The sequence below is a fragment of the Mustela putorius genome, unplaced genomic scaffold (genome assembly GCF_011764305.1).
Source record: "Mustela putorius furo isolate JIRA1106 unplaced genomic scaffold, ASM1176430v1.1 tig00003923_pilon_pilon_pilon, whole genome shotgun sequence".
In the NCBI taxonomy this organism is placed as follows: domain Eukaryota; kingdom Metazoa; phylum Chordata; class Mammalia; order Carnivora; family Mustelidae; genus Mustela; species Mustela putorius.
The window spans coordinates 13,515,977-13,660,155 of record NW_025422068.1 but is presented as its reverse complement, the minus strand read 5'-3'; the positions used below and the strand labels follow the sequence as shown (position 1 = coordinate 13,660,155).

The window sequence follows — 144,179 nt, the reverse complement described above, 5'->3', positions numbered from 1 at the left end:
CTCTGCCTTCGGCCCAGGTCATGATCCCAGGGTCCTGGCATCGAGCCCCACATCTGGCTCTCTGATCAGCGGGGAGTCTGCTTCCCTTCCTCTCTCTCTGCCTGCCTCTCTGCCTACTTGTGACCTCTGTCTGTCAAATAAATAAAGAAAATCTTTAAATGGTGAATGTTTTATGGCTTCTTGTCAAATTGGAGTTTCTTCCTTCTTTTCTTCTTTGATTGCTGATGCTAACACTTCCAGTAGTATGCCAAACAACTTGTTCCTGATATTATGGGAAAGGATCATAGTGTTTCCTCATTGAGGATGATATTACCTGTGAGTTATTTATATATATAGCCTTTATGATGTTGAGGTATGGTCTATCTATCCCTGCATGGTTGAAGGTTTTTATTAAGAAAGGATTCTCTAGGGGCGCCTGTGTGGCTCAGTGGGTTAAAGCCTCTGCCTTCGGCTCAGGTCAGAATCCCAGTGTCCTGGGATCGAGCCCCACATCGGGCTGTCTGCTCCGCAGAAAGCCTGCTTCCTCCTCTCTCTCTGCCTGCCTCTCTACCTACTTGTGATCTCTGTCTGTCAAATAAATAAATAAAATCTTAAAAAAAAAAAGAAAAAGAAAGGATTCTTTAATCCGTCCAAAGCTTTGTGTGCCTCTTTTGACAGGATTATATGGTTTTTCTCCATTCTTGTCTTAATATGGTGTATGATGTTTATCCATTTGTGAATATTGAACTATCCCTGCATCTCAGGAATAAATCCCACTTCATCCTGGTGAATAATTCTTTTAATGTATTGTTGAATTTGATTTTCTAGTATTTTATTGAGAAGTTTTACAGTGATGATCATCAGTGATATTGACCTTTAGTACCGCTTTTTTACAGGATATCTCTCTGGTTCTGGAATCAAGGTAATTCTGGCTTAATAGAATGAGTTTGGAAGTTTTCTTTACATTTCTATCCCTTGGAGAAGTTGGAGAAGAAGATGTAACTCTTACTGAAGTGTCTGGCAGAATTCCCTTGGGAAGACATCCAGTCCTGGACTTTTGTTTATCGGGATATTTTTGATCACTGATTCAGTTCACTTGCTTGTTATAGGTCTGTTCCAATTTACTATTTCTTCTTGGTTCAATTTTTGTGGTTTGTAGGTTTCTAGGAATTTGTCTGTTTTTGTTTTCCTGGTTTTCCAGTTAGTTGACATAATTTTTCGTAGTATCCTCTTATGATTGTGTTTCTGTGGTGTTGATTGACATCTATCCTCTTTCATTAGTGATTTTATTTTTTTTCTGTTTTCTTTTTGATAAGTCTGACTGGGGGTTATAAATTTTATTAATTCTCCAAAAGAACTAATTCTTAGTTTTGTTAACCTATTCTATTTTTTGTTACTGTTTTGTTTGTTTACTTCTGTATCATTTATTTCTGTTCTGGATTTATTTTCCTTCTTCTGCTGGGTTTAGATTTTATTTGCCTTTCTTTTTCTTATTCCTTTAAGTATAAAGTAAGGCTGTGTATTTAAGACCTTTCTAAATTCTTGAGGTAGGCCTGTATTGCAATATACTTTCTTCTTGTAACTGCTGTGCTGCATCCTAAACCTTGGGACTTTGTGTTTTCATTTTCATTTGCTTCCATTTTTTTAATGTCTTCATTAATTTCCTGGTTAACTCATTCATTCCTTAGTAAGATGTTCTTTAACCTCCACGTATTTGGGATTTAGCAAGTTGTTTTTTCATGTGGTTGACTTAGGTTTCATAGAGTTGTGATCTGAAAAAAACTGCATGGCATAATCTCAGTCATTTTGTACATATTGAGGTGATTTTTGACCCAATCTGTGATCCATTCTAGAGGATGTTTCATAAGACCTTAAAAAGAATGTGTATTCTGCTGCTTTAGAATGAGATGTACAGCAATATATCTGTCATGTCCATCTTCTTCAGTGTGTTATTCAGAGCCATTGCTTTCTTGTTGATTTTCTGCTTAGATATCTGTTGTATCTGCTTAGATATCATTGTTGTAAGGGGGTCTTAACATACACTACTATTATTGTATTACTGTTAGTGAATTTGTTTTTGTTTACATTTAATTGATTTATATATTTGAGGGCATAAATATTTACAATTGTTAGATCTTCTCATTGGATAAAACTCTTAATTATGATATAACACCCTTCTTCATCTCTAGTTACAGTGTTTGGTTTGAAACTTATTTTGGCTGATGTAAGTATGATTACTCCAGATTTCTTTTGATGTCCATCATCATGTGTTCTCCATCCGCTTACTTTCAATCTGAAGTTGGTGTATGTATGTGTGTGTGTGTGTGTGTGTGTGTGTGTACAGATACTATGAACTATTACTCAGCCATCAAAATTGAAATCTTACCATTTGCAATGACAAAGATGTTATGCTAAGTGAAATAAGTCATTCAGATAAAGTGAATTATCCAATGATTTCATTTATATGTGGAAATTAAGAAACAAAATAATGGATCATAGAGGATGGGAAAGAAAAATAAAATAAGATGAAAACAATGATAGATACAAGCCATAAGAGATTCCTATCTATAGGAAACAAACTGAAGTATGAGGTAGAGGAGGTGGGTGGATGATGGGGTAACTGGTTAATAGGCATTAAGGAGGACATATGATGTAATAAGCACTGGGTGTTATATGTAACAGATGAATAACTGAACTCTACCTCTAAAACTAATGGTATGTTCATTAACTGAATTTAAATATAATAAAAATAAAATTAAAAGAATCTCTTGTAGGCAGTATATAGATGCACTATTTTTAATCCGTTCTGACATTCTGTCTTTTGATTGGATAATTTAGCCCACTTACATTCAAAATTATTATGGATAGGTATGAATTTAGTTTTATTATGCATTCTGTAGAGTTGGGGTTGCTGGTGATGTTCTTTAGTCCTTTCTCGTCTTCACTTTTGTTTTCTTTTCTTTTGTTTCTGCCACTCAACTCAAAATGTCACCCTTAATTTTTTTGCAGATGTAGTTTAGTGGTCATGAGCTCCTTTAGTATTTTTTTGGGAAACATTATATATCCTTCTATTATGAGTGACAGCCTTACTGGATAAATAATTATTAGCTGTATATTTTTCCCATTCAGCATATTGTATATTTCTTCCACTATTTTCAAGGCCTGCCATATTTCTGTGGACAGATGTGTTGCCAACCTGATCTGTTTTCCCTTGAAAGTTATTGACTTTTTCCTTTGCTGCTTTCAGCATTCTTTTCTTGTCTGTATATCTTGAGAATTTGTGAGGTGCCTTTTTGTTTATTTTCACTTTATTATTATTACATCATCATCATCATTATTATTTATGTCAGGATCTAGAGTTTTTTAACAAGCAGACCAAAACATACCAAGAATATAGACATTTTTTCCCTTTGTTTTTGTTGTTGTTTTGTTTAATTTAATGGGAGTTCTCAGATTTTGATATCTGTGTTTTGTCCATATTAGGGAAGTATCCAGCTATAATTTGTTTGAATAAATTTTCTGCCACTTTTTCTCTTTCTCCATCTTCTGGGACCCTAAGATATAAATATTATTACATTTTTAAAAAGTCACCAATTTCCCTAGATTTATTCTTGTGTTCCATGACTTTTGTTTCCCTCTTCTTTTAAGCATCATAATTTTCCATTATTTTCTCTTCTGGATTACTGTCACCTCTCTTTCATCCATCATCATTTTTATGGCCTCCACTTCAGATTGCATGTCAGTTACAGCATTTTTTATTTCAGCTTGAGTCGATTTTAGTTCTTTTATATTTTTAGTAAGAGATTTTCTGTGTTTTCTATGTTTTTCCCAAGCCCAACTAGTATACTTATAGTCATTATTTTACATTCCAGGTCAGACAACTTACTTATATTTGTATTGATTCAATCTGTGGCCATGGGTTCTGCTTCCTGTTCTTTCTTTTGGAATGAATTTCCCTCTCTCATCACTTGGTATGGAAAAGAAAGGAAGAAAGAAAGAAAACAAAATAAACAAAACAAAACAAAACAAAAACAAAGGGAAAAAATATATATCCTTGGTATGTTTTGGTCTGTTTGTTAAAAAACTCTAGATCCCGACATAAATAATAATGATGATGATGTAATAATAATAAAGTAAAAATAAACAAAAATTACATATATAAATATGAAGTGTGTATATATATAAATAAAAATAAAAAATAAAATAAATAAAATTTGAAAAAAAAGAAAATAGAAGAAAAATTATTAATAGCAAATAAAGAGTAAAAGTAAAATGGCACCTAGATACTATTTTACCCTAGAACTAAAGCTTTGTAGCACTTTATGATAAGTAAACTTCCTGTGAGCAAGTTATTCATTGTGGTCTTCAGAAGGAAAGGCCTGTTGTGCTGATTGTCAGTGGATTTGTCCTAGTGGAAATGCACCTCCAGGGCAGAGGTGGGCAGGCATTTGTGTAAGCAGCTCTGGTCTCCACTATGTGGTGCTTGGTTTTTTTGTTGTTGTTGTTGTTTTGTTTTTGTTTTCCCCCTGTTTAGCACTAATGGATGGGATGAATATTGTGGTTCCTTGCTCTCTAGCTTTGGAGATGAAAGTTTATGACCCCCTTCAGGGACCCCCACATAAGAACAATCAATCACTCCTATGTTCTCAGTTTCTATTAGAACCCTATGCTCACACTGCCTGTAACTGAGGTTTTTATCTCAGGCACGTGACTGACTTTCACATCTCCATATTTTAAGGAATGGCATCCCATGGGCCAGTGCTGTGGTTCAAGAGAGGGTCTCATCATGCTTTGGCTGTTTGTTGAGCTGTCTCAGGAAAAATGTTCCCACTATTGTTGTTTTGCCATTTATGTCAAAACAGAGCAGAAATCCAGTACCAACACTCACTACTCTCAGCTGGCTTCCATTCTCTTATCTCTGGGAACATTGCAGCATGTAGGAGCTGCTCATTCATGTAACCCAGGGGATCCTCAGACCATAGTGTTACACCTGTGAGTTCACATCACTTTGACACCTAAGCACCTTTAAGCAGGACACATACTTCACTGTAGTAACTTTCTAAAAGCTCATATTTTGTGCTCTACTGCTTATAATACTTTTCTGTAGACTCCATAAACAGGGTCCCTCCCCACTGCCTTATCCACAGCTATATCTCTTGTCATTTTTCTACTTGTATACTTGCAGTTTTTGTTCTTGCACATCTTCAATTGATTTGTTCAGTGTTCAGAATGATTTGACAACTATATAGCTGTGTTCAAGGGGTGAGATATGTTTAAGGTACCCTTAATTCTCCATCATGTTAAGTTCTCCGTCTACTTATTATTATGTTAACTGAATTTTATGACAGAGGGATAATTCACATATTTGGTGAACTCAAACTTATTTAGAATGAAAATAATTTTAAATACACAAAAAGAAACAAACAAAAATGAATAAGTAAAAGAGATGTGTAATAACACAGTGCATAATATCATGTAACTACTGGGAATCGGGTGAACAGAATGCACATCTTTTTTCAAAGCACTTGAACAGAGTCATGAAAGCTACAAGAAAAGTTAAAGAGTAAGTTCTCATGAAAAGGGTTTACTTAAACTAGTGTTTTTGGAAGTTGGGTGAGACGGATGAATAAAATTGTTTTGTGAAAACAGTATATGACAAAAAATTTCAAAGTAATTTGAAGTAATTTTCTGCCATTCTGCAGAAAAAAAAGAAGGAAAAATGATACATGCTAAAAATCTTGATTTGATAGGCTTTTTGACTAGAAATCAAAGGACATGAATATATATCTACAATATGAACTAATAGGCTATTATAATTCCAGAAATATTGGACTTAATGATTAAAAAAACATCTCCTAAGAGTCACAAAATTATATTCAAATGAGTCTGTAGTTTAATTCATTTATATTGATTTATAATGCCTACATATAAGATATAATTTCTGACTTTGTTAATAGTTATATTTATGTAGGAAAATACACATATATTAATAAAGTCATTACAAAAATACATAATTCTCAAAAATTGAGAAGATTTCTGTAAAATAGTTTTTACATATTTAGACATAGATGTTTGCCTCATAAAATTTTATCTATGAGGAAAAAATGTGAGTTTTTTGAGAGAGAGAGTGCAAGAGCAGAGGAAGGGTCAGCAAAAGAGGGAGAAGCAGGCTCCCCTTTGAGAAGGGAGCCCAGTGTGAAGCTTGATCCCAGGACCCTGGGATCAAGATTCTTGAGCCAAGTCAGCCTGTTAACAGATTGACCTACACAAGCACTCTGATTATTATTACTATTTTAAGTTGCAGTGTCTCCTTAATGAATCACAGATAATGAATTAATGAGAACTTGTTTTTTATACTTTATGTGTGTCTGTCTTTAAGAAAAACTAAATTAATGCCCTATGGAATATAATAACCAAACTTCTACAGATTTCTTCTTATTGGGGTTGTTTCCACCATCAAGAATTGGCTTGTTCTTCTTCATTCTCATTGTTCTCATTTTCCTAATGGCTCTTTTTGGCAACCTGTCCATGATCATCCTCATCCTTGTGGATACCATCTCCTCACACCAATGTATTATCTACTTAGCCAGCTCTCCCTCATGAACCTGAACTACATCTCCACTATTGTCCCCAAGATGGCTTTTGATTATCTCTTTGGGAACAAGACTATTTCTTTCATTGGGTGTGGGGTTCAGAGCTTCCTCTTCTTGACTTTAGCCAGTGGAGAGGGATTATTGTTGGCCTCAATGGCCTATGATCACTGTGTGGCTATTTGCTTTCCTCTCCACTATCCCATTCATATGAAGAAAATAATATGTGCTTTGATGATAATAGGATCTTGGATAATGGGCTCAATCAACTCCTGTGCCCACACTGTATATGCCCTCCATATACCTTACTGCTGATCCAGGACTATCAACCATATTTTCTGTGATGTCCCTTCCATGTTGACTCTGGCCTGCATGGACACCTGGGTCTATGAATACACAGTTTGTAAGCACCACACTCTTGATTGTGTTTCCTTTCTTTGGCATTGCATGTTCCTATGGCTGGGTTCTATTTGCCATCTGCCACAGGCAGTCAACAGAGGGGAGGAAGAAGGCTTATTTGACCTGCAGCACCCACCCAACTGGTGACTTTCTACTATGCACCCTTTGCTTACACTTACGCCCAAGATCCCTCTGATCTCCAACAGAGGACAAGGCCTTGGCTGTCTTTTACACCATCCTGACCCCAATGCTCAACCCCATTATTTACAGCCTGAGAAACAAGGAGGTTATAGGTACCTTGAGAAGTCTAATTCAGAGGATGTGCTCTATAAAAATGTAGAGTAAGTTCTCATTAGTCCTGTGGCCTCAGAAGTAGATTACTTGCACCTTGTATATTCTTTAGCAATATTATTCCAGGATAGAAGGCAGTAACTAAAATAATTTAGAAGATTAATGTAATTGAAATTTGATAACATGTATATGCTTCATCACTCTTTTTGTTTTCTTTGTGATAATTTTTCAACTAAGGAAAAGGTCATTATTTCTTCCTTTTGGGCAATAAGGATTTGCTAAGGGATGCCTGGGTGGCTCAGTTGCTTAAGCAGCTGCCTTCAGCTCAGGTCATGATCCCAGTATCCTGGGATCAAGTCCTCAAGTCCCACATCATGCTCCTTGCTCAGCAGAAGCCTACTTCTCCCTCTGCCTCTGCTGCCACTCTGCTAGCCTGTGCTCACTCTCTCTGACCAATAAATAAATAAATAAAATCTTTTAAAAAATAAGGTTTTGCTAATATGTAGAAGTGATAATGGAAGCAAACCAGCTTGATAGTATTATTCAGTGTATTACTTCTAATATGCTTAGTATGTATCCTCAAAATATTGAAAAGAGAAGAAAAGAATAATACATGTTATACCATTGCCAGATTTCTTTAAAATTTCTATAAAGAAAATTTCTATAATTTTCTATAAATATTTCTATAAAGAAAAATTTCTATAAAGATTTCTATAAAGAAATTTCTATAAAGAAAAATAATATATCTAGTATCTACTTATCAGTATTGATAGATGGTTATTTGTTTTATTTCTATTAAAGTTTACTCTTAAATAGTGGACACTGGCTCTCCTGATTGATATGATAGATAGAGAGATTAAGGATAAAATTCTTCATGAACTTAGAAGTCCTCCCACATTAGAAAGGAAATGAAATTTATATTTTTTTAATGAGAGGACCCCAGGGGAATCTAGATGAATCATAAGAAAACAGCTTATTTCAGGTATACCACAGTATAAATAATTATGATTGAGGAGAAGAAAAATGGATTATTAAATACTAAGAACTATTGTATGAAAAATTGATGGAGTTTACATACTATATACTTCTGAGAAATCAATCAGAGCCACTTCCAAAGCGTTCCCCTAAACACTCAACTTTTACTTCCCCCAAAGATATTGTTAACCTTTTATAAGATAATTTCTGTTATGAATATTTCATTATACATTTTGTATTCTCATAACTCTAGTCAACCAGAATTGGGGGGTTTGATTTGGGTGAGGTCTTCTGTTATAGATATAGATATAGATATAGATATAGATATAGATATATCAGTGATGGAGATATGTATATCTCCATCACTGTTTAAGGAATAATTCATGTATATGTATATCTCCATCACTGTTTAAGGAATAATTCTGTTATATTCTACATTTTCTGAGATAACATATAAATAAGAAATCTAGAATAAAATGTAAGAAGCCCTGTATTATCCCAAACATGACGGGGATTTATGACTGATGCATTCGAATTGGAAATAAGTATTTTTCTTTAAAAATAGAAGAACCACATTCTATGACATATATATATATATATATATATATATATATATATATATATATTTGTATATCTTTATACTAAAACTAAGTGAACCTTTAAAGATTTATAGACTATTAACTGATTATGAGCTTGATTTGGGAATGGCATAAGTATGAATTTTCCTAAAATATATAATGGGAAATATTCTCATCACAAGAAGCTATATGATAATATGGTAATATTTTCAAAAGTAAGCATTTGCTTAAGATGGAAGACTTAACTTCTTATCTCATAACATAATTTTAATTTCTGCAAAAAGAAGATATTCACTGCTTAAATTCAGGGACCAAATGCTCATTAAACATTTACCAGCAAGTTTTTATTATTAAATTAATTTGGGATTTGAAACATGATCAGGGACTGATCCCCAATGAGGGACTCGATCATCTAAATTTCTTAACTAAAGTCAATTTATTTTTTATCAAAAATAAATCCAGTCCAAATTAAGGATAAAATACTATATTAAAAGAATGAGGGGTGAGGAGCTAGGATGGCACTCCAAAGCCTGGAGCTAGGATGGCACTTAAGAGGACCTTAAGGTCATCTCATTCTTTGAACACAACTAGCTATCTGTCAAATCATTCTGAATACACTAGAAATTGACTTGAGGAATGACAGAACAAATTCCACAAATAGAAGTAGAGGCCACATTGAGTGGGGAGTGCAGTAGTTTTAGGGAGAAATGAATCATGAGTGCTATGCAAGGGAGGAAGCCCTGGTCAGAGAAAAAAGAGAGAAGAGGGAGTACACAGGGAAATATTCAAGGAGAAGAATTCCTCAAAACCATTGGCTGGGGAAAGGAGAGGAGCTGAGTTTTTGCAACCTGTTAGGATTTGAAGACTAGAGTTTAAAGGTCTGCAAACTTTGCTGAGATAGAGCCATGCAGGTACTACCCTATTCATGGAGAGAAGGCAGGCAAACAGCCAGAGGCAGAGAAAAAGATCTGAGGACCATCTAGGGCACATGGGGGAAGATTATTCATTCTTGGACCATGTTCATGGAAGGTAACTTTCATGGAGACACCACTCTGGGGACAAAGGAGCTAGTAGGCACCATTTTCCTTCCCTGACCCTCAGCACAAATTCATTCAGTCACCTGACCAGGGTAGCTCCACCCCAAAACTGGCTGCTAAGCCTGTTAGTTCCAAATATCATGTCCTGGCAGTCTGGCACAACTGAATTTCTAAGTCAAACCTGACTCAATCCCAACATAGGAGACCCTCTCCCAGAAAACCACTGCAGTTCTCTACTCACATTCTATTCCTAAAGCCTGGAGTTTTGTTTGTTGCTTGTCTGTTTTGTTTTTTTAATTTATTTTATTTAGAGAGGGAGAGAAAAAGAGAGAGAGATAATGCAAGGGGAGGGGCACAGGGAAAGGAAGAAGCATCTCCCCCCTGAGTAGAGGGCTCAATGCAGGGCCCAGTCTCAAGATCTGGAGATCATGACCATAGCCAAAATCAGGAGTCAGAGGATTAATTGTTTGAGTCACCCAGTTGCCCCCAAATACTCCATTTTTAAAAGTCAGCAAGCTTGGTGAATGGATAAAGAAGATGTGAATATATATATAATGGGATGCTACTCAGCCATCAAGAAATGAAATCTTTCCATTTACAATGCTGTTGATGGAACTAGAGGGTATTATGCTAAGAGAAAAAAGTCAATTAGGGAATGATAATTATATGATCTCACTGATATGTGGAATTTTTTAAAAAGATGTTTTATTTATTTATTTGACAGAGATCACAAGTAGAAAGGCAGAGAGAGAGAGAGAGGAGGAAGCAGGCTCCCTGATGAGCAGAGAGCCCAATGAGGGACTCGATCCCAGGACCCTGGGATCATGGCCTGAGCCAAAGGTAGAGGCTTTAACCCACTGAGCCACCGAGGCACCCCTGATATGTGAAATTTAAGAGAAAAAACAGAGGATCATGGGGAAGAGAGGAAAAATAAAGCAATATAAAATCAGAGAAAGAGATAAACTGTAAGAGAATCTTAAACATAGGAAACAAAATGAGGGTTGCTGGAGGGGAGGTGAGTGGAGGGATCGGGTGCCTGGGTGATGGACATTAAGAAGGCACATGATGTAATGAGTCCTGGGTATTATATAGGACTGATGAATCATTGACACCTACCTCTGAAACCAATAATAAATATATGTTAATTAATTGAATTTAAATTTAAAAATAAATCAGCAGGCTTGACTGAAATAGAGCCCTGAGAGCACTGTGCCAATCATGGAGAGAAGGAAGATAAATAACCCAGAGTCAAATAGGCTGAAAACAATGACTGCAAAAGTCCTGGGAAGATAAATAACCCAGAGTCAAATAGGATGAAAAAAGTGACTGAAAAAGTCCTAGGACACACAAGGGAGAGATTATTCACTCTTCTAAGAGTGCTTCCCTGAAAGCAACAAGCATGGAGACCCCTTTCCCAAGGAAAAGAAGATGGCTAGAAAAATTTCCTTCCCCCACTCCTGGGGTAGACTACCTGGGGTAAAAAGTACGAGGACTACACTGGCTAGCTAACCTGCTTACATAGAGTCCCACACCTCTGCATTCTGGTGATACACCCGTTCCTGGTCAAAATAGCCTTAGTCCCAGTGTGGTAAGCCTCTTATACACAAAACCAAAAGAAGAGCTTGTCCACAGCAAGTCTTCTGAACATAGAGCTCTCGTAGGCTTCAATTCTAATGGTAATAATACCAGGTCTTGTTTAGCAAGCAGACCTGATCACACCGAGTTAAATTCCAGCAACCTGACCAAGGACCAAACTGCCCACATCAGGCAAGGACAGCCTCTTCAGATGACTGGCCCAAAGTACACAGCAGCCAAAATGGAGTGTCTCCAATGGAGTGCATGAAGCATACACAGGATACACCCCCTGAAGCACCAGGCATGGATACTATAATTTCTTTATCATAAAGCCATTAACTTCAGGGGCCAGAATAAAACAGGATTTTATAACACAGAGATGAAGACAGAGACATTTACAAAATGCTAGCGGAATTCATCATAAATGAAATAACACAAGGTCACTGTGAGAAACCTGCGTGAAAATGATATAAATAATTGGCCTGATAAAGAATTTAAAGTAACAGCCATAGGGTACTCACTGGACTTGAGAAAAGAATGGAAGGGAGGTTCTTACTGCAGAGATAAATTCGTTAAAAAAAAAAAAAAGAAAGTAAGAAATGAAAGCTGGGGTCCCTGGGTGGATCCATTGGTTAAATGTCTAACTCTTGATTGGGTCACCATTTCAGGGTCCTGAGATCAAGTCTGTGAAGGTCTTCATAATCAGAGGGAAATTTTTTTCTCTCTCTTCCTCTTTCTCCCTCCTTGCACTCTTCCTCTCTAAAATAAATAATTATTTTAAAACAGAAAGAGATGAAAACTGTAATAATTGTTTCAAAACACAGTGAATGCAATGAACACAAGGATGGAAGAAGCAGAGGAATGAATAAGTGAAATAAAAAATAAAATACTATAAGTTAATGAAACTGAATAAAAGAAATAGAGAAGAATTATAGAACTTGAGTACAGTCTTAGGGAACTCAATGATTCCATCAAGCATAATAACATTCATAATATATAAGTCTCAGAGGAAAAGATGGAAAAGGGGGCAGATGTTTATTGAGGAAAGTATAACTGATAACTTCCCTAATTTGATGAAGGAAACAAACATCTAGATCCAGGATGCATAAAGAATCCCAACAAAAGCAAGAAAAGCAGACCAAATGAACACATGCTATAGTTAAATTTGTGAACTAAATAAAGAAAAATAATATAAAAAATAATAAAGAAAAAAGTGTTAAAAGAACAAAGAAAATAAGTGTTAATCTTACTAGGGAAGACACATCCAGCTAGCTCTGGATCTCTGAACAGAAACTTGGCAAGCCAGAAGGAAGTAACATGATATATTCATCCTGCTTAATGAGAAAAATCTGTAGACAAAAATACTCTATCCAGGAAGGCTGGATAAATAGAAGGAGTGATAAAGAGTTTCCCAGACACACAAAAACCAAAGGATATTGTAACCACTAAATCAGTCCTAAAAGAAATAATAGAGACCTCTGAGTGGAAAGGCAAGACCAAAAGTGATAAAGACTAGATGGAGAAAACTTGCAGAAAAAAAATGACAAAACAAGTAATAAAATGGCATTAAATACATATCTATCAATAACCACTCCAAATGTAAATGGATTAAGCACTCCAATGAGAAGACACTGTGTCTTTTCATAAAGTCCATAAAACAAACAAAACAAAACAAAACAAAAATATCAATCTATATGTTGCCTACAAAAGGCTCATTTTTAATCTAAAGACATCTGTAGATTGAATGTGAGTGGATGAAAAAATATTTATCATGTAACAGATATTTTAAAAAAGCCAGATTTGCAATACTTACATCAGACAAACTAGATTCTAAGCAAAAGATAATAACAGGAGATGAAGAAGGACACTCTATCATAATAAAAGTAACTATTCAAGAAGAAGATCTAATAACTGTACATGTTTATACTCCCAACATGGGAACACCCAAATATATAAAACATTAACAAACATAAAGGAACACATTGATAATAACAAAATAAGAGACATTCACACCCCGCTTATAGACAGATCAGCTAACCAGAAAATAAACAATGTAAAAATGGCTTTGAAACACATACAGGACCAGATAGACTTAACAGATGTTTGCAGAACATTAGATCCTCAAGCAGTGGAATACACATTCTTTTCAAATGCATGAGAAATTCTCCAGAAAAGAATACTAGATTATAAATCAGGCTATAAAAAGTTAAAAAAAAAGTTAGGGTCATACTATGCATATTTTCCAACCACAATGCAATAAAACGTGAAGACAACCCCACAAAATTTGGAAAGGTCATAAATACCTGGTGGATAAACAATATATTACTAAACAATGAATAGATCAACCAGGAATTCAAAGGATAAATTTAAAAAGTACATAGAAATACATGAAAATGAAAACAATAGTCCAAAAATTTGGGATGCAGTCAAAGTGGCCAGAAGAGGGAATTGTATAGCAATACAAGCTTACCTCAAAAAGCAACCATATCCTCAAATAAACAATATTTATTACATTTTAAGAAATTAAGGTAAGTACAATAAAGTCTAAATCTAGCAGAAGATGAGAAAGAATAAAAATTAGAATAGAAGCAAATGATTCAGAAACTTTAAAAATATAAAAATTCAATGAAACCAGGTTCTAGATCCCTGAAAAATTAATCAAATTGATAACTCCTTACCCAGATATATTAAAGAAAGAGAAAAAAGATCAAATAAATAAAGTCACAAATGAGACAGAAGAAATAGCAATCAGCACCACCAAAATACAAATGATTATAAAAGAATATTAGGAAAAATTTTACACCAAACAACTAGACAATCCAGAAGAAATGGATAAATTCCTACATATATATCAATTACCAAAACTGAAATAGAAAGAAATAGAAAATTTGAAAAGACAGAACCAGCAAAGAAAATGAAGTGGTAACCAAATTTCCCCAAAAGCAAAAATCTAGGATCAGCTGGCTTTACACAATTCTACTGAACATTTAAATAAAAGTTAATACCTATTCTCAAATAATTCCAAAAAGTCAAAATGGAAGGAAAACTTACAAATTAATTCTATGAGGTCAGCATTACCTCAGCATTACCCTGATAACAAAACCACATGAAGACTACTAACAAAGAGAATGATAGGCCAATATCTCTGATGAAAATGGATGCAAAAATTCTCAGTAAAATACTAGCAAATATAATCTAACAGTACATTAAATGAATCATTCAAGATGTTCAAGTCGGATTTATTCCTGGGTTTCAAGAGAGGTTAAATATTGACAAATATATAAACATATAATGCTCCACATTAATAAAAGAAAGTATAAGAAACATAAGATCCTTTCAATAAATGCAGAAAATGAATTTGACAAAGCACAACATCCATTACTGGTGGAAAAAATTGAATGGCCATGTGGAGAGGAATGAAACTGGGTCATTTTTGTACACCATACACAAAGATAACTGAAAATGGATGAAATACCTCAATTTGAGACAGGAATCCATCAAAATCTTAGAGAAGAAGAGAGACAACAACTCTCTTTGGTTTCAGCCACAGCAACTTCTTGCTAGACATATCTCCAAAGTCAAGGGAAACCAGGCAAAATTGAACTATGGGGACTTCATCAAGATATAAAGATTTTCACAGCAAAGAAAACAGTCAACAAAACTAAAAGGAAATCTACAGAATGGAAGAAGATATTTACAAGTGACATTATCAGTTAAAGGGCTAGTATCCAGAATTTATAAAGAACTTTTCAAATTCAACACCCCAAAACAAATAATCCAGTTAAGAAATGGAGAGAAAGCATGAACAGACATTTCTCAAAAGACATACAAATGTTCAACAGACATTTGGAAAAATGTTCCACATCACATAGGATCAGGGAAATGCAAATCAAAACCACAATGAGATACCACTTCAATCCAGCCAGAATGGCTAAAATGGACAACAAATGTTTGGAAAAATTCAGAGAAAGGAGAATGCTCTTACCCTGTTGGTAGGAATGTGACCTGGTGTAGCCGCTCTGGAAAACAGTACGGAGGCTTCTCAAAATTTAAAAAAAAAAATAGAACTAGTCAATTACTCAGCAATTGCACTAGTAAGCACTTATGCTGAGGATACAAAATTAGTGATCTGATAGGACACAAGCACCCCAATGCTTATGGAAGCACTGCCCACAACAGGAAAATTATGGAAAAAGTCCAGATGTCCACCAACAGATGAATGTATATATTTATACATATATATTTTATTAGAGATTTGCATAACAGTTAAGATGTATATTGTTTCAAAACAAGAATATTAAAATAGCATATACACATAAGAAAGTGTTTCACAATCAATTGACATTCATCAAAAAAATATATATTGCAATTTTTATGATGTCCTATCATTTGTTAATGTAATAAATAAAATAAAAAGCAAAAAAATCACATTTATATATTTATTTGCTATATTGTAAATGTACATGATTCATCAGCTTCATAAGAAAATAAATAAAATGAAAAATAATCATTTCCTTGGACCCATTATTTTTGTTCTGAAATCATATCAATAAAAACATTTCATAGAAATGGGGAATCCTGCACAGAAAAATATGTATATATGTATAAATATATATGTACAAATATATATATTTATAAATTATATATATAAATTATAAATATAAATTATAAATACATATATTATATGTATAAATATGTATATTTACACATATATATTTTATTAGAGATTTGCATAACAGTTAAGATGTATATTTTTTAACAGAACTAAAACTTAATATAGTTTTTATTTTTATACTCATATTCTGTACTCAAGTACAGAATTTGAACTTCAAATACATCTAAAAGGGTTATAATAAAAATAACAATAATTTTGCTCCAAACTATCCTCTCCCAGTCTTGCTGCACAAGTCCAATTACTTAAAATTATTTTAGATATTTAGTCTGTATTGATGACACATGTCTAAATTAATGCTAGTGCTGTTATTTCTTTTTTCCCAACTTTAGATATTATCAATTGAGATTATCAACAAGTCAGTCTTCTAAATGAGGCCACCACTCATAAAATATTAGTCTTCATCTCATATTGCTAAATCACTTCTTCAGGGAATTTCATAACGTATTGATGTTTTTGGTCCACATGTCTGTAAAATATTTTCACTTTATATTTGATTTCTAGTTTGGCTTGGAGGAGAATTCCAAGTTAATAACCAGTTTTCTTCTGATTTTGAAAAGCATTTCTTCTTTGATTTTTCACATTTACCGTGTTTTGAGACATCAGATGCCCTTTAGATAGTAGCTCTTCTTCTTTCCCTTTCTGAAAGATTCTATTATCATTATTAATTATTATTATTATTAATTATGGTAGTAAACCATACAGTGTATCATTAGTTTTTGATGTAGTGTTCCAAGATTTATTGTTTATGTATAATTAAATGGTAATTAAAAGTATTTTAATTGAGAACTACGTAATGGAGTATGTATGTATGTATAACATCCAGTGTATAGTTTTGTATTTATGTATAACATCCAGTGTGTATTTTTGAATATGTGTGATTCCATACATTAATATTATATTTCCTAAAACTTTTTCAATCAGAAGTATATATGTATCATTGTCATTTTGTACATTTATGTTGTGATTACATATATTTCATTAATGTTTCCCTGAAAATTCAATTCCAAAAAGACACATATTTTTTTCTGCATATGGAAAAAGAAGAATAGATATCTACTATTTTTAGAAGTTGAGCTTAATCTGGAATGATGCATTTGGGTAAGACTGGTTCCTGGGTGAAATAGGTCACATGATGAGGTTAGTTAGGATTAGGTCACAAGGTGAGATTAATTTGATTTAGTGTTGATTTTAGGATGAGACAAAAATTTTTCTAATGTGAACTTCTGTAAAATATCAAGCTAACGTTAGTATTTATTGGTCATTTTCTATGTGCCAGTCAGAGTTCTAGGTACTTTACTAATATATTAAATCCTATAATGTTCCTATAAGTAAGGCACTGTCCATAATACTGCATCAGTGTCTGTGCTCATACCAATGTTTTATAGCCATGTACATTTAATATTACTGAAGATTTAGCATTTTTATATCTAACTATAAAAACTTAATAAATTAGGAGAAGATGGCAGGGGAGTAGGAGGAGACGCCTTTTCAGCCGGTACCCCAAAGTGAGCTGATTACCTACCAAAGAAATCCATTCACCCATGAAATCTGTCTGAGATCAGAATTATACACGTCTGGATCTCTACAGGGGCAGAAGAAGCCAGTGGGCAGCTAAAGCGAGTGGGAATGATGACTGATACCGGAAGATAAACAAAAGGGGGAGGGAGCCACCAGAGGCAATCGGTTGGAAAGTAATACCCCAATACAAGCAACAGTGCCCTGCGTCTGGGGACCAGCATTAACTTGGAGACTGGTTGAAAGCACTCCTAAAGAGCAAAGGATCACGGGGGGAAATTGTGGGAATTGGGGCGGCTAGGGACAGGGGCTTAAGTCCACAGTCCCAGGACAGCCTCCCTGGTGCTGAGGCAGAGAGAGTGCGGCAGAGAAACCAGGTCTTGGTCCCTAAGCCGCCAGCACGCCTGAGAATGCGTGGGTTCTGGCTCCTGTGAGGGGATGGGAGCCACACCAGTGGGCATAATGTGCGAACCCTACTACAAAGCCTGAGATACGTGTGCATGTCCCTCATGCTCCACTGAGAGAGTTACAAAGGCCTGGCCGGCACTCTTTGACCCACGCCATTGTTTCCAAAGCCTAAGCCGCATGCCCCAAACTCTCCCCTGAGAGAGGTGTGCAAAAGCCCAGCCTGGTGCTCTCGGACCTGTGCCCAGTTCTCAGTGCCTGAGATGCGCACGGGACCCATAGCCACACCTGAAAGAGGTGCGCGCGACCTGGGCACTCTTAGACCCAGCAAGACCCAGCAAGACCAGGCACTTCCAGCCCGGGCCAGCAGGAAAATCTGTGTGGAATTTCTGCTTGGAACCTCTCTGGAGGTCTGGAGCTCCCAGACAGCCACCACTGCCTTGGCTTTGGGTACAAGCAAAAGATCTTGCATCACCAGGGTCTGCAACTTGGAACCTGCTCTGCCAGTGGCCAAGGGGGAACTTATTTAGGCTCTGCACCCAGACTGAGGCTTCTCTCTGAGAGGGAGATCAGGGTGCGGTTTGTTTTCCTCTAAAACTACAAAAACCATCAAAGGCGGTCAAGGTGAGAGAAAAAAAAAAAAGTGAACAAACATAAAAACTGCCAGAGAACGAAAGCCTGAAAAAAACCAGTTTCCTCAGAGCCCACCCCCTTGAGCGGAGTTGGAGGACTTATCTCAGGAAACTTCATTGACTGACAACCCACGTGGCAGGCCCCTCCCAGAGAAAACAAACCAAGAAAGAAAAAAAAAAAAAAGAGAGAGAGAGAGAAAATATAAAAAGAGTACAAGGAACAACCACTACTTCATAGAAAAACTTGTATTGTTCACTCGTTCTCACTATTCCGGTTCATTTTTTTTTTTTTTTTACACATAGGTAATTTTTTTAACCTATTTACCATCACAGCGAGCTGTACAGTACATCAAATTAAATAATACCCTTCTAACCTGAACTTTATGATACATAAACCTATGTTCTTCCTTTGCATTTTTATTTTTTGAATTCCTCTTTTTTTTAATTTTAGTTTAGTTTAGGCTAGTTTATTCCTTTTTATTTTTATCCTCTAATATACATATAGAGTTAAACTTCAAAGTAATGCCCTTTCCCCAATCAATACTACCCCTATAGGTAAACCAATTTTTAATCCCCTTTATTTTAGCAAAGTTGAGTCCTTTAACAAAGATATCAAGATACATCCAGGAAGATTCAAAACATCCTTCCTCACACCCACTGAGAATTTATAAGAACTCTCCCATCTCCTTCTTCCACCAGTGTTTCTGTGTTTTTGTGTTTGTCCTAATAGCATATAAATCTTACACTTGGGGTTCTTTTTGACGAGGTTCTCCCTTTATTTGCATATATATTTGTTTTTTCTCTTGTCATATATTTGTATCAGTCTTTTTGTCTCTATTTTTTTGTCTACTTCATAAATGTTACCTTGGGGCCCATCTGGGCTGAACCTCCTCTTTCATCTTCCCTTTCTTTCCTGTCTCTCTCTTTTATTTTTTTTCTTTTCTTTTCTTTTCTTTTTTTTAATTTTTCGTTTTGTTTTCTTTTGTCTCTCGTTTGGGTGGGGAATCCTGATTGCTCAGAAGTGTTCCAGGGTGCACCTTGACTGCACCACAGTTGATACATCCAGCTACATCTGTTCAGTCATCTGCCACCAAAATGACTAGGAGGAGGAATGCCCAACAGAAGAAAAATACAGATGATGGACCTTCTGCAACAGAGCCTACAGCTACCAACAGAGATAATATGTCGGAAATAGAATTCAGGCTAACAATTATCCAGGCAATAGCTAGGTTGAAGAAAGCTATGGATGACCAAACGGAATTGATTAGGGACAAACTGAAAGCGACCAGAAATTATGTTCACAATGTTAGGGCAGTGCTTAAAGCTACCAGGGAGGAGGTTCACAATGCTCTCAATGAGTTCCAAACTAATCTAAACTCTCTCAAAGCTAGGGTAACTGAGACAGAAGATAGAGTTAGTGATCTGGAGGACAAACAGATAGAGAGAAAGGATCAGGAGGAAGCCTGGAACAAACATCTTAGAAACTACCTTACACCAGTTAGAATGACCAAAATTAACAACGTGTTGGAGAGGATGTGGAGAAAAGGGAACCCTCTTACACTGTTGGTGGGAATGCAAGTTGGTGCAGCCTCTTTGGAGAACAGTGTGGAGATTCCTCAAGAAATTAAAAATAAAACTTCCCTATAACCCTGCAATTTCACTCCTGAGTATTTACCCCAAAGATACAGATGTAGTGAAAATAAGGGCCATCTGTACCCCAATGTTTATAGCATCAATGGCTACACTCGCCAAACTATGGAAAGAACCAAGATGTCCTTCAACGGACGAATGGATGAGGAAGATGTGGTCCATATACACTATGGAGTATTATGCCTCCATCAGAAAGGATGAATACCCAACTTTTGTAGCAACATGGACGGGACTGGAAGAGATGATGCTGAGTGAAATAAGTCAATCAGAGAGAGTCAACTATCATATGGTTTCACTTATTTGTGGAGCATAACAAATATCATGGGAGACAAGGGGTGTTAGAGAGGTGAAGGGAGTTGGGGTAAATTGGAAGGGGAGGTGAATCATGAGAGACTATGGACTCTTTAAAACAATCTGACGGGTTTGAAGTGGCGGGGGGGTGGGAGGTTGGTGTACCAGGTGGTGGGTATCATAGAGGGCATGGATTGCATGGAGCACTGGGTGTGGTGAAAAAATCATGAATACTGTTTTTCTGAAAATAAATAAATTAATTTAAAAAAACTTTATATATTGTTAAATTCTTAATGTATTAAGAATCAACATTTTAGAAGGATTTTAACACACTCTTAATTCATTACAATCATATAATTAAAAAGTAGCTGAAAATCAAAAACAGTCCATCTTCTTTTTACAACTGAGGTCATTTTATAAGAGCTACTGAATTAGGCAAGATGGCAGAGGAGTTGGGAACCCTATTTCAACTAGTTCCCTGAATTTATTTGGATATCTACCAACCATTCTAAACAGTAAAATCTGTGGAGGTCTTGAGGCATGAAGGGCATAGTCATGATTTTGTGGGCTTATACCAGAAGACAAACAGAAGATGGAAGGAATTGCTAAAAGCTGGCATTGGGAAAGTAATATTACACTGGAGTGCATAAACATCCACACTGGAGACTGGGGGACAAACTCATAGAGCAGTATTGGAAAGGATAAAGCTTTAGAGAAGCTCTCAGACAGGATCCAGGAACTTTGGTTGTGCCCATGTGAACACAGGGCAGCTTGCAGTTTAAGAAGGACAAAGGGCAGATCATGCCCCAGCCCTGGGATAGAAATATTGAAGAGTTGCTGTGGGCAAGTACCACAACAGAAATCTGCAGTTATTGGCAGTGCACACAAAAATGGAGACTGTGTGTCCTCGAAGTCTCAGTGAAGACAGACTACAATTTCTCTGTCCCAGGTCAGAGGTTTGTGTGTGGCCATTTTTGTTCTGACTTTTGGAAGAGACAAATAAAACTGCCAGAGAACAAAAGCTCAAGAAATGTGTTTCCACTGAGGCAACCCCACCACAGGGGATAGGGCAACTAAGCCTAAGAAAAGTTGCACAAATAAAGTGCAGAAGACACCTAACCCAGAAGACAGACAGAAAGAACAAGAGGAAAACAACCCTGAGGTCCCCATAAAATGGGTGCATCTTGCTTGTATAGTGGTTACTACTTTAGACTCTGTACATTCCTTCAACTAGCCCTCAACCAACGAACTAAGAGGAGGAATTCCCAACAAAGAAAATAACCAGGGAACTTCTGCCACTGACCTAAGAGATATGGATATAAGCAAGATGTCAGAGATAGAATTCAGAGTAGTCAATAGCTAGATTTGAGAAAAACATTATAATATAGATTCTCTAAGGACAGAAGTGATATCTAATCAGGCTGAAATTAAAATTTTGTGAATGAGATACATTCTAAACAGGATATCCTGAGAGCTAGGATAAATGAGACAGAATAATGAATTAGTGAGCTAGAAGATAAGATGAAAGAGAGGAGGAGTCAAGATGGTGAAGAAGTAGCAGGCTGAGGCTACATCAGGTAGCAGGAGATCAGCTAGATAGCTTATCTAAACATTGAAAAAACCTACAAATCCAATGGGAGATCAAAGAGAAGAACAGCAATTCTAGAAACAGAAAATCAAGCACTTTCTGAAAGGAAGGACTGGTGGAGAAGTGAGTCCAAAATGATTGGAAGATAGACCACGGGGGGAAGGGCCGGCTCCCAGCAAGTGGCAAAGCAACAGAGCACAAAATTTGGCCTTTTAAAAGTCTGTTCTGTTGAGAGACATCCCTCCAGAGGCTAAACCGGGGTGAAGCCCATGAGGGGTCAGCATGGCACCATGTCCCATAGGGTCAAAGAAGGATCGGAGGTGTCTGAATGTCACAGAGCTTTCAGGTATTAGAACAGGGAAGCCATCTACAGAGACAGAGCCAAGGACTGAGCTCTCCACTCGGGGTTACCTTGAACCAGTCACACCCTGGGTGAGCTCAGAGCGTGGCCAGAGGCCAGGGAGATGGGAGTTATTGGGTGCTGTTCTCTGAGGGTGCACTGAGGAGTGGGAACCTGAGCTCTCAGCTCCTCTGGGCCGGAGACTGTGAGACCGCCATTTTCATTCCTGTCCTCCAGAACTCTACGGAAAGCTTTCAGGAAACAAAAGCTCCTGAAAGCAAACCCGAGCAGATTACTCAGCCCGGCCCCTAGTAAGGGCAGTGCAATTCTGTCTGGGGAAATGACACTTGAAAATCACTACAACAGGCCCCTCCCCCAGAAGATCAACAAGAAATCCAGCCAGGACCAAGTTCACCTACCAAGGAGTACAGGTTCAATACCAAGGAGAGCAGCGGAATTCCAGAGGAGGAGAAAGCAAAGCACTGAACCCATTGCTTTCTCCCTATGATTCATTAGTCTTGCAGTTAATTTAATTTCATTTTGTTTTCAATTTTTTTTTCTTCTGCTGCTAAATCTTTTTTTTTTTTTTTTTTTTTTTTTTTTTTTTAAACAGTAGCTGTTTGTCCCTCTTTTGCTCAGGTTCTCTTTTCTCTGTCATTTAGTCTTCTCTATTGCTAATTCTTTCTTCTGCCTCATTTATCCTAGCAGTGAGAGCCTCCATTTTTTATTGCACCTCATTAATAACTTTTTTTTATTTCAACTTGGTTAGATTTTAGTTCTTTTATTTCTCCAGAAAGGGCTTTTATATCTCCCGAGAAGGTTTCTCTACTATCTTCCATGCCTTTTTTGAGCCCGGCTAGAACCTTGAGAATCGTCATTCTGAACCCTAGATCTTACATATTGCCAATGTCTGTGTTGATTGGGTCCCTAGCCTTCAGTACTGTTTCTTGTTCTCTTTTTTGTGGTGAATTTTTCCGCCTTGTCATTTTGTCCAGATAAGAGTATATGAAGGAGCAAGTAAAATATTAAAAGGGTGGCAACAACCTCAGGAAACTATGCTTTAACCAAATCAGAAGAGATCCCAAATAGTGAGGGGGATGAAAGTGGGTAAAAGGAGGTTCAGAAAGGAAAAAAAAAAAGAAAGAAAGAAAATAAACTATTAAAAAGAGAAAACGAATAAAGAAAAAATATAAAAAAGAATATATTAGATAAACTAGTTAAAAAAGTTAAAAAGGGTAAAAGTTACAAAAAATTAGCAGAAGAAGAGAAAAAGAAATTGAAAAAGAAGAAAAAATTAAATTAAATGCAACACTAAAGAATCGGGGGAGAAAGCCATGAATTCCGTGCTTTTCTTTCTCTTCCTCTGGAATTCTGCTGCTCTCCTTGGTATTGAAACTGCCCTCCTTGGTAGGTGAACTTGGTCCTGGCTGAATTTCTTGTTGATCTTCTGGGGGAGGGGCCTGTTGTAGTGATTCTCAAGTGTCTTTGCCCCAGGCGGAATTGCACCGCCCTTACCAGGGGCTGGGCTGAGTAATCTGCTCGGGTTTGCTTTCAGGATCTTTAGTCCCCTGAGTGCTTTCCATAGAGTTCTGGAGGATGGGAATGAAAATGATGGCCTCCCAGTCTCCGGTCCAGAGGAACCGAGAGCCCAGGGCCCCATTCCTCAGTGCGCCCTCAGAGAACAAAGCCCAATTTTTACTCCCGGCTTCCTGGCCTCTGGCTGCGCACTGACTCACTGAGACTGCAACAGGTTCAACATAACCCCGAGCTGAGAACTCACTCCTCAACTCTGTCTCTGTAGCCGGCTTCCCTGTTCTAATACCTGTAAGCTCTGCAACACTCAGACACCCCTGATCCTTTTGTGACCCTGCGGACTTGAGGCCATGCTGACCCTTGCGTGGGCTTCATCCTGGTTTAGCCTCTGGAGTGATGTTCCTCGGCAGAACAGAATTTTAAAAGTCCTGATCTTGTGCTTCATTGCTCTGCCACTTGCTGGGGGCCAGGCCCTCCCTCCACAGAGTATCTTCCCATCGCTTTGGATTCACTTCTCTGCCAATCCTACCTTTCAGAAAGTGGCTGATTTTCTGTTTCTAGAATTGCTGTTCTTCTTCTCTTCGATCTCCCGTTGGATTTGAAGGTGTTTACTGTTGGGTCAGTGGGCTCCGGGAGTGGAGGAGGAACAATAGAAATGATCGGAGGCTCCGGAGGCTCTGCGAATGCAGGAAGAGCAATGGAAATGACCGCGGCAGGGTCTTGCCACTGTGGAGTCTCCCCGTCTTCCCACCCCTGCCAAAAGGATGTATGCCCAAGTCACGTCTCCATACGTAACCCGATACCTATGCAGGAGACAGATAAAAGACCCCCCACCAACTCCCTCCCAGCACAACTTCCCCCACTCTGCTTTCCAGAGTCATGGAACCTCGCCTGAGGGTGCCCACCTCCTCACAGTGCAACTTTCTTGGCTCCCCTTCTCCTGAGTCCTGAAACTTCACTGGAGAGAGCCTTTAATAAACCTTGCCTTGCACCCACTTCACCTTACATTTGGTGCCGAAACCCAGGAGGAGATTGAACCTCCACCCCGGTGAGGAGGCTCTCTCCTCTCCCTAGCCGGACCTGCACCTGCCTTTCCCAATGCCACTTCTGAAGCCATGGTGAGTTTCCCCCGACTCTGCGCCTCCTTCTGGAAAGCACTGCCCTAATCGCAGCCACATCAGGGCGGACCCTGCCGGTCACTAGGTGACCTCCGTGACTCCAAGAGCCTGGGAGACGTCCTAACCTATAAGGCAGTCAACACAGTTTTTCTGCAACCCAGTGGTGGACGAAGGGACGACTTCCTCCAGTCCTCAGGTTGTCCAGCAACGAATCATGGGGACCTCCCAATCCAAATTCGGCCCTAAAACATCTCTGGGGTGTTTTAGGCCTGTTGGCCAATCTTAAATCAGTCCCAATGGCTTCCGGAAGGCACGTTTAATTATCAGATTTTCATGGACCTAAATAACCTCAGAAGACACCAAGCCAGATGGGCCAAGATCCCTGAAGTTCAGGATTTCTGAACCAGCGCCCTCGTCTCCCCTTCCTCTCCCCACTCCTATCAGAACTCCTGACAAAGTTATCCACAGTAACCGTGAAACTTCAATCAAAGTTTACTGAAGGTCAAATAATCTCTTGTTATTTGTTAAAATCTGTTAGCAAAAAAATGACTAAACTGATGGTTAATTGTCTGTCTCAAAGTTTTAATGAGTAATTGCTGAGATAGCTTTCAAAGTCTTTGGTAACCTGAAAGCTTAAAGTTTTGCTTGGATGACAAATGGAGTTAAATTTGTTGGACATTTAGTTCTTTTCCAAAGAGGATAAAATGCCCAGTCATTGATTACTGGACATAGCTTTGTGCTTTTGACTTCTTACAGCAAATAAAATAAGAATATTTAAATCTGTTAGTAAGCATGGTTTGTGCTTAACTGATTCCTAAATTGGCATCTAAAAAATTCTGTTATAACCATTCACAATTGTTTTATAACTGACTAGAGGTTAATAACTAAAGGTGTTTCTAAGAGTAAAAAATTCTGCTAACTGTAAGACTGATGGAAATAAAGGAAGCAACTTTGTATGAAGGAACGTAGAAGATATATAAGAAAGATTTAAGGAATGGGAGTATATTTTATTGAAAGTAAAAGGAAATATTTTTGTCTTAAATGAGATGGTTGTTTGGGACAAAACCTGAATGCAAAGGAAAGTTGTAGAAGGTTTGTGAAGGGAAATCCTTCAGGAACCCAATGAAAACCCGGCCACGTTTCTTAACTGACTTACTGAGGCACTGACTCAATACACTCGCCTAGACCTGGCCTCTCTGGCAGGGGCGACTGTTTTAGCTACTCACTTTATTTATCAGTCAGCCACCGACATTTGGAAAAAAAGAAAAAGAAAATGGAGGAGGGCCCTCAAACTCCCATTTCTGATCTGGTGAAAATGGCATTTAAAGTCTTTTACTCCTGAGAGGAGGCAGCAGAACTTAAGCGCCAAGCCAAACTCCAACAGAAGGTCCAACTGCAGATCACAGCCCTGGTAGTAGCCCTGAGGCTGTCAGGTTCTGGGGTCAACAGAAGGGAGCACCTGACTGCGTCCCTACCGGGGCCTGTTTCAAGTGCAGAGTCGAGGGACACTGAGCCCATCAATGCCCCAATCCAAAAGCGCCTACTAAGCCTTGCCCTCAATGCCGCATGATGGGCCACTGGAAATCGGACTGCCCCAGCCTTGGGGTACTCCCGGTGCCTCCACGTTGGGGAGACCCTGAGATGGTAAGTCCTGCCTTCCAACTTCTCGGATTGGAGGATGACTGATGGAGCCCAGACTCAGTCGCCCCTCTCACCCATGCTGAGCCCAGGGTCACGTTCCAGGTAGTGGGTAAGTCCATTTCCTTTCTGTCGGACACGGGACATTCTGTCCTGCCTTCCTACTCGGGTTCTACTTGTCCCTCACCAGTTGTAGTTATGGGAATTGACGGTACTTCCTCCACTCCAAAGGCCACCCCACCCCTTACGTGCAGCCTGGATGGGTTCCCCTTCTCACACCCCTTTCTCATTATCCCTTCCTGCCCCATTCCCCTACTAGGGAGGGACATCCTCCACAATGGAGGAGAGGCCACCATTCATCTCTCTCCCTCCCCCTCGACTTAGGCTCACCTCATCTTCCCTCTGCCCCTGTCTGATTTGTCTCCTATCCTGGACTGTCTCCCCTCTGTAGACCAGCACGTATGGGATATTTCCAGACCTATAGTAGCAACCCACCAGAGGACTTAAGCCCATCATCGACTGCCTCCCCCAGTAGGGTCTCCTTATCCCCATTAACTCTCCAGGCAACTAGATGTCATCGCCCAGGGATGGCAGCCCTGCCTCAGGGGCCTAGTGGCATCCACTTCTCTGACAAGGAGGCCCTCAAACTTACCTTAGGACAGACTGTCTTCTCCCCCCATTGACTAATAGACTTAGTTAGCCACAAATCCTTGGCATAACTCACTCCTTCCCGTCTCCAACTCTACCACCTGCTGTTCATAGAAAACCCCCAGGTCACACTCTGTCTCCCCTCGCCTAAATCCTGCCACTCTCTTGCTGACACCTTCATCTACCACCATTCTTTCCCATTCTTGCTCTCAACTCCTAGAAGAACTCTCTCCCTCCCATCCAGGACTTTCAGACCAGCCGCTGCCTGACCCCAATCACACTCTGTTCACGGATGGGAGTTCCCTCATAGCTCCAGATGGATGGCAACATGCGGCCTATGCAGTGGTCACCCTGGACTCAGTCATAGAAGCAGCCCCCCCTTCCCATTGGGACTACTTCTCAAAAGGCAGAACTCATGTCTCTCACCAGGGCCCTCACTTATTTGAGGGATAATGGGCCACTATTTATACTGACTCCAAGTATGCTTTCCTTATTACTCATACTCTGTCCTCTGGTGAGAAACGGGATTTCTCATGACCAAGGAGACCCCAATAACTAATTCATCCTCCCCTACTCATGCTCCTCTGGGAGGTTTCTTTTGGTGCAATGGCACTCTGTCAAAAACCCCTAAGTTATCTGACACCCCCCCTATGCATCCCAACATCCCTGGTCCCCCAACTAACCATCTACACACAAGCTGAAGTGGATATCCTCACTGACCCCCTCCAGCGACAGAAAAGGGCTGTGTTTCTTCCCCTGGTTTTTGGGGCCTCCCTGGCATCTTCCCTAGTGGCCACCAGGCTGGGATCTGGGGCCCTAGCTCACTCCATAGATGCCACCAGAGATTTAGCCAAACAGCTCCTAACAGCTGTGGAGGCCTCAGCTGAGTCTTTGGCATCCCTACAATGGCAGATTACTTCAGTGGCCCAGGTAGCCCTACAGTACTGGAGAGCCCTGGACCTGCTCACCACAGACAAGGGAGGAACCTGTTTATTCCTCAATGAAAAATGCTGCTATTATATCAACGAATCTGGTATAGTTGAAACCAATGTTGGTGCCCTGGCAAAAATCCATGACTCCCTTGGTGGCCAGCATCGCCCTGGAATAAACCCCTCTCAATGGTGGCTCTCCCCCTTAACGACCTGGCTCCTTCCAATCCTTAGTCCCCTTATTCTCCTCTGCCTATTAGCACTAATCGCCCCCTGTGTTCTTCGCTTCATTCGGGAACGCAGCTGCATCCCTGAGGTTTCCAGGGTCACTGTCAACCAACTCCTCCTGCATCCCTATACCTGCCTACCCACATCTGAAGGACCCTATGACAATACCCCTTGGCTAGCAGGAAGTAGGCAGATCTGAGTCACCACCCCTATTACACCAAAAAGGTTGGAATGTTGGGTCGGTGGGCTCCGGGAGTGCAGGATGATCAATAGAAATGACAGGCAGCTCCAGAGGCTCTGGGAGTGCAGGAAGAGCAATGGAAGTGACCGCTGTAGGGTCTCACCACTGTGGGGTCTTGCTGTCTTCCAGCCTACCCCTACCCCTCCTAAGATAAAAGACCCCCGCCAACTCCCTCCCAGAGCGACTTCCCCCACTCTGCTTTCCAGAGTCATGGAACCTCGCCCAAGGGTGCCCACCTCCTCACAGTGCAACTTTCTTGGCTCCCCTTCTCCTGAGCCCTGAAACTTCACTGTGGAGAGAGCCTTTAATAAACCTTGCCTTGCACCCACTTCACCTGGTGTTGTGTTTATCTTGCCTATAAAACCTTACATTTACAATCTTTAGATAAGCTATCTAGCTGATCTCCTGCTAGCTGAAATAGTCTCAGCCTGCTACTTCTCTGCCATCTTGACTCCTCCCCCCTGTTGGGAGTTTTTTGATTACTGACTCAATCCCCTTGCTGTGAATCAGGACTAGAAGAATTTTACAGGCAGAATCTAAAGAAATGTGTTGATTGTCAAAATTCTTTAATTTTAAAACAGTAAAAGTGACAGATTAAAATCCATGTCTCATGTTACACCTATCTTGAATCACCATATTTAATAAGATAAAATGCATTGCATATGAGAGAAATGTGATCTACCAAAGAAATAATATCAAGATAATTGCTGTAATTATCAAAAACTTGTAAAGGGGAAATGTCCATCCTTTCACCCATTTATTTGGTCAGTAAAATTTTATTTTTATGCCTTAATGTGTGTGACACTGTTACAGTCATCATGATTTGAGAAAAAATAGAAATATCTTATTTTTTTGAAATTTACATTTCTGCATGTGAATACATTAAATAAATTTTTAAAAGCACACATTTTAGAATATTTGTTATAAAATAAATTAAGTAGAAAACTGTCATTGATAGAACCAAAGAGTCTGTATTTTTAAGTAAAATAGTCCACAATATGCCATTTCCCACCCTCACCCCTCAAAATAAACATAGAATCACCAGAGGGAAGCAACTCAGTGCTCACACTGCCTCCATAACTTGTCTACACCTAGGTCCACTCCCATGCACTCTGATAGCACTTCTCTTTTCAGTCAATCTTGCTTCAGTCTCAGCTTGGTGGGATGAAACCCCAGAAGATGAACACAGCCAAAGCCACATCAGGAACAGAGAGTTCTGCAGGGCCTTAGTTTTGGGTGAGATGGTGTCATGTCTGATTTTACAAACAAACCAGAGCACACCTAGTTAAACCTTGTCACATTCAGGCCAGGGACCAAACACTACCCACAACAGGTGAGGAGATAATCTGCAGATGACTGCTATGAAGGATAGAACAGCCAAACCACAACACCAGAGTGCATGCAGAACGCCCCAGAGACACTCCCTGTAGCCCCAGGTCCTGGGAAATGCATGTTCTCTTCTTCATTAGACAATTACATTAAGGAGAAGTGGAGATACTGGCTTTTCTAACACAGAAAAGAAAGCCAGAGACTTAGAAAAAAATGCCAAGATGGAAGAATTTACACCAAATGAAAGAACAAGTTAAGGGAATAGCCAGAGATCTAAGAGAAACAGATGTAAGTAACATTCCTGATGTGGAATTTAAAGTAACAATGATAAGACACTCACTGAGTTTGGGAAAAGCATAGAAGACATCCTTGAGGTCATTATGGCAGAGATAAAATTATTAAAATAGAAAACAGAAATCCATGTAAAAAAACTAGGTTACAAACAGGATTGATGCAATAAAAAGCAGACTGGAAGGATGAGAGGAGCAAATTAGTGACATAGAAGAAAAAATATTTTAAAATAATGAAGCTGAACAAAAGTGATAAAGAACATTTATAGAAAACAAAAATAGGGGGCGCCTGGGTGGCTCAGTCGTTGGGTGTCTGCCTTCGGCTCAGGTCATGATTCCAGGATCCTGGGATCAAGCCCCGCATCAGGCTCCCTGCTCAGCAGAGGGCCTGCTTCTCCCTCTGCCTGCTGCTCCCCCTACTTGTGTGTGTGCTCTCTCTCTCTCTTTCTCACTATCAAACAAATAAATAAAATATTTTAAAAAAAGAAGAAAACAAAAATAGATTTAGGAGACAGTGATTTCACCAAACCCATAACATTTGTATTATAGGAGTCCTAGAAGAAGAGAGAGAGAATGGAAGCAGAAAATTTAATTGAGGAATAATAGCTATAAAACTCAATAATCTGGGGGAAGGAAGCAGACATCCAGCTCCAGGAGGCACAGAGAACTCCCATCAAAATCAACAAAAGCTGCTAAACATTAATGCATATTTTAATTATATTTGAAAAATAAAATGATAAATAAGAAATAATAAACATAACAATATAATAATAAGAGTAATAGTAGGAAGGAGGAGGAGGATAAGGATGCTTTGTTCTTAAATCCCAAATATCTGGTCATGATTTGTACTCAGGCCACTGTGGATGAAGTGTCATTCTCTCCCTATATCAACATTTTCTCCTCCACTTTCTTTTCTGTCAACACAGTTACATCCCACACTATGTTTGAAGACATGCATTAATAGCTTTCTTCCATTTCCTAGAATTTATTGTTTGCATATAAAATATATAACCCTATTTTTAAATATTATGTTATTTTATATACATTACCACATACATTTATTCTCATATTACCATAATTTCCCTCAAGGAGAATTTAGGATATCTATCTAACTGATATTGGGAGTTATCAACACATTGTTTTCAAGACAATACTTGGTGTTTTTAAGAAAGCACCATTTTTTAAAAGGTTTTATTTATTTATTTGTCAAACAGAGATCAGAAGTAGGCAGAAAGGAAGGCAGAAAGAGATGGGGGGAAGTAGTCTTCCTGCTAAGCAGAGAGCCTGATGCGAGGTTAGGTCTCAGGACCCTGGGATCATGAACTGAGCCAAAGGCAGAGGCTTTAACCCACTGAGCAACACACGTGCCCCTAAGGAAGCACCATTTAGAAGATTATTTATGTTATTTCTCTGTGTTCTTTGCATAATATTTTAATATGTAGCTCATCAATAGTGGTCTGAAAGATGTTTTTTATAATATTTACTTAAAATAAATATTTTTTGACAATGGATCAATGTCATATATATTTTTAGAAATGCACATAATTATATATTGAGTCATTTTATACTATTCTTCTTATTCTTGTATGTGTTCTAAATCTCAAAGTTTGTGTTTCAGTGTTGTTTTCTGGTAGATTTTGATCAAATTATCTTTTGAGTTTTTCATTATATTTATTATATGAATTATTAGCATTTATTTTCAAGAAGCTTTTTATTGTTATTTAGCACTTCATTTTAAACAAGACATGACATTTATACTTCGGATTTAACAAGTTCTCATACTGCTCTGAAGACATCAGATTTTTTAAAGGGAGCCTTCATTTATGCCAATCATTTTTAACTCCTTTCGTGTGTGTGTCCATCTGTCTTTCTTTTTCTTCTATGTTCCTGTTGGTCTGTAGAAATGCAACTAATTTTTATGCAATGCTTTTATATCCTGACACTTTGCTGAATTTCTGTATGAGTCCTATCAGTTTTGGAGTGGAGTCTTTTGGGTTTTCACATAAAGAATCATATCATCTACGAAGAGTGACAGTTTGACTTCTCCTTAGTCAATTCAAATGCCTTTTATTTCTTTTTGTTTTCTGATTGCTGAAGCCAGAATTTTTAGTACTATGATAAATAGCATTGGTGATAGTGGACAGCCCTGCCATATTCCTGACCTTAGGGGAAAAGCTTTCAGTTTTTTCCCCATTGTGAATGATACTCATTGCGGGATTTTCATATGTAGCTTTTATGATATTGACGTTTATACCCTATATCCCTACACTGTGAAGATTTTTGATAGAGAAAGAATGTTGTACTTTGTCAAATGCTTTTTTCAGCATCTATTGAGAGGATCATATGGTTCTTGTTCTTTCTTTTATTAATGAATTGTATCACATTGATTTATTTGTGGATGTTGAACCAACCTTGTGGCCCAGGAATGAATCCCACTTGGTTGTGGTGAATAATCCTTTAATTGTACTGTTGTATTCTATTGGCTAGTATTCTGGTGAGAATTTTTGTGTCTGTTTTCATCAAGGATATTGGTCTGTAATTCTCTTTATTGATGGTGTCTTTGTCTGGGGTCTCTTTCTTGATGGGATTTCTGTCTTGATGGGTATCAATGTAATGCTGTCCTTATAAAATGAGTTTGGAAGTTTTTATTCCATTTCAATTTTTTGTAACAGTTTCAGGAGAATATGTATTAATTCTTCTTTAAGTTTTGGTAGAATTACCTTGGGAAACCATGTAGCCCTGGGCTCTTGTTTATTGGGAGATTTTTGATGACTGCTTCAATCTCCTTACTGGTTAAGGATCCGTCCAGGTATTCTATTTCTTCCTGGTTTCGTTTTGGTAGTTTATACATCTTTAGGTATGCATCTGTTTATTCCAGATTGTCATACTTGTTGGTGTAGAGTTGCACATAGTATGTTCTTATAATAGTTAGTATTTATCTGGTGTTGGTTGTGATCTCTCCTTTTTCATTCATGATTTTATGTATATGGGTCCTTTCTCTTTTCTTTTTGCTAAGTCTGGTGAGGGGTTTATCAATCTTATTCATTCTTTCAAAGAACCAGCTCCTAGTTTCGTCAATTTGATCTACTGTTCTTTTGGTTCCTATTTCATTTATTTCTGCTCTGATCTTTATTATATCTCTTCTCCTGCTGGGTTAAGGCTTTCTTTACTATTCTTTCTCCAGCTCCTTTAGATGTAGGGTTAGGTTGTGTACTTGAGACCTTTCTTGGTTTTTGAGAAAGACTTATATTGCTATATTCTTTCCTCTCAGCACCACTTTTGCAGGTGTGTTTTTTTGAGCAGTTGTGTTTTCATTTTTACTTATTTCCATGAATTTATCAACTTTTCTTTAATTTCCTAACGGACCCATACAGTCTTTAGTAGGATGATTTTTAGCCTCTATGTATTTGATCCCTTTCCCACTTTCATCTTGTGATTGAGTTCAAGTTTCTGAGCATTGTGATCTGAAAATATATAGGGAATAATCCCAATCTTTTGGTATTGGTTGAGGCCTTATTTGTGAACCTCAAGGTGATCTATTCTGGTGAATATTTCATGTGCACTAGAGAAGAATGTGCATTCTGTTGCTTTGGGATGGAATGTTCTGAATACATATGTGCTGTCCATCTGGTCCAGTGTGTCATTTATAGCTTTATTTACTTGTTGATCTTTTGTTTGAAAGATCTGTCCATTTCAGTGAAGTGGGTATTAAAGTCATCTACTATTATTGTATTATTGTTGATGTATTTCTTTGGTTTTATTATTAATTGGTTTATACAATTGGCTGTTCCCATGTGAGGGGCATAGGTATTTAAAATTGTTAGATCTTCTTGTTGGACAGACCCTTTGAGTATGATATAGTGTCCTTCCTCATCTCCTATTATAACATTAGGCTTAAAATCTATCTGATATAAGAATTGCCACTCCAGCTTTCTTTTGATGTCCTTTAGCATGGTGTGTTGTCTTCTATACCATCAGTTTAAATCTGGAGGTAAATTTGGGTATAAAAGGAGCTTAAATGAGTTTCTTATAGACAGCATATTGATGTTTTTGTTTGTTTCTTTGTTTGTTTGCTTTTTTAATCCATTCTGTTACCCTGTGTCTTCTGATTGGGACATTTAGCCCACTTACATTCGGGGTGACTATGGAAAGATATGAAATTTGTGCCATTGTGTTGCCTGTAAGGTGACTATTACTATATATTGTCTCTGTTCCTTTCTGGTCTACTACTTTTAAGCTCTTTCTTTGCTTAAAGGACCTCTTTCAATATTTCCTATACAGCTGATTTGGTGGTTGTAAATTCTTTTAATTTTGTTTGTCTTGGAAGCTTTTTTATCTCTCCTTCTATTGTCAATGATAGCCTAGCTGGATATAGTATTCTTGGAGATAAATATATATATATATATTTAATTTAGTGCTCTGAATATATCATGCCAGTTCTTTCCATTCTGCCAGGTCTCTGTGGATAAGTATTCTGACAATGTAGTATTTTTACCATTGTATGTTACAGACTTTTTGTCCTAGGCTGCTTTCAAGATTTTCTCTTTGTCACTAAGACTTGTAAGTATTACTATTAGATGACGGGGTGTGGACCCATTTTTATTGATTTTGAGTGGGGTTCTCTGCTCCTCTTGGATTTTTATGCTTGTTCCTTTTGCCATATTAGGGAAATCCTCTACTATAATTCACTCCAATATACCTTCTGACACTCTCTCTCTTCTTCTGGAATACCAATTATTCTAATATTGTTTTGTCTTATAGTATCATTTATCTCTTGAATTCTCCCTTTGTAGTCCAGTAGTTGTTTGTCTCCCTTTTGTTCAGCTTCTTTAGTTTCCATCATTTTGTCTTCTATGTCACAATTCTCTCTTCTGCTTCATTTATCCTAGCAGTAAGAACCTTCTTAATTTATTGCACCTCAATAATAGTTATTTTTTTTTCAAATTTCAAGTTGGTTTAATTTTATACTCTTATTTCTCCAGAAAGAATTATTTTTCCTCCAGAAAGTGTTTCTCTAATATGTTCCCCACCTTTATTGAGCTCAGCTAGCACCTTGAAAGTCATCATTCTGAACTCTAGTTGTGACTTTTTACCAATGTTTGTATTGATTAGATCCTTAGCTGTTGGTACTGTCTCTTGTTCTTTTTTGTGTGTGATGAGTTTTTCTGCTTTGTCATTTTTTCCAGATAAAAATATACGAATGGTGGGGTTCTTGGGTGGCTCAGTGGTTTAAAGCCTCTGCCTTCAGTCCAGGTCATGATCTCAGGGTCCTGGGGTTGAGCCCCATATTGGGCTCTCTGTTTAGCTGGGAGCCTGTTTCCACCTCTCTCTCACTACCTGCCTCTCTGCCTACTTGTGATCTCTGTCTATAAATAAATAAATAAATAAAATTTTAAAAATAAAGGAATATATAATGGGAGAATAAAATAATAAAAGGGTGGCAAAGACCCTAGAAAAATCTATGCTAACCAAATCAGATGAGATTCAATACAGGGGCAAGAATAAAGGGGGGAAAAGGAAATAAAAATTTATATATATCTATATCTAGATATAGATTATATAGATATCAATATTGAGATCTAGATATAAATCTATATCTATATATATCTTTATAGATATAAATCTATATCTAGATCTCAATCTCGATATTGATATCAATATCTATCTATCCATATATATATATATAGAGAGAGAGAGAGAGAGAGAGAGTTCTGAATAACACATAACCATCCCCTTTATTCTGGTGTATTTTGGTCTGTTAGAAGAAACTACCTCCCAAAATTTTAAAGAAAGAATAAAGAAATATGTAAAATTAAAGGTAAAAACAATGCAGGGATGGAATATGACTGTAAAGATGAAAATTACAAAAATTCTAAAAATGGAATTGATAAGATAAGTTGGTTGGAAAAAGAAAGAAAAGAAGAAGAGGAGAAATGTCCTCAGGCTGGAGACTAGAAAAAAAAAAAAACGTGCTAGATTTAGGGTATATTTTGATCTATTAGAAGAAATTGTATCCAAAAAAATTTTTAGAAAAAAACAAACAAACAAACCTATATGTATACCAAAACAAACAAACAAAGTTAAATATAATGAATGATTAAATGTCTATAATATGAAGGTTTAAAAAGGTTTTTTTTTTCTTAAGAAAGGGATTGTTAACATAAACTAGTTAGAAAGCATTAAAAGAGGCAAGAGGAAAAGTTAAAAAAAATAGAATAAGAAAAAGAAATTAAAAAAATTAATTTAACTTTGCAAACCTAAATGATCATGGGGGGAAAACATGAATTACATGCATTGCTTTCCCATAGCTCTATAGTTCCACTATTCTCTTTGATCAGTGAGCTTGATCCTAGCTGAATGTTTTACTGATCTTCTGAGGGAGGTTCTGTTGCAGTGAGTCTCAAATGTCTTTGCCCAAGGCAGAATTGCACCGCCTTTGCCAGTCGCCAGGCTAAGAGATCTGCTCATGTTTGGTCTCAGGATCTTTTTTTCCCCTGAAGGCTTTCTGTAGAGCTCTGGAGGACGGGGATGAAAACGACAGCCTCCCAGTCTCTATCTCAGAGGAGCTGAGACCTCGGTGTCCCACTCCTCAGTATGCCCTTAGAGATAAGCAATCACTCCTCCTCTGGATACACTATGAGCTCACCGGGTGAGTAACCCAGCATTTCTGTCTCTGGGGAACAGCTCCATTTGGAGTCTCCAAACCCAGAAAATTCCTGATGTGCTGCTCCTATTGTGGGAGAAAGATGAGCCTCCCCAGATCTGCCACTTGTGGGATCCTTGCTTGAAGAACAGTGACCCAACTTGATCAAGGTTTAAGGTAACCCCAAGCTGAGAGCTCACTCCTGGGCTCTGCCTCGTTAGAGGGCTTCTATGCTTTAATACCTGGGATATCTGTCATAGTAAGACACTCCTGATCTTTCCATGAGCCCATGGGACCTGAGACTGCACTGTCCCTGCAAGGTCTCCACCCCCACTTAGCCTCTGGAGTAATGTCCTTCAGTGAAGCAGAGATCTAAAAGTTCTGATTTTGTGCTCTGTTTCTCCACCACTTGCTGCAAGCTGGCCCATTTCCGTTGCTTCAGATTCCTTTTTCTTAATGTCCTACCTTTCAGAAAGTGGTTGATTTTCTTTTCCTAGATTTGATGTTCTTCTTCTCTTCAATCTCCTGTTGAGTTTGTAGGTGTTCAGAATGGTGTGATGTCTAGCTGAACTCCTGCAACCTGATGTCATTTCAGTCTACTACTCCTCAGCCATCTTGTCTCTCCCCACTGAATCTAATACAATACTTCATGTCAACTTGTTTCAATTAAAAAAAAAATGAGTCTGGAGAAACACACACACACACACACACATACACACACATAGATGATTGATAGATAGAGATAGATAGATAGATGGATGATAGATATAAATAGGGATTGTCTGAGAGTCATGGAGACCCAAATACAATCCAGCTGGAATTAGCCTCAATCATCCTGTGTGCCACAGGTAACACTGTTACCTTGGGGACACCCTGGCTTCACTTTTGTGACAGTTTTACTTTCCATTCTTTTTTTGATGATCTCAGTTTCAGCTTCCTTTGACAGCTCTTTCCTGTGTGTCCCTTTGGTTGGTATTCAGTCCTAGACCACATGCTTCTCTTCTCTTCTCATAGGAAAGCCCAACTATCTCCCTGCAGTAGAGAACAACACTCTGCTCCTTACTCTTCTCAACACTGAGCTCCAGAGCCTGTGTATCCGGTCTGCAAGGAGATAGCTCCATCTGAGCTCACTCCTTCAATAAGTAATTAATGGGACCTTCTCTGTGCCAGTGGGGAACAAATACAGAAGATTCCTGAACATATTTCTTTCTTTTTCCTTTTGTTTTTTAAATTTCTATTTCAGAGGTAGAATTTAGTGATGCTTCAGTTTTCTAGAACAGTCATTGCTTATTCTATCAAGTGCCCACCTTAATGCCCATCCCTATTTACCCCATCCTCCCACATAGCCCCATCCAGAAACCCTGTTTGTTCCCTAGTTAAGAGTCTCTTATGGTTTGCCACTTTCTCTGTTTTCATCTTATTTGTATTCTCTCCCTTCCCCTATTGTCATCGGTTTTGTTTCTTAAATTCCACCTATGAGCGAAATCATATGGCATTTGTCTTTTGCTGATTTATTTAACTTACCATAATACTATCTAGGTCACCCACATCATTTTAAATGGTGATATTTTATTCATTTTGATGCTTCATAATATTCCCACGTATGTATGAAGCATACCTTCCTTATTCAGACTCTAAATAGTTCTGATTTTTCACTCCACTGCTAATAATACTTTGAGGTAGACTCTTCAAGCACACTCTCTCCCATCCCCTGTATCCTCAGCTATATCAGACCTAAATCAAGTCTCCATACCTCCTACCTTCCAAATGTTGGTCAGTTTTCTACTTGTAGCCTTTCAGCATTTATTTTCTGACACCTGTGATTGATTTCTTGGGAGTTCAGGATGATGTTAATTGTATTTGAGGAGAGACAAGCTTAACACCTCCCCCCAGAACATTATGACTGCATGCTGCACACTAAAGCTGTGAACCTGGGGACAGGCTAGATTTTTTTGTCCCCTTCTAGGAGAGCTGAATGAAATTTTGGCAAGCAGATATGACTTGTGCCACGGCTTCATCCGTTCTAGGTTTAGGTTTATTGTGGGAAGATGTGTGAAACATGATGGCTACCATTTCCTCCACTTATATTTAAGCTTTGACAAATGAGTTGAGCATTTGCTCAAGTGCCATTTTGTCTGGCTTACCCCACAACTGTGGCCTTTCACGGGGTCTAATGGCCCATGTCTTCATTTACATTGGTGTTAGTGTTTTAGCGGATGGTGGCACTGAGTGGCACATTTATCTTTGTACTGGCTTAATCTTTCAGCCTCTCCATGATCTTCAGTATAAGAATAATTAAATATGAATATTTCATCTTAAAGGAAAGTGCACCTGTTTTCCTTAAAAACATGGTTTCCAGGCAATGATGTCATAAGGGTTGTTGAAAAAGCCATCAGTCATTAGCCAGCCAAAATACCTGGGGATTGGCCACCCAGATGAAGCCAAACTGACAGCACCTTGGGGACTGGATAAGGCATTGTGATGACATCACAAGAAGGCATTGTGATGCTCAGGGCTGTTATAAAAACACTTCAGGAGCCCAAACCACACTGAAGAGAGAGAGAGAGAGAGAGAGAGCACCCTAGCCACAAATTTTCCTGATATTCCAAGCATTCTCTGCCCTGTTCTCCTCCTGTGCCCACTCTTAGGGTCCGTAATCAAAGGAGCGAGACTGATACAAAGCGAAGGTCAAGCAAAGCTTTATTTCGTGCCAAGAATCGAGAATCCAACTGACTGGTCATGGCCATCTCTTTCAAAGAGGTGACCCCTCCCAGTCTCACATACTAACTTTTATAGAGGTAGTTTAGCTGGGCTATACACAGGTGGCTAATGAGATTGCAATACACAGAGAAAACTGCACAGTCATGTTAGGTCACACACGGGTGGCCAATTGAATTACAGTTCACCCTAGTAGATATATGTGTGCCCCACTGATTGGATGTCTCCACCTGACCTGACCTGCCCCTGTATCTGGGCTTTGCAAATAAGTTCCTCTGGGAGGAGCAGGGTCAATCTAAGTTTACTGTGTAGACAACAAAATGGCTCCTTCTGATTAAGTAGACCCTTACATTCCTCCCTTGTTTTTGGAGATTAGTCAATCCTTGATTTTTCAACCAGTTGTATATTCTTCTGTTGTAAAGGGTTATATTTAGCATTTAAGTCTAATATTTTTCTTGCTCTAGTTTTCTCTTATACAAATGACATTAGGTTATTTATAATGCAGGGGCTAAAAAGTAACATTAGTGCATAGTTTGGCTGATGAGTTAGCCTTTCACCACTTTGTATAACCTTCTCCATTTTTCCTAATTTCATTCACCTAATTTCCCACCTATACTTTACATAAACAGGTAACAATAGGAGCAACAATACACTCATAGTCTTTTGAGTCTTAGCTTTAGTCTACAGTCAGCGGGGTCGACTGGCTGTGGCTTCCACCTCTGGGGGGTGTCCTGGTCCTCATCATTGGCTCGTTTGATGTGACCCGCATGAGTCCAGGCCCTGATGCCTTCTACTTTTATTGCTGTGGGGGGTTCAGGATGACAGTAAATGGTCCCTTTCAAGCAAGCCTCCAAGTTTCCCACTTGATGGTGGCAGATCCAAACCAAGTCCCCAGGTTGGTAAAGATGTGGTTCCACCTCCATCTTAGTGTGGATAGTTTGGATCCTGTGTGGGTTCTTTTTAAGACAGACTGTAATGCCTACAGTGACTGGAGTACAGACCGATCAGACATTTCTGAGAGGGCAACCTCTTGTAGTCAAGGGTGAAGTGGGGGGTGGTATCCCGAACATTATTTCAAATGGTGTCACCTTGTTTAAGTAGGTTGTACATCATGCCTTGAGGAGGGTGAAAGGAAGGTGATCTACCCATCCACCATCAGTCTCCAGAATTAACTTTGTCAAGTTTTCTTTAAGAGTCTGGTTCATTCTCTCTACTTGCCTGGTACTCTGGGGCAGGTAGGCACAATGTAGTTTCCAATTAGTGCCCACAGCCTTGAGCAATGCCTGTGAGACTGAGCTCACAAATGCAGGACTGTTGTCTGGCCCGATCATAAGAGGAAGCCCAAACCTAGGAATTATTTCTTCTAATACCTCTTTGGCTACCACTCCTACCATCTCATGTTTGGAGGAAAAAGCCTCTATCCAGCCTGAAAAGGTATCTACAAAAACTACCATATACTTGTGCCCCTATTTTCCGGGTTTCATCTCTGTAAAATCTATTTCCCAAAAAATTCCTTGTTCCTTACCTATTTCTCTTTTCCCTCTTCCCATTCTAGTTCCTTCTGCATTGACTGCCTGGCACTGAGCACATCTATCAACTACATCCTGAGCCATACGCCCTAATTTAGAAACCTGGAACTGCTTGCCTATAAGTTCCTTAAGTTTTCGTGTCCCCAAATGAGTACCCTGATGTATCTGGTCTACTAACTTCATACCTAGTCTCCAAGGAAGAATTAATTTTCCTGTTTTAGTCTTAGCCCAGTTCCCTTCATAGTCTAGTTTAACCCATTTTTGTAAATACTTTAAATCTTCCTCTGAATAGTCCGTTTTTTCTGGTAGAGTTGGAGCCGGGAGTGTAACCAGCTCTTGGACTGTTTCTCGGGCTACTTGCTTTGTAGCTCGATCTGCTAATTGGTTTCCTTTTGAAGTCAGATCAGTCCCCTTTTGGTGTCCTGGGCAATGCATAACAGCCATCTCTTTTGGGTCCCAAATAACCTGTAAGTGAGCCAATATTTATCCTCTGTTTTAAATTCTTTTTTTTTCCTTCTGCTGTTAATAGGCCCCTTTCTTTATAAATGGCCCCATGTATATGGAGAGTAGCAAAGGCATACCTGCTGTCCATAGTACATATTGGTGGTTATATCTTTGGTCATCTGCAGTGCCTTGGTAAGTGCAACCAGCTCCGCTTTTTGCACCGATGTTCCATGTGGCAGGGCTGCTGTCCAGAGTTCCTGCTCAGGGGAAACCACTGCAGCCCCCGCATACCTCTTTCCATCTACCATGTAGCTACTCCCATCTGTGAACAGGGTCATCTCCACATCCCGAAGGAAAATGTCTCTTAGGTCCAGCCTTACACCTTTGACATTGGTTAGAACATCCTTGCAGTCATGTGGGTGGTCAGCCAGCTCCTCTGGCAGCAGCATGGCTGAATTTAGCACCACTGGGTGCCTGAAGATCACTCTTGGTTAATTGAGGAGGAGGGCCTAATACCCCATCATTAGGGTATCCATCGGTCTGTTGGAGTCTGGAGAAGACCGTCGCAAGCGTGGGTGGTGGTCAAGATGAAATTTTGACCCAAAGTCAATTTATCTGCATCCTTGACCAGGAGGACTTGAGCAGCAATTATGCAGAGGCACGGGGAAAACCCATGCGCTACTGGATCTAGTTTCTTTTTTTATATTTTATTTTATTTTTTTTATTTTTTTTTATTTTTTCAGCATAACAGTATTCATTATTTTTGCACCACACCCAGTGCTCCATGTAATCTGTGCCCTCTCCAATACCCACCACCTGGATCCCCCAACCTCCCACCCCCCCGAACCTTCAAAACCCTTAGATTGTTTTTCAGAGTCCATAGTCTCTCATGGTTCACCTCCCCTTCCAATTTCCTTCAACTCCCTTCTCCTATCTCCCCTTGTCTTCCATGCTATTTGTTATGCTCCACAAATAAGTGAAACCATGTGATAATTGACTTTCTCTGCTTGACTTATTTCACTCAGCATAATCTCTTCCAGCCCCTTCCATGCTTCTAGAAAAGTTGCGCATTCATTCTTTCAGATGGAGGCATAATACTCCATAGTGTATATGGACCACATCTTCCTTATCCATTCGTCCGTTGAAGGACAGTTTGGTTCTTTCCACAGTTTGGCGACCGTGGTCACTGCTGCTATAAACATTGGGGTGCATATGGCCCTTTTTTTCACGACATCTGTATCTTTGGGGTAAATACCCAGGAGTGCAATGGCAGGGTCTTAGGGAAGTTCTATTTTTAATTTCTTTTTTTTTAAAGATTTTATTTATTTATCAGAGAGAGAAGGAGAGAGAGCGAGCACAGGCAGACAGAATGGCAGGCAGAGGCAGAGGGAGAAGCAGGCTCCCTGCTGAGCAAGGAGCCTGATGTGGGACTCGATCCCAGGACGCTGGGATCATGACCTGAGCCGAAGGCAGCTGCTTAACCAACTGAGCCACCCAGGCGTCCCTATTTTTAATTTCTTGAGGAATCTCCACACTTTTCTCCAAAGAGGCTGCACCAACTTGCATTCCCACCAACAGTGGAAGAGGGTTCCCCTTTCTCCACATCCCCTCCAACACACGTTGTTTCCTGTCTTGCTAAATTTGGCCATTCTACCTGGTGTAAGATGATATCTCAAGGTGGTTTTAATTTGAATCTCCCTGACGGCTAGTGATGATGAACATTTTTTCATGTGTCTGATAGCCATTTGTATGTCTTCATTGGAGAAGTGTCTGTCCATATCTTCTGCCCATTTTTTCATATGATTGTCTGTTTTGTGTGTGTTGAATTTGAGGAGTTCTTTATAGATCCTGGATATCAACCTTTTGTCTGTACTGTCATTTGCAAATATCTCCTCCCATTCCATGGTTTGCCTCTTTTTTTTTTCTTGACTGTTTCCTTGGATGTGCAGAAGCTTCTGATTTTGATGAAGTCCCAAAAGTTTATTTTTGCTTTTGTTTTCTTTGCCTTTGGAGACATATCTTGAAAGAAGTTGCTGTAGCTGATATCGAAGATATCAGCCTATGTTCTCCTCTAGAATTCTGATGGATTCCTGTCTCACGTTGAGATCTTTTATCCATTTTGAGTTTATCTTTGTGTATGGTGTAAGAGAATGGTTGAGTTTCATTCTTCTACATAGAGCTGCCCAGTTTTCCCAGCACCATTTATTGAAGAAACTGTCTTTTTCCCACTGTATATTTTCTCCTTTTTGTCGAAGATTAATTGACCATAGAGTTGACAGTCCATATCTGGGCTCTCTACTCTATTCCACTGGTCTGTATGTCTGTTTTTATGCGAGTACCATGCTGTCTTGGTGACCACAGATTTGTAATAAAGCTTGAAATCATGTAATGTGAAGCCCCCAGTTTTATTTTATTTTTTTTATTTTAAGATTTTATTTACTTATTTGACAGAGAGAAATCAACAGTAGATGGAGAGGCAGGCAAAGAGAGACAGAGGGAAGCAGGCTCCCTGCTAAGCAGAGAGCCTGATGTGGGACTCGATCCCAGCACCCCGAGACCACGACCTGATCCGAAGGCAGCAGCTCAACCCACTGAGCCACCCAGGTGCGCCCCCCCTCCCAGTTTTATTTTTGTTTTTCAACATTTCCTTACCGATTCGGGGTCTCTTCTGATTCCATAAAAACTTCTGGATTATTTGCTCCAGCTCTTTGAAGAATACTGGTGGAATTTTGATCGGAATGGAATTAAAAGTATAGATTGCTCTAGGCAGTATAGACATTTTAACAATGTTTATTCTTCCGATCCAAGAGCATGGAATGGTCTTCCATCTTTTTGTGTCTTCTCCAATTTCCTTCATGAGAGTTTCATAGTTCCTCAAGTACAGATTCTTTACTTCCTTGGTTAGGGTTAGCCCAGGTATCCTATTGTTGTTGGTGCTATAGTAAATAGAATTGATTCTCTAATTTCCCTTTCTGTATTTTCATTGTTAGTGTATAAGAAAGCCCACTGATTTCTGTACATTGACTTTGTATCCTGCCACGTTGCTAAATTGCTGTATGAGTTCTAGTAGTTTGGGGATGGAGTCTTTGGGTTTTCCATATAAAGAATCATGTCATCTGTGAAGACAGAGAGTTTGACTTCTTCATTGCCAATTTGGATACTTTTTATTTCTCTTTGTTGTCTGATTGCTGTTACTAAGACTTCTAATACTATGATGAACAAGAGTGGTAAGAGTGGGCATCCCTGTCGTGTTCCTGATCTCAATGGGAAGGCAGTGAGCTTTTCAGCTTTCAGTGTGTGTGGAAATGCCAGTTGGTATAGCCACTCTGTAAATGGTATAGAGATTTCTCAGAAAACCAAAAATAGAATTACTCAGGTCCCCTAGTTGGCTCAGTCAGATAAACACCTGGCTTTGGCTCAGGTCATGATCTCAGGATGAGCCCCACTATGGACTTCCTGCTCAGCCACGAGTGTGTTTCTCCCTCTTCTCCCTCGCTACTCATGGTGTCTTTATCAAATAAATAAAGTAAAACTTTAAAAAAAGAACAATACTATGATTCAGCAACTGCTCTACAATGTATTTATCCAAAGGATAGAAACATACCAATGCAAAGCAATGCTTGTTTCCCCAATGTTTATAGGAGAAATGTCCACAATTGTCCAAGTAAGTCATGATCTCAGATGTCTACATACAGATGAATGGAGACAGAAGATATCATATATTCATTTAATAACAGCTTTAAGCTTATCTTTCCTACTTAACACTTACGCTCCATCTAGTACAGCAGAATCCAATCCATTTGGATGCTCTGGAGATCTCTTCTCTTTCAACCATTTACCCTGATTCTAGGGGTCCCTGGAGGAGCAGGGAAAGTTTGCAGTTGTAGCATCTGGTTAATAGCTAAATGAACTCATATTCTGTATTATCAAGACCCACAAACAAACTCCAACCACTACCCCCTGTTTGCCACTCTACCATTTTTTTTAAGTTAAGAAAGGGGAACTAGAGAACACCAGTAGATAATCCACGCTTCGTATTTCAGCTGAGGACTTAAACTGGAGCTTGTCCCCAGCACCCTCTATGACAGCTTCAACCAGAAGACAATGGCAAACAGTGGATACCAAAGAACACTGAAGTGTGAGTTCTGGGCATGGAAGTGGCTCTGTCTCCTGCACTCACCAGGCTGACTGTATCTGGTTATAACAGGTAGTAGTTTCAGCAGTACTAATGACCAGACGTTCCTTTTATTCAGTTTTCACCTCAAGTTATATACAACATTAATATGTCTGCAAGTGGATGAAAGCATAGATAAGGGACAGCATTCAAAGAACTTTAATCAATGACTAGGGGCTGTAAAATGCAGATGACAACCCTAAGAGAGTTCTCCTACCCCTAGAAAATGTTCACACTAATCAGGAATATAACTGTGGTGCTGGCGCAGATGTACTCAGGTCCTCTGGCTTCCTGCCCTGCCCAGAAGACAGGAAGGGGGACTTCAGCTAGTGCAACCCTGTACAGTTCCTGGTGTGCAGATTAAACTGTTTAACCTCCCTCAGTAGGTACTTGGGAAATCCCCCTATCCCTCAGGTACTGGGGAAATCCCCCTACCCCTCGAGCACGTCCTCTGCTCAGGTTTGGACACTGGACAGATCTAGGTGGATGGACAGGGAGAAACATTGGGTGGCGTGATGAATTTGCTCCTGGGCATCTGCAGGAGACCTGTCCTGCCACACAAGATGGTTGTCCCCATGGGAAGAATTACACAGATGGGCAATACATTCCCTGATATGAAACAAAAGGTAAATGACCACCCCAAGCCAGTCTGGTGTCCTGAGTTTCATTAGGGACCACTGGGAATCCACACATGACCCCTGACCTGTACCTGGGCTGACTGGACTCCTCTCATAAGGGCACACCATACTTGAGGGGGCAACAAAATGGGCAGCAAAAGCATAGGGAGCCTGGTGCTCCCTATGGGTGATGACTCCTTTCCCTCCAACCCCTTGCACTGAGGGCCCACTAGGACTATGTGCAAACCTCTTCACCAGCAGTGCCTGGCAATCCCTGGAATCAGCTGTGGATGCTCATTCCAGTCCACACTCAACTCCTCAGTCAGGTCGTCCTGTTCACACTAGCCAAGACCCTCCATTCCAGGGGGTGTAACTTTGCGGGTCCTGGTCTGTGTAGTTTAGAGGCCCAGTCAAGGGAGGCACTGGCCCTGTTCCCTGCTGGAGGGGCTCAAGGTACCTGGGTGGTGGATTCTCAGGAGCCTCCCTGATGCACCAGGGCTCATGTTCCTGTAGCACGTGCTACTCTCTTCCAGCACCAGATCTCATGCCCTCATGCTCAGCTGAGTCCCATTGTCCCAACAGGGCTGGTGGTCTTGCTTGTGGGAGGCAGGTGGCTGTAGCTCTATTTCTAAGTGCATCTCTCTCTTTATTTGTCCCATGGGAAGGAATACCAGGAGTCTTGGCTTCTTCCTGCCAGAACCTTCGCCACTCCCTCAGTGCTGCTCCAGTAAAGGGCGCACTTTCCAACTGTTCTTTTGTCTGTGAAATTCTCTCTGTCCTGCTTCTCCTTCTGGTTCTGCGACCTTCCCTGTGGTACCAATTTCTGGTTCTTGACTTTGTTCCTTGGCAACCAGTTCATGATAAAGAAAAATATAGAAAATACATACATGCAATATGTATTAACTCTCTCCCAGTGGAGAGAAACAGTATCTACTGACCTTCTCTACTTGTTAGAGACTGAACAGGAAGCAGGGGCTACTGAGCTTCTGCCCTCATGGAAATCCCAGTCTTCCTGATTCAAGTCAGACTTTCACAAAGCTTTGTTCCCAGGTTACAGACACACTTATTAAATCACTTAGTTTGATTTACAATTAAAAATAGCTGGTAATTTCTGAATATATCTGTGATTTCCATCTGGTCGAGTGTGTCGTTTAAGGCCTTTGTTTCCTTGCTGATCTTTTGCTTGGATGATCTGTCCATTTCAGTGAGGGGAGTGTTAAAGTCCCCTACTATTATTGTATTATTGTTGATGTGTTTCTTTGATTTTGTTATTAATTGGTTTATATAGTTGGCTGCTCCCACGTTGGGGGCATAGATATTTAAAATTGTTAAATCTTCTTGTTGGACAGACCCTTTGAGTATGATATAGTGTCCTTCCTCATCTCTTATTATAGTCTTTGGCTTAAAATCTAATTGATCTGATATAAGGATTGCCATTCCTGCTTTCTTCTGATGTCCATTAGCATGGTAAATTCTTTTCCACCCCTCACTTTAAATCTGGAGGTGTCTTCGGGCTTAAAATGAGTTTTTTGGAGGCAACATATTGATGGGTTTTGTTTTTTTATCCATTCTGATACCCTGTGTCTTTTGACAGGGGCATTTAGCCCATTAACATTCAGGGTAACTATTGAGAGATATGAATTTAGTGCCATTGTATTGCCTGTAAGGTGACTGTTACTGTATATGGTCTCTGTTCCTTTCTGATCTACCACTTGTAGGCTCTCTCTTTGCTTAGAGGACCCCTTTCAAGATTTCCTGTAGAGCTGGTTTGGTGTTTGCAAATTCTTTCAGTTGTTGTTTGTTCTGAAAGCTTTTAATCTCTCCTTCTATTTTCAATGATAGCCTAGCTGGATATAGTATTCTGGGCTGCATGTTTTTCTCATTTAGTGCTCTGAAAATATCATGCCAGCTCTTTCTGGCCTGCCAGGTCTCTGTGGATACGTCAGCTGCCAATCTAATATTTTTACCATTGTATGTTACAGACTTCTTTTCCCGGGCTGCTTTCAGGATTTTCTCTTTGTCACTGAGACTTGTAAATTTTACTATTAGGTGACGCGGTGTGGGCCTATTCTTAATGATTTTGAGGGGCATTCTCTGAACCTCCTGAATTTTGATGCTCGTGCCCTTTGCCATATTGGGGAAATTCTCCCCAATAATTCTCCCTAGTATACCTTCTGCTCCCCTCTCTCTTTCTTCTTCTTCTGGAATCCCAATTATTCTAATGTTGTTTCGTCTTATGGTGTCACTTATCTCTCGAATTCTCCCCTCGTGGTCCAGTATCTGTTTGTCCCTCTTTTGCTCAGCTTCTTTATTCTCTGACAGATATATTCAGAACATTTCATCCCAAAGCAACAGAATACACATTCTTCTCTAGTGCACATGGAGCATTCTCCAGAATAGATCACATCCTCGGTCCTAAATCAGGACTCAACCGGTATCAAAAGATTGGGATCATTCCCTGCATATTTTCAGACCACAATGCTCTAAAGCTAGAACTCAACCACAAAAGGAAGTTTGAAAAGAACCAAAATACATGGAGACTAAACAGCATCCTTCTAAAGAATGAATGGGTCAACCAGGAAATTAAAGAAGAATTGAAAAAAATCATGGAAACAAATGATAATGAAAATACAACGGTTCAAAATCTGTGGGACACAACAAGGCAGTCCTGAGAGGAAAATATATAGCGGTACAAGCCTTTCTCAAGAAACAAGAAAGGTCTCAGGTACACAATCTAACCCTACACCTAAAGGAGCTGGAGAAAGAACAAGAAAGAAACCCTAAGCCTAGCAGGAGAAGAGAAATCATAAAGATCAGAGCAGAAATAAATGAAATAGAAACCAAAAAAACAATAGAACAAATCAATGAAAGTAGGAGCTGGTTCTTTGAAAGAATTAATAAAATTGATAAACCCCTGGCCAGATTTATCAAAAAGAAAAGAGAAAGGACCCAAATAAATAAAATCATGAATGAAAGAGGAGAGATCACAACTAACACCAAAGAAATACAAACTATTATAAGAACATACTATGAGCAACTCTACGGCAATAAATTTGACAATCTGGAAGAAATGGATGCATTCCTAGAAATATATAAACTACCACAACTGAACCAGGAAGAAATAGAAAGCCTGAACAGACCCATAACCAGTAAGGAGATTGAAACAGTCATTAAAAACCTCCAAACAAACAAAAGCCCAGGGCCAGACGGCTTCCCGGGGGAATTCTACCAAACATTTAAAGAGGAACTAATTCCTATTGTCCTAAAACTGTTCCAAAAAACAGAAATGGTAGGAAAACTTCCAAACTCATTTTATGAGGCCAGCATCACCTTGATCCCAAAACCAGAAAAGGATCCCACCAAAAAAGAGAGCTATAGACCAATATCCCTGATGAACACAGATGCGAAAATACTCAACAAAATACTAGCCAATAGGATTCAACAGTACATTAAAAGGATTATTCACCACGACCAAGTGGGATTTATTCCAGGGCTGCAAGGTTGGTTCAACATCCACAAATCAGTTAATGTGGTACAAAACATGAATAAAAGAAAGAACAAGAACCATATGATACTCTCAATAGATGCTGAAAAAGCATTTGACAAAGTACAGCATCCCTTCCTGATCAAAACTCTTCAAAGTGTATGGATAGAGGGCACATACCTCAATATCATCAAAGCCATCTATGAAAAACCCACCGCAAATATCATTCTCAATGGAGAAAAACTGAAAGCTTTTCCGCTAAGGTCAGGAACACGGCAGGGATGTCCATTATCACCACTGCTATTCAACATAGTACTAGAGGTCCTAGCCTCAGCAATCAGACAACAAAAGGAAATTAAAGGCATCCAAATCGGCAAAGAAGAAGTCAAATTATCACTCTTCGCAGATGATATGATACTATATGTGGAAAACCCAAAAGACTCCACTCCAAAACTGCTAGAACTTATACAGGAATTCAGTAAAGTGTCAGGATATAAAATCAATGCGCAGAAATCAGTTGCATTTCTCTACATCAACAGCAAGACAGAAGAAAGAGAAATTAAGGAGTCCATCCCATTTACAATTGCACCCAAAACCATAAGATACCTAGGAATAAACCTAACCAAAGAGACACAGAATCTATACTCAGAAAACTATAAAGTACTCATGAAAGAAATTGAGGAAGACACAAAGAAATGGAAAAATATTCCATGCTCCTGGATTGGAGGAATAAATATTGTGAAAATGTCTATGCTACCTAAAGCAATCTACACATTTAATGCAATTCCTATCAAAGTACCATCCATCTTTTTCAAAGAAATGGAACAAATAATTCTAAAACTTATATGTGTGGAGAGCCATCCAGCAGATGCAAGGAGTCACGTAGACGGGAGTGCCTGAAGATTGAGGAACTGAGAATGATTAGTCTAGGAGGACGCACACAGCACCAGGAGCCAAGAGATAAACGCATGATCACCGCTAGAGAACAATAGAGTCCTGTATGGTTACATAAGGGTCCACAAGGACACTGCGTGCACGACGTTATGATTGGCCAAATAGGGGGGCGAGTACGGGTGAACTTCGTGGATAAATACTGCTGTAAGTGCTTGGTGCGGCGCGGCTGCCATTAGAGTAGTAATAAAAGAAGTTTGCCACTCACCTCGTCTGCGGGTCGTTCTTGCGGCTCGAGAGCGACATCTGGTGCCGAGACCCGGGATCCCTATCTCCAGACGCAGAACGAGGATCGAGGTAAGAGCAACGATAAGGTGAAGCGTGCAAGTGCACTGCACCCATTTCTGTCAGTTGACAGGCCTGTCTAGCGACAGGGACGCTCCCCGCAGCCGTCGAAAGTACGACCGGCGCGCAGGGACGATAGAAGCACGTTTCTCCCGAAATGGGGAACGAGATCTCTAGGTATAAGATGGAGAGTCCGCTGAAGGACGTTCTTAAGGCGAATGGTACCCCGTTAAAGACGAAAATGGCCCGTACCTTCTTAAGAGAAGTGGCTGAGGTAGCTCCCTGGTTCATAGAAGAAGGGCTCCTAAATGTGCCACAATGGGAAAACCTGGGTGAGGACTTAAAACGCTGCCCCTCTACATCCCCGGGGACTCTAGCTGTGTGGTCCCTGGTGAAGGTATGTTTACAATCCCCCCGAGAGCCCCTGCAGCGAGCAGTACTACAGGGAGGGAAAGTCCTTGAGCAAATGAAGGAAGAGTCCCGTAAGGGCTCCTCCCAAGATTCTGAATCCGAAAGCAAAAGCTCAGAAGGGATGTCTGCACGCGAGTTACAGGAGATAGGAAAGATAGAGGCAAACAACAAGAAGGAGGAATCTCCTGGTCTCCAGAAAGACCTGGAAACCATGAGGCAACAACTTGAGGATAAGGAGGTGGAGTTGCAAAAAGCGTTAGGAGAGTTAAGAATGCAGGGAGAAGCAATGGCGCAGCTGAGAGCAGGGGCGAAAGCCGCAGTTGTGGCGCAGTCGAAATTAAAAACGGAAGTTACACCGCTTCCACATTCCAGCTCCACAGCGCCACCCCATGAGTGGCCCCCGCCCTATAAGCTCAGCTGCGCCAAGGCCTGCTATTGTGCGAGCTGCACCGCACGAGTGGCTGCTCTGCAACGCTGCACAGGCATGTACAGGCTTGGAAAGCCATCACTTTATTAATGGGTCTACATGGCGTAACTGTATGTACAACTATCACGTAGGCTCTCGATTTGAAACAAATGTTACTTGCAATTGCACCTCAGCTAAGCACATAAGTTACTTATCAATGCTCGTCTGTGTTAGAGCTCCCTTTCTCTTCATAGTTTTTAATGCTTCTACTATTAACAAGTCATCTAGTCTCTCTTGTGAGTCCCAGAATTGTCTACTATCAGAATGTTGGAATGCCACGGTGGGAGACTCGGCAGTAATAGCCAAGATACCGACGTATATCCCGATGCCAGTACAGGTGAACCTCGACAACCTGCCGGTGCTGCTTCGACATAAATGAGACTTTGGAATAACAGCAGCCATTATTGCAGCTATGCTGCAGTGGCGTTGACAACCTCGATACAGACTGCAGCAACACTCAACAATGTCACCGGGAGGGTAGCTGAAGCCCTTGCAACACAAAATCAGATTAATGGACTGTTGGGTGTATACAAAACCCACGCGGACATTGTCCTTGTTTTCTCACTTCCCTTCCCTGACGCACGCATGGTATGTTGTAGGAACAATTATAGGAGTGCTAGTAGTAATTGTTCTTTTCATGTGCCTCTTGCCTTGTGCGGTTAAAATTATACTCGCAGAAGTTTATAAGTTAAGAGCCATCATACGTAACCATCAGCTAATCAACCGCGATGAGCTCAGAATGTCACCTTGAACGCCACCCAGGTATCTCTTGGCTCCGTCAGCGATTTGGTTAGTATGTTATAACAATCAGTCTCTTTCCTCAAACTAGGCAGGCATAAGAGCCTTGATGATTCCGGCTCAAATACTCCTTCTAAAATGCATCTGCAGAATTGTATGACAACAGCAGCTACAGCAGCGGGCTTTGGTCTAAGCCATGATGGCTCTGGAGGCTGGCACCTCCCCCCCCAAAATATGGCTTAGTACGCTGGATCGGTAGCCAAAGACGGGTAAGACTGATCCCTCACCATAGCAACATAAGACAGGGGCTCCTCGGCCAGGGGGAGTACCCGATGACGGGTAAGCATGTGTGCTGAGGATTGGCAACCTAAGACAGGCACGATCCCTGCCATATAAACAATAAAAAAGGGGGAGCTGTGGAGAGCCATCCAGCAGATGCAAGGAGTCACGTAGACGGGAGTGCGCTGCAGATTGAGGAACTGAGAATGATTAGTCTAGGAGGACGCACACAGCACCAGGAGCCAAGAGATAAACCTAGAGAACAATAGAGTCCTGTATGGTTACATAAGGGTCCACAAGGACACTGCGTGCACGGCGTTATGATTGGTCAAATAGGGGGGCGAGTACGGGTGAACTTCGTGGATAAATACTGCTGTAAGTGCTTGGTGCGGCGCGGCTGCCATTAGAGTAGTAATAAAAGAAGTTTGCCACTCACCTCGTCTGCGGGTCGTTCTTGCGGGCCGAGAGCGACATATATGGAACCAGAAAAGACCTCGAATAGCTAAAGGGATATTGAAAAAGAAAGCCAACGTTGGTGGCATCACAATTCCGGACTTCAAACTCTATTACAAAGCTGTCATCATCAAGACAGCATGGTACTGGCACAAAAACAGACCCATAGATCAATGGAACAGAATAGAGAGCCCAGAAATAGACTCTCAACTCTATGGTCAACTAATCTTCGACAAAGCAGGAAAGAATGTCCAATGGAAAAAAGACAGCCTCTTCAATAAATGGTGCTGGGAAAATTGGACAGCCACATGCAGAAAAATGAAATTGGACCATTTCCTTACACCACACACTAAAATAGACTCAAAATGGATGAAGGACCTCAATGTGCGAAAGGAATCCATCAAAATCCTTGAGGAGAACACAGGCAGCAACCTCTTCGACCTCAGCCGCAGCAACATCTTCCTAGGAACAACGCCAAAGGCAAGGGAAGCAAGGGCAAAAATGAACTATTGGGATTTCATCAAGATCAAAAGCTTTTGCACAGCAAAGGAAACAGTTCACAAAATCAAAAGACAACTGACAGAATGGGAGAAGATATTTGCAAACGACATATCAGATAAAGGACTAGTGTCCAGAATCTATAAAGAACTTAGCAAACTCAACACCCAAAGAACAAATAGTCCAATCAAGAAATAGGCAGAGGACATGAGCAGACATTTCTGCAAAGAAGACATCCAGATGGCCAACAGACACATGAAAAAGTGCTCCATATCACTCGGCATCAGGGAAATACAAATCAAAACCACAATGTGATATCACCTCACACCAGTCAGAATGGCTAAAATCAACAAGTCAGGAAATGACAGATGCTGGCGAGGATGTGGAGAAAGGGGAACCCTCCTACACTGTTGGTGGGAATGCAAGCTGGTGCAACCTCTCTGGAAAACAGCATGGAGGTTCCTCAAAATGTTGAAAATAGAACTGCCCTATGACCCAGCAATTGCACTATTGGGTATTTACCCTAAAGATACAAACGTAGTGATCCAAAGGGGCACGTGTACTCGAATGTTTATAGCAGCAATGTCCACAATAGCCAAACTATGGAAAGAACCTACATGTCCATCAACAGATGAATGGATCAAGAAGATGTGGTATATATACACAATGGAATACTATGCAGCCATCAAAAGAAATGAAATCTTGCCATTTGCGACAACATGGATGGAACTAGAGCGTATCATGCTTAGCGAAATAAGTCAAGCGGAGAAAGACAACTATCATATGATCTCCCTGATATGAGGAAGTGGTGATGCAACATTGGGGCTTAAGTGGGTATGAGAAGAATAAATGAAAGAAGATGGGATTGGGAGGGAGACAAACCATAAGTGACTCTTAATCTCACAAGACAAACTGAGGGTTGCTGGGGGGAGGGGGTTTGGGAGAAGGGGGTGGTATTATGGACATTGGGGAGGGTATGTGTTTTGGTGAGTGCTGTGAAGTGCGTAAACCTGGTGATTCACAGACCTGTACCCCTGGGGATAAAAATATATGTTTATAAAAAATAAAAAATTATATTAAAAAAATAGCTGGTAATTGATGATAATGCTTTGTGAATTTTTCATTATTTTAATTTCTTGGTGGTGTCTTATGCATAAATTCAGTTCTGCAAATAACACTTGGAAGGCATAAAATATCAATTTTTGGCTTCCAGTATGAAATTTAATGATTAATCATGATTAGCAATTGTCATTTCCAAAATGATCTTTTGGTTTGCTCTTGACTAACATAAACGAGGAAAGGAATCAGTTTTGTTTATCAGGTTAGACTGTTTCTTTGATAAAAGCTTATTTTGATGCTGCTATCAGAGAAATAGAAAACACTCTCTTAAAGCAGATTTTCAGCTTGCAGACATGATCATAGAAACCCATAACACCAACACACACACAGTCTGTTTCAGATGCTCCTATCAGTACTGGAGTATTGGGGTGTTATGGGTCAAAGAAAAAAATGAAAGGGAAGGAAGAGGCGTGCCCACAGTGAGAAAATTTAAACATGTCTAAGGAAAAGGTGTGCATTGTTTCATCTCTATTTCACAAGTTTATTCCCAAGTCTTTACAGACTTATGGTGTGTTTCTGTGACAGGAACAACCTCAGGGGACACCTTGGCATACCTTTTCCTTGAAGGTATGAAACTTTACTGGTACCCAGTGGGTGGATGAGAACTTCCCTCCCTGTACTTCCGTGAGCACAGAGAGCATTTCTGGTGAAGGACAAATGCCTCACCTATTGCCCTGTAACCCCAATTCTGCCCACTGGTGCTGCTTTTGAAAGACAATCTCTGGGTTCTAAACTTCAAGGTGTTCCCAGTGCAGAAAAAATGAAGTGTATTTCTGGTTTCACAAGGTCCCTTAAAAATTTATTATTAATAGGAATCTAACACATACAATTCTGTATGGAAGCCAAATAGAGAAATTTATATAACCATGTCACCATACCCCTTTTTTATTAATATATTGGGCTTACATCTATGAAAACGTGAACACAGTTTTCCGGCACTAGGTTTAAAAAAAGGAGAGGATGTACAAAAAAAAAAAAAAAAAAAAAAAAAAAAAAAAAAAAAAAAAAAAAAAAAAAGCTTACCTGGCTGGGGAACTTCATCCTGGATTACTTAATTGGAGATCTGTGAGTTCCTAGTGCTGACACAATGTTGGCATCTCTTTTAAATGGCACATTTTTTTCAATTACATATGAGAATTAAACATCTTTATGCTTTTTAATCTTTATTATACTTTTTAATTTTAAGGGGTAAGTGGAGGGGCAGAGTGAGATGGAATGAGAATCTTAAGCAGGTTCCACGCCATGCTTGGAAACCAATATTGGGGTTACATCTCACAAGACCTGAGATGAAATCAAGTGTTAGGTGCTTAACCCACTGAGTCACCCAGGGAACCCAATCACTGGTAGATTTATTTTTAAAAAAATTTGGAAATGCTGTTGTACTAAATCCATTTTATGTGAATAGCTGCAGATTACAATGGCCTAGCCACATTGGTGAGTATTATAAGGTGACAAGTGGTACATTATGAACAATATGCTATAGAACACGATGGTTACTTGGTATTTTCTATTTATAATTCTTCTGAATCTGATAAACTCTAAGCAGCAAAGTTGATGTCCAGACAAAAAAGGATGGTTATTATTATGATACGAACTTCTGGTGGTATGAAGAATGGAAAAGTGCACCTTTATGAAAGTCATCAAAGTTTCACAGAACCACCATGTCTACCACTGTAGGTGGAAATGCAATCTCACAAAACCCTAGCTACGATAGGGATTTGCTTTAATCCAGGAACACTCCACTTTTAAGGGTCCTAAATTAATCTCTTTCAATATGACTCAGTGTTTTCTACTTTATGTTTATATGTTATACATATTGTGTGTGTATGGTGTGTGTTATTTTATGTATATATAATATAAATGTATATATATTCACTTTTCCAAGGATAATTATGTTATATTGATTTATTAATTGATCAGTAGTACAATTGGTCATTGATGCAGGATATTTTTTAAACCCCTGTTTCCAGGCATAAACACTGAGAACCCTTTGCAAAAATTAAGTGCAAAGTGAACTCCATTAAACACTTCAGTGGTATTGAAGGGAATTATTTTAAAAGCATTCCATGCTTGCTACACAAATTGTCCATTGTAGATACAGTTCTATCTTTGGTCACCAATCAAGATTTTATTTTAATTCCAGTTAGATAATATACAGAATAATATTCATTGTAGGTTTATAGTATGCTAATTCATCACTTCCATACAACACCTGGTACTCATCACATGAGTACTCCTTAATTCCTGTTCCCAATTTAACCAATTCCAATGATCTTCCCTTAGGTGACCTTCTGATCTTTCCTTAGAGTTACAGATATGTTTATTGATTTTCCTTTCTCGCTTTTTTCCGCTTTACCCCTTTCTTTCCTGAATTCATGTATGAGTGAAAACTTAATGATGTCTTTCTCTGACTTACTTCGTTTGGTGTAATACTCTCTAGCTTTATTCGTGTCACTGCAAATCACATGAATTCATTCTGTTTGTATGACTTAGTAATATTATACTATATACCTACATATCTGATGTCTAATATCTATTACATATATATATATGTATACACATCTATAGATATAACATATGTTATAGATTTATAGATTATATCTATAGATCTATAGAAACATACACATGTATAGATACAATTTATATATAGATCTATACATATATACACAAACATATAGATTTATGGAATGGTATATATATATATATATATATATATATATATCATATCTTATTTAGTCACTCATCTGTCCATGGATAACTGGACTCCTTCCATATTTTGGCAACTGTGGTCTAATTTACAGTATTGCTTAGGTTCCCAAACTATTGAGAATATCTGTTGCTTTTAGACTTCAGCCCACATTTAGTAAATTATTTTGAACAATAAATGAAATATAAATGAAAAATTACCACAAAAATAGAGTGATTGGTAACATATACTTATTTTATCAAATATTTATTATTTATATTCTGGATTATGAAATTTTTTTTCTTAAATTAAATTTATTTATTTTTAGCATAACAGTATTCATTATTTTTTCACCACACCCAGTGCTCCATGTAATCAGTGCCCTCTATAATACCCACCCCCTGGTACACCAACCTCCCACCCACCCGCCAATTCAAACCCCTCAGAATGATTTTCAGAGTTCATAGTCTCTCATGATTCACCTCCCCTTCCAAGTTCCCCCAACTCCCTTCTCTCTAACTCCCCATGTCCTCCATGCTATTTGTTATGCTCCACAAATAAGTGAAACCATATGATAATTGACTCTCTCTGCTTGACTTATTTCACTCAGCAGAATCTCTTCCAGTCACATCCATGTTGCTACAAAAGTTGGGTATTCATCCTTTCTGATGGAGGCATAATACTCCATAGTGTATATGGACCACATTTTCCTTATCCATTAGACCATTTAACGGCATCTTGGTTCATTCCATAGTTTGGCAACCATGGGCATTGCTGCTATAAATATTGGGGTACAGATGGCCCTTCTTTTCAATACATCTGTATCATTGGTGTAAATACCCAGGAGTGCAATTGCAGGGTCATAGGGAAGTTCTATTTTTAATTTCTTGAGGAATCTCTACACTGTTCTCCAAAGAGGCTGCACCAACCTGCATTCCCACCAACAGTGTAAGAGAGTTCCCCTTTCTCCACATCCCCTCCTTTCCTGTCTAGTTAATTTTGGCCATTCTAACTGGTGTAAGGAGATATCTCAATTTGGTTTTAATTTGAATCTCCCTGAGGGCTAATGATGATGAACATTTTTTCATGTGTCTGATAGCCATTTGAATGTTTTCATTGGAGAAGTGTCTGTTCATATCTTCTGCCCATTTTTTGATATGATTGCCTGTTTTTTGTGTGGTGAGTTTGAGGAGTTCTTTATACATCCTATATATCAACCTTTTGTCTGTACTGTCACCTGCAAATATCTTCTCCCATTCCGTGGGTTGCCTCCTGGTTTTTTTGACTATTTCCTTTGCTGTGAAGAAGCTTTTGATTTTGAGGACATCCCAAATGTTCATTTTCACTTTTGTTTCCTTTGCCTATGGAGCCATATCTTGAAAGAACTAGCTGTGGCTGATATCGAAGAGATTACTGCCTATGTTCTCCTCTAGGATTCAGATGGATTCCTGTCTCATGTTGAGGTCTTTTATCAATTTTGAGTTTATGTTTGTGTACAGTGTAAGAGAATGGTTGAGTTTCATTCTTCTACATATAGTTGTCCATATTTTCCAGCACAATTTATTGAATAGACTGTCTTTTCCACTGTATATTTTTTTCCTGTTTTGTTGAAGATTAATTGAACATAGAGTTGAGGGTCCATATCTGGGCTCTCTACTCTGTTCCACTGGTCTATGTGTCTGTTTTTATGCCAGTACCATGCAGTGACCACAGCTTTGTAATAAAGCTTGAAATAAGGTAACGTGATGCCCCCAGCTTTATTTTTGTTTTTTCAACATTTCCTTAGCGATTTAGGCTCTCTTCGGATTCCATACAAATTTTCGGATCTTTGTTCCAGCTCTTTGAAGAATACTGGTGGAATTTTGATCGGAATGGCATTAAAAGTATAGATTGCTCTAGGAAGTATAGACATTTTAACAATGTTTATTCTTCCAATCCAAGAGCATGGAATTGTCTTACATCTTTTTGTGTCTTCTTCAATTGCTTTCATAATTGTTCTGTAGTTGCTTGAGTACAGATCCTTTACCTGTTTGGTTAGGTTTATTCCCAGGTATCTTATGGTTCTTGGTGCTATAGTAAATGAAATTGATTCTCTAATTTCTCTTTCTGTATTTTATTGTTAGTGTATAAGAAAGCCACTGATTTCTACACATTGACTTTGTATCCTGCCAAGTTGCTGAATAGCTGTATGAGTTCTAGTAGTTTGGGGGTGGAGTCTTTTGGGTTTTCCATATATAGAATCATGTCATCTGCGAAGAGAGAGTCTGACTTCTTCATTACCAATTTGGATACCTTTTATTTCTCTTTCTTGTCTGATTGTTGTTGCTAGGACTTCTAATACTATGTTGAACAAGAGTGGTGAAAGTGGGCATCCTTGTCATGTTTCTGATCTCAATGGGAAGTCTTCAAGCTTTTTCCCATTGAGGATGAAATTTGCTGTGGGTCTTTCTCGATCTTTAAGCTTTGAAGCATTTTAATCAGAATGGATGCTGGATTTTGTCAAATGCTTTTTCTGCATCAATTGAGAGGACCATGTGGTTCTTCTCTCTTCTCATATTAATTTGTTCTATCACATTGATTGATTTCCGAATGTTGAACCATCCATGTAGCCCAGGGATGAATCCCACCTGGTCATGGTGGATAAACTTTTTAATATGCTGTTAGATCCTGTTTGCTAGGATTTTGCTGAGAATCTTAGCATCCATATTCTTCAGTTATATTGGTGTGAAATTCTCCTTTTTTGTAGGGTCTTTGCATGGTTTGGGCATCAGGGTAATGCTGGCTTAATCAAAAGCATCTGGAAGTTTTCCTATTTCTTCAAGTTTTTGAAACAGCTGCAGGAGAATAAGTGTTGATTTTTCTTTGAAAGTTTGGTAGAATTACCCGGGGAATCCGTCAGGTCATGGGCTCTTGTTTTTTGGGACATTTTTGATCACTGCTTCAATCTCATTACTAGATATCAGTCTATTCAGGCTGTCGATTTCTTCCTGGTTCCATTTTGGGAATTTATACTTTTCCAGGAATGCATCCATTTCATCAAGGTTGCTAAGTTTATTGGCATATAATTGTTGATAATAACTTCTGATGATTGTTTATACTTCCTTGGTGTTCGTTGTGATCTCTCCCTTTTCATTCATAATTTTATGAATTTGGGCTTTCTCTCTTTTCTTTTAGATTAGTGTGGCCAGTGGCTTATCAATCTTATTAACTCTTTCAAAAAACCAACTTCTCTTTCCATTTATACATTCTACTGTATCTTTGGATTCTACCTCATTATTCTCAGCTCTAATCTTGATGATTTCTCTTCTTATATGAGGAATTGGTTTGATTTGCGTTGATTCTCCAGTTCTTTAAGGTTTAGAGAAAGCTGCTGTGTTCTGGATTTTTCAATTTTTTTGAGGGAGGCTTCGATCACTATGTATTTCCCCCTTAGGACCGCCGTTGCTATATCCCATAGGTTTTGGACCAAAGTGTCTTCATTCTCAATGGTTTCCATGAATTGTTTCAGTTCTTCTTTTATATCCTGGCTGATCCAAGCATTCTTAAGCAAGGTGGCCTGTAGCTTCCAAGTGTTTGAGTTCCATCTGAACTTTTACTTGTGATTGAGCTCCAGTTTCAAAGCACTGTGATCTGAGAATATGCAGGGAATCATCTCAGTCTGTTGGTATCGGTTGAGTCTGATTTGTGACCAGTATGTGGTCTATTCTTGAGAAGGTCCCGTGTGCACTTGAGAAGAACGAGTATTTTGTTGTTTTAGGGTTGAATGTTCTGTATATATCTATCAGGTCTATCTGTTCCAATGTGTCATTCAATGCTCTTGTTTCTTTATTGAGTTTCTGCTTCGATGGTCTATTTCTCAGAGAGGCATATTAAGATCTCCTACGATTAGTGTATTCATATCAATATGACTCTTTATCTTGATTAACAGTTTTCTTATGTAATTGGCTGCTCCCATATTGGGGGCACAGTTATTTACAATTGTTAGATCATTTTAGTGGATAGTTCCTTTAAGGATTATGTAGTATACTTATGTATCTCTGAATGCAGTCTTTAGTTTAAAATCTAATTTATCTGATATGAGAATCACTTACCCAGACATCTTTTGAGGCCCATTGGCATGAAAGATGCTTCTAGATCCCTTCACTTTCAGTCTGGGTGTATCTTTAGGTTCAAAATGGGTCATTGTAGACAACATATGGATAGGTCATATCGTTTTATACAATCTGCAACCTTGTGCTTTTTAAAATTTTTTTTAAATTTTTTATAAACATATAATCTATTTTTATCTCCAGGTGTACACGTCTGTCAATCACCAGGTTTACACACTTCACAGCACTCACCAAAGCACATACCCTCCCCAATGTCCATAACCCCACCCCCTTTCTTCCAATCCCCCTCCCCCCAGCAACCCTCAGTTTGTTTTGTGAGATTAAGAGTCAGTTACGGTTTGTCTCCCTCCCAATCCCATCTTCTTTCATTTATTCTTCTCATACCCACTTAAGCCCCAATGTTGCATCACCACTTCTTCATATCAGGGAGATCATATGATTGTTGTCTTTCTCCGCTTGACTTATTTCGCTAACCGTGATACGCTCTAGTTCCATCCACGTTGTCACAAATGGCAAGATTTTATTTATTTTGATGGCTGCATAGTATTCCATTGTGTATATATACCACCTATTCTTTATCCATTCATCTGTTGTTGGACATGTAGGTTCTTTCCATAGTTTGGCTATTGTGGACATTGTTGCTATGAACATTTGGTTGTAGGAGGGTTCCCCTTTCTCCACATCCTCGCCAGCATCTGTCATTTCCTGATTTGTTGATTTTAGCCATTCTGAGTGGTGTGAGATGATATCTCATTGTGGTTTTGATCTGTATTTCTCTGATGCTGAGTGATATGGAGTACTTTTTCATGTGTCTATTGTCCATCTGGATGTCTTCTTTGTAGAAATGTCAGTTTATGTCCTCTGCCCATTTCTTGATTAGATTATTTGTTCTTTTGGTGTTGAGTTTGCTAAGTTCTTTATAGATTTTGGATACTAGTCCTTTATCTCATATGTCGTTTGCAAATATCTTCTCCCATTCTGTCAGTTGTCTTGGTTTTGTTAACTGTTTCCTTTGCTGTACAAAAGCTTTTGATCTTGAAGAAATCCCAATAGTTCATTTTTGCCCCTGCTTCCCTTGCCTTTGGCGATGTTCCTAGGAAGATGTTGCTGCAGCTGAGGTCGAAGAGGTTGCTTCCTGTGTTCTCCTCAAGGATTTTGATGGATTCCTTATTCACATTGAGGTCCTTCATCCGTTTTGAGTCTACTTTTGTGTGTGGTGTAAGGAAATGGTCCAATTTCATTTTTATGCATGGGGCTGTACAGTATTCCCAGCACCATTTATTGAAGAGGCTGTCTTTTTTCCATTGGACATTCTTTCCTGCTTTGTTGAAGATTAGTTGACCAGAGAGTTGAGGGTCTATTTCTGGGCTCTCTATTCTGTTCCATTGATCTATGTGTCTGTTTTTGTGTCTGTACCATGCTGTCTTGAGGATGACAGCTTTGAAATAGAGCTTGAAGTCAGGAATTATGATGCCACCAACTTTGGCTTTCTTTTTCAATATCCCTTTGGCTATTCGAGGTCTTTTCTGGTTCCAAATAAATTTTAGAATTATCTGTTCCATTTCTTTGAAAAAGATGGGTGGTACTTTGATAGGAATTGCATTAAATGTGTAGATTGCTTCAGGTAGCATAGACATTTTCACAACATTTATTCTTCCAATCCAGGAGCATGGAACATCTTTCCATTTCTTCGTGTCTTCCTCAATTTCCTTCATGAATATTTTATAGTTTTATGAGTATACATTCTGTGCCTCTTTGGTTAGGTTTATTCCTAGGTATCTTAAGGTTTTGGGTGCAATTGTAAATGGGATTGACTCCTTAATATCTCTTTCTTCTGTCTTGTTGTTGGTGTAGAGACATGCAACTGATTTCTGTGCATTGACTTTATATCCTGACACTTTACTTAATTCCTGTACAAGTTCTAGCAGTTTGGGAGTGGAATCTTTTGGGTTTTCCACATATAGTATCATATCATCTGTGAGGAGTGGTAGCTTAACTTCTTCTTTGCCGATTTACATGCCTTTAATTTCCTTTTGTTGTCTGATTGCTGAGGCTAGGACTTCTAGTACTATGTTCAAGAGCAGTGGTGATAATGGACATCCCTGCCATGTTCCTGACCTTAGCAGAAAAGCTCTCAGTCTTTCTCCTTTGAGAATGATATTTGTGGTGGGTTTTTCATAGATGGCTTTGATAATATTGAGGTATGTGCCCTCTATCCTTACACTTTGAAGCGTTTTGATCAGGAAGCGATGCTGTACTTTGTCAAATGCTTTTTCAGCATCTATTAAGAGTATCATATGTTTCTTGTTCATTCTTTTATTGATGTTTTGTATCACATTGATTGATTTGCAGATGTTGAACCAACTGTTCAGCCTGGAATAAATCCTACTTTGAGGTGGTGAATAATCCTTTTAATGTATTGTTGAATCCTATTGGCTAGTATTTTGGTGAGTATTTTCGCATCTGTGTTCATCAAGGATATTGGTCTATAGCTCTCTTTTTTGATGGGTTCCTTGTCTGGTTTTGGGATCAAGGTGATGCTGGTCTCATAAAATTAGTTTGGAAGTTTTCCTTCCATTGCTATTTTTTTGGAACAGTTTCAGGAGAATAGGAATTAGTTCTTCTTTAAATGTTTGGTAGAATTCCTCCGGGAAGCCGTCTGGCCCTGGGCTTTTGTTTGTTTGGAGATTTTTAATGACTGTTTCAATCTCCTTACTGCTTATGGGTCTATTCAGGCTTTTTATTTCTTCCTGGTTCAGTTTTGGTAGTTTATATGTTTCTAGTAATGCATCCATTTCTTCCATTTTATCAAATTTGTTTGCCTGGAGTTGCTCATAGTATGTTCTTATAATTGTTTGTATTTCTTTGGCATTAATTGTGATCCCTCCACTTTCATTCATGATTTTATTTATCTGGGTCCTTTCGCTTTTCTTTTTGATAATTCTGGCCAGGGGTTTATCAATTTTATTAATTCTTTCAATGAACCAGCTCCTAGTTTTGTTGATTTGTTCTATTGTTTTTTTGGTTTCTATTTCATTGATTTCTGCTCTGATAATTATTATATCTCTTCTCCTGCTGGATTTAGGTTTTCTTTCTTGTTCTTTCTCCAGCTCCTTTTGGTGTTGGGTTAGGTGTGTACCTGAGACCTTTCTTATTTCTTGAGAAAGGCTTGTACTTCTATATATTTTTTATCTCAGGACTGCCTTTGTTGTGTCCCACAGACTTTGAACTGTTGTATTTTCATTATCATTTGTTTCCATGATTTTTTTCAATTCTTCAATTTCCCGGTTGACCCATTCATTCTTTAGGAGGATTCTGTTTAGTCTTCATGTATTTGGGTTCTTTCCAAACTTCCTCTTGTGGTTGAATTCTAGCTTCAGAGCATTGTGGTCTGAAAATATACAGGGAATGATCCCAAACTTTTGATACCTGTTGAGTCCTGATTTAGGACCGAGGATGTGATCTATTCTGGAGAATATTCCATGTGCACTAGAGAAGGATGTGTATTCTGTTGCTTTGGGATGAAATGTTCTGAATATATCTGTAATGTCCATCTGGTCCGGTGTCCCATGTAAGGCCTTTATTTCCTTGTGCATCTTTTGCTTGGATGATCTGTCCTTTTCAGTGAAGTGACTCTTAAGGTCCCCTACTATTATTGTATTATTGTTGATGTGTTTCTTTGATTTTGTTATTATTTGGTTTATATACTTGGCTGCTCCCACGTTGGGCGCATAGACATTTTAAATTGTTAGATCTTGTTGAACAGGCCCTTTGAGTATGATATAGTGTCCCTCTTCATCTCTTATAGTCTTTGGCTTAAAATCTAATTGATCTGATATAAGGATTGCCACTCCTGCTTTCTTCTGATGTCCATTAGCATTGTAAATTGATTTCCACCCCCTCAGTTTAAATCTGGAGGTGTCTTCGGGCTTAAAATAAGTTTCTTGTAGGCAACATATAGATGGGTTTTGTTTTTTTATCCATTCTGATACCCTGTGTCTTTGATTGGGGCATTTAGCCCATTAACATTCAGAGTAACTATTGAGAGAAATGAATTTAATGCCATTATATTGCCTGTAAGGTGAGTGTTTTGTATATTGTCTCTGTTCCTTTCTGATCTACCACTTCTAGGCTCTCTCTTTGCTTAGAAGACCCCTTTCATTATTTTCTGTAGGGCTGGTTTGGTGTTTGCAAATTCTTTCAGTTTTTGTTTGTCCTGGAAGCTCTTAATCTCTCCTTCTATTTTCAATGATAGCCTAGCTGGATATAGTATTCTTGGCTGCATGTTTTTCTCATTTAGAGCTCTGAATATATCATGCCAGCTCTTTCTGGCCTGCCAGGTCTCTGTGGATAAGTCTGCTGCCAATCTAATATTTTTACTATTGTATGTTACAGACTTCTATTCCCAGGCTGCTTTCAGGATTTTCTATTTGTCACTAAGACTTGTAAATTTTACTATTAGGTGATGGGGTGTGGGCCTATTCTTATTGATTTTGAGGGGTGTTCTCTGAACCTCCTGAATTTTGATGCTCGTTTCCTTTGCCATATTGGGGAAATTCTCCCCAATAATTCTCTCCAGTATACCTTCTACTCCCCTCTCTCTTTCTTCTTCTTCTGGAATCCCAATTATCCTAATATTGTTTCATCTTATGGTGTTACTTATCTCTCGAATTCTCCCCTCTTGGTCCTGTACCTGTTTGTCCCACTTTTGCTCATCTTCTTTATTCTCTGTCATTTGGTCTTCTGTATCGCTAATTCTCTCTTCTGCCTCATTTATCCTAGCAGTGAGAAGCTCCATTTTTTATTGCATCTCATTAATAGCTTTTTTGATTTCAACTTGGTTAGATTTTAGTTCTTTTATTTCTCCAGTAAGGGCTCTTATATCTCCCGAGAGGGTTTCTCTAATATATTCCATGTCTTTTTTGAGCCTGGCTAGAACCTTGAGAATTGTCATTCTGAACTCTAGGTCTGACATATTACAAACGTCTGTATTGATTAGGTCCCTAGCCTTCGGTACTGCCTCTTGTTCTTCTTCTTCTTTTTTTTTTTTTTTTGTGGTGAATTTTTCCGCCTTGTCACTTTGTCCAGATTAAGAGTATATGAAGGAGCAAGTAAAATACTAAAAGGGTGGCAACAACCCCAGGATAATATGCTTTAACCAAATCAGAAAATATCCCAAATCGTAAGGGGGATAAAGGTGATAAAAAGAGGTTCATAAAGAAAGAAAGAAAAACAAAAAAAACAAAGAAAAGAATTTAAAAAAGAAAAAAAATAAAGAAAAGTATATATATATATATATATATATATATATATATATATAGATAAGCTAGTTAAAAAACATTAAAAAAGAAAAGGGTAAAAGTTAAAAAAAATTTAGCTGAAGAAGAGAAAAAAAATGAAAAAGAAAAAAATAAATTAACTGCAAGACTAAGGAATTACAGGGAGAAAGCCATGAGTTGCCCGCTTTGCTTTCTCCTCCTCTGGAATTCTGCTGCTCTCCTTGGTATTGAAACTGCACTCCTTGGTAGGTGAATTTGGTCTTGGCTGGATTTCTTGTTGATCTTCTGGGGGAGGGGCCTGTTGTAGTGATTCTCAAGTCTCTTTGCCCCAGGTGGGAATTCACTGCCCTTACCAGGGGCCAGGCTGAGTAATCTGCTCAGGTTTGCTTTCAGGAGCTTTTGTTCCCTGAGCTCTTTCTGTAGAGTTCTGGAGGACAGGAATACAAATGGCGGCCTCCTAGTCTCCGGCTTGGAGGAGCCGAGAGCCCAGGGCCCCACTCCTTAGTGTACCCTCAGAGAACAGTGCCCAGTAACTCCCGTCTGCCTGACCTCCAGCCGCGATCCGAGCTCACCGAGCCTGCAACCAGTTCAAGGTAACTCTGAGCTGGAAGCTCACTGTCAGCTCTGTCTCTGAAGCCGGCTTCCCCGTTCCAATACCCGCAAGCTCTGGGACACTCAGACACCCCGATCCTTCTGTGACCCTGCAGGACCTGAGGCCACGCTGACCTTGGTTATCTTTGCCCCAGTTTAACCTCTGGAGCGATGTCCCTCAACGGAAAAGACTTTTAAAAATCCTGATTTTGTGCTCCGTTGCTCTGCTGCTTGTCAGGAGCCAGGCCCTCCCACTGTGGTCTATCTTCCCATTGCTTTGGATTCACTTCTCCGCCAGTCCTACCTTTCAGAAAGTGTTTGTTTTTCTGTTTCTAGAATTGCTGTTCTTCTTCTCTTCAATCTGCCGATGGATTTGAGGGGTTTGCAATCTAGGAATCGGTATCTAGCTGATCTCCTGCTAGCTGAAGTAGTCTCAGCCTGCTATCTTAACTCCTCCCCAACCCTGTGCCATTTTATGGGCGCATTTATGCCATTCACATTGAGAGTGCTTACTGATAGATACGTTTTTATTGATATCGAGTTACCATTGAAGTCTTTCTTTCTGTAGATTGTCTCTATATTTCTGTTCAATGCTATTAGGATTTTTTCTCTTTTATAGAAAGCCCCTTAATATTTCCTGCAGTATCAGCTTGGTGGTTGCATAATCTTTTAAGCCTTTCTGGTCATGGAAACTCTTTATCTCTCCATCCATTTTGAATGTCAGTCTTGCTGGATAAAGTATTCTTGGCTGCATGTTCTTCTCATTCAGTGCCCTGAATATATCTTGCCAGCCTTTTCTGGCTTGCCAGGTCTCAGTGGACAGGTCTGATGTTATTCTGATGGGCTTTCCTCTGTAAGGAAGGAGCCTTTTTGCCCTAGCGGCTTTCCAGAGATTATACCTACAATTATAATTCCTCAATTTGACTATCAGGTGTTGATGTTCTTTTGGAATGTAGAATCTTGGGTGGGAGACCGTTCAGCCTCTAGTACATGAACGCTGGTTCCATTCACGAGATTGGGAAAATTTTCATGAAGGACTTGTTCCACTATATCTTCTAGACTTCTTTCATTCCCCTCCCCTTCAGGGATTCCAATAATTCTGACGTTGGAATGTTGCATGGCATCATTTATTTCCCTTATTCTGTTTTCGTGGTTTGTAAGCTGTTTGTTCCAGGCTTCCTCCTGATCCTTTCTCTCTATCTGTTTGTCCTCCAGATCACTAATTCTATCTTCTGTCTCAGTTACCCTAGCTTTCAGAGAGTTTAGATTAGATTGGATCTCATTGAGAGCGTTGTGAAACTCCTCCCTGGTAGCTTTAAGTGCCGCCCTAACATTGTGAACATCCTGTCTGGTCGCTTTCAACTCAGCCCTAATCAATTCTGTTTGGTCATCCATGGCTTTCTCCAACCTAGCTATTTCCTGGATAATTGTTAGCCTGAATTCTCTTTCTGACATATTGTCTATGTTGATAGACATTAGCTCTGTTGCAAAAGGTACATACTCTGTATTTTTCTTCTGTTGGGCATTCCTCCTCCTAATCATTTTGGTGGGAGATGACTGAACAGATGTAGCTGGATGTATCAACCGTGGTGCAGTCAAGGTGCACCCTCGAACACTTCTGAACAATCAGGATTCCCCACCCAAACGACAGACAGAAGAAAAGAAAAGAGAGAGAGAGACAGGAAAGAAAGGGAAGATGAAAGAGAAGGTTCAGCCCAAATGGGCCCCAAGGTAAGATTTATGAAGTAGACAAACAAAAACAGACAAACAAAAAGACTGATAAAAGTATATGACAAAAGAAAAAAAAATATATATGCAAGTAAAGGAAGATCCTCGTCAAAAAGAACCCCAAGTATAAGATGTATATACTATCAGGACAAACACAAAAACACAGAAACACTTGTGGAAGAAAAAGATGGGAGAGTGGTTATAAATTCTCAGTGTGTGTGACGAAGTTTGTTTTGATTCTTCCTGGATATATCTTGATATCTTTGTTAAGGGAATCCACTTCCCTAAGATCAAGGGAGATTAAAAATTAGTTTACCTATGGGGGTAGTATTGATTGGAGAAAGGGGATTACTTTAAAGTTTAACTCTATATGAATATTAGAGGATAAAAATAAAAAGGAATGAACTAGACTAAACTCAACTAAATTTTTTTTAAAAAAAGAAGGAATTTAAAAAATAGAAATGCAAAAGAAAAACATAGGTATATGTATCAAAAAGTTCAGGTTAGAAGGTCATTACAGAATTTGATGTACTGGAGAGCTTGTTGTGGTGGTTATTAGGTTAAAAAAAATTACCTATATATGAAAAAAAAAAAAAAAGATGAACCAGAATAGTGAGAATGAATGTAAAATAAAAGTTTTCCTATGAAGTAGTGGTTGTTCTTTTGTAGTACTTTTATTTTTTTTTTTGTCCTCTTTTTTTTTTCTTTGTTGTTGTTGCTGGTGGAGGGGCCTGCCACGTGGGTTTTCAGCCAATGATGTTCCCTGACTTAAGTCCTCCCGTATCCCTCAAGGAGGTGGGCTCTGAGGAAATTTGTTTTGTTTTGTTTTATTTCAGGCTTTGTTCTCTGGCGGTTCTTATGTGTGTTCACTTTTTTTTTTTTCTCACTTTGACAGCTTTTGAGGGTTTTTGTAGTTTTAGAGGAAAACAAACTACACCCTGATCTCCCTCTCAGAGAGAAGCCTCAGTCTGGCTGCAGAGCCTAAATAAGTTCCCCCTTGGCCGCGGGCAGAGCAGGTTCCAAGTCGCTGTCCCTGGGTACACAGGACCTTTTGCTTGTTTGCTTCTACCCAAAGCCACGGCAATGGTGGCTGTCTGGGCAGCTCCAGAACACCAGAGAGGTTCCAAGCAGCGATCGCACACTGAGATTTTCCCGCTGGCCTGGGCTGGGAGTGCCTGGTCTTTCTGGGTCTAAGGGCGCCTGGCTTGCACACACCAATTTCAAGGGAGGCTGTAGTTTGCACATGGGTCTCAGGCTCTGAGAACAGGGCTCAGGCCTGAGAGCACCAGGCTGGGTCTTTGCACACCTCTCTGGGGGGAGAGTTTGATGCAGGCTCTGAAACAATGGTGTATATCAAAGGGCACCAGCTGGGCCTTTATACCTCTCTCAGGGGAGTATCTCCTGCTCTATAGCAGGGCTCTCACATTCTGCTACCCAGTGGCTCCCATCCCCTCACAGGAAATGGACCCCACGCATTCTCGGGCATGCTGGTGGCTTAGGGACCAAGGGCTGTTTTCTCCACTGCACTCTCTCTGCCTCAGTGCCAGGGGAGGCTGTCCTGGGACTAGGGACTTAAGCCCCTGTCCCTAACCATCCCCATTCTGACAATTTCTCCCCGAGGTCCTTTGCTCTTTTGGAGTGCTTTCAACCAGTCTCCAAGTTAATGCTGGTCCCCAGACGGAGGACACTCTCACTCGTATTGGGGTGTTACTTTCCAACTGGTCACCTCTGGTGGCTCCCTCCCCTTTTTGTTTATCTTCTGATATCAGTCCGCAGTTCCCACTCTGCTTTACCTTCCCACTGGTGTCTCTTCCCCCAGTAGAGATCCAGACGTGCATAATTCTGATCTCGGGCTGATTTCATGGGTGATCAGAGTTCTTTGGTAGGTAATCAGCTCACTTTGGGGTACAAGTTGAAAAGACGCCTCCTCCTACTTCCCCGCCATCTTCACAACTTCTGGATTAATGAAATCTTCATCTTAAATCCTGGAATGGTATTATTCTTAAAGAGTGTACAAGGTAAAATTAATGGACTTTGAAACAGCAGGGCTAGTAAGAACTTTGTTACAAATTTACAGTGCAGATCCTCTGAATTATTCTTCTCAGGGTCCCCATCACCTTGTTTCTCAGGCTAAAAATGATTGGGTTGAATTCTAGGGTCAGGATGTTTTAGAAGACAGCAAGGACCTTGTCCTCTGTGGGAGATTGGAAGGATCTAGTGCACAAGTAAGTGTGAATAAAGGGTGCATAGTAGAACGTCATCACAGTGAGATGGGTGCTGCAGGTCAAGGAAACACAAGGAAGAGGGTGATGCTTACAAAAACTGTGTACTCATAGACCTAAGTGCCCATGCAGGCCAGAGTCAACATGGCTGGGACATCATAAAATAAATTGTTGATGACTCTGGATCTATAAAAAGGGATACAGAAATCATATGCAGTGTGGGCACAGGAGTTGATTGAACCCATCATACAAGATCCTCTTATGGTCACAACACACTCTTTTGTTCATAAAAGTAGCAGAGTGCAGAGGAAAGCAAATTGATGCATAGGCCACAGAGGTCAATAGTAATCCTTCTGTATCAATCCTTCTGTAGGGTGTGTGTGACACACATGGGTGTGTGTGAATGGGTGTTCAGGAGGATTAGGATGATTATGGACAGGTTACCAAACAGAGCCATTAGGAAAATAAGAAAACTGAGAGTGAAGAAACACAGGCCAATGCTTGATGGTGGAATAACCCCAATAAGAATAATCAGTTGTTGTTTGGTTAATATTTTCCAAGGGGACAGTAACTTAATTTTCCATAAAGAGAGATGAATAGTAAGTACAGAAAAATAATCTCTTATTAATTCATTATTTTAGTTCCACTGTGATTTATTCAGGACACATTGCAGCTCTTAAAAAATTAACACATATTTTGAAAAAAAAATTCCTCATAGTTAAAATATTGATGACATGTAAAAGTCCATCCAAAAATACTTCATGGAAATGTGTAAATTTGTAAGGATAATATTTTTTGTGACTTTTTAACATACAAATATTTTATTTTCCTGTGTCAGTTTAGTTATTAATAACATCAGGCTTTATAATTGTTATATATGCATTATAAGGCAATGTAAATTAATTATACACCCATACTTGAATATATTTTATTACATTTTGGCAGTAATTTTTTTTTTCGTTTATAATTAAGCCCAAAGATTTCTGAAACTATAGTAGTCCTCTCAGGTCATGCTGTATATATATCTTTTTGGTTTGATCATTTGGTTGTTTTGATACCAAGACTTAGTATCGCTTCTTTTTCCCCAAGAAATCTAGTAAAGTGTTATTGACAACAATAAATTCTAGGAAACAGATTTAGTTCTCCTCACTCAATATTCAAATGCTTTAAAGAAACTTCATTCCTGACAACTTTATCTAGCATTTTATTGTAGCTCCTTGACTATGCTTACACTGTCTGAAAACATCTGTATTGTTCTTCTGCTTCTCAAAAATTATATAACATTATGCATTCTTTATGGCATCTTTCCTTTTTCTGCTTTACCTCTTGCTTTTGTGTACTTGAAAGTCTTTCCATTTTTTTGATACATGTGAGTTTAACTCCTATATGTATCACATTCTGTCATAAAACTCAACAAAAATAATAATAAAGCAGTAGATCTGCATAAGTTAAAATAGAGTGGGAAACAGAATAGAGGGTGGAATCAGAGATTAGAACATTTGGGTGAAGACATTTTAAGGAACAGACACTTAAAATGAGTTGGAAAGTGACATTTTGAAAATATTCGAAGTAAAAAGGAGTGGAGGGAATCTTCTCAATAAGGAATACCATCTGGGACAAAAGACTAACATGTTATGCACACAAAGGACTATATGCTTCAGTCTCATACTTTTCTAGGACAAAAGCCATCAGAATATTGAGGAATTCTTTATATGAAAGATAGACACACTAACACATATGTACAGTGAATTAAAAGTTATTTACATGAATGCCTGGCTGTGGGTATTAAGGAGGGCACATATTGCATGGAGCCCTGGGTATTGTGTATAAGCATTGAATCTTGGAACACTTTAAAGATAAAATTAAATTTTAAAAAAAGGATAAATGTAAGAAACTTAAAAAAAATCTGGTGTCTTCAGAGAGATGTGAGAATTTATTAAATCCAAAGTAAAAATGTCATGTGTTTTATAGAATAAAGTGCCCAGTAACAACAAAAAACTTTTCTAAATAAATGCAAATAATTAAAATAATAAATTTAATGAAAGTGTCAAAAGATAAATTGATGAGAATCAACCAGAAAGCAACAGTGAAATGCAAAATCTGACACTTAGGACAGATAAGAGAATGAGAGGAATAATATAAGATGGCCCAACATATACTTATGGGCATTTCTGTAAATGCATATGACATCACTTTTTTGGCAAAACATTTATTTATTCTTAAGTTAATATTATAAAATGTACTTTTCTCTAAACCAATATATGAACTACACTTATGAAAGATGAGGTAAAGAACACAGAAAAATAACATAATTAATCTATTAAATGGTATCTCCTTGAAAATACTAAATATTATCTTGAAAAGAATTTCTTAATCATCCCCAAAATGAGGTAGACTGATATCCTAATATCCTAATATAAGATGAAATCTATGTAGTCATGCATATAAAATAACATGTTTCACAATACTGTTGTATATTTTATATGTGGACAATACATTCTAGGAGATGAAGCAAAGCTCTGGATGCATATCCTAGTAAATAATATGCTGTGTGACTATGTTGAAAGATTGGGGAGGGAAGGGGAAAACGTTGATGTTGTAGGAAGGGGGTGACTCTTTATCCACACTGGCCTGAGTTAAAAATCATGGGCTTGCATTTCAGATTTGTTTAAAATATTGATGAAGTACTAGGAAAAATTGTAAGCGAATTTGAAGTATTTTCCCTGGTGTCAAGAGGCATAGGTTATGGAACCATCATTTTATCCTGTGGTTTGTTGATGCCATGTCCATCCATTCTTGGGGTAATACACTAAAGTGATTTTAAAAAGTGATTTTAGTTAGTAATTTACATATACTAAAATTATTATAGATGTACATCTACTAATCTTCTGTGAAATACCTACATCAGGGTGCTTGGTCTATATGAAGAAATTTATTTTCAATTATTGTGTGGTCACTGTCAAATTCAAGATGAAAAACTGGGAAGCTCTTTGTGTTTAGAAGGTAAAGATGTACTGCATCTGACACGGAAACCACTTGAGATACTGAATATCTGGTTACAAACTCTAATGTCAAGAGTTATATTTTATGTAAAAATAATTAGATTATTTCCACCTTATTTTAATTTTACCCAATGACATAATGAAAACTAGCCTATTTAGTTTGCAAAAGATTTGAACCTGCTTCAGTCTTTTAAACTTCACTAGAACTTTTGGGTCTGGCATGAGCATTACTGACAATAGGCAGTGGAAAAAGGGAAAGAGATGGTTTCTTAGTGAATAGGAGAACTAAGGCTTGAACCTGAACAAGGTCCACACATGGCAGAGAATATAGAACTATACATGGTCTTTGACCACATCCACAGGGTGGAACCTACCATACATCAAGATTTATGTCAGGAATTATTTGTATTTAATCCTGACGAAAGTCTCTTGATGTTGATACAACCATCAATATGACTATAGATAGCATGATTTTATAAATCATGTTTCAGAGAATTAAGGGAATTCTTTGGATTTCCTGTCTTAACAGAGTTGGTAAGTAGATGCATATATTTATATATTAAACTTGTTATAAAAAGAATCCTATCTTAGCACAACGTATTTTAGGCAACAATTAAGAAGGAAAATTGGTTAACTGCTCAGAACTAAATAGAAATAAAAATAAAAATATAAAATCTTTCTTTAAAGATTTTATTTATTTATTTGACAGACAGAGATCACAAGTAGGCAGAGAAGCAGGCAGAGAGAGAGGAAGAAGCAGGCTCCCTGTTGAGCAGAGAGCACAATGTGGGGCTCGATCCCAGGTCCCTGGGATCATGACCTGAGCTGAAGGCAGAGGCTTTAACCCACAAAGCCACCCAGGGGCCCCCAAAATATAAAATCTTTAATTAAAAATGTACTATAGATAAAATGGAGTCAAGAATGTATACAAGTTAGTTATTTATAAATAAATTGGTTTAGTGCTTCTATATAGTCAGGTAAAGATGTTTCTTATTTCCTCTCATCTGCAGTCTTAACCATATTTTCTCTTGTTCCCTGCAAAAATACAACTTTATTCAATAGTGTAAAGAATACACATATAACTTCCAGATTCTCTCAGTGAACACTAATTCATGTCCTGCCCTATACAAAAGTTGTCCTAGGTGATTTTTCTAACAAAGAATCATCCTCTTTTAATATCTCCTCTGTAATTTGCTTTGTAAATGTATATATTCAGTTTATTCCTACATCATAATGAAGTAGTTCCTCTAAATAATGTCATTTATAAATAATTTGCATATTACTAGTTTTAATTTCTTTTAATAACATTTAACAAGGACTATCAGTATTACAGATATTCTTTTTCCTATGTTTCTCATGTTCCTATTCAATTGGAAATAAAACTTGAAAAACATCTCCCTTTATTGATTCACATATTTACAGAATAAAGAGATTTTTCAAATATAGGATCATTATTATAAATAGCGATATCTAGAAATGTGTCCTCTAGTTTACCAGACAATGTATAATTTTATTCTGAAGAAAATGAATGTCAAAAAAATTTCATTCAGATCACTAAATGAGTCTGGTCACAATCAATTCTGTCTGATTATTGCATAGCTGCAACAAGAATATGCATTGAACATGGGGCGCCTGGGTGGCCAAGTGGGATAGAGTCTCTGCCTGGGATGGAGTCCTACATCGGGCTCTCTGCTCAGCAGGCAGCCTGCTTCCCCCCTCTCTCTGCCTGCCTCTCTGCCTACTTGTGATCTCTCTCTGTCAAATAAATAAATAAAATATTAAAAAAAATAATATACATTGAACGAAGAATTTTCTATCATTTTGCCTAAAACTTCAGAAGAATCTCAGACTAAAAAAAGAAAATGGCACCAGTTTTCATATAAATTTGGGTTGCATTCTCTTTTCAAGAAATCTTGTCATACTATTGTATGAACTTTGCAAAATAAGCTTCTTTACTCACTGATAGGGGAAGAGTTTCCTAAAGAACCTGTCAGACCTCTTTGCCCACTACCTTTAACCTACTGGCTGCACAGAGTCTACCACAGTTCATTGAAAAATGTGTCCATACTTGTATCTGTAATGTCCATAGATAATAATTATTTTACATTGCTTTCACTTATATAGGTTTTAAAGTATTGTGAAATGACTTTCCTAGAATGAATCAGATTACAGAGCAGATAATCCTCTGGAGCCTTGCCAAAGACGGTTCCCTACAGTATCTCTGCAATGAGTTAGACATGGAATTTTTCATGCCTTCTAATGTTTCCATAATGGTTTCTGTTAAAAAGAATATGCAGTACAGAGTTCAGAATGCTTTAGTGACTTAGGAATTAATGTTCTTTTTAAATATTTAAGCAATATATATTTTTATTTGTTTAGATATAGAGCTTGTGCTCCTAAGGATTTTATAATACATAGAGATCTAAAATGCACAGTATTAATATGTGCATGTTACTGTTTCTTCCATATGCCTTCATGAAATATCACAATGGTGAATTAGAACTGATAAATACATAGTTTGGTAGACAGATATATGAAGGGATACCTGATTTATCAGTATATACTTTGAGTTTGGATTCACATTGAAGTTAAGTTTATTTTGCTTTATTGGAAAGCATGCCGCAGATTTTTGGAGCCAATGCTAGATCTAATGCTAGCAGTCTCTTACTAGAAATGTGAACTTGGATTAGTGAATTCACTCTCTGAGCGCCTACCTCACAAGTAGAGCAGATCAAAATCTTGAGATATGATCCCACACTTTTTAGAATGGATATTACCCAAAATTGAAAAAAAAAATAATGAGAGTTAGAGAGAATGTGGAGATAAAACATCACTTGAGCACTATTGATGGGACTTAAAATTAGTACAGCCATTATGGAAAATAGTATAAAAGTTCTTCAAAAATGTAAAAGTAAAACTATACCAGACAGCACTCAGCTGGGCCTTTTGTGGGGGTCTGTGGAGGCTGAGGAGGCTGACCAGTTCCCCTTTTCCATGGCCACCACTCCCTCCTGCCCCCAGATTCAGGAAAGAACTAGGAAATGCTTATTTTCTACCATCACTATGGAAGATTTCACTCTCTCAAGCTTTATTCCCTGAGTTTCATGTGAGCCCATGGAAATCCTACCTAATTTGAATCAATGCCGTCCTTATAAAAGACCCTCATTTATTTCCCTTCCAAAGAGCACATCTATGAACTAGCCCCCAAACCATTTTCTAAAGTAAACAATGTAACTCTGCTCAATTAGACTCCAGTTAAAATATTCGGTTTCCAAGCTTGATCAACTCTTCCATAGATGACATCACTCACTTCCTAAACTGACAACCTGAAAATAGGAATAATTTCCATCCAGTCAATAATCCACAATGTCTGGGCACCAGGGTGTCTCAGTTGGTTGAGCGACTGCCTTCAGCTCAGGTCGTAATCCTGGAGTCCAAGGATCAAGTGACACATCAGGATCGCAGTTCCAAAAGGGGATTCTGCTTTTTACTCTGACCTTCTCCCCTCTCATGCTCATTCTCTCCCACACTTAAATAAATAAATAAAATATTTTAAAAAATCCACAATGCCAAAGAATTCACCCAACAGGACCAACAGCTCTGTGATCATGTCCTATACTTGCATGAAATCAGCTGTACTTCTCTACAAGAAAATTAGGCTACCTAAGTCATACTAAAGCATTCTTTTTTAAAAAGATATTTATTTATTTATTTGACACACAGAGAGATCACAAGTAGGCAGAGCAGTAGGCAGAGAGAGAGGGGAAGCAGGCTCCCCACTGAGCAGAGTGCCCAATGTGATGTGGGGCTTGATCCCAGGACCCTGAGACCATGAGCTGAGCTGAAGGCAGAGGCTTAACCTTTTGACCCACCTAGGTGCCCCTAAAGCACTCTTTATTTAGTTGCAATCTCCCGCCTCTTCGGGGGGTCCATGACAGGCTCTGAATTTAAAATTCATTTCCTTTCTCAGTGCATTTCCTTTCTCTATGTCTGTTTCAAATTCAATTATTGTTCTAAAAGTCCCTTGTGTTGAAATATTCACATTTGCATGTCCATTTGCATTGATATATTTACTATATATTTTGTCAGAGAGAATATTTTTGTATTAAACTATCATATTTATATGGATATATTACCACTTAGTGTAGATCTTACTTTAATTTACCATAAACTGAGAAAAGTACATTGATGTTTGTAGATATCAGCCATTGATTCAAATATCAATTCCACTATATTTACTACCATTTCACAATAGATTATAAGGTAGAGCAGCAACTCTTTAAAGATTTCTATAACGTTTTGTTGTGGGTTTATAGAGAGATTCATTTTTTTTTTTTAAAGCACACAAGTACGTACTCTATTTACTTTTTAAGTTTTAATTAGATATCTAAATAAAAATAGGAGATATATAAGATATATAAAAATGCATATCTTTTAAATTGACTTTAGTCAACTAAAATTTCCCTTTCACTTTCCATAGTTAAAGAAATGCTTGAATGTATTATCAATTATAGTATTTTGTTAAAATCATTATTTAATAATTCTAATCATAATTATCTTAAGCATTTGCAGACGCATTTTAATCTTAAATGATAAATAAAAATAAAAATACCAGAAAGCATGTACCATTTATCAGCTTGCATAGTTACAAACTTACTGGTTTGGAGAGCTGACATTGGTCCTCCCATCATCAATGGGATGAAGTCATTTTTCTGAGTCGACTTTGAATATTTTTCAAAGCAGTCTGTATACTTTTCTCTCATCCCTATCCTTGGGATTTGAGATAACCCCATAAAGACTAAACATGAATCATAATTTCAGGACATCTTTGTGATTAAGGATTAACACGTGGTGCTTTGTGTGTGTAATCACTTGACAATGTCCACTGAGACATAAATAAGTTGAAAATACCAATTGCTCACAACATGTCCCTAGGACAAAGTTTAGAAATAAGTTCTGACACTTTGTGTGCCTGGTTGTTTGTTTGTTTGTTTGTTTAGTATTTTCTTTAAATAATGTATTTATTCATTTGGCAGAGAGAGACACAGCGAGAGAGGGAACACAAGTGGAGCAAGGAGGAGCAAGGAATCCCATACAGAGGACCTCATGACCTGAGGTGAAGGCAGATGACTAATGACGGAGCCACCCAGGCTCCCCATGTGTATCTGTTTTAATATTTGAGGTCAAGGTCAATCCAGAGGGTAAACAAATATACTTATTCAGACTTACTGAATGTTATGTCTTCATGTATAAGTTCTTTCTATATTTTAGATGAATATTAAGCCCTTATTGGGTATATCATTTGCAAATATCTTCTCCCAAATGGAATATGGCCATTTTATATTGTTGATGGTTTCTTTCACCATGCATCAAAAAAAAAAAAAAAAACCCACAAACAAACTTCTGTAGTCACTAGGGTTTAATGTGGTTTTCTGTCTCTCTTAACAGAGAAGTCTTATCTAGAAATGTATTTCTATGACCGATTCAAGTCAGTAATTTCCTTTCTGAGAAATTTTTGATAATATCCATTTTGAGTTTATATTTGTGTATGATGTAGTAAGTGGCACAGATTAATTGTTTGTCATTAAGCCATCCAGTTGTCACAGCACCCATTACTGAAAAGACTGCCCTTTCTCTCATTATGCATTCTTATCCACTTTTTTGTAGATTAACTGACTACATATGTGTGAGTTATTTCTGAGTTACTTTGTTGTATTGATCTATGTGTCAGTTTCTATGACAGCTCCATACAGTTGAGTTATTATTATTATTATTATTATTACTATCAATTTAGCTTTGTAATAGTTTGAAACCTGGGCTTGTGATAATTCTGGTTTAGTTCTTTTGTCTCAAGATGGCCTTTTCTGGGACGCCTGGGTGGCTCAGTTGGTTGGACGACTGCCTTCGGCTCAGGTCATGATCCTGGATTCCCGGGATCAAGTCCCGCATTGGGCTTCCAGCTCCATGGGGAGTCTGCTTCTCTCTCTGACCTTCTCCTTGTTCATGCTCTCTCTCACTGTCTCTCTCTCAAGTAAATAAATAAAATCTTTAAAAAAAAAAAAAGATGGCCTTTGCTCTTGGGGTACCAAACTGTTTTGATTATTATTGCTTTATATTTACTTTTCAAAACAGGAACACTGAGTCTCTTCATCTTATTCTTTCTCAAAGTTCTAGTGCATGAAGGTTTCTCTTTTATTAATATGTTGCATTATATATATTTACTATCATATGTTGAAGAATCCTGACATCCCAGGATTAAATCCAACTAGGTAATAGTGTACGATACTCTTAATGTACTGATGAATGCTGAGTGCCAAGATTTTATTAAAGGCTTACGTAAAGAATGATATCCAGACCAACATCATTTATGGCATTTTTATGAGGGCACTGTTGGCCTTATAGAATGAGTTAGCATGTATTCTTATCTATTCTGGTTTTTGAAAGAGTTGGAAAAGCTTGGTATGACTTTGCTTTTGTACCCTTGGGAAGATTAACCAGTGAAGTCTTTTGGCTCAAAGACTTTCTTAGTTGAATGTATTTAATTATGCATTCAATCTCCTTACTAGTTATAGATGAACTCAAAATTTGTATTTCTTCATGGCTCAATCTTGGTAGTATGTTGTTTCTGGGAATTAGTGTGTTTATTCATGGTTGTCCAACATGTATATTTCTATTTATTAATATTGGATTCTTAATTTTATATCTATAAAACTTAAAATAATGTCCCCACTCTCACTGCTTATATTAATATTTTGAGGTTTATTTCATTTAATTTTTTCTTGGTTAATATAGCTAAAGTTTTGTTAATTTTCAAAGAATCCTGTTTTAGTTTTGATGTATTTCTTTGATACTTTTTCTGTATTATTATTAGTTATCTCTGCTTTAATCTTTATTACTGCTTCGCTTTTGCTTTAGATTTAACTTTTTTTTCTTTTTCTAGTTGATTAAGTTATCAGTTTCTTCTTGATTTGAGAACTTTATTTTTTAATTTAAATTTTTACTGCAATTTATTTTTCTTTAGAGCTTCTTATCTCAACTTCATAAGTTTCACTATCTTTACTTCTACTTCCATATGCTTCAGGTTTTTTTTTTTTTTTAATATCTATTGTAAATCCTTAAGCCTCTTGTTTTTTAATAGTGTATTGTTGGGACACCTGGGTGGCTCAGTTGGTTGGACGACTGCCTTTGGCTCAGGTCATGATCTTGGAGTCCCAGGATCGAGTCCCGCATTGGACTCCCAGCTCCATGGGGAGTCTGCTTCTCTCTCTGACCTTCTCCTCATTCATGCTCTCTCTCACTGTCTCTCTCTCCAGTAAATAAATAAAATCTTTTAAAAAATAGTGTATTGTTTAATATACATATAATTGAGTTCTAGTTTTTCTTCTGTTATTTATTGCTAAGCTTCATTATATTTTAACAGAAAAGATATTTTATGTGTTTCAATATTTTAATACTTATTACCACTTATTTCTTGGCCAAAAATATGTTCAATCTTGGATACTGATCCATAGAGATTAACAAAATTGCATATTCAGATATTGTTTAGGGAAGTGTTTTGTATATACCTGTTAAGGCTGATTAGTTTATAATATCTTAAAAGACCCACTCCGTTTTTGAATGTAACTACTGTCTGGCTGTTTAATCCATGATTGAAAGAGCAACCCTGAAGTTTCCAACTATTATTTAAAATAGTCTCTAGAGTATCTGAGGGGGAGACAAGATGGCAGGGAAGTGGGAGGAGGTGCAGTTTCTACCTGTACCCCAAAGTGAGCTGATTACCTACCAAAGAACTCCGATCACTCCAATTAGAATTATACACGTCTGGATCTCTACAGGGGCAGAAGATGCCAGGGAGCTGGTTAAGGAGAGTAGGAATGTCAGACTTATATCAGAAGATAAACAAAAGGGGGAGGGAGACACCAGAAGTGACCCAGTGGAAAGTAATACTGCAATACGAGAGTGCCGTGCATCTGGGGACCAGCATTAACTTGGAGTCTGGCTGAAAGCAGTCAAAAAGAGCAAAGGATCATGGGGGGAAATTATGGGAATTGGGATAGTTAGGGACAGGAGCTTAAGTCCCTGGACCCAGGACAGACACCCCTGGTACTGAGCCAGAGAGAGTGTGGTGAAGAAATCAGGTCTTGGTCCCTGAGCCTTGAGCGCATCTGAGACTGCATGCGGTTCGGCTCCTGTGAGGGCCTGGGAGCCTCACCAGCTGGCAGAAGCACAGCATTTTTGCAGACCCCACACGTACATGCTATCAGAGCCTGAGCCCAGCCCCACCCCCACCCTGAGAGAGGTGCACGCAGGCGCCAGCCTGGCACTCTCCGAACCAGAAAGTCTAGGCACTCACAGCCCAGGCTGGGGGGAAATCTCAGTGTGCAATCATTGCTTAGAACCTCTCTGGTAGACTGGAGCTGCCCAGACTGCTGCCGCTGTTGTGGTTTTGAGTGCAAGCAGAAGTTCCTGTATCCCCAGGGACCACGACCGGGAACCTGCTCTGCCAGTGGCCAAAGGGAAACTTATGTGCTCTGGAGCACCCAGAGGGGAACAGACCAAGGCTTCTCTCTGAGAGGGAGGTCAGGGTGCAGTTTTCTTTCCTTTAAACCTCCAAAACCATCAAAAGCTGTCAAGGTGAGAGAAAACAAACGAATAAACAAGCAGAAAAGCATCCAGAGAAAAAAAGCCCAAAAAACCGGTTTCCTCAGAGCCCACACCCTTGAAGGGGGCAGGAGGTCTTAACTCAGGAAACACTGCCTGAAAACCCACACAGCAGCCCCTGCCCGCAGAAAGCTAACCTAAATAAACAAATAAATAAATAAAGACAAGAGAACCACCACCACTACTTCATAGATACAACTATTATTTTTAATTCCTTTCCACTATTCTGGTTCATTTTTTAAAAATTTTATATAGATAATTTTTAACCTATTTACCATTACAGTGAGAGACCCAGTACAGCAAATTCCATAGTAAACTATTAAACCGAAATTTTTGATACATATACCTGTGTTTTTCTTTTGCTATTCTATTTTTTTATTTTTTTTTAATTTTAGCTCAGTTTAGTTAAGTTTAGGTTATTCTTTTTTTATTTTTATTTTTTAATATTCATATAGAGTTAAACTTGAAGGTAATCCCCTTTCCCCAATCAATGCTACCTGTATAAGTAAGACAATTTTTAAGCCCCCTTTACCTTATGAAAGTTGAGTCGTTTAACAAAGATATCAAGATACATCCAGGAAGAATAAAAATAACATTCCTCGACCACACTGAGAATTTATAACCACTCTCCCATCTTTTTCTTCCACCAGGGTTTCTATGTATTTGTGTTTGTCCTTGTAGTATATAAATCTTATACTTGGGTTTTTTTTTTAAGATTTTTATTTATTTGACAGACAGATCAGAAGTAGGCAGAGAGGCAGGCAGACAGAGAGAGAGGAGGAGGGGGCAGGCTCCCTGCTGAGCAGAGAGCCTGATGTGAGGCTTGATCCCAGGACCCTGGGATCATGACCTGAGCCAAAGGCAGAGGCTTTAACCACTGAGCCACCCAGGTACCCCACTTGGGGTTCTTTTTGATGAGGTTTTTTTGTTTGTTTCTTTGATTTGTTTGCTTGTTATTTGTTTTTGTTTTGTTTTGCTTATATATATATATGTATATTTTCTTTTGTCATATACTTTTACCAGAATTTTTGTTTGTTGGTTTTTGATTGTATACTTCATAGATCTTACCTTAGGACACATTTGGGCTGAGCTTTCTCTTTTATCTTTCTCTTTTTTTTCCCTCTTTCTCTCTCTTTCCTTTATTCCCTCTTTCTTTTTTCTTTCATTTGGGTGAGGACTATTAATTGCTCAGAATTGTTCCAGGGTGCACCTTGACTGCAACATGGTCAATAAATCACCTACATCTGTTCAACCATCTCTCACCAAAATAACTAGGAGGAGAAATGCCCAGCAGAAAAAAAAAAAATTCAGAGGATGGGCCTTCTGCAACATAGGTAATGGCTATCGACATAGACAATGTGTCAGAAAGGGAATTCAGGCTAACAATTATCCAGGCAATAGCTAGGTTGGAGAAAGCCATGGATGACCAAACAGAATTGATTAAAGCAGAACTGAAAGCCACCAGGGAAGATGGTCACAATACTCTAAATGAATTCCAATATAATCTAAATTCTCTCAAAGCTAGGGTAACTGAGAAAAAAGAAATAGTGATCTGGAGGACAAACAGAGTAAAGATCAGGAGGAAGCCTGGAAAAATCACCTTAGAAGCCATGACAACAGAATTAGGGAAATAAATGATTCCATGAAACATTCCAATGTCAGAATTATTGGAATACCTGAAGGGGAGAAAGAAAGAAGTCCAGAAGATATAGTGGAACAAGTTCCCATGAAAATTTTCCCAATCTCGTGAATGGAACCAGCGTACAAGTACTAGAGACAGAACGCCCCCCCCCCCCAGATTATAGAATCTCGAAAATCCTCAAGACACCTGATAGTAGTAATGAGGAATTATAATTGTAGACAGGCTCTCTTGAGGGCAGCTAGGACAAAAAAACTTTTTACGTACAGAGGAAAGGCCATCAGAATAATGTCAGACCTCTCCACAGACACCTGGCAATCCAGAAAAGACTGGCAAGATATATTCAGGGCACTAAATGACAAGAGCATACAGCCAAAAATAAATTATCCAGGAATACTGACACTTAAAATGGATGGAGAGATAAAGAGCTTCCAAGACCTGAAAGACTTAAAAGAGTTATGATATCACCAAGCCAAAACTACAGGAAATATTAGCGGGTGTTCTATATAGAGGAAAATTCCTAAGAATAGCATTGAACAGAAATATAGAGACAATCTACAGAAAGAAAGACTTCAAAGGTAACATGATATCAATAAAAATGTATCTATCAATAATCACCCTCAATGCAATGGCCTAAATGCACCCCAAAAATGACACGTGGATGCAGATAGGATAAAATAACAGTACCCATCCATATGTTGTCTAGAAGAGACCCACTTTGAAACTAAGGATACACCCGGACTGAAAGTGAAGGGATGGAGAAGCATCTTTAATGCCAGTGGGCCACAAAAGAAGGCTGGGGTTGTGGTTCTCATATCAGTTAAATTATATTTTAAACTAAAGACTGTAGTCAGAGATACAGAAAGACACTACATAATTCATAATGGAATTGTCTACCAAGATGATCTAACGACTGAAAATATCTATGTCCTGAATATGGGAGTAGCCAATTACATAAGAAAACGGTTAATCAAGATAAAGAGTCATATCGATATGAATACATTAATTGTAGAAGACCTTAACATGCCTCTGTGAGTAATAGATAACCCAAGCAGAAAATCCATAAAGAACAAGAGCATTGAATGAAACATTGGAACAGATGGACCTCATAGATATATACAGAACATTGCACCCTAAAACAACATTCTTTTCAAGTGCACATGGAACTTTCCCCAGAATAGACAACATACAGAGTCACAAATCAGGACTCAACCGATGCCAAAAGACTGAGATTATTCCCTGCATATTCTTAAATCACAATGCTTTGAAACTGAGCTCAATCACAAGGAAAACTTCAGAAGGAATTCAAACACCTGGAAGCGAAAGACCACCTTGCTTAAGAATGCTTGGATCAACCAGGAGATCTAAGAAGAACTGAAACAATTCATGGAAAACAATGAGAATCGAGACACTTCGGTCCAAAACCTATGGGATACAGCAAAGGCAGTCCTAAGGGGGAACTACATAGCCATCCAAGCCTCCCTCAAAAAAATTGAAAAATCCAGAACACACAAGCTGTCTCTACACCTTAAAGAACTGGAGAATCAACAACAAATTAAACCAACTCCACACATAAGAAGGGAAATAATCAATATTAGAGCTGAGATCAATTAGGTAGAAACTAGAGATACAGTAGAACATATCAATGAATATAAAAGCCGGTTTTCTGAAAGAATTAATAAGATCAATAAACCATTGGCCACACTAATCCAAAAGAAAAAAGAGAAAGCTCAAATTCATAAAATTATTAATTAAAAGGGAGAGATCACAACAAACACCAAGGAAGTAGAAACAATCATCAGAAGTTATTATCAACAGTTATATGCCAATAAGCTCAGCAACCTAGATGAAATGGATGCATTCCTGGAAGACTATAAACTCCCAAAATTGAACCAGAAAGAAACTGACAACCTGAATAGGCTGATATCTAGTAATTAGATTGAAGCAGTGATCAAAAACCTCCCAAAAAACAAGAGCCCAGGACCTGACGGATTCCTTGGGGAATTCTACCAAACTTTCAAAGAAGAAATAACACCTCTTTTCCTGAAGCTGTTTTAAAAAATTGAAGCAGAAGGAAAATTTCCAGAGTCTTTCTATGAGGCCAGCATTACACAGATCCCCAAACCAAGCAAAGACCCTACCAAAAAAAAAAAAAAAAAAAAAAAAAAGAATTTCAGACCAATATCACTGATGAAATGAATGCTAAGATTCTCAACAAGATCCTAGAAAACAGGATCCAACAGCACATTAAAAAGTTTATCCAGGGGGAGGAGTCAAGATGGCGGAGAAGTAGCAAGCTAAGACTGCTTCAGCTAGCCGGAGATCAGCTAGATACCTTATCTAAAGATTGCAAACACCTGAAAATCCATCGGCAGATCGAAGAGAAGAAGAACAGCAATTCTGGAAACAGAAAAACAACCACTTTCTGAAAGGTAGAACCGGCGGAGAAGTGAATCCAAAGCGACGGGAAGATAGACCCCGGGGGGAGGGGCCGGCTCCCGGCAAGCGGCGGAGCAACCGTGCACAAAATCAGGACTTTTAAAAGTCTGTTCTGCTGAGGGACATCGCTCCAGAGGCTAAACCGGGGCGAAGCCCACATGGGGTCAGCGTGGCCTCAGGTCCCGCAGGGTCACAGAAGGATCGGGGGTGTCTGAGTGTCGCAGAGCTTGCGGGTATTGGAACGGGAAAGCCGGCTACAGAGACAGAGCCGACAGTAAGCTCACAGCTCGGTGTTACCTTGAACCGGTCGCAGGCTCGGTGAGCTCGGAGCGCGGCCGGAGGTCAGGCAGACGGGAGTAACTGGGCGCGGTTCTCTGAGCGCGCACTGAGGAGTGCGGCCCTGGGCTCTCGGCTCCTCCGGGCCGGAGAACAGGAGGCCGCCATTTGTATTCCCGTCCTCTGGAACTCTACGGAAAGCGCTCAGGGAACAAAAGCTCCTGAAAGCAAACCCGAGCGGATTGCTCACCCTGGCCCTGGGTAAGGGCGGTGTAATTCCGCCTGTGGCAAAGACACTTGAGAATCACTACAACAGGCCCCTCCCCCAGAAGATCAACAAGAAATCCAGCCAAGACCAAGTTCACCTACCAAGGAGTGCGGTTTCAAAACCAAGGAGAGCAGCAGAATTCCAGAGGAGGAGAAAGCCAAGCACGGAACTCATGGCTTTTTTCCTGTGATTTTATTTAGTCTTGCAGTTAATTTAATTTTTTCTTTTTCATTTTTTTTTCTTTTTCTCGCCTTCGGGTAAATTTTTTTTTAACTGTTACCTTTTTCTTTTTTAACGATTTTATACTAGTTTATCTAATATATATATTTTTTCTTTTTTTACATTTTTCTTAGGTGTATTCTTATTTTAAAAATTCTTTTCTTTTCTTTTTGTTTTTTTTTTCTTCCTTTTTGAACCTCTTTTTATCCCCTTTCTCCCCACTCACGATTTTGGATCTCTTCTAATTTGGTTAAAGCATATTTTCCTGGGGTTGTTGCCACCCTTTTAGTATTTTACTTGCCCCTTCATTTAGTCTTATCTGGACAAAAAGACAACGTAAAAATTCAACACAAAAAAAAGAACAAGAGGCAGTACCGAAGGCTAGGGACCTAATCAATACAGACATTGGTAATATGTCAGATCTAGAGTTCAGAATGACAATTCTCAAGGTTCTAGCCGGGCTCGAAAAAGGCATGGAAGATATTAGAGAAACCCTCTCGAGAGATATAAAAGCCCTTTCTGGAGAAATAAAAGAACTAAAATCTAACCAAGGTGAAATCAAAAAAGCTATTAATGAGGTGCAATCAAAAATGGAGGCTCTCACTGCTAGGATAAATGAGGCAGAAGAAAGAATTAGTGATATAGAAGAACAAATGACAGAGAATAAAGAAGCTGAGCAAAAGAGGGACAAACAGCTACTGGACCACGAGGGGAGAATTCGAGAGATAAGTGACACCATAAGACGAAACAACATTAGAATAATTGGGATTCCAGAAGAAGAAGAAAGTGAGAGGGGAGCAGAAGGTATACTGGAGAGAATTATTGGGGAGAATTTCCCCAATATGGCAAAGGGAACGAGCATCAAAATTCAGGAGGTTCAGAGAATGCCCCTCAAAATCAATAAGAATAGGCCCACACCCCGTCACCTAATAGTAAAATTTACAAGTCTCAATGACAAAGAGAAAATCCTGAAAGCAGCCCGGGAAAAGAAGTCTGTAACATACAATGGTAAAAATATTAGATTGGCAGCTGACTTATCCACAGAGACCTGGCAGGCCAGAAAGAGCTGGCATGATATTTTCAGAGCACTAAACGAGAAAAACATGCAGCCAAAAATACTATATCCAGCTAGGCTATCAGGGAAATAGAAGGAGAGATAAAAAGCTTCCAGGACAAACAAAAACTGAAAGAATTTGCAAACACCAAACCAGATCTACAGGAAATATTGAAAGGGGTCCTCTAGGCAAAGAGAGAGCCTAAAAGTGGTAGATCAGAAAGGAACAGAGACCATATACAGTAACAGTCACCTTACAGGCAATACAATGGCACTAAATTCATATCTCTCAATACTTACCCTGAATGTGAATGGGCTAAATGCCCCTGTCAAAAGACACAGGGTATCAGAATGGATAAAAAAACAAAACCCATCTATATGTTGCCTCCAAGAAACACATTTTAAGCCCGAAGACACCTCCAGATTTAAAGTGAGGGGGTGGAAAAGAATTTACCATGCTAATGGACATCAGAAGAAAGCAGGAGTGGCAATCCTTATATCAGATCAATTAGATTTTAAGCCAAAGACTATAATAAGAGATGAGGAAGGACACTATATCATACTCAAAGGGTCTGTCCAACAAGAATATTTAACCATTTTAAATATCTATGCCCCCAATGTGGGAGCAGCCAACTATATAAACCAATTAATAACAAAATCAAAGAAACACATCAACAATAAAACAATAATAGTAGGGGACTTTAACACTCCCCTCACTGAAATGGACAGGTCATCCAAGCAAAAGATCAGCAAGGAAATAAAGGCCTTAAACGACACACTGGACCAGATGGACATCACAGATATATTCAGAATATTTCATCCCAAAGCAACAGAATACACATTCTTCTCTAGTGCACATGGAACATTCTCCAAAATAGATCACATCCTCGGTCCTAAATCAGGACTCAACCGGTATCAAAAGATTGGGATCATTCCCTGCATATTTTCAGACCACAATGCTCTAAAGCTAGAACTCAACCACAAAAGGAAGTTTGGAAAGAAACCAAATACATGGAGACTAAACAGTATCCTTCTAAAGAATGAATGGGTCAACCGGGAAATTAAAGAAAAATTGAAAAAAATCATGGAAACAAATGATAATGAAAATACAAAGGTTCAAAATCTGTGGGACACAACAAAGGCAGTCCTGAGAGGAAAATATATAGCGGTACAAGCCTTTCTCAAGAAACAAGAAAGGTCTCAGGTACACAACCTAACCCTACACCTAAAGGAGCTGGAGAAAGAACAAGAAAGAAACCCTAAGCCCAGCAGGAGAAGAGAAATCATAAAGATCAGAACAGAAATCAATGAAATAGAAACCAAAAAAACAATAGAACAAATCAACGAAACTAGGAGCTGGTTCTTTGAAAGAATTAATAAAATTGATAAACCCCTGGCCCGACTTATCAAAAAGAAAAGCGAAAGGACCCAAATAAATAAAATCATGAATGAAAGAGGAGAGATCACAACTAACACCAAAGAAATACAAACTATTATAAGAACATACTATGAGCAACTCTACGGCAATAAATTTGACAATCTGGAAGAAATGGATGCATTCCTAGAAACATATAAACTACCACAACTGAGCCAGGAAGAAATAGAAAGCCTGAACAGACCCATAACCAGTAAGGAGATTGAAACAGTCATTAAAAATCTCCAAACAAACAAAAGCCCAGGGCCAGACGGCTTCCCGGGGGAATTCTACCAAACATTTAAAGAAGAACTAATTCCTATTCTCCTGAAACTGTTCCAAAAAATAGAAATGGAAGGAAAACTTCCAAACTCATTTTATGAGGCCAGCATCACCTTGATCCCAAAACCAGAAAAGGATCCCACCAAAAAAGAGAGCTATAGACCAATATCCTTGATGAACACAGATGCGAAAATACTCAACAAAATACTAGCCAATAGGATTCAACAGTACATTAAAAGGATTATTCACCACGACCAAGTGGGATTTATTCCAGGGCTGCAAGGTTAGTTCAACATCCGCAAATCAGTCAATGTGATACAACACATCAATAAAAGAAAGAACAAGAACCATATGATACTCTCAATAGATGCTGAAAAAGCATTTGACAAAGTACAACATCCCTTCCTGATCAAAACTCTTCAAAGTGTAGGGATAGAGGGCACATACCTCAATATCATCAAAGCCATCTATGAAAAACCCACCGCAAATATCATTCTCAATGGAGAAAAACTGAAAGCTTTTCCGCTAAAGTCAGGAACACGGCAGGGATGTCCATTATCACCACTGCTATTCAACATAGTACTAGAGGTCCTAGCCTCAGCAATCAGACAACAAAAGGAAATTAAAGGCATCCAAATCGGCAAAGAAGAAGTCAAATTATCACTCTTCGCAGATGATATGATACTATATGTGGAAAACCCAAAAGACTCCACTCCAAAACTGCTAGAACTTATACAGGAATTCAGTAAAGTGTCAGGATATAAAATCAATGCACAGAAATCAGTTGCATTTCTCTACACCAACAGCAAGACAGAAGAAAGAGATATTAAGGAGTCAATCCCATTTACAATTGCATCCAAAACCATAAGATACCTAGGAATAAACCTAACCAAAGAGACACAGAATCTATACTCAGAAAACTATAAAGTACTCATGAAAGAAATTGAGGAAGACACAAAGAAATGGAAAAATGTTCCATGCTCCTGGATTGGAAGAATAAATATTGTGAAAATGTCTATGCTACCTAAAGCAATCTACACATTTAATGCAATTCCTATCAAAGTACCATCCATCTTTTTCAAAGAAATGGAACAAATAATTCTAAAATTTATATGGAACCAGAAAAGACCTCGAATAGCCAAAGGGATATTGAAAAAGAAAGCCAACGTTGGTGGCATCACAATTCCGGACTTCAAGCTCTATTACAAAGCTGTCATCATCAAGACAGCATGGTACTGGCACAAAAACAGACCCATAGATCAATGGAACAGAATAGAGAGCCCAGAAATAGACCCTCAAATATATGGTCCACTAATCTTCGACAAAGCAGGAAAGAATGTCCAATGGAAAAAAGACAGCCTCTTCAATAAATGGTGCTGGGAAAATTGGACAGCCACATGCAGAAAAATGAAATTGGACCATCCCTTACACCACACACAAAAATAGACTCAAAATGGATGAAGGACCTCAATGTGAGAAAGGAATCTATCAAAATCCTTGAGGAGAACACGGGCAGCAACCTCTTCGACCTCTGCCGCAGCAACATCTTCCTAGGAACAACGCAAAAGGCAAGGGAAGCAAGGGCAAAAATGAACTACTGGGATTTCATCAAGATCAAAAGCTTTTGCACAGCAAAGGAAACAGTTAACAAAATCAAAAGACAACTGACAGAATGGGAGAAGATATTTGCAAATGACATATCAGATAAAGGACTAGTGTCCAGAATCTATAAAGAACTTAGCAAACTCAACACCCAAAGAACAAATAATCCAATCAAGAAATGGGCAGAGGACATGAACAGACATTTCTGCAAAAAAGACATCCAGATGGCGAACGGACACATGAAAAAGTGCTCCATATCACTCGGCATCAGGGAAATACAAATCAAAACCACAATGAGATATCACCTCACACCAGTCAGAATGGCTAAAATCAACAAGTCAGGAAATGACAGATGCTGGCGAGGATGCGGAGAAAGGGGAACCCTCCTACACTGTTGGTGGGAATGCAAGCTGGTGCAGCCACTCTGGAAAACAGCATGGAGGTTCCTCAAAATGTTGAAAATAGAACTGCCCTATGACCCAGCAATTGCACTATTGGGTATTTACCCTAAAGATACAAATGTAGTGATCCAAAGGGGCACATGCACCCGAATGTTTATAGCAGCAATGTCCACAATAGCCAAACTATGGAAAGAACCTAGATGTCCATCAACAGATGAATGGATCAAGAAGATGTGGTATATATACACAATGGAATACTATGCAGCCATCAAAATAAATGAAATCTTGCCATTTGCAACAACGTGGATGGAACTAGAGCATATCATGCTTAGTGAAATAAGTCAAGCAGAGAAAGACAACTATCATATGTTCTCCCTGATATGAGGAAGTGGTGATACAACATGGAGGCTTAAGTGGGTAGAAGAAGAATAAATGAAAGAAGATGGGATTGGGAGGGAGACAAACCATAAGTGACTCTTAATCTCACAAAACAAAATGAGGGTTGCCGGGGGGAGGGGGTTTGGGAGAAGGGGGTGGGATTATGGACATTGGGGAGGGTATGTGATTTGGTGAGTGCTGTGAAGTGTGTAAACCTGGTGATTCACAGACCTGTACCCCTGGGGATAAAAATATATGTTTATCAAAAATAAAAAATTAAAAAAAAAAGTTTATCCAGCATAACCTGGTGGGATTCATCCCTTGGCTACAAGGATGGTTCAACATTTGCAAATCAATCAATGTGATAGAACAAATTAATAAGAGAAGAGAGAAGAACCACATGGTCTTCTCAATTGATGCAGAATACGCTTTTGACAAAATCCAGCATCCATTCCTAATTAAAATGCTTCAAAATATAGGGATCGAGGGAACACTCCTGAACCTCATCAAATCTATCTGGGAAAGACCCACAGCAAATATCATCTTCAATGGGAAAAAGCTTACAGCCTTCCTGTTGAGATCAGGAACACGACAAGGATGCCCAATTTCACCACTCTTGTTCAACATAGTATTAGAAGTCCTACCAAGAGCAATCAGACAACAAAGACAAGTAAATGGTATCCAAATGGGCAATGAAGAAGTCAAACTCTCTGTCTTCGCAGATGACATGATTTTTTATATGGGAAACCCAAAATTCTCCACCGCAAAACTACTAAAATTCATACAGCAATTCAGTACTGTGGGAGGATACAACGTCAATGTACAGAAATCAGTGGCTTTCCTTTACATAAACAATAAAAATACAGAAAGGGAAATTAGAGAATAGATTCCATTTACTACAGCACCAAGAACCATAAGATACCTGGGAATAAACCTAACCAAAGAGGTAAAGGATCTCTACTCGAGGAACTACAGAACACTCATGAAAGCAACTGAAGAAAACAAGCAACTGAAGAAGAAACAAAAAGATGGAAGAACATTCCATGTTCTTGGAACAGAAAAATAAATATTGTTAAAATGTCTATACTGCCTAGAGCAATCTACATTTTCAATGCCATTTGGATCAAAATTCCACCAGTATTTGTCAAAGAGCTGGAGCAAATAATCCTAAAATTTGTATGGAATCAGAAGAGACCCCGAATTGCTACGGAAATGTTGAAAAAGAAAAATAAAACTGGGGGCATCACGTTACCTGATTTCAAGTTTTACTACAAAGCTGTGTCACCAAGAAAGCATGGTACTGGCATAAAAGCAGACACATAGACCAGAGAAACAGAGTAGAGAGCCCAGATATGGACCCTCAACTCCATGATCAAATAATCTTCGACAAAGCTGGAAAAAATATACAGTAGAAAAAAGACAGGCTCTTCAATACATGGTGAAGGAGAAAGGAGTTAAGGAAAATTGGAAGGTGAGGTTAACCATGAGAGTGTATGGACTCTGAAAAACAACCCGAGGGTTTTGAAGTGGCGGGGGATGGGAGGTTTGGGGAGCCAGGTGGTGGGTATTAAGGAGGGCATGTATTGCATGGAGCATGGGCGTGGTGCAAAAACAACGATTTTTTTATGCTAAAAGAAATTTAAAAATAATAATAAGAAAAAACCTAAAAATAAAATAGTCTTCAACCAATTTTCCATTCAGTTATTCCAATATTTGCTTTCCATATTATGGGAATTTGATATTTGGTGCATATATGCTTATACGAAATCCACTGATTTCTGTACATTTACTTTGTATCCTGCCACGTTACTGAATTGCTGTATGAATTCTAGTAGTTTGGGGGTGGAGTCTTTTGGGTTTTCCATATAAAGAATCATGTCGTTTGTGAAGAGAGAGAGTTTGACTACTTCTTTGCCAATTGGGATACCTCTTATTTCTCTTTGTTGTCTGATTGCTGTTGCTAGGACTTCTAATACTATGTTGAACAAGAGTGGTGAGAGTGGGCATCCTTGTTTATCCTGATCTAAGGATATCAGCTAGATAGCTTATGATACCATTCCAAATACTACAAATACAATGGGAGAGTAAAGAGAAGAAGAACAGCAATTCTAGAAACTTTGCAAAATTAACCATTTTCTGAAAGATATGACTGGTAGAGAAGTGAATCCAAAGTGACAGAAAGATAGACCACAGGGGGCGTGGCCAGCTCCAGGCAAGTTGCAGAGCAAGGGAGCACTAAATCAGGACTTTTAAAAGACTGTTCCACTGAGGGACATCGCTCCAGAGGCTAATCCGGGGTGAAGCCCACGCGGGGTCAGCATGGTCCCAGGTCCCACAGGGTTACAGAAGGATCTGGGGTGTCTGAGTGTCACAGAAGGATCAGGGGCATCTTAGCTTGCTGGTATTAGAACAGAGAAGCTGGCTCCAGAGACAGAGCCAAGGAGTGAGCTCTCAGCTCAGGGTTACCTTGAACTGGTCACAGGCTGGGTGAGCTTGGAGCCTGGCTGGAGGCCAGGGAGATGGGGTGATTGGGCGCTATTCTCTGAGGGCACACTGAGGAGTGGGGCCCAAGCCCTCGGCTCCTCCGGGCCGGAGACTGAGGTCACCATTTTCATTCCCATCTTCCAGAACTCTATTGAAAATGCTCAAAGAACAAATATTCCCAAAAGCAAACCCGGGCAGATTACACAGCTTGGCCCCTGATAATCGCAGTGCAATTCCACCTCGGATAAAGACACTTGAGAATCACTACAACAGGCCCCTTCTCCAGAAGATCAAAAAGAAATACATCCAGGACCAAGTTCACCTACCAAGGAGTACAGGTTCAATACCCAGGAGAGCAGCTGAATTCCAGAGGTGGAAAAAGCAAAGCATAGAACTCATGGCTTTCTACACATGATTCTTTAGTCTTGTAGTTAGTTTAATTTTTTTAATTTTTTTTCTTCTTCTGATAATTTTTCAATGTTTACCCTTTTCTTTTTTAACATTTTTAACTAGTTTATCTAATTTATGTATTTTTATTTTTTTATATTTTTTCTTTGTTTTCTTTTTTTAATTTTTTCTTTTTTTTTTTTTTTTCCTGAACCTCTTTTTATCTCCTTTCTCCTCCCCATGATTTGGGGTCTCTTCTGATTGGTTAAAGCGTATTTTCCTGGGGTCTTTGACACACTTTTAGTATTTTACTTGATCCTTCATATACTCTTACCTGGACCAAATGAAAAGGTAGAAAATTCCACCACAAAAAAAGAACAAGAGGAAGTACCAAAGGCTAGGGACCTAATCAATACAAACATTGGTAATATGTCAGATCTAGAGTTCAGAATGACGATTCTCAGGGTTCTAGCCCGGCTCAAAAAAGGCATGGAAGATATTAGAGAAACCCTCTTGGAAGATATAAAAGCCCTTTCTGGAGAAATAAAAGAACTAAAGTCTAACCAAGTTGAAATAAAAAAAGCTACTATAGAGGTGCATACAAAAATGGAAGCTCTCACTTCTAGGATAAATGAGGCAGAAGAAAGAATTAGGGATACAGAAGACCAAATGACAGAGAGTAAAGAAGCTGAGCAAACGAGGGGCAAACAGATAATGGGCCACGAGGGGAGAATTTGAGAGATAAGTGACACCATAAGATGAAACAATATTAAAATAATTGGGATTCCAGAAGAAGAAGAGAGAGAGAGGGGAGCAGAAGATATATTGGAGAGAATTATTGGAGAGAATTTCCCTAATATGGCAAAGGGAACAAGCATTAAAATACAAGAGGTGCAGAGAACCCCCCTCAAAATCAACAAGAATAGGTCCACACCCCATCACCTAATCGTAAAATTTACAAGTCTTAGTGACAAAGAGAAAATCCTGAAATCAGCCCAGGAAAAAAAGTCTGTAACAGACAATGGTAAAAATATTAGATTGGCAGCTGACTTATCCACAGAGACCTGGCAGGCCAGGAAGAGCTGGCATGTTATATTCAGAGCACTAAACGAGAAAACATGCAGCCAAAAATACTATATCCAGCTAGGTTATCATGGAAAAAAGAAGGAGAGATAAAAAGCTTCCAGGACAAACAAAAACTGAAAGAATTTGCAAACACCAAACCAGATCTACAGGAAATATTGAAAGGGGTCCTCTAGGCAAAGAGAGAGCCTAAAAGTAGTAGATCAGAAAGGAACAGAGACAATATACAGTAACAGTCACCTTACAGGCAATACAATGACACTAAATTCATATCTCTCCATAGTTACCCCAAATGTTAATGGGCTAAATGCCCCAATCAAAGACACAGGATATCAGAATGGATAAAAAAACAAAACCCATCTATATGTTGCCTACAAGAAACTCATTTTAGACCTGAAGACACCTCCAGATTGAAAGTAAGGGGTGGAAAACAATTTACCATGCTAATGGACATCAGAAGAAAGCTGGATGGCAATCCTTATATCAGATCAATTAGATTTTAAGCCAAAGACTATAATAAGAGATGAGGAAGGACACTATATCATACTCAAAGTGTTTGTCCAACAAGAAGATCTAACAATTTTAAATATCTATGCCCCTAACTTGGAAGCAGCCAACTATATAAGCCAATTAATAACAAAATCAAAGAAACACATCAACAATAATACAATAATAGTAGGGGACTTTAACACTCCCCTCACTGAAATGGACAGATCATTTAAGCAAAAATTCAAGAAGGAAATAAAGGCCTTACATGGCACACTGGACCAGATGGACATCACATATATATTCAGAACATTTCATCCCAAAGCAACAGAATACACATTCTTTTCTAGTGCACATGGAATATTCTCCAGAATAGATCACATCCTGGGTCTTAATTCAGGTCTCAACCAGTATCAAAAGATTGGGATCATTCCCTGCATATTTTCAGACCACAATTCTCTGAAGCTAGAACTCAATCACAAGAGGAAATTTGGAAAGAACCCAAATATATGGAGACTAAACAGCATCCTTCTAAATAATTAATGGGTCAACCAGGAAATTAAAGAGAAATTGAAAAAAATTCATGGAAACAAATGATAATGAAAACAAAATGGACAAAAATCTGTGGGACACAACAAAGGCAGTCCTGAGAGAAATATATATAGCAGTACAATCCTTTCTTAAGAAACAAGAAAGGTCTCAAGTACACAACCTACCCCTACACCTAAAGGAGCTGTAGAAAGAACAAGAAAGAAACCCTAAACCCAGCAGGAGAAGAGAAATAATAAAGATCAGAGCAGAAATCAATGAAATAGAAACAAACTAACAAACAAAAAAACAGCAATAGAACAAATCAATGGAACTAGGAGCTGGTTGTTTGAAAGAATTAATAAGATTGATAAACCCCTGGCCAGACTTATCAAAAATAAAAGAGAAAGGACCCAAATAATTAAAATCATGAATGAAGGAGGAGAGATCACAAAGAACACGAAAGAAATACAGAAAATTATAAGAACATACTATGAGCAACTCTACGCAAACATATTTGACAATCTGGAAGAAATGGATGCATTCCTAGAGACATATAAACTACCACAACTGAGGGAGGATGAAATGGAAAACCTGAACAAACACATAATCAGTAAGGAGATTGAAACAGTCATCAAAAGTCTCCAAACAAACAAAAGCCCAAGGCTAGACGGCTTCCGAGGGGAATTCTACCAAAACTTAAAGAAGGAATAATTCCTATTTTCCTGAAAATGTTCCAAAAAATAGAAATGGACGGAAAACTTCCAAACTCATTTGATGAGGTCAGCATCAATTGATCCCAAAACCATTCAAGGATCCCATCAAAAAAGAGAAGTATAGACCAATATCCTTGATGAACACAGATGCAAAAATTCTCACCAAAATACTAGCCAATAGGATCCAACAGTACATTAAAAGGATTATTCACCACGACCAAGTGGGATTTATTCCAGGGCTGCAAGTTTGGTTCAACAACCGCAAATCAATCAATGTGATACAACACATCAATAAAAGAAAGAACAAGAACCATATGATACTCTCAATAGGTGCTGAAAGAGCATGTGACAAAGTATAGCATCCTTTCCGATCAAAACTCTTCAAAGTTTAGGGATAGAGGGCCCATACCTCAATATTATCAAAGCCATCTATGAAAAACCCACCACAAATATCATTCTCAATGGAGAAAAAGTGAGAGCTTTTCCGCTAAGGTCAGGAACATGGCAGGGATGTCCATTATCACCACTGCTCTTCAACATAATACTAGAAGTCCTATCAGACAACAAAAGGAACTTAAACGCATCCAAATCGGCAAAGAAGAAGTCAAGCTATCACTCTTCACAGATGATATGATACTGTATGTGGAAAACCCAAAGTAATCCACTCCAAAACTTCTATAACTTGTACAGAAATTTAGTAAAGTGTCAGCATATAAAATCAATGCACAGAAATCAGTTGTATTTCTCTACACCAACAATAAGACAGAAGAAAGAGAAATTAAGGAGTCAATCCCATTTACAATTACACCCAAAACCATAAGATACCTAGGAATAACCTAACCAAAGAGGCTAAGGATCTATACTCAGAAAACTATAAAGTACTCATGAAAGAAATTGAGGAAGACAAAGAAATGGAAAAATGTTCCATGCTCCTGGATTGGAAGAACAAATATTTGAAACTGTCTATGCTACCTAAAGCAATCTACATATTTAATGCAATTCCTATCAAAATACCATCTTTTTTTTTTCAAAGAAATGGAACAAATAATTCTAAAACTTATATGGAACCAGAAAATACCTCAAATAGCCAAAGGAATATAGAAAAAGAAAGCCAAAGTTGGTGGTATCACAATTCCAGATTTTAAGGTCTGTTACAAAGCTGTCATCCTCAAGACAGCATGGTACTGGCACAAAAACAGACACATAGATCAATGGAACAGAATACAGAGCCCAGAAATAGACCCTCAACTGTATGCTCGACTAATCTTCGAGAAAGCAGGAAAGAATGTCCAATGGAAGAAAGACAGCCTCTTCAATAAATGGTGCTGGGAAAATTGGACAGCCACATGCAGAAAAATGAAATTGGACCATTTCCTTATACCACACATGAAAATAGACTCAAAATGGATGAAGGACCTCAATGTGAGAAAGGAATCCATCAAAATCCTTGAGGAGAACACAGGCAGCAACCTCTTCGACCTCAGCCACAGCAACATCTTCCTAGGAACATCACCAAATGCAAGGGAAGCAAGGGCAAAATGAAATATTGGGATTTCTTCAAGATCAAAAACTTTTTCACAACAAAGGAAACAGTTAACAAAACCAAAAGACAACTGACAGAATGGGAGAAGATATTTGCAAACGACATAACGGATAAAGGGTTAGTGTCCAAAATCTATAAAGAACTAATCAGACAAATCTATAAAGAGTTATAAAGAACTAATCTATAAATCTATAAAGAACTAATCAACACCCAAAGAACAAATAATCCAATCCAGAAATGGGCAGAAGACATGAACAGGCATATCCTGCAAAGAAGACATCCAAATGCCCAACAGACACATGAAAAAGTACTCCACATCACTCAGCATCAGGGAAATACAAATCAAAACCACAATGCGATATCACCAGTCAGAATGGCTAAAATTAACAAGTCAGGAAATGACAGATGGTGGTGAGGATGCAGAGAAAGGAGAACCCTCCTACACTGTTGGTGGGAATGCAAGCTGGTGCAACCACTCTGGAAAACAGCATGGAGGTTCCTCAAAATGTTGAAAACAGAATTACCCTATGACCCAGCAATTGCTCTACTGCGTATTTACCCTAAAGATACAAATGTAGTGATCCGAAGGGGCACGTGCACCCAAATGTTTATAGGAGCAATGTCTACAATAGTCAGACTATGGAAAGATCCTAGATGTCCATCAACAGAAGACTGGATAAAGATGATGTGGTATATATACACAATGGAATACTATGCAGCATCAAAAGAAATGAAATCTTGCCATTTGCGATGACGTGGATGGAACTAGAGGGTATCATGCTTAGCGAAATAAGTCAAGCGGAGAAAGACAACTATTATATGATCTCCCTGATATGAGGAAGTGGAGATGCAACATGGGGGGTTTAAGGGGGTAGGAGAAGAATAAAAGAAACAAGATGGGATTGGGAGGGAGACAAACCATAAGTGACTCTTAATCTCACAAAACAAACTGAGGGTTGCTGGGGGAGGGGGTTTGGGAGAGGGGAATGGGGTTATGGACATTGGGGAGGGTATGTGCTTTGGTGAGTGTTGTGATGTATGTAAACCTGGTGATTCACAGACCTGTAACCCTGGGGATAAAAATACATTATATGTTTATTAAAAATTAAATTAAAGGGACACCTTGATGGCTCAGTTGGTTAAGCAGTTGCCTTCGGCTCAGGTTATGATCCCAGTGTCCTGGGATTGAGTCCTGCATAGGGCTCCTTGCTCAGTAGGGTGCCTGATTCTCTTTATGTCTCTTTCTGCCCCTCTGTCTGCATGTGCTCGCTTTCTCTCTCTCTGACAAATAAATAAATAAAATCTTTAAAAAGATAAATTAAAAAAGTAATGAGGATTAAGTATTATATAATAAAGATTTAAAATTTCAATTTGAATTGTTACTTAATTTTTTGATATGGTTCAATTATTTATTTAAATTCTAATTACTTAACATATATGGTAATAATGGTTTTAGGAGAATTTTGTGATTCATCTCTTCTATAGAACTTCTAGTGCCCATCTCAAGTGTCCTCCTTCATTCCCATTATCCATTTAGCAAATCCCCCACCCACTTCTCTCCATCAGCCCTCAGTTTGTTAACTATAGTTATGAGTTTTTTAGGATTTGCTTCTATCTCTCTCTCATTTTTCTTCTTCCACTATATTCATCTGTTTTTCCTTAATTTAATCATATATAAAATTTATTATTATACATAATTCTTCCTCATTTTATATATTCACTTCATGAATTAACTCTTTATGTTTCATATACAGACCAATAATATTCTCATACTTGTGTCATCTAATTTCTTTAGGAAATTAAAATTAAGCTTACAAATGCATATTACAACATTATTTTATTTCAACCTGAATGTCTCCCTTTGACATTTAATGGAAGACAGGTCTATTAATAATAAGCATTCACTACATTTATGTACGTAAAAATGTCTTTGTGTTTTTTTTTCTTTTTAGAAGGAAAATTTTTCAGTTATATATTTTCAATACCCCAACATATAATAGTGAAACTTGCAAATCTTAGAGCTGAGGAGGTTGTCCTGACAGCAGCTATGGCAAGGAGACTTTACACGTCGAGGGAGGAACATCAGAATAACATCAGACCTCTTCACAAAAATGTGGCAGACTAAAAAGCCTGGAAAGATGTATCCAGGATACTAAATGAGAAGAATGTACAGACATGACTACTTTATCCAGAAAGGCTGTCTTTCAGCATGATAGGAGATATAAAGAGCTTCCAGGACAGACAGAAACTGAATAATATGTTATTACCAAGTCACCCCTGCCAGAAATCTTAAGAGAGATTCTTTAAGCAATGAGACACCAAGACTAACATGCACCAGAAAGGAACAGAGACAATCTACAGAAATGGGGACATTTCAGGCAATACAGTGGCAGCAAATTCATACCTTTCAATAACTTATTTGAATGTAAATAGGCTCAATGCTCCAAAGAAAAGACAAAAGATATCACATAAGATAAAATATATCACATAGGACCCATCCATATGCTGTCTACAGGAGACTAATTATGGACCTAACCTGACCACCAGACTGAAATTATGGGGGTGAAGAACAATTTATAGCACTAATGGATCTCAAAAGAAAGGTGATGTACCAATCTTCATATCAGACATATTAGATTTTAAACCAAAGACTGTAGTAAGAGATGGAAAGGGATGATCTATCATACTTAAAGGGTCTATCCAACAAGATCTAACAATTTGAAATATCTATGCCCCAAAAATGGGAGCAGCCAATTAATAAATAAAGTAAGAACATACTTATAATCATACATTTATATTAGGAAATTCAACACTCCACTCAAAGCAATGGACAGATCATCCAAGCAGAAGATCAATCAAAAAGAAATAAGAGCTTTGAATGACACTCTGGAACAGATGGATTCCTAATATATAAAGAGAAAATTTAATCCTAAAACAAAAGAATATCCATTCTTCTGAGTTGCAAATAGGAGTTTATCCAAAATAGATCAAATACTGGGTCACAAATCAGTTCTTCACCAATATAAAAATATTGAGATTTTACCCTGTTTTTATTCAGACATTAATGCTTTGAAATTGGAACCCAATCAGAGGAAAAATTTGGAAGGAATTCAAATACTTAGAGTTTAAAGAGCATCCTTCTAAAGCATGATTGGACCAAACAGGAAATTGAATAAGAAATTAAAAAATTTATTGAAACTAATGAAAATGAAAACACATTATTTCAAAACCCATGGGATACAGAAAAGCTGATCCTTAGAGGGAATTACATACATCCAAGACTGTACCAAAAATTTAGAAAAATCCAAAATGCACAAGCTAACCTTACACCTAAAGGGCCTAGTGAAAGAACAGCACATGGAGCCGAAACCAAGCAGTATAAGAATAAGGATTAGAGCAGAAATCAATGAAATACTAACTAGAAGAACAGAAGAGCAGATCACCAAAAGTGGGAGCTTGATCTCTGAAAGAATTAATATGATTGAAACCTCTGGCCAGACATAGCTTAAAGAAAAGATAAAGGACCCAAATTAATAAAATCAGGAAGGAAAGGGGAAAGATCATGACCAATGCAAAAGAAACAGAGAATTGTTAGAACATATTTTCAGCAACAATATGGCCACAAACTGGGCCATGTGGAATAAATGGACACACTCCTAGAAACATATAAACTACTAAATCTTACTCAGGAAGATAGAAAAAATCTCAACAGACTCATAACCAGCAAGGAAATTGAAGCAGTAATCAAAAGCTTAACAACAACAAAAACAGAACAAAACAACAACGACAACAAAATAACAAGAGTCCAGGGCCAGATAACTTCCCATGGGAATTCTACCAAATGTTTAAAGAAGAAATCAAACCTATACTGCTGAAGTTGTTTCCAAAAAATTGAAACAGAAGGAAATATTTCAAACTCATTTTATATGACCAAATATTATCTTGATCTCAAAAGCAGACAAAGACCTCATCAAAAATGAGAATTACAGACCAATAACCCTGGTGAATTCAAATGTCAAATCACACAGCAAGATACTAGCCTATAGGATCCAATGGTTGATTAAAACTCCTCAAAATATAGGGATAGAGGGAACAAATCTCATATAATAAAAGTCATCTATGAAAAGTCCACCACAAATATTCTCAATAGGGAAAAACTGAGAGCTTTCCCATTAAGGTCATGAATATGACATGGATGCCCAGTCTCACTAATTTTGTTCAAGATAGTACTAGAAGTCCTAGCCTCAGCATTCGGACAATAGCAAAGACAAACTGTCCCTCTTTGCATAGGACAATATATTTTATGTGGAAAACACAAAAGACTCCACCCCTAAATAACTTGAACTCACACAGCATTTCAGCAACATGGCAGGATACAATATCAATACACAGAAATCGGTTGCTTGGGAGGAAAGATGGCGGAGAAGTAGGAGGTGCTGTTTCAACTGGTCCCCTAAAGTGAGCTGATTATCTACCATCTATGAAATCAGCCTGATATGAGAATTTTATACTTCTGGATTTCTACGGGGGATGAAGATGCCTGTGAACAGGTAAAGTGAAGTGGGAACATCAGGTTGATATTGGAAGATAAGTAAAAGGGGGAGGGAGCCACCAGAAGTATCCCATTGGAAAGTAATGCCCCAATACGAGAATGCCCTGTATTTGTGGACCTGCATTAACTTGGGGTCTGGTTGAAAGCACTCGAAAAGAGCAAAAGATCTTAAGGGGAAATTGGTGGAATTGGGCAGTTAGGGACAGGGGCTTAAGCCCATGGATCCAGGGTGGCCACCGCTGGTGCTCAGCCAGAGATAGTGCAGGGAAGAAGCCAGGTCTTAGTCCCTAAGCCGCAGGCACATGTGAGAGCATCTGGATGGCAGCACACATGAGAGAGTGTGGTGTGGATTCCAGGGAGCACTCTCCAGCACCAAAACCTTTTGCTCTCTGCACACACTCTGCATGACCAGGGTCTCAGTCGTGCTCCACACCCTCTCCTGAGAGAGGTCCATGCAGGGGCTAGTTAGTGCTCTCTAGGATGTGGTGTCTCTGAATATTCCCAGCCCAGGCCAGCATGAAAACCTCAGTGTGCTATCTCTGGTTGGGATCTCTCTGTGGTCCAGACCTGCCCAGACAACTGAGTCAAAGGCATATGCAGCATATCTCCTCTTCCAGATAGCCAGCCAAGACAAAACAAAACAAAAAACATATAAACAAAAAGCAAGAGGACAATCACCAATACTTAATAGATACAACTATTCCCACTATTCTCATTCTTTTAAATATTTTTTATGTAATTTTAACCTATTTACCATCACTATGAGATGTTCAGTACAACAAATTCCATAATAACCTTTTAACTTGAACTTTTTTTATAATGTATATACCTGTGTTTTTCTTTTCCTTTTCTAATTATTTTCTTTATCATTTTATTATTTTATTTTATTATTATTTTTTAGTAATCATATAGAGATAAGATTTGAGGTAATCCCCTTTACCCAGTAAATGCTAACCCTCTATATAAACCAGTTTAATCCCCTTTATCTCAGGAAATGAGTCCTTTAACAAAGATATCAAGATACATCCAGGGAGAATTAAAGTATCCTTACTTGCCCACACTGAGAATTTATAACCATCCTCTTATTTTTTTTCTTCTATCAGTGTTTTTGTGTCTTTGTTTTTTTTCTCTGGTAGTATATAAATCTTATACATGGGGTTCATTTTGGCTGGGTTCTTTCTTTTTTTTTTTTTTGGCATTTACTTTTGACCATTTTTGTTTGTATAGTTTATAAATCTTACCTTTGGGGCCCATTCGCTCTGGGTCTTCTCTTTTTTTTTCCCCTTTTTTTCCCACTTTCTCTCTTTCTCTGTATCTCTCTCACTTCCTCTCTCTCCTTTTTCCCTTTTCTCTCTTTTTGGTGGGGTCTCCTGATTGCTCAGAAGCATTCCAGAGTGCATCTTGTCTGCACCATGGTTGATACATTCAGGTACTCATCCCTTCATCCATATATCACCAACATGACTAGGAGGAGGAATGTCCAGGAGAGGAAATATTCAGAGACTGGTCCCTCTCCATCATAACTATCGGAAGTGGACATCAACAGTATGATGGAAAGGGAATTAAGGTTCACAGTTATCCAGGCAATGGCCAGGTTGAAGAAAGTCTTTAATGACAAAATGGAATTGATTACAGCAGAAGTGAAAACCACCTGAGGTGACATTAAGCACACTCTCAATGACTTCCAAAATAATCTAAAATCTCTGTCAATGTGAATGGCTTAAATGTGCCCATAAAACAACACAGGGTTGCAGATTGGATAAAATGACAGGACCCATCCATATGTTGTCTACAAGAGACCCATTTTGAACCTAGGGATACATCCAGACTGAAAGTGAAGGGATGGAGAAGCATCTTTCATGACAATGGGCCTCAAAAGAAGACTGGGGTAGTGATTTTCATATCAGATAAATTAGATTTTAAACTGAAGACTGTAATCAGAGATACAGAAGGACACTACATAATTCTTAAAGGGACTATCCACCAAGAAGATATAACAATTGTAAATAGTTATGCCCCAAATATGGGAACAGCCAATTACATAAGACAACTGTTAATCAAGATAAAGAGTCATATTGATAGGAACACATTAATAATAGGGGATCTTAACATTCCACTCATAATACACAGATTACCCAAGCAGAAAATCGATAAAGAAACAAGAGCATTGAATGACACATTGGACCAGATGGACTTCTTGATATATACAGAACATTCTACCCTAAAAAAAAAAAAAAAAAAAAAAAAAAAAAAAAAAAAAAAAAAAAAAAAAAAAAACAGAATACTCATTCTTCTCAAGTTCACACGGAACCTTTCCCAGAATAGACCACATACTGGGTAACAATCAGGGTTCAAACAGTACCAAAAGATTGAGATTATTCCCTGCATATTCTCAGATTACAATGCTTTGGAACAGGAGCTCAATCACAAGGAAAAATTGGAAGGAATTCAAATACCTGGAAGCTAAAGACCACCTTGCTTAAGAATTCTTAGATCAACCAGGAGATATAAAAAAAAAAAAATCAAAGGAATCAAAGGACTTAAAGAAATCATCTAAACCAATGAGAATGAAGACACTTCAATCCAGAACCTATGGGATACAGCAAAGGCAGTCCTAAGGGAAAAATACAGAACCAACCCAGCCTCCATCAAAAAATTTAAAAATCCAGAATATACCAGCTGTCTCTACACCTTCAGGAACTGGAGAATCAACATTGAATTAAAACTCCACACACAAGAAGGTAAATAATCAAGATTAGAGCAGAGATCAATGAGACAGAAACGTGAGATACAGTAGAACACATCAATGAAACTAAAAGCTGTTTTTTTGAAAGAATCAATAAGATCAATGAACCATTGGACAAACTAATCAAAAAAAAAAAGAGAGAGATAGAGAAGGCCCAAATTAATAAAATTATGAAAGAAAAAATGTATACAAATTGGAAGGAAGACATAATTTTTCCTTCTTTCTCTCTTTCTTTCTTCCTTTCTTTTCAAGTGACACTGTCATCTATGTAGAACATTGAAAAAAATCAGTCAGTTTACTACTGGACCCAATAAGTAATTATAACAAGGGTGTAGAATACACAGTTAATACACAAAAGCCAATTGCTTTCCTATGTCCCAACAATGAACCTGTGGAATTTGAAACTAGAAACACAGTAACATTTCCATTACCATCCAAAGAAAAATGAAATACTTAGGTATATCAAAACATATTCAAGATCCATATGAGGAAAACTGTAAAATTTTGTTAATTGATATTAAAGGGGACATAACTAAATTGAGTGATATTCCTTATTAATTGATAGGAAGTCTTAATATTGTCAAGGTGTTAATTATCCCCAACTTGATCTACAGATTCAGTACAATCCCAATCAAAATCCCAGCAAGTTATTTTATGAATATTGATAAACTTATTCTAAAGTTTACACAGAGAGGCAAAATAGCCAGAAAACCCAACACAATACTGAAAGTGAAAAATAAAGTTGGAAGACTTATGTTACCTGTTTTGAGACTTACTATAAAGATCAATCAATAAATAAGTAATAATAATGGAACAGAATACAGATCCCAGAAACAGACCCTAATGAATACAGTCAACTGATCTTTGATCAAAGTACAAAAGCAATATACTGGAGCAAAGATAGTTTCATTAGCAAATGGTGTTGGAACAACTGAACATATATAGGTCCCCCAGACACTGGCCCCCACCAAAATAAATAAATAAATAAATAAATAAATCTAGACACAGAGCTTACATCCTTCACAAAAAATAGCTCAAAATGGATTGTGGACCTAAATGTCAAATGCAAATCTATGAAATTCCTAGAACATGACATTGGAGAAAATCTGGATGACTTTGTGAATGGGGATGCATTTTTAGATACAATATCAAACACATGATCCATTTTAAAAAATGATAAATTAAAAACTTGGGCTTTGACAAAAACAATACCAAGAGAATGTGAAGAAAACTCAAAGTTTGAAATAAATTTTTTTCAAACGACACAACTGATAGAAGACTGTTATCCAAAACATATAAAGAACACTTACAACTCAACAGTAAGAGAATAAAATGACTAATAAATGGGACCCGTGACTTTAAATACACCTATCAAAGAAGATACAGAGATAGAAAATATGCATAAGAAAATATGCTTCACATCATATGTCATCAGAGTAATATAAACTAAAACAATGAGACCATACAACACACCTATTAGATTGGCCAAAATGTGGAATAGTAACAATTGCTGAAAAGAATATAGAACAACTGGAACTCTCATTCATTGTGGAGGGGGCGGTTCAACATGACATAGCCACTTTGGGAGACAATCTGGTGTTTTCGTACAAAATTAATTATACTTATCATTGGATCCAGTAATTGTGTGCCTTGGTATTTACTTAAAGGGGTTGAACTATATGTCCACATAAAATCTTGCATGCTGACATTTACAGCCACTTTATGCATAACTGCCAAGCCTTGACAGCAACCAATGTATCCTGCATTTTAAATGGGAAAACAAACCGGTGCAACCAATGGAGTACTACTTAGCACTAACTATAATGAGCTATCAGGCCATAAAAAGACATGGAGGAACTTAAGTGCATATTACTAAGTGAAAAGCCAATCTAAGAAAGCTACATACTATATGATCCAACTATATGATATCTAGAAAATTCAGAACTAGGGATATGATAAAAAGATCAGTGATTGCCAGTGAGGGTGGGGGAAAAGGGATGAATAGGAAAATCACAGAGGATTTTTAGGGCAGTTAAAACAGTCTACAGGATATTGTACGGTTGGATATATGTCATTCTTCACATGTCTAGACCCATTGTATGTACAACATTGACAGTGAACCCTTAGGCGAACTTTGGACTTTGTGTGATTATAACATGTTAATATAGGTTAAACTTTGGTAAGAAGAGAAAATGTACTATTTTGGTGAGTGATGTTGATAATGGGGGAGTTTCTATATGTTGGAGGGTAGAGAGTATATGAATAAAATCTCTATTTTCTTCTGAATTTTATCATGAACCTAAAATTACTCTAAAGAAATAAAACCTTAAAAAAAAGCAAATTACATGTTGATAAGGGTTGAGGCTCTCTTCACGCTACTCCACAGGTAGAAGAAAACACACTAATATTTACAAAGTTTTGAGAGAAAAAGTGGCTTAAGATTTATGCCCAGCCCAACTGATACTATGACTTAAAAACACTGAACCAAGTCCTTATACATTATCTCATTTAGTCTTAATAATAAGCCCATGAGAAAGCCTTTATTATGATTCCTGTTTTTAAAAAAGGGAATTCTGTGGTTATGCAACATTAAACAACTTCTAGCATTATGTGAGTCAGAAATCTAATCGCAGTAGTAAGACTTCAAATGTCTTTATATTTAATTTTCTCATTTAATTCTTATAATAATTCTGTGGCTTCCTATCCCCAAATTTAAAAACACAATTTAAGTATTAAAAGATGAAATCATTTTCCCAAAGATATTATACTGCTGGCATTCAATTCAGGCCTATATGATTCTACCAATCATGGGCTTTCCTGTGTGCCAGGTTTTAGCACTGTGTGTGTGCGCGTGCACGTGTGCACACGTGTGTGTGTACATTTAATTATTAATTTAATCAGATTCTATCTATTGTCATCCCCTCTTCACCTTTTCCTTGAAAACACGCTGTACAGAGAAGTCTGAATTACTAAGAGTTTCACTTCACCCAATTTAAGGATCTAGTAAATATGCCCTTGGCAATTTTTATTCAAGATCAGAACTGAACTTGGTGACTACAGAGCTTACTGCTCTGGATGGACTTCAGAAGACAAAGAAATTGGAAAAGGGCAGAAAGAGTTGAGATCCTCACAAAATAACTAAATATTATTGTTCTACTTAATTTCTTAGCCTGGAAACAAATTTTTCCTGTGGAAAATGAAACAAGACAAAACAGGTGTATAAGCTCTGATTTATCTGCCTGTTCAGATAGTTCCTTACTTGTCCTTTCATTTCTCTTTATTTTTATTTTCTTCTTCCTTCCTTTCTTCACCTTCTCTTCCTCTTCCTCCTCCTCCTCCTTCTTCCTATTCATCCTTAAGACTGTCAAATTGCTTCAGGGGTGAGCAAATCAATGAATATAGGTTTTATTTTTCTGTTACAGACCAACATATCTTTTCATAATTCATGTCCTGATTTTATTATACTGTGTTATGAACTCACACTCTGAGGTAGTAGACTATGGACAGAAACCTATACCAAGCTTTGAATTGAGTATTTAGTTTCCTAAATGGAATGCTAGGTATGCTCTGTAAGAATCATAGAATTGTGGATGAAAAAAATTCATAGACGCTCCTCTGAAAATTTAAAAACATAAGATTTTTTTTAACGTTCATTAGGCAAATAGTAAATTTTATATTATCAAGTGATAGATCCAAATGTAGATAATCCCAAACCACAAATGAGCTAAACATTAGTTTATAACCAGTTTAAGGACATGTTAATTTTGTTTAGCAGCAATAGTAGTGTGTGTGTTTGTGTGTGTGTGTGTGTGTGTGTGTGTGCTAATTATAACATTTTTAGTTAATGGTGAAATTGATCTAATTTCCTAGATTACCAAATGTTGATTGGTTGATTCAGTGAGTCAACCGGTCTAGGATTTTTAGCGTTGTAAGTATATCTGTCTCTGTGTAAGGAACACTTAAATAGCAATTAAACTTGAATCTGTTTACTTCATTCCTTTCATGCCTAGGGTGGGCTAACAAAATCATTTCATAAAGTGGCCATTTGAAGGGACCTTTTATAGTTAATTTAAATTTTATAGTTAAATTAAATTTAACTCTGAACTTCAGATAAATTTAACACTTACCTCAAGTGTTTGTTGGTTTGGCATCTATGAGATGTAGATAAAAGCACATTGAATGATGTAAAGAATAAGAGAAGTGATAGTTGTTGTTCTCTTCAATTTAGTTCATACATAAGTTTCCCTGAATCTTTGCCCTAAGGAGAGAGCCTTAGGTTAATTTTGGAGTTTCCTGACTCTCTGAGCATTATGACGGTCACTGGATGTGTTCCAGAGAGGACAGAGGAGTGGGGAGAGGAGAAATGATCCTTCATTCATCTTATCCAAGGCATGCAGAAAGGCTTTGTAAACTAGAAACTATGCAAATAAGAGTGAAACAGTAAGAATTCAATCCCCTGTAAATTACACTTGAGACCTTATCTTTTCTGTGTGAGCTGATATTGAAGGCCCTGAAAGCTGTTTCCAGAGCTTCCATTATAGCATACTTCAATGTTAAATTGCTGAAGGATGCCGTAACTCAGAACAGAGCTGGAAGAGAGAGTGATGAGAAATGAGAATGCTTATGTTGATATGCAGAAATGCTTGAGTAGTCAGCAAGGAATGGAAGGGAATAAAGTGTACATGAATGCTTAATGGGTTTTTTTGGGCAATTGGATTTTACAGACATGTGCTTTAAGCATGTAACATTGCTTAACAGCTGGCGCTTTCAGGTCAGATGGTGTGTGGCAGGGAAGTTTGACACATATTAGATTTCTGAGGTATATGTGATAGCTGCATTAGAGCCATGGGCCATCTTTTATGTCTCTTGGTTAGCAGGAATTATTAGGCACCATCTACCCTGGGTCCAAGGACAAGGTGAGAAAATGATGTTTGTAGAAAGAAAACAACAAGTAAAGTTATATCCAGTGTATCACAGACTGTGTTGCTATGGGCATACTGTTGCTCTGTAGTGGAATAGCAAGATGAGACAATATAAAATTACAGCTGATACTGCATTTTTATGTTATCTTGGTGAGAGCAGCAGCAGGGCTTAGCTTAACAAAATATTAAAATGCTGCCCAAATGCTAATGAACTACAAGTAGAGAAATAGGTGGGAATTCTGATTTTAAATATTATATTGCTGACACATTTACACATTTTTCTTTTGTCTCATTTACATAATTAGAGGTGAGTGTCTCCATGGACCACACAACCACATTTCATTAACTGTCATCTTCAACTCACTAACCTTCAAACACACAGGTCTATGGTTTGGGAAAAAAAGTAGAGAGAGAGGTGAAGGGAAGGAGAGAGAGAGAGAAACAGAGAGAGAGGTAGAGAGATAAAGGGTAGGGAGTAGGGACCAAGAAAAAAAGAAAGGGAAGGTAAAGAGAAAAAAATTATAAATTGTGTGCTACGAAATACTGCTTTACCAAATCTCTAAGAGGTATGTGAAGGACTTATGTATGACTGAGAGGTAGGAAAATATTAGGTCTTTAATTGCATCAGGTAGCAATATCCTATGGGGGAGAAATAACACACCCAAGCTCTTCAAACCTCCTTTCCAGTATCTTGTAAAACTTGTTCAGAATATCTTGTGTAACTAACATGGTCACATTTCTTAAGGAAAGAAATCCGTTGCAGGAAAAATAGCTTAATGTCCTAAAACAGCATACAATTGAGGGACTCAACATAATACAATTTCAAAAACAGGCTTTTCCCGAACTGTGGGTGGACTGAGGAACGTAATTCATAGCAGAATAAGCTGACTGGCTCCAACTGTCTTAATATAGTCTTTTTGACATAGACTGTATGTCTCCAATAGTTCTGTGCTCTTAAAAAGTCTATTTTTTTCTCTGCCAAATAAAAACATTCTACTTTGACTTCAGAGCTTTACATACATACATATATGTATATATGTATGTATGTAATGATGTAATGGATACATCATATATATATGATGTATCCATTAAAGCTATGTATATATGTACATATATATATATGTAAGTAAGATACAAGTAAGATACATCATATATCCATTAAAGCTATGTACATATGCACATATATATACATACACATGTGTGCGTGTGTGTGTAAGATATGGTCTTATATGTATACATATACATATACATATGTGTATACATATACCATAGCTTTAATGGATGCATATATATATATCATATGATACACATATGATATAGCTTTAATGGATGCATCATATATATACATATATATGTATCATATTATATGATATGCATATGTACATGTTTATACATATGCATCCATTAAAGCTATATCATAGGTGTATATGTGTGTATATATGTATATATGATGCATATATGTATATATATCATATCATATGATACACATATGGTATAGCTTTAATGGATGCATCATATATATACATATATATGTATCATATCATATGATATATATATGCATATGTATATACATATGCATCCATTAAAGTGATATCGTGTGTGTGTGTGTGTGTGTGTGTGTGTGTGTTTGAGAGGGGTGGTGAGAGAGAGAGAGAGAAGGAGAGATAGAGGGAGGGAAAGAGAGAGAATTCACCAAGCTAGGGCCACATTCAGGAAGGTAAATGAAAGACTGATACTCCTGGGCAGTTTTCTTCCTTTACTAAGGGAAATTAAGCATACTGGCAAAGGATATTTGAGAGGCTTGACCATTTATCAAGTAGTACTTATCCAGTAAATGAAACATTGCCTCCTATCTTAAGCCATTGTCCTTAAGATGCTGTCTTTCATTACATCTCATAATGGGCTGTCATATTATCACCAGTCTGTCTCTCTTTTCTATTTCTATTTCTATTTCTATTTCTATTTCTATTCATTTCTTTCATTTCAAACAGAATAGATTTTGCTAATGTAGGGATTATGCTGCTTTTTACTAACCTTTGGGAAAAGACGAGATTGAAAAAATTTTTTTCTATTGTTTTTAATATTTTTTCCATAAACGTGCACCTTCACCATTATAAATATTAGCAACCATGCCTTGATCCCAGGTCTCCATATTAGGAATAGAAAGTAATCATAATAAAGATTTTTTCCAAACTGTAGTTCATGCAATCATTGCCATTTATACTCTTATGGACACTAGTCTTCAGGTAAACCAAATTCTCAACAAATTCATCTTTATGTTCCATCTTCCTTTTTTGGCATTTGGTAGTTTTTGTGAGTCTTGACTTACGAAGTCAGAAGTCATGAGGCTTGTTTCTTAAAAAGCCTACATTGTGATTGTACTATGTGTTGTAGTGTTAATTACCAAGGTCTAGATCAATGTTTAAATTGCCAGTGACTATCAAAATTATAAAATTTTAATAGAAAAAAAACCCTAACAAATAAGTAATGGTGAAAACAGTTTTGTTTTACTTCTTTTTCTCCATTTCAATATGTATCTGTATTTTGGGTAGTGATATAAAACGTGTTTTCTTTTTCTGAGTGGTCTGAATTTTTAAAGATAAGTTTATTGGCCATATCATTATATGGAGTCAGTTCATCTGGCTTTTAGCTACATTTCTGTTACTATCTTGATGAACATAAGGAAAACACTTCTTTCAGTTACCTCCTTTGTAAAATGGGCATCAAAGCTATAATGCTGCAGAAAGTGCTTTGAAAAGTGCATAGATGAAAATTACTTCTTCTATTTCATGAAAACAAGGTGATTTTTAATAGAAAAAGCAAAACAATAGCATCTTTCAAGCTAGTCATCTTGAGATACTGTAAATCCAGGGGTACTCATTACCTCTAATGCAGTTCATATTCCCCGAAATTACTGTTAAGGAGGCAATTGCATACAATATGGTGAAATTTGGAGTGCGGTGACCCAGGTTCAAGTTTTCACTGTGTTGGTCATATTTTTCTGACCTTCACCTTCAGTTCCCTATTTCTAAAATGAACATAACAGTACTACCTATATATTCAAGATTGTTGGGAGCATTAACCATGAAATGGAGTGAATACTGTCATATAATAAGCACTCAGTAAGTATTAGCTCCTACTATTTGTAGTTTCTCCCATATTTGTGGTTCATACTGTTGTCCCATTTGTTCGAGCTAAAATCTGGGATTCATTTTTAACTCCCTCATTTCCTTGATCTACCACAACCATCAGAAAGGCCAGTCAACTATTGCTTCACAACATAATTTTAATTTCTCCACTTCCTTTGCACTGCTGCCACTGTAGACCAATCTAGACCATCACCGTCTCTCACTTGTACCTTTCCAGAAACTCCCTAACTTGTCTAACATCTTTCTTGCTCTTGCCTGGCCCAGTTTCCACTTAATAGCACCAGAGTATTCTGTAAAAATGTACACTGATTATACTGCTCTCTTCCTTAAAGTGCTATAGTGGCTTTCCATCATACTTAGATAAAAATCAGACACCTTTTCTTAGCCTACTCTATTTCTCCCTTCTTACCTACCTTTGCCACCTTGTGTATTCTCCAGCCACATGGGCCTTCTTTTTCACACATCAGGTCTACTGATTCATTCCTATTTTGAGGTATTGGGTGTTGCTCTTCCCTTGGCTATTGCCACAGGTGTTTGCAGTGTTGACTCTCTCATGTTCAGATGATGATCATCTCACAGGCCTGTCCTGACACTAAGTGGAATGTGCTCATGCTCCATACCTCTGTTTGATTTTCATCTTAGCATTCATCCTTGCCTCTTTTCTTATGTACTTCTTATGTGAACTGAATACTTTGCCAGATTGTGGAAACTGTGAGAATTGGGATTTTATTTTCTGTATTGTCGAGGGCTGCCTCTCTAGTGCTTAGGACAGTGTGCACATGAAGCACTCCATAAACATTGCTTGGTTTATACAGCAGTGAATAGGACAGATGTAGCCTGTGTTCAGAGTGTTTGATTTAGACCAGAATCAGCAAATCTTTTCTTAAAGGGCCAAATAGTAAATAATCTAGGCTTGTAGACCATAAGGTCTTTATTACAACCACCCACTTTGCCCTGGTATCCCTGTAACAGCCACTGACAGTATGTAAATGACTGGGCATAAGTGTGTTCCAATAGAACTGGGTTTAGAAGAATGGGCAGCATGTCCCTGGTGTGTAGTTTCCTCACCCCATGCTTTAGAGCATTGCTGTGGACTAGATCTTTCTGTACTGATGGTACTGATCTTTATCTACAATGCCCAGTCTGATAGCCACTAGCCACATGTGGCTATTGAGCGTTTGACCTGTGGCTCGTATAACTGAGGAACAAAAACATTTGGAACAGCTTCATTGAGGTATAATTGACATACAGGAAACTGTACATATTTGAGGTTGCTAAATTTGTAAGATTTGGCACATGTATATACTGATGAAACCAACATATTCAAGAGAATGATCATGCTTATAATTTCCCAAAGTTTGTGTCCCTTGTGAATCACTTGATTTGGTCCCCATTCCTAGGCAACCATTCATCTGTTTTCTGTTACTGTAGATTATTTTGCCTTTTCAAGAATTATGTACAAATAGAATAATACTATTTATTCTAACATCTTTAGTTCAATATAATTATTTTAGAATTCATCCATGTTTTTGCATCTATCAGTGGTTCCTTTCATTGCTTGGTAGTATTCCATTATGCAGAGAAGCCACAGTTTGTTTATCCATTCACCTATTAGTGGATATTCAGATTGATTTCAGATTTTGGCTACTACAGATAAAGTTGCTGTGAACATTCATGTACAAGTCTTTTTATGGACCTACGCTTTAATTTCTTTTGGGTACACACTTAGGGGTTGAATGGCTGGGTCACATTTATGTGTAAATTTAACTTTTGAAGAAATTATCCAGTTGTTTTCCAAAGTGGTTTTACTTTCTTACCAACAATAGTATAAGAGTTCAATTTCCCCACATCTTAATCCACACTTACTGTCTTTTGGATTATAGCCATCTTAGAGGAAATAATATGGTATTTTACTATGGCTTTGATTTGCCTATTCTTAATGACTAGTGATGGTGAGCATCTTTTTATGTGTTTATCATCCGTGTGTTATGTTGAGTGAAGTTCTCATTCAAAGAATGTGCCTAAAATTTGTTGGATTTTTAGTTTTTATATTAATTTGAGCATTATTTGTATATTCTGATTCAAGTTCTTTATCATATAACTGATCTACACATATTTTCTCCCATTATGTGGCTGGCCATTTTATTCTTTTAACAGTCTTTTTTTAAGGAACAGAGTTCTCAATTTTGATAAAATCCAATTCATCATTATTTTCTGTAGTTCTACTTGATTATGATTTATTTGAATTTAAATTTAAGTTGCCACAGGTGTCTATTGGATACTGGAGTGGACAGCAGAGGCTGAGAGAAAGGACAAATGCAATATTAACAAGGATTAACAAATAGTGATAACTATTATTAAAAAAGCAAATATGGATATGGAGCTACACCCCTCTGTCATTAAGGTTTCCAGGAAGGCCCCTTTTATGTGAGGCCTTACTCATTCATGGGTAAAAAAATGCTGTAAAAAGATTTCAAGCAGTAGGTGCAATTATTCAAAGATCATGTGGTAGAAAAGGACATTATGTGTTTGAGGAGCCAGTGTGTAGAGGCTGTATTAAGAAGTTATTATCTTTGGGGCCCCTGGGTGGCTCAGAGGGTTAAAGCCTCTGCCTTCAACTCAGGTCATGATCCCAGGGTCCTGGGATTGAGCCCCACATCGGGCTCTCTCCTTGGTGGGGAGCCTGCTTCCTCCTCTCTCTCTCTGTCTGCCTCTCTGCCTACTTGTGATCTCTCTTTGTCAAAAACATAGATTAAATATTTTTTAAAAAGAGGAGGAGGAGTCAAGATGGCGGAGAAGTAGCAAGCTGAGACTGCTTCAGCTAGCCGGAGATCAGCTAGATAGCTTATCTAAAGATTGCAAACACCTGAAAATCCATCGGCAGATCGAAGAGAAGAAGAACAGCAATTCTGGAAACAGAAAAACAACCACTTTCTGAAAGCATATTTTCCTGGGGTTGTTGCCACCCTTTTAGTATTTTACTTGCCACTTCATTTACTCTTATCTGGACAAAATGACAAGACGGAAAAATTCAACACAAAAAAAAGAACAAGAGGCAGTACCGAAGGCTAGGGACCTAATCAATACAGACATCGGTAATATGTCAGATCTAGAGTTCAGAATGACAATTCTCAAGGTTCTAGCTGGGCTCGAAAAAGGCATGGAAGATATTAGAGAAACCCTCTCGAGAGATATAAAAGCCCTTTCTGGAGAAATAAAAGAACTAAAATCTAACCAAGGTGAAATCAAAAAAGCTATTAATGAGGTGCAATCAAAAATGGAGGCTCTCACTGCTAGGATAAATGAGGCAGAAGAAAGAATTAGTGATATAGAAGACCAAATGACAGAGAATAAAGAAGCTGAGCAAAAGAGGGACAAACAGCTACTGGACCACGAGGGGAGAATTCGAGAGATAAGTGACACCATAAGACGAAAACAACATTAGAATAATTGGGATTCCAGAAGAAGAAGAAAGTGAGAGGGGAGCAGAAGGTATACTGGAGAGAATTATTGGGGAGAATTTCCCCAATATGGCAAAGGGAACGAGCATCAAAATTCAGGAAGTTCAGAGAATGCCCCTCAAAATCAATAAGAATAGGCCCACACCCCCCCGTCACCTAATAGTAAAATTTACAAGTCTCAATGACAAAGAGAAAATCCTGAAAGCAGCCCGGGAAAAGAAGTCTGTAACATACAATGGTAAAAATATTAGATTGGCAGCTGACTTATCCACAGAGACCTGGCAGGCCAGAAAGAGCTGGCATGATATTTTCAGAGCACTAAACGAGAAAAACATGCAGCCAAGAATACTATATCCAGCTAGGCTATCATTGAAAATAGAAGGAGAGATTAAAAGCTTCCAGGACAAACAACAACTGAAAGAATTTGCAAATACCAAACCAGCTCTACAGGAAATCTTGAAAGGGGTCCTCTAAGCAAAGAGAGAGCCTACAAGTGGTAGATCAGAAAGGAACAGAGACCATATACAGTAACAGTCACCTTACAGGCAATACAATGGCACTAAATTCATATCTCTCAATAGTTACCCTGAATGTGAATGGGCTAAATGCCCCTGTCAAAAGACACAGGGTATCAGAATGGATAAAAAAACAAAACCCATCTATATGTTGCCTCCAAGAAACACATTTTAAGCCCGAAGACACCTCCAGATTTAAAGTGAGGGGGTGGAAAAGAATTTACCATGCTAATGGACATCAGAAGAAAGCAGGAGTGGCAATCCTTATATCAGATCAATTAGATTTTAAGCCAAAGACTATAATAAGAGATGAGGAAGGACACTATATCATACTCAAAGGGTCTGTCCAACAAGAAGATTTAACAATTTTAAATATCTATGCCCCCAATATGGGAGCAGCCAACTATATAAACCAATTAATAACAAAATCAAAGAAACACACAAAAGGGGACTTTAATACTCCCCTCACTGAAATGGACAGGTCATCCAAGCAAAAGATCAGCAAGGACATAAAGGCCTTAAATGACACACTGGACCAGATGGACATCACAGATATATTCAGAATATTTCATCCCAAAGCAACAGAATACACATTCTTCTCTAGTGCACATGGAACATTCTCCAGAATAGATCACATCCTCGGTCCTAAATCAGGACTCAACCGGTATCAAAAGATTGGGATCATTCCCTGCATATTTTCAGACCACAATGCTCTAAAGCTAGAACTCAACCACAAAAGGAAGTTTGGAACGAACCCAAATACATGGAGACTAAACAGCATCCTTCTAAAGAATGAATGGGTCAACCGGGAAATTAAAGAAGAATTGAAAAAAATCATGGAAACAAATGATAATGAAAATACAACGGTTCAAAATCTGTGGGACACAACAAAGGCAGTCCTGAGAGGAAAATATATAGCGGTACAAGCCTTTCTCAAGAAACAAGAAAGGTCTCAGGTACACAACCTAACCCTACACCTAAAGGAGCTGGAGAAAGAACAAGAAAGAAACCCTAAACCCAGCAGGAGAAGAGAAATCATAAAGATCAGAGCAGAAATCAATGAAATAGAAACCAAAAAAACAATAGAACAAATCAACAAAACTAGGAGCTGGTTCTTTGAAAGAATTAATAAAATTGATAAACCCCTGGCCCGACTTATCAAAAAGAAAAGAGAAAGGACCCAAATAAATAAAATCATGAATGAAAGAGGAGAGATCACAACTAACACCAAAGAAATACAAACTATTATAAGAACATACTATGAGCAACTCTACGGCAATAAATTTGAAAATCTGGAAGAAATGGATGCATTCCTAGAAACATATAAACTACCACAACTGAACCAGGAAGAAATAGAAAGCCTGAACAGACCCATAACCAGTCAGGAGATTGAAACAGTCATTAAAAATCTCCAAACAAACAAAAGCCCAGGGCCAGACGGCTTCCCGGGGGAATTCTACCAAACATTTAAAGAAGAACTAATTCCTATTCTCCTGAAACTGTTCCAAAAAATAGAAATGGAAGGAAAACTTCCAAACTCATTTTATGAGGCCAGCATCACCTTGATCCCAAAACCAGACAAGGATCCCACCAAAAAAGAGAGCTATAGACCGATATCTTTGATGAACACAGATGCGAAAATACTCAACAAAATACTAGCCAATAGGATTCAACAGTACATTAAAAAGATTATTCACCACGACCAAGTGGGATTTATTCCAGGGCTGCAAGGTTGGTTCAACATCCGCAAATCAGTCAATGTGATACAACACATCAATAAAAGAAAGAACAAGAACCATATGATACTCTCAATAGATGCTGAAAAAGCATTTGACAAAGTACACCATCCCTTCCTGATCAAAACTCTTTAAAGTGTAGGGATAGAGGGCACATACCTCAATATCATCAAAGCCATCTATGAAAAACCCACCACAAATATCATTCTCAATGGAGAAAAACTGAAAGCTTTTCCGCTAAGGTCAGGAACACGGCAGGGATGTCCATTATCACCACTGCTATTCAACATAGGACTAGAGGTCCTAGCCTCAGCAATCAGACAACAAAAGGAAATTAAAGGCATCCAAATCGGCAAAGAAGAAGTCAAATTATCACTCTTTGCAGATGATATGATACTATATGTGGAAAACCCAAAAGACTCCACTCCAAAACTGCTAGAACTTATACAGGAATTCAGTAAAGTGTCAGGATATAAAATCAATGCACAGAAATCAGTTGCATTTCTCTACACCAACAGCAAGACAGAAGAAAGAGATATTAAGGAGTCAATCCCATTTACAATTGCATCCAAAACCATAAGATACCTAGGAATAAACCTAACCAAAGAGACACAGAATCTATACTCAGAAAACTATAAAGTACTCATGAAAGAAATTGAGGAAGACACAAAGAAATGGAAAAATGTTCCATGCTCCTGGATTGGAAGAATAAATATTGTGAAAATGTCTATGCTACCTAAAGCAATCTACACATTTAATGCAATTCCTTCAAAGTACTATCCATCTTTTTCAAAGAAATGGAACAAATAATTCTAAAATTTATATGGAACCAGAAAAGACCTCGAATAGCCAAAGGGATATTGAAAAAGAAAGCCAACGTTGGTGGCATCACAATTCCGGACTTCAAGCTCTATTACAAAGCTGTCATCATCAAGACAGCATGGTACTGGCACAAAAACAGACACATAGATCAATGGAACAGAATAGAGAGCCCAGAAATAGACCCTCAAATCTATGGTCAACTAATCTTCAACAAAGCAGGAAAGAATGTCCAATGGAAAAAAGACAGCCTTTTCAATAAATGGTGCTGGGAAAATTGGACAGCCACATGCAGAAAAATGAAATTGGACCATTTCCTTACACCACACACAAAAATAGACTCAAAATGGATGAAGGACCTCAATGTACGAAAGGAATCCATCAAAATCCTTGAGGAGAACACGGGCAGCAACCTCTTCGACCTCTGCCGCAGCAACATCTTCCTAGGAACAACGCAAAAGGCAAGGGAAGCAAGGGAAAAATGACTACTACTGGGATTTCATCAAGATCAAAAGCTTTTGCACAGCAAAGGAAACAGTTAACAAAATCAAAAGACAACTGACAGAATGGGAGAAGATATTTGCAAACGACATATCAGATAAAGGACTAGTGTCCAGAATCTATAAAGAACTTAGCAAACTCAACACCCAAAGAACAAATAATCCAATCAAGAAATGGGCAGAAGACATGAACAGACATTTCTGCAAAGAAGACATCCAGATGGCGAACAGACACATGAAAAAGTGCTCCATATCACTCGGCATCAGGGAAATACAAATCAAAACCACAATGAGATATCACCTCACACCAGTCAGAATGGCTAAAATCAACAAGTCAGGAAATGACAGATGCTGGCGAGGATGCGGAGAAAGGGGAACCCTCCTACACTGTTGGTGGGAATGCAAGCTGGTGCAGCCACTCTGGAAAACAGCATGGAGGTTCCTCAAAATGTTGAAAATAGAACTGCCCTATGACCCAGCAATTGCACTATTGGGTATTTACCCTAAAGATACAAATGTAGTGGTCCAAAGGGACACATGCACCCGAATGTTTATAGCAGCAATGTCCACAGTAGCCAAACTATGGAAAGAACCTAGATGTCCATCAACAGATGAATGGATCAAGAAGATGTGGTATATATACACAATGGAATACTATGCAGCCATCAAAAGAAATGAAATCTTGCCATTTGCAACAACATGGATGGAACTAGAGCGTATCATGCTTAGCGAAATAAGTCAAGCAGAGAAAGACAACTATCATATGATCTCCCTGATATGAGGAAGTGGTGATGCAACATGGAGGCTTAAGTGGTTAGAAGAAGAATAAATGAAACAAGATGGGATTGGGAGGGAGACAAACCATAAGTGACTCTTGATCTCACAAAACAAACTGAGGTCGCCGGGGGGAGGGGGTTTGGGAGAAGGTGGTGGGATTATGGACATTGGGGAGGGTATGTGATTTGGTGAGTGCTGTGAAGTGTGTAAGCCTGGTGATTCACAGACCTGTACCCCAGGGGATAAAAATATATGTTTATAAAAAATAAAAAATTAAAAAAAAAATTAATAAAAAAATATTTTTTAAAAAGAAGTTATTATCTTTATTTTATAGCTACATTTAGTATTTTCACCTCAAGCAGAATCACTTGACTGGTTCATCAACATTTATTCACGAGGCAGACAATTTATTTCTAGAAATCCAGGATTTTCTATCACTTATACTCAGAATAATGCACAATAGATTTGTCTCGTAATTTCTAAAAATGTGGATCTAAAAGATAATAGGAGCATATAGATAATGCTTCTGGATAATGCATTCTGTAGAGAATCCTGGACTAATCCTTCTGCATATGGTTTCCTTGAGGATATCAACATTTGGATAGAACAATTATTATAGAATGAAATGGAAGCATGTATTAGAGTAATTTTGGTTTGGGATCATTTGTGTCATACTCAGGCACTCTCACCCTTTGGTTTCCCATAGTATTGAAAACTCCTTGAATAAGTCGGTTGTTGGGATAGGGAAGAAAAACTTAAAGGCACAGAAAGTCAAATGGAGCAATGGGATTTTAAAATAGTTGCAACATATTAACATGTAGCAGTGGTTGTTGACCACTTCATTCTGTCTCTTCTTTCTGCATTCTCTGGGTCTAAATCTGTTTATAGCAGCTCATGGCACAACACCCCCGAGAGCCACCTTTGGCCACATGTTGTGTCTTATGCTGGGGTTTGAAGGAAATATCTTGTTGAGTAAGCTTTAGTTTTACTCTATAATACTGATAAAACACTATGCCTGTGGTTAAAAAAATACTTTCCTGAATTATTTTCTTGTGTTATTCAAAAAGTGACCTGATAAAATCAGGGATATTATTTGTTTTGTCTCAGAGGAGTCTGATATGATCAAAATCAGAATCAGATTAATCAGAAATGGCCTCTGTTCTCTCTGGTGTGATCTCCACACTTGTGAGTGTACTTTGTTTCTTTGTCTGTAAAATGGTGGTCAGAATCCATATCTTGTATAGTTCACAAGTAGGTTCTTAAGGGCCAGAAGAAGAATGTATACTCTGTACTTTTAGGTACAGAAGTGAATTAGTTATCTTTGAGCAGGTAAAAGGAGATGTAAAGCAAAAAAAGAGTTTTAGTTATTTGAATTTGATAAGGGAACACTGACATGCAAAAGAGTGGATAATATCTGTCTCATTCAGCTAAGGCTGCCATAACAAAATACCCTAAATAGGGTGGTTCAAACATCGGAGTTTGATGTCTTAAGGTTCTTGAGGCTGGGGATGCCTATTGTCTGGGTGACAGCCAGTTCAGTTTCTGGTTGAGGGTTCCTTTGGCTTGTCTTTGGCCATCTTCTTCTGTGTCTCCATGGGAGTGGGAGGAGAATAGGGAACATAGAAGAGAGAGAGATAGGTGGAGATGGAACTAGATAACTCTGTTCTCTTCTTATAAGGGCACTAATCTCATCCTAGGGGGCCTCACTTTCATGACCTCATCCAAAGGTAAATCAACTCCCAAAGTCCCCTGCCTCCTAATACCATGCACTGGAAATTAGGCCTTCAGCATATGAATTTAAGTGGAACATAGGCGTCAGCCCATAGCACTATGGTTCCAAGTAATCATCTTTGTTTATAATTTACGGGACAATAAAAGGAAACTTAAAACCTCTTTAAGTGAATACCTTACTATATATAATACAGATCAAGTATATGAGGTAAATATTATTAACTTATTTCTACAGAAGAAGGGACTGAACCCTGCCATGGCCACATATAGTAAGCAGTAAAGATAGAATTTGTACCAGATCTCCCAACTCTATTTCTTTTTTCAACTAGATTATAGATGCTTTTGTTCCTATTTATAACACCGGTATAGGAGAGAATAGGTTTGAGTTCCATATAACTAGCTGAGAAAAGCATATTTGAGAGATTTTTCTCCTAAGAGGTAATTTTCTTCCTTGGAGAGAAGAATCTCTGCTTTCTACATCTGCCATTGCATGTTATGTTCACTGCTGCCATTAGGTAAATTTTAGGTAACTGCTTTAGTCAGGGTTCTCCAGAGAAGGAGACCAATGACAGTCCTGTGAATTTCAATGTGTAAGTTGAAGACCCAGGAAAGCTGGTAGTTCAGTTTACTCCCATCTCTTCCTGAGGCAAGATGAGATGACATGTCCCAGCTCAACAGTGAGGGAGGAGGAAAAGGGACAAATTTCTCCTCCCTTCACTCTGCTCTGTGAAGTTCCTCAAGAGATGGACTGATGCATACCCACATTGAGGAGAGCCATCTGTCTTATTAAATCCAGTGATATAAATGGCAATCTCATCCAGAAGTACCTCACAGACACACCTAGAGATGTTTAATCTTGGCACCTTGTGAACAATCAACTTGGCCAATAAAAATAATCATCACAGTAAGTATTAATTAATAGTGACAAAAATGATGCTAGGCTGATTACTTTGGAAATGGGTGGTTTTTATGGCTTGATATATGTCATTTTCAGAAGTGTTATAGAAGGCACTCATCATCCTTCTGGAGTTCCTTGCCACGTCTGCTTTCCAGGCTTATATCACAATCTTACTTGCTGTCAGAAAGCTTGGCATCATCCACAAACATAGAGAATTGTATTTCAGAGTTACATGTGGGTTCATTTAATTCTGTGCCTCTATGGACAGTCACATGATTGGCACACCCAGATGAAACTATTTGAATTCAGAAAACATGTATGTCATGAATCTTGAGTGTAGGGAAAAACTCTCGCTTCCATGGTTATATTTACTTACAATGTGAACACAACGGTATGTTTTAACAGGGTAAAGAATAAATTAATTTATGACTCTAACTAACATTCATGTATTAGAACATAATGAATTGTTTATTTATTTTTTAAAGATTTTATTCATTTGAAAAAGAGACACACAGTGAGAGAGGGAACCCAAGCAGGGGTAGTGGAATAACAAGAACCAGGCTACCTGTAGTGTTGGGACCCCAATACTGGGCTCCATCGCAAGACCCTGAGATCATGACCAGAGCTGAAGGCATATACCTAATGACTGATCCAAGCCAGTGCTCCTAAATTGTATTTTTATACAACAAAACATAAGGAAAATTGTATATATACACATTTGTATAAAAAGTAATGATCAGTTTAAAGTAAAATAGTTAATATAGAGAATTGCAACTTGGAGACTGAAAATTCACAAGTCACAGATACTAAATAGTGCAGTTGCTGCTTCAGTTCCAGGGGAAGATGGCTATGAAGGAATCTGTCACTCTCTGTGATTTCACAATTGTCCCAGGTTTTGACTCTGGGAAAGGTCTGTAGGACAAAAGATGACCACATCCACAAGGCATTTCCCACCCCCGATCCTGCACAGTGTTCTTTAAGCTGGGAGAGGTAACACAGCTTGATGGCATCTACTGTAAAGGAGACTTCTGTAACTGAGGTGTCTGAATCCTTTCAAAGTTCTTATCCTGACATCCAGGACTTGGTGGCTGTTCTTTTCAAAGTAATGACATCTTTAGTACCACATAACAACTTAACAGAAATATGTGATTATAAATCTTGCCTTTGTAGAAGTTATTAGTAGCTGAAAATATACTAGATTTCAGTTTAAATTTCCACTAATACAGGTTTGTAAACTATAAAATATCACAGAAATAACTGGATATACGACTAACATCAAAACTGTATATATATATATATATATACTGTGTATATACACTCCAAGCCCAGTGAACATTCTCCTGTGTAACATAGATTTTTGCATTTATTGTTTTATTTCAAAATGTTCATTTCATAGAAAGAGGAAAGACAGCCAAAAGTCAAAGTATTTCTTTCTTAATCTCAGAAAAGTATTTATATACTTTTACAATGGTCTGGTGTGGTGACATTTTTGTTAATAAAATGCTCACATTGATTCTGGTTGGGATGTTTATGAATAAATAGAGGATCACACACATCCCAGAGCAATATGACAGTAGGGAGAAGCTTCAGCTCACCCAGTCATCAAAAGCTGGTTGTGATAATAGGATGTAGAAGTGAGGTGCAAGCTTAAAACTAATTTTCTTGTTTCCTTGAAGAGCCAGTGTCCCTGGGATATGTCTCCACAAATTAAATACTGCACAAGTTTTGGGAAGACAAAAAAGAAACAGCTTATTGTTAACAAAATTAAATAGACTACCCACAAAATGATTAATGCTTAAGTCTGAAAAAGCAAATTCATAAATTTCATTACTTTTTTTTCTAGCCTTGAAACTTAAATTCTACAAAAAATAAAAACATATGGTGTAAAATTACACACAAATGCTCTAAATGAATGTAAAGAGAAGCTTTATTTTTAATCTCAAAATTGTCAAAAGCCCTACCAGTAGGTAAAATGGATAATCAAATTGTGGTATACCCACACTGTAAAATACTGCTCAGCAATAAAAAGTTAACATGGCATATTTATATGAAATTTTTAGAAATGCAAACTAATCTATAGTGACCCCAAACAGATCACTGATCACCTGAGGACAGGTTGGTAGGGCAGCAGGAAAGAATGAATCAAAAAGGCACATGGGGAAACTTTTGGATTTATGAAAATGTTAATTACCTTGATTGTTGTGGTGGGTTCATGGGCATAATGCATAAAAATTCATCAAACTGCATATTTTAAATATGAGTACTTTACTGTCCATAATTTTACTAGAATAAATCCTTAAAAATCCTTAAACAAACAAAATTATTGATGAAATAAAAAATGAACACACAATGGTGAAAAGCTACAAAACTAAAAAAAACAAAAGCTATTTCTTTGAAAAGAACTAATAATAATAAATGAAACTGATTCATCTGTAACTGACCTAGGAAGAAAAAAAGAATTCAGAAATTACTGATATCCAAAATAAAAGAATAAATAAAATAAATAACTAAAATGCTAGTTCATACATATACTAAATTCATAAAAAATATTATGAATAACTTTATGGTGATTAAGTTAACAACTGGGATGAAGTTAGCACATTCCTTGAACTAAACTAGTTACCAACACTAACTGAAGAAAGAGTGTTTTATTTCTGTTAAATAATTAAATTCATAATTCAAAACCATTCCAGAAAAGAAACCCCTCAAATACTAGATCACTTTTCTAGTGAATTCAATGAAGCATTTTAGGAGGAAATACTGGACTTCCCTATACACCCTTCTGGAAAGAGGAGGAAACACCCCCCAGCTCAGTTTATGAATCCACCGTTATCTTGGTGCCAAGACCAGACAAAGACAGGACAGGGAAACTGCAACCCTATCCCTAACGTGTATGGACTGAAAATACTTAATAAACCCATACATAACCCTGCTCTAATGTAAGGAAACATCAGGAAAACCCAAATGAAGGACATTCCACTAAATGTCTCAAAATTGTCTTGGTCATGAAAAATAGGAAAGGTCTGAACAGCTGTCATACTCTAGAGGAGCTTAAGGAAGACATAATTACTGAATGTAATATTGTACATGGGATGAGATCTAGAGATAGAAAAAGGACATTAGGTAAAAATCTGGTAATTAAAGCCTTCAGTCAATAACAATGAATTGATGCTGGTTCATTAGTTCTGACAATTGTGTTTCAGTATTTTAAGATGTTTATAAGGTACACTGGTACCTAGTACTCAGAAACTCTACAAACGTCTTGCAACTTTCCTGTATATATGAATCTATTCTAAAACAAACATTAAAAAAAATAAACATTCATTTTTATTTTTTATTTTATTTATTTGTTTGGCACAGAGAGATCACAAGTAGGTAGAGAGGTAGGCAGAGAGAGAGGGGGAAGAAGACACCCCAATGAGCAGAGAGCCTGATGTGGGGCTCGATCCCAGGACCTGGGATTATGACCTGAGCCAAAGGGAGAGGCTTTAACCCACTGAGCCACCCAGGCATCCCTAAAAGTTTATTTTAAAAAATCACTCTAATTACTATATTAATATTTAAAAAAAAGAGCAGCAAGAACATATGATAACTCCTCGGGGCGCCTGGGTGGCTCAGTGGGTTAAGCCGCTGCCTTCGGCTCAGGTCATGATCTCAGAGTCCTGGGATCGAGTCCCGCATCGGGCTCTCTGCTCAGCAGAGAGCCTGCTTCCCTCTCTCTCTCTCTCTGCCTGCCTCTCCATCTACTTGTGATTTCTCTCTGTCAAATAAATAAATAAAAATCTTTAAAAAAATTAAAAAAAAAAAAAAGAACATATGATAACTCCAAAGTTGCAAGACAAGTATTTGTCAAAGTTCAACACCCATTCCAGACAAAACACTACAAAACTAAAAAGACAATTCCTCAATTTAATAACGGACATCTACAGAAAGACTCTATAGCCAGCTAACATCATATGTGATGGTAAAAGATTATTTTCCTGTCTAAACTGAGGAACCAAAAGAGTTAAGTCTCTTCATACCGATTCCATTAAACAATATACTGGAGGTTCTAGGTAGTACATTAAAGTAAGAAAAGGAAAATTGAACAGGTCAGAATGGAAGAAGTAAAACTTACTTTATTTATAAAGGAAATGAATGTGTCCATAGAATACTCTGAGAAATCTACATTAAAGCTAAAAGCATTCTTTAAAGAAAACTAACAAGCAAATTTAGAAAGATCAAGGATTAAAGGTTAATTAAAAAAAGTCTCAACTACATTTCTACATATTAGCAATGATCAAATGGAACACTCAATAAAAAGTTTCAATATCAACAAAAAACCATGAACATCTTACTAGAAAGTTCAGCAAGGAAATAAGATGTTATTGTCAAGAATAGACATATAGAGTGATAGAGGAGAATGGAGTTCAGTAGACCTATACAGATATGGTGAGCTGGTTTTGGAAAAAGTTTCCAGAAGGAAAACAGGCCCTATTTTCTGAATCGGAAAAAAAAGAAATCTACACAGTCATTGATATTGCAACAACTGGATATCTGTACAGATAAACAATAAACCTCTAACTTTATACCATACACAAAAATGAAATCCAATCTATCATAGGCTTAGCACAGAAGAAAAATAGGATACTATCTGTGGAACTTTCAAATACTCAAATATTTCTTATTTAAGGCACAGACATATAAGCTATGAAAGAGAAGTCTTGTTCAATTAGACTTTATCATAACTAAAATTTTTTATTCCTCAAAAGAGGGTACTAAAGAAAATGAAAAGACAGATTTAGAGGAAATATTTTAACATATACATCTGAAAAAGGAACTGTATATTCAAAATATGGAAATAACTTGTATAATTCCCTAGATTGGCATGTAAAGAAATGCACAAAAGTTTACTTCACAAAGGAAATGTGCAATTATTACATAAAATGATGTCCTATATCTTAGTCTTCAGGAAAATGCCAATGAAAACTACACTGAGATACCACTATATACCCAATAGAAAGCATTAAAAAAAAAAAAAACCTGTGATCCATTTACTAAGTTTTGGCTAGGATGGGAAACAACTGGAGATCTCATGCATTGTTGGTGGGTATGCAAAATAGTATGAACACCTTAGAATATTGTCTGACAGTCTATTTTAAAGGTACAGAAACACTTACTGTATGATCCAGTAATTTAACTCTGTTGCATTTACTCAAAAGAGTGAAAGCAGAAAAGACTTGCATACAAACATTCACTGAAGTTTCCTTCATAATAGCCTAAAGGATGTGGAGAAAGGGGAACCCTCTTCCACTCTTGGTGGGAATGCAAGTTGGTGCAGCCTCTTTGAAGAACAGTGTGGAGATTCCTCAAGAAATTAAAAATAGAACTTCCCTATGATCCTGCCATTGCACTACTGGGTATTTACCCCAAAGATACAGATGTCGTGAAAAGAAGGGCCATCTGTGCCCCAATGTTTATAGCAGCAATGGCCACGGTCGCCAAACTGTGGAAAGAACCAAGACAACCTTCAATGGATGAATGGATAAGGAAGATATGTCCATATACACTATGGAGTATTGTGCCTACATCAGAAAGGATGATTACCTAACTTTTGTAGAAACATGGATTGGACTGGAAGAGATGATGCTGAGTGAAATAAGTCAAGCAGAGAGAGTCAATTATCATATGGTTTCACTTATTTGTGGATCATAACAAATAGCATGGAGGACATGGGGAGTTAGAGAGGAGAAGGGAGTTGGGGGAAATTGGAAGGGGAGGTGAACCATGAGAGACTATGGACAATATGAGGGTTTTGAAGGGGCGGGGGGCTGGAGGGTTGGGGTACCATGTGGTGGGTATTAGAGAGGACACAGATTGCATGGAGCACTGAGTGTGGTGCAAAAATAATGAATACTGTTATGCTGAAAATTAAAAAAAAAAAAATAGCCCTAAAGTGCAAACAGCTCAAATGTCTATTGAAAGGTGAATGATGGAGCTAACTGTGGTATATCCACCAATGGCATACTGCTTGGAAATAAAAAGGAACAGACTTCTGATGTATGTAACATGGAAGAATCTCAGACACATTGTACTGAGCCAAGGGAGACAGAGACAAGAAACAAAAATCGGACAAAAGAAAAATATTTCCACTTGATAAAAGACAGAACTATCCTGAGCTTTATGGATCTCACAATATAGGTTTCAAACTAATCAGTTAACAGGAAGAAATTGACATGCCCACAATTGAAGTGGGAAACAATACACAGCTCTCTTAATGAGTGACAGAAGAAGAGGACAAAATATTAGGAAGGGACTGATGAGTCACATAACTGGTAACATCTTTTTCAACATACACATCATACTTCCAAATATCTGAGTTTCAACAAGTCACAAAGAAAAGTTAGAAATCATATACCATACAATCATATTCTCTGGCATAGGCCATAAACTTAGATGTTAACATTAAAAATTACAGTAAAAAGTGAAAATAACCCAAGTACTACAAAATGCAATATACAACAACAATTCAACTTCTCTACTTTATACTAGAAAATACCGAGAGCTAAGTAACTAATTCCATTAAACAATGTTATTTGTAGGAATTTTTAGCCTCTTTGAGTTGGAGGTAAAGTAGCTGAATCATTTCAGAGCCGTTCTATCATTTTCATTTAAAGTGATGATCTGTCATCTGTCATGTGCAACTACATCAGAGAGAATCTAATGGCCACAAAGTGATTATACAGTAATAAATCAGTTTCATAAATCTAGCTTCTAAAAATGTTCTTTATCATATGAAATAGGAAATTCTCAAAATTTAAATGATTTTATTGAGGTAGTATATAGTACTTTGGGTAAGGTCACAAAATGTAAGATCATAGAGAAACTAAGGGTTTTGGAGGGGAGAGGGTGGGGCAGTGGGAACTGGGTGTCTTGGGTGAGCCTGGAGGTGGGTATTAAGGAGAGCACATATTGCATGGAGTGCTGGGTGAGATGCATAAACAATGAATAAACAATGAACCTTGGAAGTGTAAAAAAAAAGTAAATTAAATTAAGATGTTAATACATATACATATACATATGTACGTATACACACACACACACACACACACAAATATTTAACTGGGAACCTGGTAAATGGTTAGCATTTAACTTAAATTATAACTTTCATTAATATTGCTAACACTAATTAGTATTGCTAATACTTTGTCCTTTACCATTAAAGTTCCCCATGTTGAAAATTTGCTCAATTGACAACCTGTAAATGTCACCATATTTACCCAGTCTTCAAAAGCTAGAAACTTCATTCTTAATTCCTTCTTTCTTACATCCATATCTAATTCTCACTCTCAATTTTCCCCTTCAACATGCAAGCTCCTTATTAACATTTGCCTTAATTTTTTTCATCTGTCTTCTAAATAGCTGGCCTGCCACGACCATCTCTTTCCCATCAATTCTTTGATAGAGCAGTCTTTCTAAAAACAAAAATTAAATCACATGATTAACTCTGACTTTCTTAGATTATAGCTCTACTATCTAGATATCCAAAGTCCTGACCTGACAAAGGTGATTCACCATCTAGACTTTGTTTTGCTATCCTCATCATCTGTCACTGCTTCCTAAGAATTTTGAGCATTCAAATAGCACACTATGTCACTTGTTCCTTCTGCTGAGGAACTCCTCCTAATCCAGCAAACCCCAGCACAGACTATATCACCTCTAGGACACTTTCCCTCAAGGCCTAAGGCATTTGCTTTGTTGTTTTATTTCTACCTTCATGATAGCACTTATAGTCTATTAAAGTAATTTATGAACTTTTTTCCCTTAACTACTTGATTGTGAGCTCCCTGAAGGCTAGTATAGAAAAACTCTTGTCTAGTAAGAGTACTCCCTGCATGGTGGGCAGTCTTTGAATAAATAAATGACATTTTTTTAGGAAAATACTGAGATATCAGAAATAAAACATACACATTGTTACAACTTCCAAAAGCTTAGTATATGTATTCCTTGAGCATCTAAGTACACCTGTGATTCTGACCACTACCTTGGAGCCCCCGGAGTCCTGGTGGAAGTGCGGTGTGGGCACAGGAACCTCCCCTCATCCCCGCATGCCATCTACCAGAAAAAAATGCCCAGTGGCCACACCTCAGCATCCAGGTGAGAGGCCTATCACCACAGTCCCCCGCCTGCCTACTTTCCTTAGCACATGTTGCTGCTCTCTGGCTGATGCCAGGGTCCCTGAGGACTCGGAGGGGACCTTGTTCCCAGACAGCAAGCACCCGTGGACCTTGGAGGCACCCAAGGGGCTGAGCCCTTTGGAAGGGCAGTGTGTGAGGGAAAGGCGAGGCCCCAGTAGCCACACAAGTGCAAGGACTGAAGGAGGATCATGGCCTCCAGAGCTGCTGCAAATGGAGATGTGGAGGAACCTTGCAGGGCCACTCAGAGAGCTTCTAGGATCTAGATGGGAAACCTGGGGATCACATGGTGACTTTGGGTCTTGGCGCTGTGAGGGCAGGGAAGGAAGGAAGGTCAGGGAACTCACACAGCAGGCCTCGAGCCTCAATCCTTAAATCTCTGACTCAGCCGGCTCAGGTGAGATGGTTAGAATGCAGAGGGAACGAGTGTTTGGACAGGGGTTGGCGGGGTGGGGCCACGGAGGGAGTGGGTGTGGGGGAGCAGGGCGCCACTCAAGGTCCTCATGTTCTTGGTGCCTGGGCCTCCCGCTATCTGAGACAAGCCTATCAGAGAAGAGAAGTCCCTAAAGTCTTCTTCTGGGGGAACATTGCTTCCATGAAGAAGATTTTTCCGCAACTCCTAGCCCAGGAGAAGCCTACACAGTCATGTCCTGGGGGAACCCATGGGTCAGAGTAAGACACAGGAGCCTAGGCCGCTGTCCTGCTCAGGCAGAGAGCCTGGCTCCTGGTGCTACTGGTGCACCTACCATTGCTGCCATGTACCACCCCTGTACTGGGCACCAGGGGCTGCAAGAGATTGTGGCCATGACCACCAGAGGGCTCTGAGGCCCACTCTGCACAGACATGCCCCCTCCACGCAGGGTGCTCCATGCCTGGACCTCTCCAGGCCCCCTGGACCTGGCCCTCCTGGGCCATGGTGCTCAGAGGGGCTTCCTCGGACTGTGACACTGCTGGGCCTGGCTTCTTTCTCTGCTTGCAGAGATCTGCTAGGGGACAGGCAACCCACTGACCTTGCTAGCCTGCAGCTCTGAGCAGATAGGCCCAGCCCGCAGGAGCCCAGCTAAGGGGGGAAGAAAAAAATTCCTGTAAAACACTTATGAAGTTCACAGTCCAGAAGCATAGGCACACTAAAACACAGACCTCAGAGTAGCACTATAGGATGTTTTCCCTCTCCAAAACCTCACTAATACATTATTAAAGGCTTATTTACTGCATTTCGTTTTACACAGTACAGCATGTCTAGCTATCAAGATGGACTTATAAGGCATTACAAAAAGGAAACAAAACAACCTCCCCACCACACACACACAATTTGAAGAGATAGAATGTGTATCACATCCATTCATGACAGGGACATTGAATTATCAGCCTGGGAATTTAAAACACCTATGAATTATATAGGAAGGTCTCTACTGGATAAAGTAGACAATGCATGAATAGATGGACAATGTAAGGGGAAAGACGGAAATCCTAAGAAAGAACCAACAGAAATGCTAGAGGTAAAATAAATAAATAAAATAAAATAAAATGTCTTTGATGGGCCTATTAGTAGATTAGACATGGCTGAAGAAAAACTCTCTGAGCTAGAGGATATATTAACAGAATACCTGAAAGCCAAAAATGAAAGAGAACACTGGCTGAAGCAGAATGTAGTTTCTAAGTACCAAGGGGCAACTGTAAAAGTGTAACATACACAAAATGAGGATAGCCACTGCAAAACCCAGTGGGAAGGATAACAAAAAGAGAAAGGAAAAGAAGAAATATGAAACAATAATGACTGAGAATTGCCCCCAAATAATGTCAGACATGAAATCACAGGTCCAGGAAGCTTAACAACTCCAAGGAAGATAAATAACAACAGACTACACTTAAGTGTATCCTTCTCAAATCACAGAAAATAAAAGATGGAGAAAAAAATAGAAAGCAAAGCCAGAGGTAAAAGACACCTTACCTAAAGAGAAGTCAAGATAATTACATGTGATTTCTCAGAAAACATGCTACCATGAAGACATTGGAGGGGAATATTAAAGGTATTGAGAGAGAAAAAAAAATGCCAACATAGAATTCTGCACCCTGCAAATATTTTATTAAAAATTGAAGGAGAAATAAAAACTTAGACAACAATTAAGGGAATTTCTAGCCAAAAGACCTGCCTTACAAGAAATGTTAAATGGAATTCTCTAGAAGGAATGAATATAATGCAGATCAGAAACTCAGAGCTACATAGCTAAAGGAAAAACATCTAAGAGAACAAGTAAAGATAAAACAAAACCTTTTTGCTTATTTTTAACTAATCTGACACAACAGTTTTTTAAAAAGAATAATAGTAGTGATACATTCAGTTATGTATGCTTATGCATATGCCATGTATATATACATACACATACATTTATACCCACACACATATATAGTTAATATCGTCCTGAATGGTGAGAAACTCAAAACTCCCACTAAGATCATGTAAAAGACAAAGATGTTCCATCTCACCACACCTTTTCAACATTATATTGGAAGTATTGTTAATGTGTTCAGGCAGGAAAAGAGAAAAGGTATACAAATTAGAAGGAAGACATAATTTTTCTTGCTTTCTCTTTTTCTTTCTTTTCAAGTGGCACAATCGTCTATAGAGAACATTGAAAAAAAATCAAGTCAGCTAACTCCTGGACCCAATAAGTGATTATAGCAAGGATATACAATACACAGTTAATATAAAAAGTCAATTGTTTTCTTATGTCCCAACAATGAACATGTGGAATTCAAAACTAGAAACACAGTAACATTTCCATTACCATCCAAAGAAAAATGAAATACTTAGGTATATCAAAATATATACAAGATCCATATGAGGAATACTGTAAAAATTTGATAAGTGATATTAAATTGGAGCTAACCAAATGAAGTGATATTCCTTATTAATTGATAGGAAGACAATATTCTCAAGGTGTCAATTATCCCCAAATTGATCTATGGATTCAGTACAATCAAAATCAAAATCCCAGCAAGTTATTTTATGAATATTGATAAACTTATTATAAAGTTTACACAGGGATGTGAAAGAGCCAGATGACCCCACACAATACTGAAGGTGAAGAATAAAGTTGTAGGACTGATGTTACCTGATTTCAAGACTTACTATAAAGATTCAATAATCAAGACATTGATTGGTAAAAAAGAAACAAACAAACAAAACAAGCAAGCAAAACAAACAAAACAAAACAAAACAAACAAACAAACAAACAAACAAAAAACAGATTAATGGAACAGAATACAGATCCCAGAAACAGACCCCCATGAATATAGTCAACTGATCCTTGATCAAAGTGCAAAGGTAATACACTGGAGCAAAGATAGTTTCTTTAGCAAATGGTGTTGGAACAACTGGACATATATAGGGCCTCCCACCACTGGCCCCCACCACAAAAATTAAATAAATCAGCCTAGACACATCCTTCACAAAAATTAGCTCAAAATGCATTATAGACCTAAATGTCAAGTGCAAATCTATGAAACTCCTAGAAGTTGACAATGGAGAAAATATGGATGACTTTGGATATGGTGATGCATCTTTAGCTACAACATCAAGCACATGATCCTTTTAAAAAATGATAAACTTAAAACTTGGGCTCTGCAAAAAACAATATCAAGAGAATGCAAAGAGAAATCACAGATTGGGAGGATATTTTTGCAAAAGACAGATATGATAGAAGACTGTTTTCCTAAATATACAAAGAACTCTTAAAACTCAATAGTAAGAGAAAAAGCTGACCAAAAAATGGGAGCAGTTATCTTAAATGCACCTATTAAAGGGAATATACAGATGGAAAATATGCATAAGACAATATGCTTCACATCATATGTCACTAGGGTAAAGCAAACTAAAGCAATGAGACGGTACAACACACCTATTAGAATAGCCAAAATTTGGAATAGTGTCAATTGCTGACAAGGATATAGAACAACAAGAACTCTCATTAATTGTAGAGGAGGGTTGAAAATGACATAGCCACTTTGGGAGACAGTCTGGTGTTTTCTTACAAAACTTACCATTGGATGCAGTAATTGTGCTCCTTGTTATTTACTTAAAGGAGTTGAAACCAACTTTTGTAGCAACATGGACAGGACTGGAACAGATGATGCTGAGTAGAATAAGTCAAGCAAAGAGAGTCCATTATCATATGGTTTCATGCATAACAAATAGCATGGAGGACATGGGGAGTTAGAGAGGAGAAGGGAGTTGGGGGAAATTGGAAGGGAGGTGAACCATGAGAGACTATGGACTCTGAAAAACAATCTGAGGGTTTTGAAGGGGCCAGGGGTGGGAGGTTGGGGAACTAGGTGTTGGATATTGGAGAGGGCACGGATTGCATGGAGCACTGTGTGTGATGCAAAAATAATGAATACTGTTATGCAGAAAATAAATAATAAATAAATAAATAAAAGGAGTTGAAACCATATGTGCACATAAAAACTTGCATTCTGACATTTACAGCCACTTTATGCATAACCGCCAAACCTTGAAAGCAACCAAAGTGTCCTGCATTTTGAATGGGAAAAGAAACTGTGGTACAACCAGATAATGGAGTATTACTCAGTACCAAAAAGTAATGAGCTATCAGGCCATGAGAAAACATGGAGAAACTTAATTGCATATTACTAAGTAGAAAACCAATATGAGAAAGCTACATACTATGTGATCCAACTGTATGATATCTAGAAAATACAGAACTAGGGATATGATAAAAAGATCAGTCATTGTCAGTGAGGGTGGGGGAGAAGGGAAGTAAAATGGGGGAGCTTATATATGCTGGAGGATATAGAGTATATGAATAAAGTCTCTATTTTCTTCTAAATTTTATCATGAACCTAAAATTACTCTAAAGAAATAAAACCTTAAAAAAAAAAAAGAAAGCAAATTACATGGGGAAAAGGGTTGAGGCTGCCTTCACGCTTCTCCACAGCTAGAAGAAAACACACTAATATTTACAAAGTTTTGAGAGGAAAAGTGGCTAAAGATTTACACCCAGCCGAACTGATACTCTGATGTAAAAGCACTGAACTAAGTCCTTATACATTATCTCATTTAGTCTTAACAATAAACCCATGAGAGAGGCATATTATAATTCCTGTTTTAGAAATAGGGAAGTCTGAGGTTCTGCAACATTAAATCACTTGTAGGATAGAGTGACTCAGGAATCTAATCTCAGTAGTATGACTTCAATGACTTCATATTTAATTCTCTCATTTAATTCTTATAATAATTCTGTGGCTTCCCATCCCCAGATTTCAAAACACAATTTAAGTATTGAAAGATGAAATAATTTTTCCAAAGATATTACAGTGCTGGGATTCAATTCAGGTCTATATAATTCCACCAATCATGGGCTTTCCCATGTGCCAAGCTTTAGTATTGTATGCGTGTGTGTGTGTGTGTGTGTGTAGGTTTAATTATTAATTTCATCTGATTCTATTGTCATCGCCTCTTCACCTTTTATTGGAAAACATGCTATATACAGAGAAGTCTGAATTCCTAAAACTTTCACTTCACCTAATTTAAGGATCTAGTAAATATGCCTTTGGCAACTTTTACTCAAGATCAGAACTGAACTTGGTGACTATAGAGCTTACGGTTCTAGATGGGTTTCAGACGCCAACGAAATTGGAAAAGGGCAGAAAGTGGTGAAATTCTCACAATATAACTCAATACTATTGTTCTACTTAATTCCTTAGTCGGGAAACAAACTTTTCCTGAGGAAAATGAAACAAGACAAAACAGGTCTATAAGCTTTGATTTCTCTGCCTGTTCAAATAGTTCCTTACTTATCCTTTTTGTTCTCCTTGTTTCTTTTCTTTTCTTCTTCCTTCTCCCTTCCTCCTCCTCCTCCTCCTCCTCCTCCTCTTCCTCTTCTTCTTCTTCTTCTTCTTCTTCTTCTTCTTCTTCTTCTTCTTCTTCTTCTTCTTCTTCTTCTTCTTCTTCTTCTTCTTCTTCTTCTTTTCTTCTCCTTCTCCTTCTCCTTCTCCTTCTTCTTCTTCTTCTTCTTCACTGTCAAATTGCTCCAGGGATGAGCAAATCCATGAATATAGATTTTATTTTCACGTTACAGACCAACATATCTTTTCATAATTTATTCCCAATCTTATTCTACTGTGTTATGAACTCATACTCTGAGGTAGTAGGCTATGGGCATAATTTTCTACCATTTTTTAAATTGGGTTTTTAGTTTCTTAAATATAATGCTATGTATACCCTGTAGGAATCATAGAATTGTAGATGAAAAAACAATTCATAGATGCTCCTCTGAAAATTTAGAAACGTAAGACTTTTTTTTAAAAGTTCTTTAAGTAGAATAGCAAATTTTATGTCATCAAGTAATAGATCCAAAATGTAGATAATCCCAAACCACAAATGAGCCAAATGGTAATATAACCAGTTTAAGGACATGTTAATTTTGTTTGGCAATACTAGTAGTGTGTGTGTGTGTGTGTGTGTGTGTATGCTAATTATAACATTTTTAGTTAATGGTGAAAATTATCTGATTTCTAGAATACCAAATGTTGACTGGTTGATACAGGGAATAACTGGTCTAGGATTTTGGCTTTGTAAGTATATCTGTCTTCGTGTAAGAAACACTTAAATAGCAATTAACCTTGAATCTGTTCATTCATTTCTACCATACCTAGAGTGGGCTAACAAAATTATTTTATGAAGTGGCCATTCGAAGAGACCTTTTATAGTGATTTAAAGTATGAATCCTAAATGCTGACATATTTAAAAAATATGTATCAAGAAGACCAGTGATATATATTCTAGGGAAGAACAAGTAGCTAATGCTAATTTCCCCAGGCATACGTACATTATTTTTTTTCACTCTCTAGATGTTCCTGACATTTTCAGGTACTATGTAGACACACAATAACTTGACTACTAACATATTATTTAAACTAAGAACTAATTCATTCTTAAAAATAGAAACTGGGCCTGGGTGAATCAGTGCATTAAACCTCTGCCTTTATCTCAGGTCATGATCTCAGGGTCCTGGGATTGAGTCCCACATCAGGCTCTCTGCACAGAAGGAAGTCTGTTTCCTCCTTTCTCTCTCTCTGTCTGCCTCTCTGCAACTTGCAATCTCTCTGTCAAATAATTAAAACAAAATCTTAAAAAAAAATAGAAACGAAAGAAACCCCTATGAGGGGTGCAAATGATCAAAAGGTACAAACTTCCAGTTATAAAATATTAAAGCCTAGGGATGTAAAGTATATCATGGTGCTTATAGAATATACTGTAGTATATATTTGAAAGTTGCTAAGAGAGTCCTAACAGTTCTCATCACAAGAAAATAGTTATGTCTATTTGTGGTGGTGGATATTAACTATGCTTATTGTCATTACCATTTTGCAATACACACATATGTTGTGTTATTATACAACATGAAACTAATACATTATATGTGCCTTAGATCTCAATTTTAAAAAATCCCAAAAATTTGTACCTAAATTTATAAACTTGCTGCTGATACTTCCCTTAAGAATTATTAAGCATGGAATTAAGCAGAGGAATTCCATTTGGAGTCAGAGATTTCGTTTCTTGGTTCTTCCTCCCAACTGTGTAAACATGAGCAAACTCTGAACTTCAGATAAATTTAACACTTACCTCAAGGGCTGGTAGGCTTGGCATGTTTGAGATGTAAGAAAAATAACACTGAATAATGTAAAGCATAACAGAAGTGCTGGGTCTCTTCAGTTTAGTTGAGACATGAGTTTTCCTGAACAATTGCTCTATGGAGAGAGCCTTCAGGTAATTTTGGAGTTTCCTGACACTGTGAGACTTATATCAGTCACTGGCTGTGTTCCTGAGAGGACAGAGAATGAGGGAGAGGAAAAATGTTTCTTCATTCATCTTTCCCAAGGCACATTAAAAGACTTTGTAAACTAGAGACTATGGAAATGAGTGAAACAGTAAGAATTCACTCCCCTGTAAATTACATTTGAGATGTTTTCTTTCCTGTGTGAGCTGATCTTGAAGGTTCTGGAGGCCTTATTCAGAGATCCCATGATAAAATAATTCAATGTTGAATTACTGAAGGATGCCATAACCCACAGTGGTGCTGGAAGAGAGAGCGATGAGAAACGAGAATGCTTCCACTGACATGCAAAAATGCTTGAGTAATCAGCAAGGAACGGAAGGGAATAAAGTGCACATGAATGTTTAGGGGTATTTTTTGGCAATTAAAATTTACAGACATGTGCTTTAAGCATGTGGCATTGCTTAACAGCTGGCGCCTTCATGTCAGGTGATCAGCCTTTCATTTGCACACTGTTCCAGGGAAGGGAAAGAAACATGTATTCGTTGTCTGAGGAATATCTGATAGCTGCCTTAGAGCCATGAGCCATCCTTACGGCTTTTGTTTAGCAGGAATTATTAGGCACCATCTACGTTTGGTCCAAGGACAACTGAGAAAATAATGTTTTGTAGAAAAAAACCAACAGGTGAAGTTGTATCCAGTGTGTCACAGACTGTGCTGTTCTAGGCATACTGTTGCTCTGTAGGAAAATATCAAGAAGAGACGAAGTAAAATTACAGATAATACTGCATTTTTATGTTATCTTGGTGAGAACAGCAGGAGGGCTCAGCTTAACAAAATAATATTCTTCCCAAATGATAATGAAATACAAGTAGAGAAATTCTGAATTTAAGTATTTTAGAGGGGAACACTGAATTTAAGTATTTTATTGGCTGACGCTTTTACACATTTGTCTTTTGTCTCATTTACAGTATTAGAGATGAGTGTCTCCGTGGACCACACAATCACATTTCATTAACTGTCATCCTCAACTCACTGACCTTCAAACACACAGATCTATGGTTTGGGAAAGAAGTGGAGAGAGAGGCAAAGGAAGAGAGAAAGAGAGAGGTAGAGAGATAACGCGAAGGAAAGAGGGACCAAGATAAGAAGAAAGGGAAGGAAAAGAAAAAAAATTATAAATCGTGTGCTAACAAATATTGCTTAACCAAATCTCTAAGAGGTATATGAAGGGCTTATCTATGACTGAGAGGTAGAAAAAGATTAGGCCTTTAATTGCATCAGGTAGCAATAGCCAGGGGGAGAATTAACACACCCAAGCTCTTCAAATCTCTCCAGTATCTTGTGAAAATTGATTAGAATACCTTTTGTAACTACCTTGGCCACATTTCATTTCATATGTATATATATACACAGATATATACATATATATGTATATATCTGTGTATATATATATATATATATATATGAAATGAAATGTGGCCAAGGCCATATATATATATATGTATATATATATATTTTAATTTTTTATTTTTTATGAACATATATTTTTATCCCCAGGGGTACAGGTCTGTGAATCACCAGGTTTACACATTTCACAGCACTCACCAAAGCACATACCCTCCCCAATGTCCATAATC

The 144,179-nt window shown here is 38.1% G+C and overlaps 2 pseudogenes; one reads left to right on the top strand and one right to left on the bottom strand.

Annotated features, from left to right (window-relative positions):
- The first annotated feature begins 6,378 nt into the window (after positions 1–6,378).
- On the top strand, positions 6,379–7,308 carry LOC106004653 (annotated as a pseudogene).
- A 64,431-nt stretch (positions 7,309–71,739) lies between these two features.
- On the bottom strand, positions 71,740–135,655 carry LOC123388898 (annotated as a pseudogene).
- Positions 135,656–144,179: the final 8,524 nt, after the last annotated feature.